The sequence below is a fragment of the Colossoma macropomum genome, unplaced genomic scaffold (genome assembly GCF_904425465.1).
Source record: "Colossoma macropomum unplaced genomic scaffold, Colossoma_macropomum, whole genome shotgun sequence".
In the NCBI taxonomy this organism is placed as follows: domain Eukaryota; kingdom Metazoa; phylum Chordata; class Actinopteri; order Characiformes; family Serrasalmidae; genus Colossoma; species Colossoma macropomum.
Window position 1 is genome coordinate 42,223,267 of NW_023494788.1, and position 144,179 is coordinate 42,367,445.

A 144,179-nucleotide genomic window follows, 5' to 3' on the forward strand; every position below is an offset into this window, starting at 1 on the left:
CGTCTACAAACGACACTGTCAGAAGGCCTGTAGCTGAACACTACACTGGTTATGATGAAAAGGGAATTACTGATTATGCAATTTCTGCATAATTTAATATTAAGATGTAAGCAGTCAGACAGTGTTCTGATGTGAGACCCTCCATTCTACAGAGAACAGAGTCAGAACTGTTCACAGTGGTGGTGAGTGGAACCAGAGAAGTGTTTAATGCCTCTAGTGGCGCTTTTTCACCGCATGGTGCGAATCAACTCGGCTCCCTTTTGGTACCAGCTACTTCGTTTTCCACTGCAGACATAGCGCCCCCTCAATGTAGCTGGCTGTCACAGCGACACCACATGAAACTGCAGTGAGGCAAGACAAAAGACTGCTGAAAAAACAGGAGATTTTGGGTAAAACTACATCAGAAGACGAGGCAATTCTGGTTGATCAAAGGCGACACAAAACTCAAACTATCTAGCTACCTAATTAATCATTGCTCCGCCTGTTTTCCCCCCGTTTTGTATTCTAATATTTTATTCTAATGCTGTTTGCTATCCGCTGTGGTCCAGAGGAGGATGGGTTCCCCTTCTGAGTCCTGGTTCCTCTCAGTGTTTCTTCCTCTTACTCTTAGAGAGTTTTCCTTGCCACTGTCGCCATTGGCAACGCTCATGGGGGCTCAGACCCAGATTTTTCTGTAAAGCTGCTTTGTGACGACACCTGTTATAAAAAGCTCTATAGAAATAAACTTTGCCTTGACTTGCAGAGCTAAAACATTAACAGCTATATTGAAGAATGAATACTGTCAGCACTTTTGTTCAACTTTATAGACAGCAGTCAGACAGTAAAAGAAACCATGCAAGTCTATTTGGGTTTATTTTGATTTGATGCTGCTCTAGTAAATAAGTAAATAAATAAACTTTGACTCGACACAGGAGAGAACCCTAAACTACTGGCTAACATTAGTACGTGTGTTTAGGGTGAGAGTGACGATCCTCACTGAACAATCAGTAATCTGCAGTTTTTCACCATCACCTTTTGGTAGCGGCTCAGCTTGCCTGGAACCTCAATGGAGGGGATATCAAAAACAGTACAAAGTACCAGGTTTGCTCAACAGAAAACCAGAAGAGGCGAGTAGAGTCGAGTCCAGTTGAGCTGGTACCATGTAGTGGACAAGTGACTTAAAAGCAAGAACTAAAATGTGCTGGCCGATGCCGGTGACGTCGTTTTACAACAGTTCTGTCAGAAAAGTTTTAGGCCTGAGACACACAGTCGTATAGAAACTGTGAGCACCCCAATTACATGGTGTGTTGATAGCAGATATTATCACATCCTCTACAGGATAAATACGACACTTCTCTGCCAATTTTAGTGCACAATTTCTATTTACCTGCTGAGTTTGACATATTGGAAAAAATGAAAATATAAAATGTGCCTGCGATGGACTGGCGACCTGTCCAGGGTGTATCCTGCCTTCCGCCCAATGACAGCTGGGATAGGCTCCAGCACCCCACCGCGACCCAGAAGGATGAGCGGTTTAGATGATGTATGTATGTATGTATGTATAAAATGTGCCATAACTTTTTCACAGGCCACATTTTCTGTGTTTTTTTTGCCAGTATGTTCAGCAAAGAAACAATAATTGTGCTTTAAAGCATGAAGGAGTTTGTCTCTGTAGAGAATGTGTTAATATACTTTCACTTAGAAAATCAATAAAACCAACTTTTCCATATAACATGGCGTAACGATACATGCAAGGTGGTGTGAAGCAAAATAGTCCCCAAACTGTCTAAATCTGTAAGTTTCTCTACAGTGTACCATTTCACATCAGACCACTCGGAATGACTTCGTTTAAATCTCAACCAATAATTTATACAGAATTTAAAAAACAAAATCTGCAGAATTCCCCTTTAAAGCATTCAATGCAGCTGCATTACATCATATAATTAATAGAAGCAGCCGCTATCGGCCATTTTCACGACGCAGAGCCACGTTTTTGGACTGGAATGTACTGGAATGATGCTACATTACATCTCTAATAATTATACCTATATGTGTAAATGCAGGTCCACTAAAGCCAGTGTGTTTCATCTAATGTCTGATTTAACTAAAGGGGCCCAAAGGAACAGGTGACACAACCAGAGATGCACCACACAGAACCCTAATTAAAGTTCAGTCCCTGCTCAGCTCGTTTTTGTTTTAACTGGTCTACCATTCCCGGTCCAGCTCAATAATAAATACAGTGATCAGGCGTAACGTAATGACCACCTCCTTGTTTCTACGCTCATTGTCCATTTTATCAGCTCCACTTACTGTATAGGTGCACTTTGTAGTTCTACAGTTACAGACTGTAGTCCATCTGTTTCTCTGATACTTTGTTAGCCCCCTTTTACCCTGTTCTTCAGTGGTCAGGACCCCCATGGACCCTCACAGAGCAGGTACTATTTGGGTGGTGGGTCATTCTCAGCACTGCAGTAACACTGACGTGGTGGTGGTGTGTTAGTGTGTGTTGCGCTGGTCTGAGTGGATCAGACACAGCGGTGCTGCTGGAGTTTTTAAACACTGTGTCCACTCACTGTCCACTCTATTAGACACTCCTACCTTGTCAGTCCACCTTGTAGATGTAGAGTCAGAGACGATAGCTCATCTGCTGCTGCAGTTTGTGTTGGTCATCCTGTAGTCCTTCATCAGTGGTCACAGGATGCTGCCCACAGGACGCTGTTGGCTGGATATTTTTGGTTGGTGGACTATTCTCAGTCCAGCAGCGACACTGAGGTGTTTAAAAACTCCAGCAGCACTGCTGTGTCTGATCCACTCAGACCAGCGCAACACACACTAACACAGCACCACCACGTCAGTGTTACTGCAGTGCTGAGAATGATCCACCACCTATATAGTAAGTTGAGCTGAAAAAATGGACAATGACCGTAGAATCAAGGAGGTGCTCATAATGTTACGCCTGATCGGTGTAACTACCGAGTGTAATAAGTGTGTTCAATTAGGTAACAACAAACAGACAGACAGACAGACAGACAGACAGACAGACAGGTAGGTATGATCCCCAGTTAACACCCCAGTATTTAGTATTATGCTGAGTAGGCAGTAATTTCTATAGTGATAACGGCCAAAACACAAAGGCAAGGATTAATTTAGGCTTTTCTACATGTTGATCTTGCAATAAATTAAAAATTCTTAAAATAAAAAAAAAAAAAACTGTTGTGAGTTTCCCTCGTCTCTAAGCAGTCTACAACCGTACAAGTGAGACATGTTTAAAAAAAATAATCATGTTCGATTTACTGAATTCAGTGCAAGAAAAATACAATACAGGTAAGGCATGACTGCAAGTCGAAATCCAAAAAAGTTGGCCATGTGTGCACGGTTGCCAGTTACATGTGTTACACGTGATTATACATACACATTAAGTTTTGTAGTGGCATTCACAACCAAACAACCAAAACGCTTGATTTATTTCAACTACAGTGAACTCAACTGTTGACCAAGAAGGGGAGCCCAGCATATATCGGCAGAAAAATCTTCGGGAAAGGAAAATCGACTGGTTGGTGTTGAGAGAGAGAGAGAGAGAGAGAGAAACTCTGTCCAAGTGAACATTTAACTTTAACCTCTTATACAAAATCCACATGTTTACAGATGTGCAATGCACATGTAAACATGCAAACGGAGATCGTTTAGATGCCACAGATGACCTGCAGGAACCGAGAGCATGATTGAGATTGCCATAAAAAAAAAGTCAGGGTAAAATTCGGCACATCAGATGGTAAAACACTTGCTGAAGGAGCACAACACCAAAATGACTACAGGGAGGCTTGTTCAGTGTCATCCTGGGCATTTCTTTCAAATGAGAGCACATTTTAAGCATCACTTAGCCAATTAACATTGAGGACATTATTTACTTGCAGAATGTGAGCATGTTAGATACAAAAATATAAACATTTGAGACCCTGGCTGATCAGCGTTTTTCTTGCCATAATTTCATGGACAATGATAAAATGACAACGGTGACTCTGTTCGTCTAATTTCACACATATACACCGAACTCTGCCTGCTGTACTTTTGAGGGGATATCTGAAAACGTGTTACAAAAACCCGCAGGTTGAAGAGTAAATAACGATTAGAATGTTGCTGTAATTACCAGGCTACACCATCCTATTCCTCATTGTGTTCTGCAGTGTAATTTGGGCTCTAGCCCATGAGGTGGAGCTAGAGAGGGAGAGGTGGGGTGAAGGGTTACATCAGCGTCTCTTTGTGATGCCGCATTATGTGCTGGTTCTTTTCGGAGGGTCGTCTGAAACCCTTCTTGCAGTAGTCGCACCTGTGCGGATAGTCCTTAGTGTGGATGGAAATGACGTGGCGTTTGAAACCCGAAGCGTCCGCCGTGTTATACTCACAGTACTGGCACTGGTAGACTTTGCGGCCACTGTGCGTTTTCATGTGTTTCTTGAGTTCGGTCTGCTGCCTGAAGCCTCGCTTGCAGCGTTTGCACTTAAAAGGCAGGTCCTTGGTGTGTACGGAGAGGATGTGCCGGCTCAGAGTGAAAGGGTCCGAGATTTTGAAGTCACAGTGCCGGCACTGGTGCACTTTGTTTCCCTTGTGCGTCTCGGAGTGTTTCTTGAGTTCCGAAGGCCTGTGGAAGCCTTTCTCGCACACGTCGCACTTGTGCGGGAAGTCCTTGGTGTGCACGGAGATGATGTGGCGCTTCAAGTCACTGGAGTTGGTGCTCTTGTGCTCGCAGTGCGGACACTGGTGAGTCTTGTGGCCCTGGAAGATCTCCATGTGCCTCTGCAGCTCCTTGTCGTCGGCAAACGCCTGCGGGCAGTGGCCGCACTTGAAGGGCAAATCGGTGCCGTGTTTGCTTTTTATGTGAGTCTTTAGGTTGGACTGGTCAGCACAGCGGAAATCGCAGTGCTGGCAGTGGTAGGGCTTTTCGCCTGTGTGCGTCCTCATGTGCTTCTTGAGCTCGGACGGGTGGCGAAAGCCCTTGGCGCACTCCACGCACACGTGGGCAAAGTTTTTGCTGTGCACGGCCAACAGGTGCCGATTTAGCAGGCCCTGCTCCGCTGTCTCGTATTCGCAGTATTTGCACTTGTGGAGTTTGGGGTCCTTGTCACGCAGGATAAGCTTGTTGGGACTGAGGGGGCTAGCCTCCCGGTAGTGCCGCGTGTACTCCGTGTACTCGGGGATCTTCTCGTTCTTGATGATGAGCTTGTGGCTTTCCATGTGGTTGTGGAAGCTCACCTTCTTGTTGGTGGTGAAGTCACAGTCTGTGCATTGGTACTTCTTCTTGAACATATGATCCGGGTGGTTCTTCATGTGGCGCTTTAGAAACCCCCGTGACTTGAACTTCTTCCCGCAAATGTGGCAAGGATAGACGGTCAGCGGCTGGCCGTCCGGGCCGATAATCACAGCTGAAACAGAGGATTATTTGCTTTAACATCTGCATACAGAAAAACACGGTTCATAAAAAGACTGTCCACTGAAACTCGACAACTCGTACCAGTCTGGCACTGACGAGTCTCTCCCTTCCTCTTCTTCTTGATCTTCTGTTTGAGAGCTCGGCTCGTGCTGATGCTGTCAGTGATCTGCAGGTAGGGAGTGGCTGCTCCGTTCTTACTCTCTAATCGAGACTCCAAATTGTTACCTATGTTGAAACAGCAGTTCAAACATTTGCACTAATTATGAAAAGGCAGGTCACAGAGCAGGAGTGAGGAAACATTCAGTTTCAACTGTGAACTCACCGATCAGGCATAACATTATGACCACCTCCTTGTTTCTATGCTCACTGTACATTATCAGCTCCTATATAGGTATACAGGATACTATATAGGTGCACTTTGTAGTTCTACAGTTACAGACTGTAGTCCATCTGTTTCTCTGATACTTTGTTAGCCCCCTTTTACCCTGTTCTTCAGTGGTCAGGACCCCCATGGACCCTCACAGAGCAGGTACTATTTGAGTGTCTATTAGACACTCCTACCTTGTCGGTCCACCTTGTAGATGTAAAGTCAGAGACGATAGCTCATCTGCTGCTGCACAGTTTGTGTTGGTCATCCTCTAGTCCATCAGTGGTCACAGGACGCTGCACACAGGACGCTGTTGGCTGGATGTTTTTGGTTGGTGGACTATTCTCAGTCCAGCAGTGACACTGAGGTGTTTAAAAACTCCAGCAGCACTGCTGTGTCTGATCCACTCAGACCAGCACAACACACACTAACACACCACCACCACGTCAGTGTTACTGCAGTGCTGAGAATGACCCACCACCCAAATAGTACCTGCTCTGTGAGGGTCCATGGGGGTCCTGACCACTGAAGAACAGGGGAAAAGGGGGCTAAGAAAGTATCAGAGAAACAGATGGACTACAGTCTGTAACTGTAGAACTACAAAGTGCACCTATATAGTAAGTGGAGCTGATAAAATGGACAATGAGCGTAGAAACAAGGAGGTGGTCATAATGTTATGCCTGATCTGTGTACTTCCTTAAGACTACATGCAAAAATTACATACCATAAGCAGCAGCCCACGCCACAGGAACAAACGTCTTATTAGACGGGGAATCCTCCAACTGCGCTTCCTGGATGGCAGGAGCCTCATCCTCCCCAACAATCACCTCCATGTACACCTGGTCAGTCATCTCAGACACATCTATGTACAGAACATACAGCATTTTTAGATATGGTCTAACTTACTACTCAGTAAACATTTGAGTTTTACAATTACAAAGCAGAATTTTTTTTTAGCATATCAGTCCCCAAAATACATTATTTTTAAACATGACGGCAACAATGAACTACACACCTACAAGTACCGACTATTTTTATACTATGAAATGTACAGGCTGCTGAAACTGCAGAAACCCTCCGACACTGTAGAGGTTTGCAAGAACATGGGAAACGCTACGAGCTGAACGGTCTACCAGTCTACAAACATGCCTTGTTATTACCAGGCGCTCTATGGCTACACCATCTCCCTCGCTTTAACTCACTGATGTCCTCGTCTCCTTGGCTGGCGTCCTTCACTGCCATGTATACCATCTTCTCCCTGGGTATTCGGACCGTGCTTGCTGGCTCCAATACTGCATGCCCATTGGGGAAATCACTCTCTGCCACCACCTCTGTTCCACCTACACCAACAAAAAAAAACAGTCAAGGAGGGTTTCTGGTTTTCTGGTTCTGGTACTTGAAGTGGGGAACATGCAAAACCTAAAAAAAACTTCAAACAGTGTGTTTCAATTCCAACTATATTAGCAGAAGAAGAATATATACATATAGATAGATAGGTAGATAAATAGATAGATAGATAGATGGATTCAACTTTATCATTGCTCAGTACAAGGCAACAAAATACAGTTAGCATCTACCACAAGTGCAAATAATAGCGATAGTGCAAAACAGACAAATGTGCAATAACAGGCATAAATATGATGTATCTATTAAATATATAACTACATGAACAATATATACACAATTATAAATATATCTATGAATATGTACATGTATATATACACAATACTATAAATACAATATATATATACACGCTATGTTACGTACTGTTTGAGTAAGCAGTTATGAGTTGTATATAACAGTACAATTCAGAATATATAATCTGCTGTTGTTCCCAAGCATTAGTACCAAAGATATTAATGTATTCTTTTTGTGTTGTTCTCTGACAGACCATTTAACTGTGCCAAAACTAGCTAAAAGCATCAATCTGCCTTCGGATTTGTCATATTTTTAAAAAACGGTCACCTATTTCCACATCTTCATCCCCTTCAGCCTTAAAGATGTACACTTTGATGACCTCAGAACCAAACTCATCCTCCTTGGATCCATCGTCATCTTGGCCCACCTCCGCACTGATCTTTAATGGGGTGTCACCGATATCCAGCTTCTCTCCCACATCATCCACTGCAAGGTGAGGGAAAATTCAATTTGTGACTGTACTACCAGGTGCATCTGGCATTGTGCTCTACAGAACTATGTACTGTTGCTACAGCAGACCCACAATAAAATCCACAGATTATCTAATGAATTTATCATAATAAGGTCTCTGGCAACACCACTTATGTTAGACCTATAACGAAACAAAACTGCAAACAAACTGACCCACAAAACTAAGCCAGGCATTTGTATAAGGTTAGAATTCACTAACATGAGATCATGAGGTAGTCTTCAGATGTGCTCTTGCCATCCTCATCATCATCCTCGTTCTTCAGGGTAACGCTAGTAGGCATGGTCTCATGAGCCTGAATGACGGCCTCTGCATCGGTGACCATCACCTCCTCTGATACCAGCTCATGGTCCAGAGGACCGTCCTCATGCGCAGACATGAGGTCGGCCACGAAAACCTGGTCAGGTACCGTCTCCTCGATCAAGTCAGCAGTCAGGACATGATGGTCTGCATCCAGAGCCTCCTCGATGGCTACCTCGGCCCCCAAAATGGATTCAGACATGATGACGCCCTCTGCGGTGATAACATCTTCATGGCCAATGTCAGGCCCTTCGACCACTTCGGCCTCCAGGCCATGCTCCAACAGGATGCCCTCATCAGTAACCACATCCGATACCGACACTGCCTCGGGCACGGACACCACAATGTGCTCACCGTCTATGTGTGCCATGCCCCCGATCCCTGCAACTGTGGAGACAGACAACACGAGGCAGGGACAAAAAGACTCAGAACCAGCCAGGCAAATCACAGAATAGGCAACATGATGGGCTGGATGCAGAGTGAATATGCATCACACATCAAATAAGACATTAGAGATGCACATTAACATGTTTTATGATATGTTATGATAATACTACGAGTAATCACTATAAGTAGATTATTGCTTAAAGCAACTACTTCTCAGTGAAAACGGCAAACTACCACTTTGCAGCTTACCATAAGCATTTTGCCAGCCTGTGCAAAATAATTAGCTTTCACAACCTTCCCTTACCGAAATCTTGCATTATCATTGTGTGGGGCATTTTCAAATCCTGGGAGTGAAGCTCCAAGACCCCTCCACCTTGATCCATTTTTATGACTTCTCACGATGCTACATTCACCAGGGGAAAAAATGAAAGGAAAATAGAACATATTAAATAAAGCAACACAGAAGAATTCAGTTATTTCTAACAATACATGTGAGTGACATAAATAAACGTTATTAAAACCTAACAACAAGGACAAACTCGAGTTATTTTCAAAACTATAGAGTTAATAATTAGGTGAAAATGCACAAATATCCATTGCAGAATGCGATTTATCAGGCGTACCAGCCAGCATACCTTCACATTTGATGATTGTTTGTTTAATTCTTGTGAAAGTGCCAAATACGAAGCAACACTGTACTTGTGTCATCTGGGAGGCAGATTTCTGTAAAAGAGAAGAGGCCATCAGTGCAGGACCAATGACTGTATTATGTATTGCAAATGAAATACACCAGTTTTCCCTGTATTATCAGACACAGTAGTGGTCATAAAGTGCTGAACTCTACTGAACTAAGCAAGCAGTGAACTGAAAGGCGGTATATGTGCAGGTTTTTGGTCATTTAGGTAGTGGCGAGTCATGTCGACTGGACTGGTGCTCATAGAGAGTAAACCAGTCGCTTTGACTACTAAACAATTTAAATAGTCTGGCCGGCCAGTGCAGGTTAAACAAAGCCTGTGTATAAATGAAGTGCAACTGTATAAACGTACAGATGGCAGTGAAAGCTGTTTACTCCTCGCCACAAAGTCGTTTCAAACAGTGTGGAGGGAATTTCCAAAATGACGTAACGTCTCCGCCTCCGGTAAACACGGGACATTTTTCCAACTCGCCAAAAAGAAGCGGTTTTCGCAAATCTCACATCATTCACAAACCCACAGAACCGAACGAACGAGTTACTGCTTTAACTTCTGTGTAATTATTCACGAAAACCAGTTTGTTTATTTATTTCCCTCCTCTGGTCGTGCCGGTGTCTTCCCACAGCGTGCAGCGCAAATCACAGGAGATGGGAGGTTCGACTCAGTTTTGGCGAATCGATTCTTTCGAACAGTTCGTTCCAATGAATCGAATGTCTGATTCAAGTCGACTTCAGCCGCACCTCCTCCAGGTAAAACGAGACTCGGCTCAGTGAGCGAGTCCGACGTCGCTGCTTATTTTTAGGCTGATAGAGACAGACTGGATGCAAAAACTGCAAACACATAACAGTAAAGTCGACCGCCGACTACAGAGAGAAAGTGACAGCGAATTCAAAGATGTGTTTTCAGTGTACCAGGTACAGTGTTCATCTATAACTTAATGAGATTACGCTGTGAATAAATAAACACATTCACATTTTATTAAAGACCTTCAACCTACAACACGGGTATAAACACTGCGTAGCCCAGCGTTCCTGGACCCGGAGTCCCCGTGGCTGCACATTTTAGCGTTTTTCCTGATCAGTGCGTTAACACGCCTTTCACGGGTCGAGTATGAACACTAAAAGTGCGAACGAGGGGCGAAACCTGTGGCGTAAACAGTACAAACAGGCTGATTCAGCTGCGATTCGGCTCGATCGGCATACTGAAAAAGAACCGGCTCACATGAACGATTCGTTCATGAGTCGGACACCGCTAGAATCATGGCCATTGCGTGCGCGCGCGCCCCAACGCGGAGCCGTAGCTCGCCGTGACGTGATCGGGTCTGTGGGGTTAACGCAAAATTAACCGTCTTTGCTGTCGTTTTTTCCTTCTTCCTCTACAACCGAGTCACCGGCGCTCCTCAGAGTCGAACGCCGAGCCGGGACCCCCGAGCGCTGCCGCCCAGAAGGAGAGCAGCTGCGGAGCGGAACGCGCCGCGGCCGCGGCCGACATCTTGTGTTCCGCCATCTTAGTTAGCATCGGCGGCGCTAAGAAGCTCGGCCGCTCGGTGCGACGGTCGGCGCAAAACACTACAAAACCCACTTCCACAACCGCTTTTCCAGCCTGTGGTCATCCGAGCCTCACATATGTCGCCTACGCGCCATATTCGCCGCTCACTCGGGCTCTCCGAGCTGAAGGCGAGCCCCCCTCTTCCCTTCCCTGAGCTCCGTCCCGCCGGGCTCGGCGAGGCCCGCGCAGGCCGTGCGGGCCCGCGGCTCGAGTTTTCGTGCCATTCCGACGTCGGCAGAGATGTTTCGTTACCTGGTCGCAGGCTCCCTCGGGCGTGTTCGGCGAGCCTCCGGGGCTGGCGAATGTCTGTCGGGCGGTTTTGCTTTATTTTGCCGCGGTTGCGCCGCCGCGGCCTGTACATCCTCTGAATCCCCGAGCAATGTTTTTTTCCAGGCCTGCCTCGGCCAATCAGGCTGCGCGCTCACGGCGGAGGGGGGAGGGGGGGAGACAATGCGCGCGGCCTGAGCCCTGTCTGTTTACGTCACTTCATAGAGAATCACAGCGAGAGCCACGAGCCGCTGCAACTGATCGAACTTCTGATTTGCCGGTTTCAGCTTCGACTAAAATGCGTTTTTTGCAGGTTTAAAATGTTTAAGAACACCAAGCATCATTCAGCTTCCCCACACAGCAGTCTCAGAAACAGGTGGGCTTCAGAGCCCAGTGATGCTGGCAGGTTTGCTCCCAAATATACACAATTTTATAAACTAATATTTGACTTATGTGACTATAATAATAGAGTACATCACTAAACACACTGATGAAAGCATCTGGTTAGTTATACTGTTAAATGTAGACCTGTTTACCTCACTTTCTTACTTTTTTAACGTTTCCCCTGCATTTAGCTTCAAATCAGTGCCACTCAGGACACAATACCTAAAATATGAATGATTTAGGTAGCTTGTAAATATGGACTTGTTATATCTAATATTCCCAAAATATGATTTATTGCCATCATAACATGCAGAACATATAGCCATGCTTGATCTGCATGTATGTTTATTGAAAGTCCGTTACAATTACAGGTCCCGGTTTCCTGAGTCGGGCTATTTGAAGCCGTGCTCAGATAATCTCTAGTGTATTTTGCATACTGTTACTCCTTGATGATACAGGCATTCAAAAAATCTTTATTCAGACATACCCAGCGGGCAGTAGTGAAAAGAGCACAGGAACATAACTCCAAACACACTTTGAACCAAGAAGTCTTTGTACAGCAGTACCTTGGCACAGAGACATGACATCGATTTTTATAGCAAAATGTTTTCTTCTTTTTCAGATCACTCTTAGAGAGGAAAGAGGACTCAGATATTGCATTGTTGTGCCTCGAAAATGCAAGACAGGTATCCTTCTTGGCAGAGTACAACGCTTCACGCCCCAACTGAATAAAGTTTCCCACAGTTTGAAACAGTCCGTATGGAAACCATACACTTTTTTTTAATTTCCTGGAAGAACAAATACACAGCATTCACTTCAAGTTATTGGGGGGAAAAAAAGGGTCTAGGAACTCAATTCCAGACTTAGTAGTTAAAACAACGTAACGGATGTTCCATGTTATTACGAGACAACATACACTAAAATGCCTATTGTTCCAGCAGCTTCTCCAGTTATCATAAAAATAAAGCAGATCGACCATTTAAAAACAAAAATAATCACAACTTATTTAACAGTCTGTAGAAGCAAACTGTAATCTTGCAGTTGTTGCGTCATCTTTCCTCTGGCTAGCGTGGCAGTGGGGTAAGAGGATTCATGCTGTGGTAAAACGTTCTGGGCTTAGTGTGTTAGTGTCCTTCTGGTTCTTAGGGGGATCCATTCTGCCGTGTTATCAGAGGCAGCGGTGACTTGATTTTGATGTTTTCTAGGAAAGAGTGAGGGAGAACGGTGGAGGCCTCAGTAACAGCCATCCTTCCAGGAATCGTCTGCGATCGGAGCACAGGTCTTCGTCATTCCCAGAGACCGACTGTAAAAAGATGTTAGAGCAATAGTCGATTACACTTTTATTTACTGCTGAAAATAATTTAGGAAAAACAGCTAAAATCAGAGGCAGATTTTAGCTTATTTCAACTAGTGATGCAACAACACTATCAATTCTGATACTGTCAATCGGACATGACTGATCCACTTTCAATACTGTTCCTTAGCCATGCTCTTCATAAAATGAGTGTAATTTTATAAACCTTCTAGTTTAGTTTAATTATCAGTGTAAGTAATAATTTGGACAATCCTAAAAATAATGTTACTACAGGGAGATTCACTCGAAAGAGGCCCCGAATATTCTGTAATAACTCTCTCTAGGATGAAGCAATCTGGACGAAACTACGTGCAATGAGCTCCTGAGTATATGGAGCTTCAAACAACCCAGGATGCCCCTACATCGGAGCGATGAAGTACACGACAGTGTTCAGGCAAGTAACGTTCAGGAACACGGAGCGCCGCATCGAAATGTGTGACAGAACAGAGATTTGCATGTAATGCAATCGATTACACATACGTCAAGATAAGTAGCGTATTTTTTGGTTCAGACTGCTTCATCCTAACGGGAGCTACAACAGAATATTCGGGGCCTCTTTCGAGTGAATCTCCCTGTATGTGACCTTGTGTCCACTAAGGTGCATGAGCCTCTGGTGTATATTTATGTTTACTTGCAAAGGTATGACTCCACCTGAACCACGGTACAGTTTGCTGTCTCAGAATATATTTCTGACGAGATCTGTAAAGTCTATGTTTTGCTTGCATTTGCTATTAAAAATATTCTGTGTGAAGATAAATTAGAAGATTAAATGTACTTGCATGTGTATCATCATTTTTCTCACAGTTTTGCTAAAATTAGTAAGAAACAAACATTTCCCCACCTACCAGTGTGAGCACTGCAAAGAGAGACACTATGGTGTCCATTTTACTGTATGTTTTGTTTGGGGAAGATGGGGAGGAGCCTCCCTGAAGAACCGTATCAATTTACTGTAAATTTAATCCACATTTGTGCACGAGTTTAGCATGTACACATAGACCAACACACAGTTGGAGGAAACTGTCATCTGATTTTTACAGAATGTATAATTTGTGTTAGGGATGCAGCGATACTGATACTGCTAAAGGTCCGATACCATGCTTATTCACTCATACACCGATACCAACATTCCGAGAGCCGCTGTGACGTAAGCAGAGTCACTGCCCTGCTAACGAACAAACGCAGTAATGGTTTACAAAGGCTGCGTTCACACAGCAGGTAAAAGTGGCCCAAATCTGATTTTCTCACCAAATCTGATTCTTTTGTTTGTCTATTCAAACTATCTTTTAAATGTGATCTGTATGGGTCATCAGTCTGAACAGATCAGCTCCTAAACTGACCCACATGAGCAAAAGGTCAGAGCGTCACGCTGCTTCACGGCTCATCCAGAGGTAAACAATCACGACTGCTAACGAACGCCAGTCGCTCCCGGAGGATCAGCTTCATCTTCACCAGCATCTCAGGAGCCATCATGAAGCTGCACTGACTGACAGCTGGGCTCATCACCCAGAATGTGTTGGAGACGTAAAAAGGGCGCGGTCACTTCTTTGATTCGCCTCGTTCTCCTGCGGCCGCGTTCGGACATTTCTTTAGAAACCTCTTCAAACACGGAGGGTTCTGGATGAGTGTCTTCTAATTTTTTAGCACAGAAACATCAGCCTAAATGTCTCAGCAGCGCGAAATTATGTTAAATGTCGAGTTGGATTGACGTAAAAGTCGTGTGAATTCCGATCTGGCCGTTCAGATCGAGTCGCATTGCTGCAGATTGGATACGGATCGGATTTCAGTACCACATATGAAAGAGTCTTAAATCGGAGTGTCACACATGAGGAAAAAGATCAGATTTGGGCCACTTTTACCTGCTGAGTGAATGTAGCCAAAGAGACGTTTTACTGACCCCGAGACAGTCGGACACAGCGTCACTGGTCACTTTAAATATTCTGCCTTTGCAGAATCTCCCCAGGAATACACTAATAAATTTTAGCTTGTTTTAAAAACACGCACACACACTCGCACACACACTCGCACACACACTCGCACACACACTCGCACACACACTCGCAACTGCTTCCCCAATACGTTTGGAGACACTAAACAGAGGAGAAAATTTGAAAAGTTGACCTTTCTTACGAAAGTCCGTCTTCGCCAACTTTACTCTGCTTGACTGAATATAACCGTGAAGTATAAACGCCAATATGGTGATTTTGTCTGACATCAGCTGCTTTTAGCTTCTGAGCTCAGTCAAGATTTTAAATCTAAAACGTCTGGTGTTTAGAGGACATTCAACTACAACTCAACCAGACAACATAATATTCCCAACAAGACGTAAAACTCAAAACGTGAGCTCATCAGATGCGTCAGCCTCGTTCTTGGTCTGAAAAAGTGGTATCGATGCATCCCTAAGTACAATAAAAAATCTTAAATCTTTTAAATTAAACAATTTATATTGGACAGTTTGTGTTTATAATTTATTTTTTTAATACTTCTAGCAAAACTCCTTAGTGAAACTGTAGTGAGCAACTCTGTCTTTATGATGAAAATATAATATCTAATAGCTTTGGGTATGCTAAGCATGCTATGGGGGCATTTTGCCCCTTGTAAGGGGTGGGGGGGTGGGGTAATGGCAATGACCCACTGTAACATTAAAACATTAAAACTACACAGAACACATCTAAAAAGTATAAATCTGAGTTGAACAAATTGTTGTTTTAACAGAAGCAGCAAATAAAAGGTTTGTATTTATTATAATTTATATTTTAATGTTCGATAAAGGAAATAGTTTAGTCTAAAAGTTATGATTCACTGTCCTTTAATATGTGATTTTTAATTTAGTCAGTTTATTATCATTATGAAAAACAAGCTAAAAATAATATATAGGCTAAAGATAGTAAAAGCAGTGGGAACAGGACGCTTCAGTTCCCCATTTCAGAGAAGTCTTTTAGGAAGACATTCTTTTCCAAGCAGACAAACTGTAAAATCCCTAATCATTGCTGGCTTTGCGTACAACAAACTAAACAACTTCTGGGCACTTTGTACATCGCGAGGCTCTTTGTTTACAAATACGAACAGCTCATGAATAATTGACTGGGGTGAGTGATGGCAAAAATATGACATCACGATACTTCAAGATATTTTCACGATACACGACATGTAGCATAATTTTTAGGTTTGATAGGCTGGAACAGAAAAACTGCCACATTTAAAAATACTATTAAAAACTATGAACACAGTGACTTATGTTGAATGTTTTACTCGCTCTAAACACAATTTAACAGAACTAATTATGCTCTCCTTGTAAATGATCGATGAAACATGCAGTTAATCAGTGTTTAACTACTGATAATATTCATGATATGCTCAGAAAGCCATATTGCAGCATAATGCATCATAATGATAAAATATTGTCATATATACACGCAGACACGTGTCTATCGTGTGCGATTGATCTTTTTTGTATTCGCACAGGATTCATTTTTCAAGCATGTGCAACAATCACATTGTGAGTTCAGATATCAGAAGCAGTATTTAGGGAAAAAGATTTACTCTGTTCATTTCTAGTGTGTATGTGAGAGTTAATAGTTAACAGTTACCTCCTTGGGGCCTGGGCAAGCCTGCCTCTGGAGGAAGGTGTTGCAGGTGCCACGCCTCTGCCTGGAGTTTGCTTGGGCCCAATGGCAGCAGTCCTACATGCTGCGTAAGCTCCTCCGTTCGCAGGCCCCGGAGACTGCACTCTCCGCACTCCTGCCGCAGGACTTCCCTGAGTTCCGGGGGGCCCTTTCGCATTTTGTCGAACTGCAGCCATGGAGCCCACTGGGCTGAGAGCTTTCATGGGAGCCCGCAAGGAGAGGGGTGACTGGCCACTGCCTCTCATTCGGCTAGAGGATACACCTATGGGAGCAGGCAGTTACTAACAGCTTTAGTGGAGGTTACTGAGTGAATAGAAACATTTGAAAGACCCAGTCAGTGTGATTTGAATAGTAGTTCAAACGTGCAAAGCTGCCATAAACATATAAAGTAGCTAAAGCAACACTTTTAAATTTTATTTATTGGTTTGAACAGAATAATCACGATCTATCCTCATTAAGGCATAAATCAGTTTAGATATAAAAACATCCTGACTGAGGCCTTCATCCCTACAAAAACATCATATAATCTTTTAATGAAGCACTGCTGTGAAAGTTATAATAAACAATTGCACAAAAACAAAATACATTCAGCAAAATTCAGTTTCAAAATGATCCATTAGATGGCGCCAGATCACCTGTAAATATGATCTTGGTCTCACACTTTCTCCCTCTCTTATTTCTCTCCCTGCAGTGTGTCATACAAAGCCAGTGTAATTTCAGATTTAGCCTGAAGTTGAGTGGTATTTCAAATAAGCTGCAGATAAATGTAGTGCATGATATTCAGGCTAGAAACAAAAAGGGCAGGTGGCAATAAGGCAGGTGGGTATTAGTAGAATCCAGTGGCATCTTTTGGGAATTGGAGAACAGGTCTATGGTGGAAGAAGAAGAGGAAAAAAAAAAAACCAAAAAAACCAAAAAGCTCCTCTGAAAAAGTATTTATTTGTCACCACACCGGCATAAAGAAATTCACGGTGAAAGCCTGTACTCACCCAGTTAAAGGCATGGGTATTGGTGTTTCCAAGGGAGTGAGGTGAGGGTAGAGAATGGTCCACCTAACCTGAGGGATTAGGGGTGAGACCAGGTGAGGGTGAGACAGCGGGGTGGGGGTACCGACCTGTGGGGGACTGGGGCAGGCGGGACATGCGGTTGCCTGAACTTTGCAGGTTAGCCTCCATGCTGCGGCTGTTTCTGACTGCCTCCAAGGAACGAAGGCTTGTGCGCGGGGCCAAGTTAGGCATGCTGTGCCTTAACTCCTCTGAAATCCACACACAAACACAGAGTCTGCTTTACACACACACACACACAAACACAGAGTCTGCTTTACACACACACACACAAACACAGAGTCTGCTTTACACACACACACACACACACAAACACAGAGTCTGCTTTACACACACACACAAACACAGAGTCTGCTTTACACACACACACACACACAAACACAGAGTCTGCTTTACACACACACACAAACACAGAGTCTGCTTTACACACACACACAAACACAGAGTCTGCTTTACACACACACACAAACACAGAGTCTGCTTTACACACACACACAAACACAGAGTCTGCTTTACACACACACACACACACAAACACAGAGTCTGCTTTACACACACACACAAACACAGAGTCTGCTTTACACACACACACACACACACAAACACAGAGTCTGCTTTACACACACACACAAACACAGAGTCTGCTTTACACACACACACACTGAAAATATCACCACTCATTTAAGGTCTAAAAGGAGAACGGCTACATGCACAGCCTTTTCCTTTCCATGAGAGAGCAGAGCTGAAAGGCAGTAAGTTAAGTGCTGCAATGACAGATCACATTTCAAATGAAAACACATGCCGTGCCAGAGCGACACTGAATGTAGCATAATAACAAGTGTATCTGTGCGCTGGGCTCAAACCGGCTCTTTTCAGCAAATAAACTTTACCATTACACTAAACCAGTGGTTGTGAAATGGGTGCTCAGGGTCCAGCTCACAGAACAGTCCATCTGGAGGCCCCGAAGTCTGCTTTGAGAACACTAAATGGTCAATTACTAAACACACATTCTCAGCTCAAAGACTACATTATCCTGAACTACTAGTTTGTAAAAATGCTTCAAACTTCATGATTATTCTCAGTTTTCAATTTAAGGTGTGATGCAGTAATGGTTACTGTCACAACGAACCTGTGTCACGTTAAAAAGAGCTTTTTATAGAATTAAATTTGTTCTTTTTTTTGTTATTTTAGGTCTGCACAGAAAATACTAATGTGCAGTTGTGATGTAAGTAGACATTAGTATTTCATTATTTTTATTTTGCACAGTAGAGACTAATGCGGCTGTCATAATCATAACATTTCAGCTGATAACTGATTGTTGGGCATTTTAGAGCTCCAAGTTTTCATGAATCCCTCATGATGTGCCTCAATGAATGCATTTACTGTTTTTTTTTCCACCTTTGTCCAGAGCGACTTACAATTAGATCACTTTACACAGGTAGGTGAAGGTAGCATTAGGAGTCTTGCCCAAGAACTCTTATTGGTATAGTGTAGAACCCTAGTCTGACCCCAGACTGAACCCCAGTCTAAAGCATAGAAGGCAGAGATGTTACCCCCGACACTACACCAACCACCTGCATCTAAAATAACTGACTACATTACTGGGCTATTAAGTAACTACAGTGACAGCCCTAGTGACGGGTGCTTTTGTGTATTTTTTGCTAGTTGCTTAAAGGGCAGTCATGGGCTGGAGGTTAGGGAACCAGCCTTTACTGTATGCCTGCCTGTACATGTAATCATCTTATGTCAATCTATTTTAGAGGCTCTAGGTTACCTTTTGTCATGCCAGTATTTTTAGACCACACTTTTTGATACTGAACATTTTATTTTGAAATACAAAAAATATTATACATTCCAAAAAAGATTATTTATCTGCATCAACGTTTTTCTTATTTTTAAAACTCACATTAAAAGACTGCCATGTACTGTATGTCATAACTGACTTGTAACAATCATAGATAATATATTTAATATGGCAAATAAATTATAGTCATTATATGTACTCAGTGTGATGTGTGTGTATCTTATGCTATTTGTTTGTCTTTTACTTTGATGGATAGAAGCATAAGTGATGTTTTGATGCCAAAAGCGTTTATAAGCAGGGCGCGTTCCTTTTTTCAAAACAGTGTTTTTGCACAATCTTCAGTTACACCTTCAGCAATAAGAGAGGTCAGGGAACCAGCCTTGTGACCAGAAGGTTGCTGGTTCGATCCCCTGAGCCGACAGTATGTGACTGAGGTGCCCTTGAGCAAAACACCTAACCCCTAGCTGCTCCCCGGGCGCTGTGGATAGGGCTGCCAACCACTCCAGGCAAGTGTGCTCACTGCCCCCTAGTGTGTGTGTTCACTAGTGTGTATGTGGTGTTTCACTGCACAGATGGGTCAATTGAGGAGGTGAAATTTCCCTGTTGTGGGACTAATAAAGGTCACTTAATCTAAAAGGAGAGGTAAGTTACATTTTTGTTTACACAGAAAGTGCAGCACAATCAGAGGCGCTGCATTTTACTCGTTATCTCGACTCATATAGTCACTGTGATCTCACAGCTTTATCAAACGTCACATTATGTCCACTTTGTGCAGCCCTGCTGCAGACACGGAAACTAAATGGCTACTGTGCTTCACAAGTTTCTTCTGTGCATCATAATAGACTCAGTATGAATGTAGCTACAAACACATGTGGAGACAAATTTCATGATGCGTTTTGTATTCAGAGTGTTCATTCAGGAAATGAAATCCTGACGCTAAGTCTTTGTGAACGCAGGACTCTTTATGAAATAGGTCAATATAACAGTTCTAAGTATTACACCTGGATAAATCCAGCCCACAGAAACCTCTAATTTGTGCCAACTGATCCAGCTTGTTATACTACATAATCCACATACAAACAAACCTGTATGATCTGTAAACACGGCAGTTCCGGTACACAAAACCTGGATCTGCAGGAAGGCCTCAGAACATCTTAACAATTAGAAATTTTAGCTCCACTGCACAAAGCTTAAATGACAAACATCTTACAGGTGGTAGTGTTTATCTCAAAGATATAGAAGCAGATAATAACAATGGCTTTTTTCCAACAATGAATAATGCATCACTGATAGGAGGCACAGTTAAACTAAGTGCTGATGGTCAATCAATTATCTAATCACCAGATTTAGCTGTTTGGCTAGATAGAAAACATCACAGTTAGCTCACTCGAAAGGCAGAGGACATGGATTTTTTTTTTAATATTATTAATTCACTTTTCAAGTCAATAATCAAGTCTTTTAGCTCTATTAGCTGTGAAAGTCATCAACATATTGTTAAATCAGAAGTATTACCAAACATCACTGAAATGACAGTAAACATTCTACAATTTCTCGTACACGTGCACAATACCAGCGAATCACAGGCTCCTGCAGTACTGGAGAAAACTTCTAAGAAGGCTGCGCTTTCTAAACCACTGGTTAAGAGATGCTCACGCCAGCATCTCTACCATCCACACCACAAACCACAATAAAGAACGAAGCAGTGCTGGTGTAGTTGGTGCCCCAACCAACAGAACAGCAGGAACAAACATGCGCAGACACACTTGGTTAAATACTGACTATACTTTCACAAACTCTAAGACCAGAGTCTCCACTGAGCCTGGCAGTTGGGCGTTTTCTCTATTAGGGTAATTTAATGTGGTTCCAGTGTTATGATGCCAGTTCAATGCGTAGCAATGTCAGCTTGCACGATGCATTATTTGTATTTTGACTCTTTAAAAATCGCAATTCAGAGAATCCAGGGATTTTCGGGGGTGCAGGGGGAGTGGCGGGCCTATACCTATCGGTGTAAACATACTGTTTAACATAGGGTGCAATACAGTGTGTATATATATACACACCCATCAGGCAGAACATTACATTACAACATCCTTGTTTCTGCGCTCATTGTCCATTTTATCAGCTCCACTTACTATACAGGTGCACTTTGTAGTTCTACAGTTACAGACTGTAGTCCATCTGTTTCTCTGATACTTTGTTAGCCCCCTTTTACCCTGTTCTTCAGTGGTCAGGACCCCCATGGACCCTCACAGAGCAGGTACTATTTGGGTGGTGGGTCATTCTCAGCACTGCAGCAACACTGACGTGGTGGTGGTGTGTTAGTGTGTGTTGTGCTGGTCTGAGTGGATCAGACACAGCAGTGCCGCTGCAGTACTGTTTTATATGCTATATTTATTTACTATAATGCTATAATTCTAGTGATAATGCTAAATTTCATCAGACCATCAATGAGCAATTCTATGTAGTTTTAGCATCAAACTAACAACTGTGTCTGTTAGTGTTTTTTTGTTCTACCAAAACCACGGACAACTAAAATAACAGACATTTTGCAACATTTTCGTGCTTTACATGTTGGGTCTTAGTCTCTCTACAGTAGCACCGTTCACAGACTACAGTCGAGTCTTCAGCAATTATGATGATGTCTCATTTAAACCTTTCAGACTCAAATTATGTTCCAGGGCACAACAAATATTCCTATTCTAAAGGCATAAATGAACCAAAGGTTAAGGATTATTTACAGATACTGTTTGCTAGCTATTTCTGATGCTTGTTACATTGCATCCTTTTTATTATTAATAATAATTATTAGTTATTATAAGAAAACCTGAACACAGCTTTTGATTTGTTTTGCATGTCAAGAATGCAGTTCATTACAAGGAGTAAAGTGATATTTTAAAACACTGCACCTTTAGTTACAGTGCTTTTGAGACCACTGCTGTGCCTGTATGCACTGTGTCTGTACACACGATGCCTGCAGCGTACGCTCAGTGTACACACATGCGCACAAGTGCTCTGGGTATTGCTATTGTAGGTTTTGTGAATATGTAATAAGGTTGTGCAACAGAAACGTAACAAACAAAGCAGTGTAATAATTTTGAATGACTGATTTTCACTTTGACACTGCTGACAACATTTGTTAGGGTGGTACTGGAAAAAGTGCCGTCTGGGGCCACAAACACTTGTCCCGCTGGCTCATTTGCAGACAGTTATCTGATGATTGTTAGAGCCTAACTTATGTCTACCATTAGCTACACTTAGGCCAGCAAGGTACCGTTAGTCAATCTAGCACCAGGTAGTCGAGCTCCTGATCGTTTTCTCCTTGGGTAGCTCCATCACTGAGGCTACGTTCACACAGCAGGTAAAAGTGGCCCAAATCTGATTTTCTCACCAAATTTCTGGGCTTGGCCGTTCACAGTGTCTTTTAAATGTGATCTGTATGTGACATCAGTCTGAACAGAACAGCTCCTAAACTGACCGACATAAGATCAAAAGATCAATGCTTCACGCTGCTTCACGGCTCATCCAGAGATAAACAATCAATCAAGACCGCTAATGAACGCCAGTCGCTCCCGGAGGATCAGCTTCATCTTCACCAGCATCACAGGAGCCATCATGAAGCTTCACTGACTGACAGCTGGGCTCATCACCCAGAATGTGTTTGAGCCGTAAAAAGGGCGCGGTCACTTCTTTGGTTTCGCGTCCTCGGATTCTTTAAACTCTGCTTATAGACTTTTAACTGTTCTTTGGCGCTGCAGCCTCGTTCTCCTGCGGCCGCGTTCTCCTGCGGCCGCGTTCGGACATTTCTTTATAAATGTCTTCTTTAATAACAGTCTTTAATAATTATTTGTACCTAAACATCAGCCTAAATGTTTATGAGTCTCAGCAGTGCGAATTTATGACGAATATGGAGTTGGATTGACAAAAAATGTCGCATGAATTCCGATCTGGCTGTTCTGACTGAGTCGCATTGCTGTATATCGGATACATATTGGATTTCAGTACCACAGATGAAATCAGAATTGAAAATGAAGATTCAGTGCATTTCCTGCTGTTCACACTGACACACAGACACACTTCTGTGTCACATATGGAGAAAAAGATCGGATTTGGGCCACTTTTACCTGCTGTCTGAACAAAGCCTAAGCGTAAATAATGTAATTCAGCAGCCAGTCAGGTGCTGTTCAGAGAAAACACTGATCTCAATCAGTAAATATTTACTCTGTGGTCATACTGAACATGAATTTAAGATCATGTCCTACCCTCACTCTTGGCGAACTTGAAGAGTTCTGGCCCGGAGCCTTGGAGGGAGCGTCTGGGTGTGCGAGTGCGAGGTGCCGCCAGGCGGCTGTACTCAGCCAGTGTGCTGGGCGACAGGCAGCGGGGCGAGGCGCGAGGTGAAGGGGAGTAGCGGTGGAGACGCTGGGGCAGAGACGAGCAGTCGTCCTCGCCATCCTCCAGGCTGTAGGAGTCGAACTCCTGATCGCTGTGCGTGCCCCGTCTCAGAGACTGCAGGGAGGCCGTGGAGCTCCGCCGCGAGGCTGATGCAGAGCTAGAGGCGTAGTCCTGCCTCAAACCTACAAACAGACAAGGACATTAACATCACACTCATGCTCTATTTGGAGCCATAAAAAATATACACAACATTCCCCTCCAAAACTCCAAAGTGTCGTTGATCAGCCAAGCTTAATTCTTCACTTCTGTGCTGCAGCTTAAATGCTAAAGTAGTTAATATGTAATGGAAGATAATAACCGACCAATTTGCATCATGGAAGGTATGCAAATGGAATGCATAAATCAAGCCACACTAGCTTTCAAAAAGTCCTTGAGTAAGAAGTCTCACTTGTGAAGCTGCTTAAGTGATTTTTGGCACTGTAAGACAGTGATATCTATAAAACTGACAAAAAGGACAGAAAGGTAGCAGCTGCCATCTTGAAGCTTGTACTTTTCCCTTTTTCCCACATTTTAAGCAGGTGGAAAATTGTAAATTTGATTTAACAATCCCTTCAAATTTCACTTGGCCTTTGCTCTTGCTCTGACAGAAATCATCATCATCATCATCATCATCTTCTTCTTCATCATCATCTTTAACCGCTTAGTCCAGATAGGGTCATGGTAGCAGTTGGGAGAGCAGAGAATCCCAGACGACCCTGTGCCCCACAACTTCCTCCAGCTCATTCCAGGGGACCCCAAGCCGCTCCCAGGCCAACCTGGAGATATAATCCCTCCAGCGGGTCCTAGGATGACCCCAGGGTCTCGTCCCATTAGGCTGTGCCTGGTACACCCCTACTGGGAGGCATCCAGATCAGATGCCCGAACCACCTCAACTGGCTCCTCCTGGATGACCGAGCTCCTCACCCTGTCAGTAGAGTGTAGCCCACCACCCTCATTCCCGCCTCTTGTATCCGTGAACTCATTCTTTCGGTCATTACCCACAGCTCATGACCACACGTGAGGGTGGGGATGTAGACTGACCGGTAAACAGACAACTCCCTCTTCACCACTACAGTCCAGTACAGTGACCGCATTACTGCTGCCGGCTGCACCAGCCTGTGGCCGATCCCTCTTTCTATCACTTGTGAACAAAACCCCAGGATACTTACACTCCTCCACCTGGGGCAGCTCTTCTCCCCTTACCTGGAGTGGACATGACATCCTTTTCCAGGCTAGGACCACGAGCCTATATAAGGAGCCTGATTATGCTAACCATGAACTTTAGCACCACTAAAAATTACTTGCACTGCGTAACAAATTTGCAAGCCCAGTTTGCTTATCGAGGAGTGCTTCTAAAATTAAATAACCTTTGTAGACCCGTGGAGCTCGATTTGCATTTGTCATATAATGGAAATGGTGATGAGATAGACACTGCAGGTCTGTGGGTTTAGGGGACTGAAGAAGGTTCACACTCACTCTCCTCTTGTAGCCTGGCCATTATCTGTACATCGGTCAAGTCCTGCAGCTTGTAGCCCATAGAGATGGAGTCATCTGACGTGCTCAGCTCACTGTCGATGGAGGATTGTGAGCTCAGTGCAGAGTGCATGCCCACGTAACCTACAATCACAAAACATACAAGAACAGCAGGCCTGTAATTACACTCGAATTCATCTCTAAAAGCGCACACACACTGACCGCCACAACACACTGGAAAACACAGAGGAAACAGCCAAATAGGGTGGGATCAGTCAGTCAGAGATTAAGGGGAAAAATAGAAATGCAGACATTGTACCACCTTCCTCACCAACGGTTTAGTTTTCAATACAGTTGTTTTTTTTGTCTTCTGTAACACTGAGCTTTAAAAGTGGGATTAATTAAAGCTGTTCAAAAATCATTTAAACAAACTATGACAGTATTTAAATAGTAATCAGGGTCATCAACAACAAGTTTTTTGGGCACAATCACCCATTATAAGTTAAGTGAGCCTTATTAGTCCCACAACGGGGAAATTTCACCTCTGCATTTCGACCCATCCGTGCAGTGAAACACCACTTGTACACTAGTGAAAGCACACACACACTAGGGGGCAGTGAGCACATCTGCCCAGGTTGGTTCCCTAACCTCCAGCCCACGACTGCCCCAGAATAGTAGCAAGAAAAAGTATGTGAACCCTTAGGAATTACCTAGATTTCTCCTTACATAGGTCATAAAATGTGATGTCATTCATCTAAGTCACAAGTACAGACAAACACTACGTGCTAAAGCTAATAACGCACAGTTATAATTGTTTGTCTTTATTCTGCACATCCGTTAAACACTCATAGTACTGGTGGAAAAAAGTAAGACAATGCTTAGATTTAATAACTGGTTGAACCCCCCTTGGCGTAATAATCTCAAGCAAGCGCTTCTGGGAACTGTGGATCAGACCTGCACAAGATTCAAAGAGAAACACTGGACCATTCCTCCTCGCAAACCTGCTTCAGCTCAGCCATATTCTTCAGCTGTCTCTCGAGGTCCTTCCACAGCACCTGTATTGGGTTAAGGCCTGGGCTCTGACTGCAAAAGGCGGATTTAATTTTCTGAAGCCATTCTGTAGCAGCTTTACTTCAATAGCCATGTTTACATGCAGCCTAATAATCCATTAATAATCCAACTAATAGCTCAATCAGAATAGAATATGACCAAGTATGCACCTCAATGAGAACAGTCTAGTCCGATTGAGGCCATTCGGAATACAATCTCTATCCGACTGATCGAGGTGGGTAATCCTGTAAATAATCCGTTAAATAGAAGAATAATATCCGTGTAAACGCCTGTATCTGATTACATTCCCTATCAGAAAGTTTAAGTCCGTTCTGATCATGTTCGTCACGTCATAGTGAAAGTTTATACCGTTCAACATGGCGGAGCAGAAACTGGTCTGCAGAGGAGACGAAGTTTCTGCTCTGATCTTTAAAAGACGGCGGTGGGACGGACGTCCAGCTTATGTGTCTCAGAACATGACGTCTTCCTCTCGGCCTTCTTTAATAAGGACATGTGAAGGACGTTTTCCTGAGTCTGACACCATTTTAAAGCAATTAAAAACACAAGCGCTGCTCACTGCTGCTCATCTCACTCTGACTGGACTCACGTGATGCTGGTTGTCATGGTAACGTCTACAATAAGCGGTTCTCTACGCATGAGCGTATTTTTGGATAGGATTACTTGTAGGGAGCATGTAAATGGAGATTTTCTATCAGACTGTTGAGTAGAGTGAGAATAAACACCTCAGTCTTAACCTGTAATCGGAATATATTTAATCGGATTGGGAAAAATCTTTGCATGCAAACACAGCCGGTGTTTAGGGTCCTTATTGTGCTGCATCATCTACCTACCGCTGAGCTTTTTTTTTTTTTTCTTCATCGAGTATCCTGCATTGTCCCTTTGGAGCGATCTTGGTTGGGCACTCAGTTCTAAGGAGAGTAGACACAGTATTATGACTACTCTCCATTTTGACATCTTGAGAACAGCAAATTCAACATGTGAGTGGTGCGAGAGGTTTTTGTAAGTCAAATTAGTTCTAACCCACACTTCCAATCTCATTTTACTGTTTGGACTACAGGGTTGCTAACTCCTGACTCCAGGACTCAGATACCTTTTCCAGAATACACTGTGAACATTTGAACAATATTCAATACAGACAAGAACAATACACATTTTTGTGTCATCAGTTTAAACAGACGGTGTTTGTTCTTTACTGTAACATAAGTAGACCAGACCATATTTTAAGAAGACTTTATACATAAACTCAGGTCATTCCAAAGGGTTAACATACTTTCTCTTGCCACTGTATTATTACTGTGCCATAGACATTAAAAAGCACCTAAATGCATCTTATCTTTATTTTCCAATTAAAAGGTTGAAGGGATAGGAATTATGATGTGTGTCGTCCACTGTAACACGTAATTTGGATGTTAATATATGTACAAAACTACTACTTGTCTTTATATGAGCTACTTTAGAGCAACATACGGAGGTGGCCTATTTCCATTAAGAAATAAAACATTCCTCCAGGCTTCCTTTAATTACTGCGTGACATTTTCTTGTCGAGCACGAAAAGAGGCTCACAAATTTCAGAACTGTCACAAATGATATGAGCTCACATTCATAATGATTCATAGCCAACAGTGTAGCTCACAGCTTTAAGACACCGTACCCAGCAGTAAAAGTGCAAGACTCAGTTAAACATTTACCTGTTGGGCTGCATAATAATCCCATTACGGTTATATTAATACCCACTACTGATTAGATAAACACTACCTATTATACAATAAGAGAAAAGGATATTTAAACAAAAGTGTAGTTGAATAGCAGACCACACCATGTTTGGTTTAGATTTAGTCCTTCATTTTTGTGGCCAAAAGACAAAGACATTTATTGAATAACGAATACATGTGTTTGAAACTAAAATCAGAAGTCCGCTGTAAGATAACAGTGTGAGTACAATAGTAAAAGAGGGGTTTAGGTTACAGGTTTTCTTCAGATTACAGCTTGCAGGGAAAAATAGTGGTAATAATAGGTACTATTCCACTGATACCTTTCTTGACAAACCTGTCTGGATGTGATATTTACTCTGTAAATACAAGCGTTGCCAACAACACACGCATGCAAATGCAGGTAATCATGGACTTGGCTCACTTGTTGAAAGCTGAAATATTTACCACCTCATGCAGAACACCTGAGCTTAAAAGCCATTGAGTGCACACACAAGTGGACACACAAATTGGTGCTGGGTGATATGAGCTCAAATCAATATCACGATAAAAAATATTCAATTAATCCCTCATAGTTCACTGACCAGGTTTATACTGTAAATATGCTCTGCATGTCTTAATGTAAATCATCGGAATTCAGGCGGCTTTTACATCAATTCAACTCAACATTCGTCATAATTTTGTGCTGCTGAGACCTCAAACATTTTTGGTGATATTTCTGTACAAAAATTATCCGAAATGTCCGAACGCGGCCGTAGGAGAACGAGGCTGCAGCGTCAAAGAATAGTTAAAAGTCTGAAAGCAAAGTTCATGATGGCTCCTGAGATGCTGGTGAAGATGAAGCTGATCCTCCGGGAGCGACTGGCGTTCGTTAGCAGTCGTGATTGTTCACCTCTGGATGAGCCGTGAAGCAGCGTGACGCTCTGATCTTTAGTGCATGTGGATCAGTTTAGGAGCTGATCTGTTCAGACTGATGACCCATACAGATCACATTTAATAGATAATCTGAACAGCCAAACTAAAAGATTGGATTTGGTGAGAAAATCAGATTTGGGCCACTTTTACCTGCTGTGTGAACGTAGCCTTAGCTTCCATGTCACGGACTGGACGTGGGAGTCATGTGATACACGCGTGGTAGTAAGTTTTTAAGGGGACAGTGCATGAACACACAGAGTGGAGAAAGGATTAACAGAATTAAAAAAAATCTAAATAACCGACATGGGCAGGATTGCGTCGGTTAGAGGTTCTGAATGTCGGTTTCGATTACTTTCCGATTAATTGCCCAGCCCTAAGACAAATCACAACAAAACATTAAGAAAAAAAAGACACACTGTAAGGCTGTGTCCAAAACCCATAAGCTTATTGCAGAGCACACAAATGTGTGTCTGTGGTGTTTTCTCATGTTTGCAGAGAGGGAGGCTGTGTGTACAGTAAGAGGTGGAATAAAAGCAGGTGAAGCGTCGTGTTAACATCATGCCATACCTGAGCTGCCACAGGTTAGTAGGGATTTGTTAGTTGATTTGTGGTACCCAGGAGAGAGCAGAGGGGCGCCTGAGGAACCAGCCTCAGCTGCTGAGCCTGCCGAGCTTTGAGATGGGCTGCAGTACACGTTCCTCCATCTCGAGGCTACGGGAGAGAAAAGGGAAGAATTAGCATAAAAATCAGCATCTGCATTAGCATTATATGCGCAAGTCCTCCAGGCACAACTTTCCATTACATTAAACTGATGAAGTGTGACAGATCTTATAATTCAAAGCACAACTAATGTTTTGTAACTGCTGTCCTAAAACAGAACATACTTCCTTCACAGTAGTCATTCCTCACAACTCACAGGCTCATTTATTATGTTTTCCAGTGTATTTTATACCGTCGTCAAAAGGACTGAAACTGAGATGTGTCTTTCGTATAGACGCCGTGATTTAGGTCATGAATGCTAGTCGTACTAATTCCTTTCTGCTCACGCGATCGTGTGAGTTCATGTGATGAGTTATATAATACAGATGCACCAAAATTAATTAATTAAAAATTAAATAGGCCAACAAAGAAATGTTATAGTCTTTGTAAATTTACAAGAAAATTCTGGTAAAAACTGATTGGCTGTGTGAAACTATTTCACAGTTTCTACAAGGGACTTTAGATAAGTGACTTATAATCTGTGTCCATGTCGAGTATCAAGAAAAGGTACAACATCCAAGAACTTCTCCACTACAGGTTTGATACCACTAGGGCTGCAACTAACGATGACTTCCATAATTGATGAACTGGTTCATTATGCCGTTACTAAACTGGTCTAATGACTAAATATTTCATGGTATACATAATATTCCTTTCAACAAGGTAAAAATACAAGGATTACACACGGATCTTCTAAACCGGACAATTAAGATCAGCAACGCCCTCGAAAATGATATTTACCTCAGCGTGAAATGTGCAAGAACAAAAAAGAGGAAAAAGCAACAACACGTGAACAAATATTACATCCAGCACCTTCCATCTTTGACCACCTCCAATTGAAATCCGTTCACAATGCATCCTGGGGGCGTTTACATCTGGCTTTTCATGCAGTCAAGCAAAATTCGAACATGATTTAATCACCAAAAACCTTATTATTAATTATATGTTAATGTAAAGTCTAAAGAGGCCCAAAATTTGAGTGCTATGCAGGCAGTGCAAGAATGCAGGACAGGCCATTTGATAGCATAACAGACAATGTTTAAACTATGGAATATGATACCTGTAACAGTAATTGCTGTGCCACTCCTCTGGAGTTGTTCCTTTACAGGACAAAAATGTGCTTCTGTACCATCCTCCAGCTGCCAAGCGGGAGGAGGTACAGAAGCATTAAGTCCAGAGTTCCGGTTCTGAGAAAGTTTCTTCCCCCGGGCCATCAGGCTGCTGAACAGCCAGTAGTGCTGGTGTATCAGTCTATAGGCCTGTACATTGGAATAGTGCAATACTAGTGTATATTGTGCATGTGTGTATATTTAGAGTCGGTGTTTATACTTTACCATACTTTGTCAGCCCCCTTTTACCCTGTTCTTCAGTGGTCAGGACCCCCATGGACCCTCACAGAGCAGGTAGGTGGGTGGTGGATCATTCTCAGCACTGCAGTAACACTGACGTGGTGGTGGTATGTTAGTGTGTGTTGTGCTGGTCTGAGTGGATCAGACACAGCAGTGCTGCTGGAGATTTTAAACACCTCAGTGTCACTGCTGGACTGAGAATAGTCCACCAACCAAAAATATCCAGACAACAGCGTCCTGTGACCACTGATGAAGGACTAGAGGATGACCAACACAAACTGTGCCGCAGCAGATGAGCTATCGTCTCTGACTTTACATCTACAAGGTGGACTGAGAAGGTAGGAGTGTCTAATAGAGTGGACAGTGAGTGGACAGTGAGTGGACTCCAGCAGCACTGCTGTGTCTGATCCACTCAGACCAGCACAAACTAACACACCACCACCACGTCAGTGTTACTGCAGTGCTGAGAATGATCCACCACCCAAATAGTACCTGCTCTGTGAGGGTCCATGGGGGTCCTGACCACTGAAGAACAGGGTAAAAGGGGGCTAACAAAGTATCAGAGAAACAGATGGACTACAGTCTGTAACTGTAGAACTACAAAGTGCACCTATACAGTAAGTGGAGCTGATAAAATGGACAATGAGCGTAGAAACAAGGAGGTGGTCATGATGTTATGCCTGATCGGTGTACACTAGTATTGCACTATTTCCAATGTACGGTTGTACAGTAATCAGTTATGAAATAAAACTATGTACTGTTGTACACATTCTGTATGTGCAGTTAGTAAATCTGGGGTAGATAAATAAATGAGATGCAGGTTCACAGAGGACAGAATATTGGTATAGAAATCTTCCAGATTATACAAGATATGGATAGGAGATGTACAACATGTCAATCTATATAGGTATAGATCATATTTTGATATAAATAATAAATAGATAATATATTTCACCATTTTAGTTCAAATTGATCGAATACTAGTTATGCTCGTTCTGGTATTCAACAATAACTACACGACTGTAAACAAAGCCGCCTAGTCTGGGTCCCGAGGTTGTGTGTAGGTGTTATCTTGTTACCACATGACGTACTTTGGTCCAGGCGGCTGATGAGCGTCCTGCAGGCCACCTCAGTCTCAGGACTTGGGTGATCCAGCACCTTCCTGCACCATTTCAGTGGAGACTCTGGGCCCTGCTCTGCCAGCACCTGCTTCTTTGGTGACACATACAACCTACAGAGGAGAACAGGACAGGAACCAGTTGAGCCAGTTTGTTCAGAGAGAACAGGGCTGTAGAAAGCAGATCTTTTAAGATATGCATGACTGACAGTGTGACAGAGCGTGAAAACACACCTTAATGATTAGCACCCAGATCAAATACACATCTGCTTTCACTAGTGAAGAATGAATGCTTGTGTTTACCAACAGCCAGCAGAGCCAGCACCGCCCAGCCCATGATATGAGTCTTTGCAGACAGACTGATAGTGCTGCCACACCAACAATGCAGTGTTTTCTTTCAGAGGTTAAACTGAGCTGGATCTGCGGTTACAGACCGAGATGATGAGCTGAAAAGTCAGTGCCTCAAGAGACATATCTGTATAGAAGAGAATGCTTTAAGCCAAAATTCCTGAATAGCCTCATGCCCAAGACTGATCTTGGACAGTTTAAATAATTCTTAAAAAGTTAGGAAAAAGCATAACCACAATTTAAACACTCACACAGCTATTTACAGCAGAAGATTCGCTACTACTTTGGACAAAGACTGGGCGATAGGGATGTGCAACGATATCCAAACCCACAGTGATCCAGAACATACTGCAAAACCACCATTAACTACTTCACAAAGATCTTAGATCTTAAGTGCTTCTTAAACTAGAAGCATTCTATAAAGAAAAGTGGGTAAAATCTCTCAAAGATTTTTTGCTCAAATCCGATCTCTCTGACACGATGGTTCACACTCGTTTAGGTCAGTGATTCGAATCTGTCATTAATGTGACGAACCGGCGTCCTGAAATGACCCTCATGAGCTCATCCTACTCAGTAACGTCACGTGAATGAATCTTCATCATCAGCACAAACTAACGAGCAGAACGAGCTTCGCTGAGAAGATCATTAACTCTGATCAGCTCTCAGCTTCATTATTAGAGCGAGACGAAGGAGAAAAAGGTGAGATGAGCTGCTTTTCCACTGTTTACAGGCTTTAACCTCTGTTCGGCGCTGCTGCCATGGTAACGCTGAACGACGGAAAAAAAGCGCATGAATTCAGATCTGAGCGTCACATTAAGGTCGCATGGCCACGAATCGGATACGTATCCGATCTAGGACCACACATGAAAGTGGCTCAGGTCGGATTTGAGCAGATCAGATTTGCGTGTCCACACAGCCCTGAAGACATCAGATCTGAGTCACATTAGGGCAAAAAAATCAGATTTGTGCCACTTCAGCCTGGTAATGTGAATAGTAGAAAACATAGTGATACAAATTTCCGGTAGTTTTAACCAGTTCTCTGAAGATCTGTGCATTTTCTTGGCCATCACTATGAATTAGGCTCATCATCCAAACCTCACAGGCTGAGCCCAACCCTTAAACACTCGCGCTCAAGATCTATACCCATCCGCAGAGGATGGTGACGTCAGAAGAGCGCTCCCTCCGAGCTGTAGGATTAGTGTCGCTCCGATGCAAATACCCAGTGAATCAATAAGTGGCTTGTGAGTATTTGCATCCTTCTACTGAGAGCCAAGTTCATTAAATGCTTCAAAAGCCACTGTGTGGGTGAATGTTGGTGTCGACACAAAGGCCTGCTCTAATGGCTCATCCTCCCTGTTGGAGAGATACAAAGGCACTAGACTCCCACTGGGAAGAACAATAATATGGACTGTAGCATTGAGGTCACAGATCTGGTTTGAAAGGTAGGTCAGTGGTGCTGACACTCTTAGCCTTTAGTCAGGATTCAGAAGCAGAACTAGATGTACTTAATAACGAGCCTATTTCATCTGTTTGTACGATGTGAAAAAGACTTCTTTTTGGTCATCATTTCTTTCTCTTCAGTCCTTATGTGAGAAAACAGGATCACATGTGTTCCACGTCCAGCCAAAGCAGTTTACCACCCAGCCCAAAGCAGATTACACCGTGCCCTTAAACAGATTACAAAACGTGGTCATGTTAACCTCATCCGTCGCATATGGCCAGACTACTAATGCGAAACTGAGAACAGGCTATCGCTGCTTTGGCAGTCCAGCCTCGGATAAGCTGCTAATTGGCCGTCAGAAACACAATGTGCTACCTTTGTACAAATTAGGTCTGTGCGCAAGGAAAGACCCCCAAATCCCAAACCAGCCTAAACCTCAGCACTGATGCAGCCTGGGACATATTAGGCAACTAAGAACCAAACGAAAAAGCTGGATTACTTGGATTAGTAACATTCCGCTACTGATCGCTTCTAGTAATCGTGTATTCATTAAATAAAATTTAGAGTATGACTGCAATCGGTCAAAACACTGCTCTTCTGACCATACCACAGCACACGCTGAGCTGAATGTTCGGTTATGATACTATATAGAAATTAAATTCTACAGCAGCTTGCATGCTGTGACATCAGACTTGCTTTAGAACAGAGGTCACTAATAGGTGGACCGCAGTCCGTGTCCGGACTCAGACGCTGTCCTGTGCGGACATCTATTATTAATCTCTTATTTAATTTCAATAGGGTGGTCCTATTTTAATCAGCGTAACTTTTCTAGCCTTACGGCGCCTCTTTTACGCCCGGGAGACTCACAGATCAATCGCATATGTTGTAAATATCACACGTGGCGCTACTCAGCCAATCAGATCTGTGCATTACGATGAGCACTGAGACTCGAGTGAGTGACACACACAGGGGGACGAGGCGAGAAACAGCAGTCGGAGAAGAAAGTGAGTCAGAGGGAAGTTATTTCACGTGTCGTGCTCTTCAGATGATGGAGGAGGGAGAGAGAGCACCAAGTGTGTTGTCCAGAGCGGAAGTCAGTCGCTGGTGCGAACACTGGCTGAACATTACGAAACATCGCTGTAAACGTCTGCGGGAATTTCCCGCGAAGTAAGAGTTAGACTTGCAGGAATCGATATGCTTTGCTGTTTTGTTCCACTAGGTAGAACATTTTGTGCACTTTGATGCCTCTTGTAACTGCCATTGATATATTCACAGCATTCGAGGCTGAAAGTGACAGTGTCTAAATACAGGACATCAATTCCTGTTCGTTTACTCCTCAGCTAGATTGGTCTAGTGTTCCCCCTAGATTTGCATTCAGGCTGGGTGGTAGAGCCTTTGTGTTTTAGCATACTGAGTATAAAATGTTACTGAGAAGATTAAACTGTGCTGTCGTTTTTATATTATACATTTGCACACAGTCTTATTTTAGGGCATTACCTAGTGCTGGGCGATATGATCTTAAATCAATATCACGATTAATTGAATTATTTTACCTCGATTACGATTAATGAGCAATTATTTTGGGTTTTTTTTTGCCCTGGTAGTTCACCAACAAGGTTTGTACTGTAAATATGTTCTGCATATCTTAACGTAAGTCGTCTCAACAGCCAGATCGGAATTCACGTGGCTTTTACGTCAAACCAGCTCGACATTCGTCATAATTTCGCTCTGCTGAGACTCATAAACATTTGGGGTGATATTTCTGTACAAAAATTAGAAGACACTCATCCAGAACCCTCCGTGTTTGAAGACATTTTGAAAGAAATGGCCGAACGCGGCCGCAGGAGAACGAGAATGACTGCTGTTCGTTGGCGGTCGTGGTTGTTTACCTCTGTATGAGCCGTGAAGCAGCGTGAAGCTCTGTTCTTTTGCGCATGTGGGTCAGTTTAGGAGCTGATCTGTTCAGACTGATGATACAGATCACATTTAAAAGATAATCTGAACAGCCAAACAAAAAGATTCGATTTGGTGAGAAAATCAGATTTGGGCTACTTTTACCTGCTGTGTGAATGTAGCCTTAGCTTCCATGTCACAGACTGGACGTGGCGGAGTCACGTGATACACGCGCGGCGGGACAGTACATGAACACAGAGTCGGGAAAGGATTAACCAAAAAAAATAAAAATAAATAATAATAATAATAATAATAATAATAATAATAGAAATAATTGACAATGACAAGATTGCGTCAGTTCGAGGTTCTGAATGTCGGTTTCGATTACTTTTTGTTGAATTGCCCAGCCCTAACATTAACATTATATGCAACAAAATTATTCACATTACTCCTGTTCAAAGCCAATCAACAGCTGATTTAATGGTAGGGGAAACACTGAAATATTTATGCCTGGTAATGCATATTGATAATCGATAATGCATCGATCCTGAGTTGATACTGGCACGAATAATGCCTTTATCAAACAGACCAGGTAACGATCAAACATGACCAGCACACAGTGCGTACGGTACTTTAGTCTCCAAAGGCAAACACCAGCAGTAGAATGTCGTACTGAAGAGCTCAGTGACTTTACGAATGGCATCGTCATCAGACGCCACTTTCGCCACAAGACTGTTCGTGAAAATTCTGGCACTGCTAGATCTGCCCTGGTCAACCGTAAGGGCTATAATAGCGTCTTAGTGCAGCAAGAGCTCAGCCACCAAGCTGTAGACCTAAACTCACAGCGCGAGGCTGCTGAGTGCTGAAGTGTGTAGTGCATGATAATCGCGTATCCTCTGTTGCATCACTACAGAGTTCCAAACTCCCTCTGGAAGTAACCTTAGCATAAGATCTGTGTGACTGGAACTTCATGAAATGGGTCTCCATGGCTGAACAGCTGCAAACAAGCCTAAGATCACTACACACAATGCCAGGCACCGCTGCAGTGGTCTAAAGCACATCAGTGGAGTGATGAATCAGCTTCTCTATCTGTCAGCCTGATGGATGAATCTGGGTTTGGAGGATGCCAGGAGAACATTACCTACCAACATGCACAGAGCCAACAGTAGAGTTTGATGGAGGAGGGATGATGATCTGGGGCTGTTTTTCAGGGTTTTAAATTATTCCAGATTTGCAGCGACAAATTACGGAGGCCCTTTCCTCTTCCAGCATAACTGAGCCCCTGTGCAAAAGTGAGGTCCATAAAGACATGGATTAGCAACTTTGGACTTCAGAGCCTCAACCCCACTGAACACCTTTGGGATGAACTGAAATGTGGATGGTGAGCCAGGCCTTCTCATTCAGCAGTGCCTGACCTCACAGATGCTCTTTTGACTGAATGGGAACAAATTCCCACAGACACACTCCAAAACACTAAAGAGCCACAAAGTGGGAAGGGGGGAGAAGAGAAAGAGAAAGAGAGACTGGAATCTTTGCATTTCTACTGAAAATGCAAATTGATAGGCTATATGCAACACAACAACACACACACACACACACACACACACACACACAAAATAAAACAGAAAAACATTCCCAGGTGCCCAGTTAGAGAAGCCTGGTGACTCGCTGTCTAAGACACCTCGGTCACGAAGGGCTCTTACTGCGCACACTCGCGCACACTCGCGCACACACACACAAACACAAACACAAACACACACTCGCACACACTCACACAGCTGGTCAGTCACGCAGAGCAGCGCCTTTAGAGAATGACGCTGGGCAGAACGGAGGAGACTCCCTCTCACAGCGAGAGATCAGTGAGGCGTGCAGTCACACCACCGCTACGCTCTCATTACGCTGCGAGCAACACGGATCACAGCAAATTACCTCCCTATTTTTCTGTGCTGAAGTACAAAGCTGGGCAGAAGCCCACACTCTCCATTAAAACGCTATTTACAGTAAAAAACTACAGGCGAGATAAACACCGTCGTCTTCAGCGCAGCAGAAACGCGATGCTGAACATTACAGCTGTTAAGCCTGAATACGGTAGAGCCAGATGGAAATATTCTTTGGATGATATCAAAGGTCCACAGAAAACCTACAGTTACATAAACTAAATATTTTATTTTACCTTCGAATTATTTTAGTTCTGTTTGTAACTGTTTAAGTTGAATATTTTATTTTTCTATTTATTTTTCCACTTTACATACTATTTTTATGTATTTCTACTCATTTTATTGTTTTTATTATAGTTTGACTGTTTCTTCTTCTTATTATTATTATTATTATTACATAATTTTTATTGTTGTGTTTCTTTAATATTTTTAAATGTTTTCTTTTATTATTTTATCTTTACTTTGTAATCTTTATTTTAACAACCTTAATTTGTAATGTGTTTTAAACTCTTCCTGTGGCTCTCGGCTACACTATAAACGAGGGCCCCCCTCAATGTAAACCTGAGCTTAAATAAAGAAAAGAATGTAACGAACAGAGCTCACCCTGTCAAAAGGTGACACGAGGTTCTTGCAGGGTGTTTAGCCCTCCATAGACCTCCTTTATGTCTTTGTGTTTAGCCCATCAACCTAGTGGGCATTGTAGTCAGCGATCAGTACGTGTCTCAGATAAAATATGCAATAGCCGTAAGTACAGCGTAGGTTTATCTAGTAAACTGGCAAACAGTAAACATTAAGATGCACGGACCCTTTTTACTCTGTTAAATCAGCGTATTAATGCATTTTTACACTCCTAGTCAAATAAAGTTTTTTCTATTTGTGTTTCTCAAAAATCTGCTTGTAAGCATAAATGATTTAAACACTTTTGGGGATTGTGCAGGATTAGTGCCTGCTTTAAAGACCAAATATAAACCATCAGTAAGTAAATCAACCGTATTAAACATTACAGCTGCACCATATTTCACCTGTAAACCATTATTGCAATACTGACACAAGTATTTAGTATGCAAATCAGCCCCCTAACCAATCACAATGTTTTTTCTACTTTGTGCTGTGAGCATCTTGACCGTGAGTGTTTTTGAGAATATTTTAACCCCTTACAAAGCCATGGACCCACCGGCGGCCCAAAGTTTCACTACACACTTCTGAAACCTAAGAAAAGCTCCATTAGCTTGCACTGAAATCCCTGTAGATAATGAATAATAAGCCTTAGTACAGGGGCGTCCAATCTTATCCGCAAATTGCCGGTGTGGCTGCAGGTTCTCACTCCAGACGAGCTGGAGCTCACCTGATTCTCACTGTTTAATCAGCTGATCTCAGTCTTCAAGCTGCTGATCAGGTGACCTTCTGCTTTGTTGGGAGTGAAAAACCTGCAGCCACACCAGCCCTTTGTGGACCAGACTGGACACCCCTGCCATAGTAGGTAATAAGCCTGGAATTTTAAGGGGTTAAAGAGTCAAGGTATTCATGTCATCCTGTAAATGTACATGATTTTGGTAATGCAGGCCAGTTTTTGCCACATCACCAATTCACCAGTGCATTTTTAACACACGACAAAACGTATCATAAATATAACACAGAGCAAAACAGGGCGTCCCAGAAAAACTGACATCATTTCGTAGTCTAATAACAGCCAATTCTCCCTCAAATGATCTCAAATTTTAACAAAATGTGTAAAAACTAATCAAGTTTCATTTCTATTTTTTTTTTGAAGAATGGCATTCACTAGAAATGAAAAGGCATTTTGTTTTTGTGTGTTAGAATATGCTCGAACACAGTCAAACGAGAGTGTGCAGTGGCATTTTCGAGAAAATTCAATAAAAATGCACCAACTGGAAAGCAGAATTTGGACATGGCACAAAAAATTCAAAGAGGAAGGCTGTCTGTGCAGGACAAAGGGGTCTGGACGACCACCAGTATCGGAAGATCAGCTTTGTGAAATCGGTTCTAAAATCTACATCCGTCTGAATTTCTTGTTCGAATTTTGATAAATAAATCTTGTACTGTTCAACATGAAGCCTATTTAATTTCGTTTGCCAGGACATGTAGTTACTCAGACACTCACATCTCAAATGATGTCCATTTTTTTGGGACACGCTGTATATTTACTACAGCAGAATTTAGTTTGTATCAAGAAAACCTATTAAATAAAAGTCAGATATAAGAAACATACCAGCTGTCTTCATCCTCAACACAGTCCTCCAAGTCGAGCACATCCACCTCGTCCAGAGCAGACTGGTCCATGCCCACGTCGCTCCCGCCGAGCGTCTCTGAATCATAGCTGTTGGGAGAGGGACTAGCCTGAGTTTGTCCCTGCGTTTGTTCCAGCCCTGCACCACACGGAAGACTCAAGAACCGTCCCGGCTCCTCCTCTTCATCCTCCAGCCTCGCAGCTTCGGGGAGCGGAGACATATCTTCACTGCTGCTGCTGTGAGGCGGGGATCGCTCAAAGTCTCTGCCCGTGAGGCTGCCTCCATCCTCGGGCTGGACAGCAGAGCTCGTGATCTCTTCACACAGTGTCCTCTCGTTTATGTTGCTGTTGGTGCCCCTGAGATGATGTTTGTTCCCTCTGTTCCGCAAGCTTTGGTTCTGAACCTCCAGTCGCCGCACGAGCTCCTGCAGCTTGCGCACCTCCTGCAGCTCCACCTCGGCCATGTCCTGCTCCACCTCGAACCCCGGCTCTGCGCTCGCCATGAGCCCGCTGGTGCTGCCATTGTCTGCCTGCTGGACCACGTTCCCACTGTCCGGAACCACCATTCTCCCACACTGTGGACGGTAAAGAGCACACAGGTGTGCACCGTTACTCATTTGTGGCAGAACAGAGGCTCAACAAGCTTTTAGCCGTATTGGACACACCTCACCCCCCTGCCTGCTACACTGGATAAACGGAGAAGCTGATTCAGGTCAGACTGTTCCAGCTGCGCTGTGTTAAAGAGCCGTGTGAGATCTTTCTTACCCACTGATATACGGCTCTACAGCCAGTCTCCTCACTGCAGAGACGGTACTGATCTCCTGCTGTCTGAACTGAGCTGAACCCCATCACTATATCTCCTCTCTGTTAATACTCACTGTGTAATATATCACAACTGCTACTGTGATGACTCTCACTGCACACTTTACACTGTAAACACTGCTGCATCTCCTAGTTAGTTAGTTATGTCGGCATTCATTGTGCTTTTAGTACTCAGTGCCTGCTCTCATGTAAATACAACAAATCTGTCTCATATGCCACGTAAATATGCAAACATATACTTTTATTTTATTTCTCTTATTTTAACTTATGTCTATTTTTATTTCTATTTTTTAATTATATGCATAGCATATCGTCGCTGTCCAATGAAAAACATGTATCTCCATTTTTTGCGATTTTTACTTTTCTGCATCATTTGAGCTCAGCAGCTGTCCTTTACATTGTCTGAAAACTTCATGGTGAGTGGACCAATAAAAATGCTCCAAAATTGCTTAGAATAAAAACTCTTCCCATTAGCTTACAGTGAAAGTAAAGAACCTTTTTGCTCTCTCCTGTAAAGTTACCATTTTGGAGATACTTGTTTTTCTTTGGACAGCGACAATATGCGAGTTTATGTGCAATTATATAGGGGGCCCCAAAGAAACTGACATCATTTCGTAGTCTAACAACAGCCAATTCTCCCTCAAATGATCTCAAACTTTAACAAAATGTGTAAAAACTAACCAAGTTTCATTTTTAATGTCCAGTTGAAGAATGGCGTTCACTAAAAATGAAAAGGCTTTTTGTTTTTGTGTGTTAGAATATGCTCGGACACGGTCAAACGAGAGTGTGCAGTGGCATTTTTGAGAAAATTCAGTAAAAATGCACCAACTGGAAAGCAGAATTTGGACACGGCACAAAAAATTCAAAGAGGAAGGCTGTCTGTGCAGGACAGAGGGTTCTGGACCACCACCAGTATCGGAAGATATCGTCAATCAGCTTTGTGAAAACTGCAGTTCCCTTCAGGATCAATAAGCTTCTATCTATCTATCTATCTATCTATCTATTAAAATAAGATCATATGCCAAAAAGTCTCTCTTACATGATCATAAGAAGCACTTTTCTTCTTTCAATTTTAAATATAACACAAGCATGAAAAGATACAGCAGACACTGCGCTCAGAAACTTCAGGTGCCAATCAGAAAATTCATTTAAGGCACTTTGTGGAGCTTTTTTGACCAAAGCAGCTCACTTCAGCTTAATGAAAGACAGGTACAACAGTGGCCATCAACTTGAGACAGAAACAAAAGGTGGTCACCTTGGACCATCAGTGCCTCGACCTTTGCTGCACACATGGAAGAGGCCTAACTTTGGACTGAAATTCAATTCAACTTAAGCCCCACCAAAGACATTCCTGCTTATCTGGGCACAGAAACCACCTCTCAAAGCCACTGCTAGTGAAGTGTCGCCCTAACTACATAGTTGACTAATCTACCAAGTACTCAGCGCTAGCAGCGGAAACTAACGCAGAACTTTCCTCTCCGAGACTGAAAAACTCCTGATATTCCTTTTCGGTGCTACTGATCACAAAAACCCGTGGAAAGGCAGGCAGTTACCCTACTTTTGTGGGTCAAGGAAACCAACATTGCTAACGTTAAAACGAGCCGACCTAGTGTAAAACAGGGCTCTGGACGAATATCAAACGATATAAACCTGCCTAGTTTATTTCTTTATCTAGAGATAACTTACAGTCGGAACACTGAGCGCCGGCCCTGTGCATAAAAGCCCGTTTCTCACAATATAATTAACTTAAAACGGAGATTCCGGTCCAGTTCCAAAAGCCGGTCACTGCAACAGAGCAACTGCGGTTTAACCAAAGCTTTTTATTTGAAAAACGACCAAAAAACACTCGTTTACGTTACTACACTATTTTAATACCGTGTTAGCTGCTTCTGTTCGGACTGACGACCTGAGTTTCATATCTATCCGTTGGTGTAACGCTATAAACACAGCGTCTGATCTCGGGCTGCTGCAGAAAGGCGAGAAGCTTTGGATTTCACGGCTATTTATGAATTTTGTTGGGTCGGTTTTAATGAAGAGAATCATAAAACACGATAAGACCGAGTCGCCTCGCCTGTTTAGCGAGCAGCAAAACAAAACCAGGCTAACGTGGCTGGCGGAGCCGCTGCGACCCGCGGGGTCCAATGACTCCTAGATTAGCTCGTTAGCCGCTGCACAAGCCACATTACAGCACCTCACCTGCCCAGGTTCGTCCAGGTCTCCTGTTATCGGCGGCCCAGCTCCGACATTTAAACCCAAACACGTTATTGGATCATCAGCCTCCCGTTGCTATGCGAGAGACTGGCTAGCAACCGTCGGCTGCTCGGCTAGTTAGCTTTCTCTCCTCTCGCTAACCAGCCAGTTTGTTATCGAGCGGAGAGTTTGACTGACACCAGTTGAGCCAATCAGACTCCAGCTCCCGCCCACTGCGGTCGCCCGCGCGCCCTACTTGGCGATGTAGCCCCGCCTGCTGGACGCTTCGAGTAGCGTGCTCGGTGTTGGTCCTCCAAAGCTGCAATAGCACTGTTTATACAACAGGTGGCAGCAGTGCTTCAAGTTCGAACACAGCGCGTTTTTGAGCAACGAGGACGATCCGCTCTGAAGTAAACTTGCCTGCGTCCCATTCGCTCCTCCACTAACACTGTTCCCTACTTCCTGCTCCCTTAGAGCTCCACGGCAGGGCAGGGCTGCTCAGTCCTGGTCTTGAAGATCTACCAGTCTGCATAGTTAAACACCAAATCCAGGTGACCGATAGGCACCGATCAGGCATAACATTATGAGCTCCTCCTTGTTTCTACGCTCATTGTCCATTTTATCAGCTCCACTTACTATATAGGTGCACTTTGTAGTTCTACAGTTGTTCTTCAGTGGTCAGGACCCCCATGGACCCTCACAGAGCAGGTACTATTTGGGTGGTGGATCATTCTCAGCACTGCAGTAACACTGACGTGGTGGTGGTGTGTTAGTGTGTGTTGCGCTGGTCTGAGTGGATCAGACACAGCAGTGCTGCTGGAGTTTTTAAGCACCTCAGTGTCACTGCTGGACTGAGAATAGTCCACCAACCAAAAATATCCAGCCAACAGCGTCCTGTGGGCAGCGTCTTGTGACCACTGATGAAGGACTAGAGGATGACCAACACAAACTGTGCAGCAGCAGATGAGCTATCGTCTCTGACTTTACATCTACAAGGTGGACTGACAAGGTAGGAGTGTCTAATAGAGTTGACAGTGAGTGGACACAGTGTTTAAAAACTCCAGCAGCACTGCTGTGTCTGATCCACTCAGACCAGCGCAACACACACTAACACACCACCACCACGTCAGTGTTACTGCAGTGCTGAGAATGATCCACCACCCAAATAGTACCTGCTCTGTGGGGGTCCGTGGGGGTCCATGGGGGTCCTGACCACTGAAGAACAGGGTAAAAGGGGGCTAACAAAGTATCAGAGAAACAGATGGACTACAGTCTGTAACTCTAGAACTACAAAGTGCACCTATATAGTAAGTGGAGCTGATAAAATGGACAATGAGCGTAGAAACAAGGAGGAGGTCATAATGTTATGCCTGATCGGTGTATGTTGGATCTGAATTCTCCAGGGTGGTAGATCTCCAGGACCCAGAATTGGCCCCCATGATGCGGTTGAAAGTAACAGCCATTGGGAATACGTAGGGATGTGTTATTTTCAGGAGCTACTTTTCTGGTTCTTTTATCCAAAAACAATCTTGCAACAACACAGCAATGCTGCCATTTACCACTTACAGTTCAGTTAGCAGGAACGTAGCCTGTTATATCCCAGTTCAAATTGTTTCTTTTACTGCAGCAGCTGACTGATCTTGTAGTAATTTAAAGATGTACAAATCTATGGGGTGTTTGCACGTATAAGCTTAGTGTGATGTAGTTAATTATTATCTTGCTACCACCATTTTTACCCATTTCATTTATTTATTTAGTCTCACGGAATGGGCAGGATGTTTGTGCTGGAAGTATGCAATCTCATCACAACATCCATTCACTGGCTATCATAGTATTTAAATCTCAGAATCCCGATGAGCTGGAACGTCATGGAACTTTACAGCCCAACCCCGTCTGCCTTCTGACTCTACCCTCTTCTGTTTGTAATCTTTTGCCTCTGTCCGACTCCGGCCTGTACTGATTATGCTGTTATGCTGTTTTCCCTTTAGTTGTGTTTGAATATACACAGCCCTCTTTTTGGAGACACATAGATAAATATTTATAGTTCTGCCACATATTTACTTATTAGTCTTTACTAGTCCAGTTCCTGTTTGTTCCTTAGTTCCATGTTTTCCTACTTCCAGTCACAATCCAGCCCTCCAGCCCTGCCCAAAAAGACATCCTAAGTCCTGCAGTGCTTGTCAAAGACCCAGTCCCATTTCTTCTTTTCAACCCCTACCCCTTGTTTTTGAGTGTCACTTTGCCCCCCTGGAACTGAGTCACAATGGGTAGTGTTTGAAATCTTCCCTCTGAAATGGGACCCTCAAATAAAAACAGCATTGCTTCATTAACAGCTACCAGCGCTGCTCTGTAGGCAACCCTGCCAGTCTGCAGTGACAGCAGAGGAGGGTAAAGTTCAGCTCCTCACTGCTGGGCTTTAGTTACATTTAGGGAATCATATGCCTTCAAAGAGGGGGGCAATTATTTATTATGAAGTCAGTTTTTTTTTCCGCCAGCTTCTCCTTCGAATTTTCCCGTTCCACCTTAAATGGAGCAGCAGTTAAATTCCAGTGCTTCAGGCATCAGAACTGCCGGACTATTTAAGATAGAACGGGAAATTTAGCTATCTACTGAGACGTCAGGCTACTATTAGTGATTTTTTTATGCTTGTTATGAAGAAAAGGACTATAATATATTGAAACAACATTAAACTAAGACAATACAATGTTTATCGTAATATTTAAACAGAAAATTCTGACATTTGTGGGTTTCTTTGGTCTCTTGTTCTCCATCTTGCCGGTTTTTCTTTTTTTTCTCATAACTCTCTGTTTGGAGTCTCTGAAAAACCTCCGTTTGGAGGGTCATGTAGCCCCAACACTTCGCCCCACCCCTCTGTCTCAACAAGAATCAGGACACCCTGGATGAAAACATGCAAAACAGAGGGCTAAGGGCTAAATGGTAGGGCCAAGGGGTGAAATGGGACTGGGCCAAAGTCATCAGGTCAGTTTTTTCAGCAACATGAAGATATAGGGGGCAAGGGACCTCGAGGCTGATAGGTTTTAGCGCTGATTACATTTTTAAAAAGCTTGCCCAAACTCACAGCACATGCTTTGAAAGAATGCACTTGTGGGCGGAGCAATTGATGCTGAAACATCAATCAGACAGATCAAGTTGAGGAATGCCAGCTGTGGAGCAACTGTGGTGAACCAGTATTGTTCCTATCTGAAATAATTATGATTTCTTGTTATGAATTATGAGTGCTCCTACACCTTTTTAATATGAGAGCTCCAACACCTTTCAATATGACCCCAATAACAATGGATGAGGCTAGTATGTCGGAATGTATGTGGGTGCAGGAGGTGTGGGCTGCTCATGTCTGTGCATGTCAGTGTCTCCAACATGTTGCAGAGTCTTTGCCAGATGCTCTTGAATGATAGGCTATGGGTTAAAAGCCGTCGTCTTAGCAAGAAGAACATTTTTATGAATAGCTCTTACGATGTTCCACCCACACACAAGTTGATAAGTGCACATCCGCAGGGGATTTCTTCTCTGCGTTCATTGTTTTTCCCATTTGGACATTATAACAACTGCAGAACGTGTTGCACCTTTTAGCAGCTTGACAGATAAAATGCTAAGGTGAACTGCAGTGTTTCAACACAGCCTGTTCAATTCAAGCCTTGGGTTCACTACACGACTTTTAAAGTCTGACCAGATCATAACAGACTGGGCGTCTCACACTATCAGACTGGTTTTTGCAGACTGAAATATTGGGGATCCTCACTAAAAGATTAGGGGTCACACACTACTCAACTTTTCAGCCGCTGCTGAACCGAACGGAGCTCACTGAACCCACTGAACTCACTGAACTCTCGCAAACTCTCGCGTTCTCCCATTACTGGGAGATGCAAATAAACAAACGTGGAGCTGCTGCTGCTGTTTTCTCTGACACAGTAAAGAAGCAGCAGGTAAACATGTCTAAATGAGGATCATCAGGATTTAAAAATGTGGTCAGTTTGGTATTTTCAGAGTTTTAAATGTAAACTCAATTCTGCCTTAAACTCAGCTGCATCTTGTTGCATTTTCTTCTTTTGCGCTCTCAGTTCTCATTGGCCGTTGGAGGGGTCTGTTTAGATTGAACTGTTGATCAGTTTATGCCTCTAGATTACGTTGGGTCAAAAAATCAGACATGTCTGATAAACTCCGACAGGCCTGAAACACGATTGGGATGCAGTAAATCTGTCTGCGCTGCTCACACACGACTCACACAACTGTCGTCTCCGACTGACCCAAACATCTGCAGACTAGAGCCGACCAGCTCAGACTCAGCCAGACTGAAAATTGGGGCTAAAATTGGGGTAAAAGTTGTGTGGTGTAACTCCAGCTTTAGTGAGTTAGTGTTACTACACTGGGCTGGACTCCAACCTGGGCCAGCGGGGCCTCTGGTTTCTAAGAGCCTCAGGGCTCTTATTTCTATTTTGAATATAATATATACATCGATGGATTGATAGCACTTCTTATTATGGATCATTAAGTCATTGGGACATTTTTGTAATTACACCAATGAAATATTTATGGAATATTTAGTATGTAAGTGACTGTGCTGTAAATTGTATGTTTTACATTACATGTCCAAAGGTTTGTACACACCTACATCCAACGTTTCTTTTGAAATCAGGGGTATTAATAGGGAGTTTGTCCTCCTTTACTGCAGTAACAGCTTCTACTCTTCTGGGAAGGCTTAACACTAGATTTTGGAACATTGCTGTGAGGATTTGCTTCCATTTGGTAACAAGGGCATTAGTGAGGTCAGGTACTGATGTTGGATGGTCAGTTCTGGATCACTCCAACTCATCCCAAAGGTACTGGTTGGTGCCCCATCACTCCAGAGAACACAGTTCCGCTGCTCCACACCTCAGTACTGGGGAGCCTTACACCCCTCTAGCTGACACTTGGCATTGGGCATAGTGACTCATCCGGCTGCTCCAGACAAAAGTAGTACTTAAAAAGTAATTATATGTGTCTCAATCTGTCTTCTTTCCACATTAAGTTAGTCCATATCCTGATATGTTGTCTGACTTTAGAACAGTCCGTAGCAGCATGAGGTCGATCTTTTTTTCCTCACCCTTTGTCATGCTTGTTGAACTGATAAAGCCGTGCTGCGGGCTTTTACGCAAGGAATTACTTTGCTCACAAAACATGAACGGGGGCTTACAAGATTGCATCAGTGATGGAAGTGATTCCATCAGTTATTTAAAAGTAAAGTACACATTTTATGCCCATGAAATGGCCCAGTGGCCTAATGGATAAGGCATCAGCCTCCGGAGCTGGGGATTGTGGGTTCAAGTCCCACCTGGGTCGTTGTTTAAGCAGCTTTAATTAAGGTTTCTCAGGCCAGACATTTAAAGAATTTCCAATGTTGACTTACTTGTGGTTGGTATGGTTTAGTGGGTAACATCTTTGCCCTTTACGCTGTAGACTGGGGTTCAATCCCTCACCTAGGAAAACACTATACCAATAAGAGTCCTTGGGCAAGACTCCTAACTCTACTTTCACCTACCTGTGTGAAATGATCAAATTGTAAGCTGCTCTGGATAAAAACGTCTGCCAAATGCTATAAATGCATAGCTTCAGTTACAGTAGACTGCTAAGCTTTAGCCTTTATTTTAACAAGAAGCATTTGGTTGTAAACGTGATTTATTAACACTAATAAAACCACAGCAAGAACAAAATGAGCTCCTGAGCAGAAAGCAGAGGTGTGTCTCAGAGAGCCGTCTAAGAGCTGCAGTTAGAGTACTGCTCTTTTTTCTGGCAGAGTCTGAAACTGAAAGCAGCGTTGTTTACTGCTGCTTTCTGCTAGTTTTTTGCAACTGCATTAGTGTATACACAGAGAATTATGGGCTGCCTTCAAAAAATGATGTAACTGAGAGGGAACAGCAGCCAGAGATTTTACACAAACATTCAATTCAGATATGACTGGGTGCCTCACTGCCTCAGAATACTGTGTGTAAAGGCAGCGTCTATTATATTCAGACACAATCATTATTAAAATCACTCCAACAATAAAGACTCTAACAATTACAAAAAAGGACACAAAGCACACTGTAGGCATAAAAGGGTAAAAAATAATCGTGAAAGTTTGGTGAAATGGTCAGAATTTCCCACTTATGTGAAAAGGGCTTGAGCCTCTGTTGTCTGCTTAAGGGGGAGATGAGTTCCCTGTCCCACTCGCCAAAACCACATGACCTCGTGATCCCTGTATCTCGAAATTTATCCAGAGAAATTGTGTAACAACATATTAGATTTTTTCTTAATAACCAACAAAATACAATTTTTGTTATGGAGATCATTTCAAGGCAGACTAAGGTTTAATTGAAGGTTAAATAATAGATAATTTGGCTAACTAGGGAACAAAGAAAACTGCTCCTGAATGAAGAGTATCTAGCTCTTGCTTGTGAGCTGAGCCAGTTTATCTGACTCACAGAAAAGAGCTGGAATGGCCATCACTAGTTGTCATGGTGATATGGCCCAATTAATAGTGATCCACCATCGTGAGAAAGAAAATCCAGGATTAAATTGAACTAATTATCAAAGCAAGACATCATGCTTTGTGAGAAGCCCCTGTTCCATTTACAAAGACGATATTTACTGATGAATGCTGTGTCAGTACACAGTGGCCACAGTGGCCCCACGGGATACACTCATAAGCCCTATTTGAGCTGGATTAGTTTTAACAGAGGAGGTAATGTAATTTGTGCATGACTTGACTGGACAGTTCATACAGCATAAAGGATCTGTGTAATTTCCTTAAAATACCCCAAACAGCCCAGATTGAAAATTCATTTAGGAATTATGTAACAGGCACCACTTCATATAATAACATGTTGTGTGGCTAAATGGCTCATAGACTAGCATTAGGCTAGTAAAGTGGGTTCATTCAACCTATCAAATGCTGCCCAACAGGACAGAAAACACACCGCGCTGCAAAAGGTACTTTCAAGATATTTCATGTTGTTGATTTGTGTTCTTGTCCTGAACTTGAAGATTAAGGACTTTGATCATATCAAGCTCCATTTTAGCTGTTAGCCTTGTCTTTAGGTCACAAAAAAAACCCAATAAATTTGCCGTTTTCTATTAGCTGGTTTATCACATTACTGTGATGTCGATTCAAATAAGGCTACTATTACTGAGGGAGCTCTGAGTTTGGCGAATTATAGACCTAAAACCTATAAGAATAACTAGAAGGGAAAAATCTGTCAACAAACTATAAGTTAGCTTGACAAAGCAGTTGCTATGGGAGCCTACCTGGTTGCTAAGGTGTAGCTAGGCTGTTGCTATGATATCCTAGATGGTTTCTAAAGAGTTACTAGGCCATTGGTATGGTATTCTAGGTAGTTTCTAAGGTGTAGCTAGGCCATTGCTATGGCATCCCAGGTGGTTGCTAATATGTGTGTATACATATGTGTGATGTAAATGAGTCTGTATGTAATGTCTATGAGGGTCATGGTGAGAGATGCCCTTTGTGACATCATTTGTGGCAGTTAGATATGAACTTTCCAGCATTCTTCAACATTCCAACATTCCTTTGGGATAAAAAAGGTGTTTACAAAGTATATGTGTGGTTATAGCTCAAAAACCACAACCCATAAAAATGTGATTATTATTATTATTATTATTATTATTATTATGGAAACCCGCATTTTGTGAAGGAAACACAGAATGGTTGCGCAGCTTAAATGGTTTCCACTTCCTGCTAGGTTGTTGCTAGTTTCTATGGTGGTTTCTCTGGTGTTGCTAAGTGGTTGCTAGGTGGTTGCTGTAGTGTTGCTATGGTATCAGTGGTGGTTGCTATGGTGTTGGTTGCTAGTTGGTCCGCTAGTTGGTCCGCTAGTTGGTCCGCAAACTTCTATTGCTACACGGAAACCGTGCATCCGATCAAAAAGCTGTATACAAGCCAGAATCGCACAATCAGACCGGACAATCTGGAGATGGAACAGTGTTGATATCTCGAAAACTGTGGGATGAGTTACGTGGCAAAAATCCAGCAGGAAAATTTGAATAATTGAAGAGAACAGGAATATAAAACAAAGCCCAAAACGCAATTTGCAATGTGCAAACATAACAATAAGGAAAAGAAGAAGATAACGAAGAACAGTACGTTGCTTTAGTCAAGCTAAATTAGTAACTGTGATTCTGTTCAGGTAAATTCTAACATTTTGTTGCAAAACTGCTACATCATTTTTGCCTTTAAAACATCCCAGAATTATTGCTTTGCTCACTTCATGCTAAATCATAGGTTTATTTTATCTATCTGCACATATGGACACCTTATCGCACATCTGGACACTCCACACCTGGACACTTTATTTCAGTACCAATATCTGCACATATTTATTCAGTATTGTCATTATATGCTGTTACCTGCTCCTCTTTGTACATTTATTACTGCACTGCCTTCTTATCTCAGGACAGATCTTATTGCATATTTTTGTATATTTCTATTTGTATATATGCCTGCCGACAGGTGTTTCTGTATATATTCTTCTTTTTATTTTATATTGTATCACCCTTATTATAACTGTGCTGTGTTGTGTGACTGAAACTGGCTGCTAAATTTTCTTCGGGATCAATAAAATATCTATCTATCTTATCAAAGAACCTTTACAGTCAGAATAGAACTTAAAAGCACCACCATATTTGAATAGTGGGATGGATAGAGGAAAACAGCAAGGCTGCAAACTTCCTGCTCAACCAGTACTTCGTGTAACTTTATCACACTGTTTATGTTCCCCGGTCATGCAATTTCACTCACGAGGTGAACATCAGTCTTTTCTCCTGACAACATTTTGACAAAACCTTACATATCAGTGCATTATGTAGTAAACAAAATCCTTCCAAGCATTTCCCAAAAACTGCAGGCATCTGGAGCTTCATTAGAGCTCTTATGTTCCTGGGAAAAAAGGTCCTCCAGCTTTGCATTTGCAACTATTTGCACGTAGCCCATCAGATCCTATCTGGCCAGACAACCTGTTCCAGTTATTCCGCTGTAGCCTGTGAGGAACCTCAACCTACCCTGTCGAGATTAGATGAGCATAAGCTTCAGAGATCTTCACTGTCCAGGCATGTTTAGATATTTCAGTGGGCTGAGCTGCTGCACGTTATATAATGAGGTCAAAGAATCACAGAGACAGTCACTTTACATGCTGTTACATATATACAGAAATGAAAGTCTGTGCTGTATTTAACTGGACGTATCTCGGGTTTTGATGTAAACAAAAGCTGTTCCTTAAACATGTCACATAGTTTCCGCTCTCGCTCACACAGATCTCCATCAGAACGCATTTCTCTTTCTCTGCCTACATGCAAAAACATGCTCCACTGCAGTCGTGCCCAAGCATGTCAACTGCTGTGAAACAGTCCTGGTTGGTGCAATGCTTTGGCTACATTCTTCATCCCCCACAGACATATTTTTGTGTGAGTATCTTTGTTTCCCGATGTCCTCACAGAACCATCTTCACTGACTCCCTCAAGGCTACACCAAACGCTCTGATAGGCACTGACATATTCAGTTTGACACCTTTTACCCAGCAAGTCAGCTTAAGGAACTCCAGACTGTCTGAGCATGAACACGGAGATCTTTGAGGCATGGGAGCGTCAAAGGCTGCAACGTTTACATGCAGAGACTTGTTGCTACCACTGAGTGTCGGCTTAAAGCCTTCAATAAGAAAATCTGTGCGTATCTCAACACAAATGGGTCATTCTATGGAAACGTCCATTCGCGTTTACAGATATATTATACTCTAAAAACATGTTAGTGTTACAAGTTATTTATATGTATATAAGTTATTTTAACAATTACACCTTCTTGAGCCCCAATTTAGAAATATTAGTTTTTGAATCAATCATATAGAATTCCAAGACTCACAAAAGAGCTCGTCCTCACAGTCAAGTAAAAAATATTTTTCTGCCATTTTAACTGCAATAATCTATACATGACTATGAAATTTATAAATTAAATGACATAAAGAAAACAAATGCCAAATAAATATTATAAAATATATAATGAAAGTTGTCCCCAGGGGTCGTGTCACTGGTGTTACCACGTAACAAAAAATCTAATAAAAATGTAATAAAAGTCACACTGATGACATCACTCGACTTTTTCATTTAGCTCATGATTTCATATGAAGCTTTTAGCTGAAGTCACTGGTGTGACCGACTTTATTCTGAGGTAACCGTGAAAAAAATAGAATACAAATGGATTAAAATTCATATTTTGGTGGATATTCCATGATTGACAACGTTTGATGTTCTGTAGCAGCCATTCTGTAAAATGCATTGTTCATTAAAATGTCTCTGGTGTTCCTTTATTATGTGTAACACCAATGAGGATCAGTTACACCAGTGACTCAAAAAAAGCAGTGATTAGTATTATTATGCAGCCATGCTGTTGTAGGATGTGCAGAATGTGGCTAAACATTATCATGCTGACAATGACGTTGTCTAAAAGGCAGCGTTTCGCTTTACAGGAGAAGGAAAAAACCTTTACTTTTAATGTAGGTCAATGGAACCAGACTTCTTTCCAAGTAATTTCTGGCCATTTCTTTTGGTCTGATCATCATGCAATTCACATACAATGTAAAGAACAACAGGTATTTTAAATTATGTCAAAAACTGAAAAACGTGATATGTTGCTGCAAAATGTATTCATCTTTCAGTGTTAATGATTCCTTCACAAATCAATCAATGTCACTATGATAAATCATGGATTTCAACTGCCTTTTTAACTTTATGCTGGTAACAGTGTGGGTGGTCAATCTGAAAGGTTGACTTGACAAACTACAACTTTTACACATTACAGTACTCCTTGTCTTAAACATAACTGAACCATAATCCACTGAATGATATGTTCTAAGCTGTACTGACTCCACACACCCCGTCTCGTCTCCAGGCTTTTATTTTACTGTTCTGTTTAAAACATTCGGTTATGAAAAGGTACAAATACGAACTTTTCACCTGGAGAAACTTATTTAAGGTTCACAATCAGACCTTAAACCACTGTTGGAGCTTTGAGGGAACATTTACACTGTTTGTACCTTGATGAACGAGAAATGTTCCTGAACAGAACCTTTATTTCTAACAGTGTATGACCAAAAAATAAAAAAAACAAAACAAAAACAAAAACACTGGGCCTCATTCACCAGCAGTTCTTAAGCAGAAATTTCTTCTTAAACCCATTTATGCAGTTTTGACGAAGACTCTGACTCACCAGTGTTCTCTTATCTGAGGTTTGTTCTTAGGTAAGAACAGAATCTACACACACTCAAGAGCACAAAGGTGAGAACAGTTCTGCGCTTTAAGAACACGTCATGAATCTGACGCAGACTTTTTATTAGGATCTTTCTTAAGAACACACTTAAGGTCAAACTTAGGAAGATACTGAAGAAAAAGGACCAACGACACTGATAAGGTTAAACGTCCTACGCTGTAAAAAGTGTCTCGTCAGATCTAGCTAAACATATTACTTCATGTGGGAACAAGTAAATCAACTAGTTTAATTCAACTTAGATAAATATTTTAAATCAGTGTAATTTTTGAGTTGAATCAAACCAGCTCGATTACTTGTTCCCACATGAAGTAATATTTTCAGGTTGATCTGATGAGCCACTTTTTACAGCGTGACTTTGTACTGCTTTTGTTTACATGCAGCTGAAGTGGACTCAAATCACTGCTTTCTACATTTCACATACTGTTCCAACGTTGTTGGCATTGAGGTTTGTACTTATCAAATAGGCGTTGTTTCTAGATCAGTCTAAGCTTGAGTCTTAAATTACACTTCGTGAGAGGCTCCCTGCTTTCGCTTGCAATTGGAATTTTTTCTTAGTAAGTAAGAAAATATCCCTGCGAATGTATTAACATTATAGACTTTGCTATAATATATATTTTGCCACACTCAGCTTCAAATTCATCAAAGTGTCTTCCCTGGTATGAAGAGCAGATGTTGTATAAACAATGATTTGTCAGTTTTCCTTTCCAAACTATCTTAAACCCTTTAGTGGTTCAAACAGGTTTGAGTGCTAATATTACAGATGTCTAGGGTTTGGCGATATGCCCAAAGTAGCAAGGTGTCATAAATACTGGCACAAATATTTACATGAGGTAGAGTTTTCTGTAAAATAAACCAGCTTAACACTTAACCCACTTAACTACAAGGGCCTGTACTTCAGCTCAGTTCTTCATTTCATAGTAGCTACTCAGTAAGTCTCTAGTTACTGAATAATAAGTCTTAAGAGAATTAATTGAAAAAACAAGCTAAAAGGGTTAACGGATTAATTACAAACCAGCAGAGAAAAAACGCTGACTTACCTGCTGATTAACATTAAAGGAAAATAATCCTTCATATGTTTGTCTGAGTTTATGTAATTAATTTTTAAATGACAATTTTCCAGCCTCTACTTATCCTTTATGCTGTGCTTACAAGATGCCGTTAAAAAAGACATTGTTCCGTGCATCATAGCAGTGACCGATGGCGGGATGAAGTCAGGCAAATGTTGGCATGGCGACAGCATGACTGGCAAAAATTGTATATATAATAGAGGATACCTTTAGCATAAGACGTATGTCTTATTCCTTTCAGCAGTGCACATTGTTTATTTAAGAAGAAAACAGGCAGGAGGACTCTGCTCTTTACATTTTGTTGTTTAAAACTGTGTTTGCCTGGAGACGTTTGGCATCCATGGCTCCCAAAAAAATCAACACCCGGTTTATTTCACTGCTGCAGTTGATGGCAACAGTGTTGGAAAACTAAGCTGAAGTGCTGTGGTTCATCGCTGTTCCACTAAAAACAATGGAGTATCCAGTTTACCATTGACCACCAGCACGTGAACGCAGCATTGGACTCATATATGCAAAAGACCTCATTTGGAAAGCAGTCTGAGCTGAAACACTCCTTATACCTTCAGCCTGAGTGGGCGGAGCTAAACTGCTGTAGGGTGAAAAGGTGGATTTATGTACAGTCCAATGCAAAAGTTTGGACACTTCTAGTCAAATCACATGGTGTGCTGATGTTCTATTTGAAAATCTGTTAACACATTTCTGCAAGAAAGAAATATGGCATTTCTCTGCTAATTTTAGCACACAGCTTCTATGTATTTGATTAGATTAGATTAAGTGACCCTTATTACCCTTAGTGTCCCACAACGGGGAAATTTCACCTCCACATTTAACCCATCCGTGCAGTGAAATACCACATACACACTAGTGAACACACACACTAGGGGGCAGTGAGCACACTTGCCCGGAGCGGTGGGCAGCCCTATACACAGCACCCGGGAGAAGTTCAGGGTTAGGTGTCTTGCTCAAGGGCACCTCAGTCACGTACTGTGGGCTCAGGGGTTCGAACCCCTGGCTGGTTCCCTAACCTCCAGCCCACGACTGCCCCATTCAACATATTGGAAAAAAATGAAACATAAAAAAAATGTGTATCATTCCTTTCCCCAATTCAGCAAGTAAACAGTATTTGTGCAATAAAACACACAGAAGCTTGTTCTCTGTAGAGCACGTGTGCTTTTATGTTACCTTTCCTCAGAAAATCAACAAAACATGAGCTGGAACTTTTGGACATGAGTTGATTTTCATGTCATCAAAAAACAATTTAAATTGAGCTATTTTTTCAGTTTCATTTCAGTATATGTGGTGTATGGACTGAAAGAACAGCACAATCTGAAACTTTCACAGTGTTTACAGTTAACATGAAACCCACCTTTAAAAACAACGTGTGGGATTTTCACATATCCAATATTAATAAAGCTCTGTATTCAGCGCTGGGCCCAGTCTGTATCTAGAGAAGTCCTGAGCTGAGAACCGTCAGGTTTTCATGTGAAAGTTCACTCTAACCACACCCTTTGGCTCCAGCCTCTCCTTTCGATAACTGCTGGCGGGGAGAGAAGCAGTGCAAGGCGCGGCCCTCGCTCTTATCAACCTTCCTGAGGTGATTTAACGTCACGCACAGTGGAATAGAGTTCTCACCTGCAGTGCAGCTCTGAATGTCCAGCCATGGCAAACCAGCCCACTGGTGATGAAAAGTAATGCACTGAATGGTCATCACCGACAATCATCAACACAATAATTGCCAAAAGTCAGTAAAGTGAAAGACAAAACTGCTGAAGTAACACATTGTTCATATGGAAACGATGACGATGTGTGAATAAAGTAAAGCACCACTTTTTTTGGTTCATGTTGAAGATCAGATCAGTTGAAGTTACCCAGCTCTTCTCATAGGTCCGATCAGAAGGCCGTTAGAGTTTATAACACTGACACAATAAAACCCAGTTATTTTTATAAGCTAACAGTAAGATTAGGTTTGGTGTGTGACCTCGTTTAGAGAGACGAGTCGACATTTTCTGAGGAACAGTGCACTCGCGCTCACTCGCGTAAAACATGTTCTCTTAACTACATGAATGAGAGAGAAATGTTTCACATTATTTGAATCTGTTTTTATTACTGAGGGTAATACTGTACTATTCTGTTACTGATTGTCTACTGCAGTGACTTATAAACAGCACAGTCAGTGCAGCCGTACATGACTGTATACAGTAAATCCATTAGGAAATGAAACTTATGTGCTCAATAATTTGCAGTACTACTTGTTGAAAATCCATAAATTTACTGTTTTTTTCTTGTGGGAAATTTGTATAAATGAGCCATTTGATGTCTTTGCATCTGCACTGTTCATATCCAGAACGTCTCATATTTCAAAAGTAGTTGATTAAATCTAACGGCAGATAATTTGACACTTGACGGATAATCAAGTATTTTCTTTTATCAAACATCTGGTTACAAAAAAATGTGTATATTTCTTTGTTCATAACATCTGAATCTCAAATTTAAATAAATACAATAATTATTAATATGACTAGTTAGTTCTAGTTTTGTATATAAAGATAATAACTTCCTTTTGTATACATGAAAAACGTCCATTCTAAACTTCACTCCACCCATTTTTTGAAGTCTTCTTTGAAAGAAAAGTGAGCAAAAAACACCACAATTTATAGTTTTATTTATTTAACCTAGAAATCTATTCAGCAAAACCAACATAAAATCATAATCCGTGCTGCTCATGTTACAAATGTGTTACTATGAAATAACGAGGCACGACTATACGGTGTGTTTTAAAACCTTGTTTATTTTTTTTTTTTAAACAAAAATATCATTTTACATGTCATTTATAGAATAACTCATCCAGAATGGTACCCGATACAGAGACTGACATGGGCGTAGTCGGCAGTTAATCTGTTGGTGGCGAGAGACACACACTGCGCTGTGCTCGACTGCTCGACTGCCCCCATGTCATCTTTCTCCACTCTCAAGGATTTAAGATAAAAAGTTTCATGATATCCGTAGCTGCAATTATACATGGCTTTACAACTGCTCTCGTCGGCCCCTCTGGTGGGTCGCCTCCTCGACCGCGGCGTCGCGGGAGACTGCGATAAGATTTAAACATGGGGTTCGGAAATGCAGAAGGTAAAGGTGGTGATCAAGTGAAATTCTCTTAAAATGGAGGAGGGTAGAGAAAAAGGGGGGGGGGGAGAAAGGGATGCGAGGAGCCGTGGAGGGTGGGTTTCATTTCGTGGCCTCTGCAGCCCTCTTCTCTTGCTCAATGTCTGTTAAAAAAAAGGGAAGCGTGTGTAAGAATGACGGTGATGCAACAGCAGAAACAAGCAACTCTGGGATTGTCCACGATCCAAAGCTGCTGGGAAAGTCACAAGAGCACAAGGCAACCTGGGCGTTACTCACTGTAGGATATGCAAGTATGATGAGCACATATGAGAACTGTTTGTGTTCTGTGAAGAGAACCCTCTGACTGTTACACAAGCACCACTGTAACCGCCGTTCATTCAGGCTTTTTAGAGCTTTACTCAACCGAGGAAACTTCTGCATTCGAATGTTAAGAAACAGTTTTTAGGATCACTGAATTACCTTCTGCTCTTTTGACATTAAATTCAAAGTATGGGAAAAACCAAACTAAATCTTCGGCACCTACATCCATCACCCAGCCTGTCTAACTCTTCTGGCACTCACAGCATGTGCAGGTGTCTTTCTTGTGTACGTTTCAGAGGCCCAGTTTCCCAAAAGCATCTTAGCGTTAAGATTATCTCAACTGGTAGAGAGAGTGTTCTGTGTGGTGCTCGCTCTATCATTCAGGAATCATCTGTATGTTTCCAAGAAAGCTATCAGGAAAAGCCAGCTCAGTCACCTGACTGTGGCCACTCTGGTCTTCAAACAGCTTCTATGGTTCGTAAAGCATATCATCTCTCCATGTCAGTCATTTGATGTTATCTAGTTTATGCAAAGCTACGCTCTTATTTATAGGTGTTGATTTTATTGTTCCAAGCAGGCATCACGAACGCGGTCTGACCACTTTCACTCTTCTATATGGTTCGGTACGTGTAGTGTGCCGTGGTTCTAGTTTGCCATTTTATCTGAAATGTAGAGAATTTCACCACTGAATTAGCATTAGAGCATTAGTTATTCATTGCTCATTTGCATGTCCCACCTCTTATAAGACTTCTCAGGATCTGGATCTCCAGAACATTTATCCATATTATCTATGAATTTGTTAATGCAAGCGAGTTCTATTAAGTCCTATTCATCTGAGAACAGTACAGCTCCCTGAATATCATTCTAGAGCACCTCAGCCAGACATGCACTGAGGAAAGGGTGTGTAGTATTAATAGAAGTGGCTGTGGCTCAAAGTAAGAGCCTCTCCACACTACAGTCTTCTTCAGCTGTCCTGAGGAAGCTTAGAGCTTAACAGCATCAAACAAAGCCAAAGGGAAATTGGCATAAACCTCCTCAAACAGCTTTTCTGTGTCATAAATGCTACAAGTAGGTTTACGGACACACGATACTGAGAATGGCATAAAACCTCCAACAGCTTCTATCAGATTCTGTCACATGCAACTGGCTTTCAAAAGCCTAGAAAGTGGATTCCTTTGTTGCTGAAGTGACAGTGATTGACACATCTGCACTACATTACTATTATCTTGTCCTCTCCATCAACTAACACGTCACTGTGCTCTGTAAGATGAGCGGAACTTGTGTCAAAGCGGATGATGTAGGGCAAAAACTCCTGAAGGCCACCCCTGCATTGGATCTGCAGTCTTCTGTTACCTTCAGTGGTCAAGGCAAAACTCTCAAGGCAAAGAAAAAGGGAAATATTTGGCCCAATAACATTTCCTCTTTTTACCCCTACCCCTTGTTTTCGAGTGTCACACTAACCCCTTGGAACTGAGTTACAGGGTAGTGGTTGAAATCTTCCCTCTGAAATGGGACCCTCAAATAAAAAGAGCATCACTTCATTAACAGCTACCAGTGCTGCTCTGTAGGCGACCCTGCCAGTCTGCAGTGACAGCAGAGGAGGGTAAAGTTCAGCTCCTCACTGCTGGGCTTTAGTTACATTTAGGAATTATATGCCTTCAAAGAGGGGGCAATTATTTATTATCACCCACCCCTAATTCTTCAGTGATATGAAGCTGAACTGTTAGTATTAATAAGTTACACTGTAACAACAAGTTAATAAACAGTCAATCATCTAACAGAGACTAATAACAGGATCAAAATACTCAACATGTAACACAAACACAATCAATAAATAATCTCTTTCCTCCTGGTTCTGAGCCAGAGATAACTCGAAAGATCTTCCACAGCAGTACAATTAAAGGACATGCCTTTCTATATTTTGATTCACTATCTTGGCCCTAAGAGGCTGCAGGTGAAACAAGGACAAGCAGTAATTTCCACTGTTTACTCTCAGTTCGTTCTCTATGCGCCAACTACATCACATATCGCCTCTTACGATCTGCTGTTTGTTTTCCTCTGCCGAGTTCACACAGAGGTGTGTGTGGACACGGCTCACATGCTGGAACAATAGGACATGCTAACATTAAATGACGCTACCAAACCCGCTTACCCTCCTGGGTCGGAAGGGTGTTCTTCTCCGCCGTGTTCGTCTTCTTTAGACACTTCTTGTCGAAGTTCTGGACCTCCTGCTTGACGGGGTTGTCGCTCATTTTGGATGTTCTGTGTGGAGAGAGGCGATTTCAGTGAACAGTTTAAGTGAACTGGAAGAAATTCCAGGCATTAGGCCGAGGACTGGCTCTGTTGGTTTTCAGGACAAACATTTCATCCTCAGTCACTGTCTGTAAACAAGCTAACTTTGGGGGTGAAAACCCTGGGAAGACTGGATGATTCTTATCTTGAAGTTCTAAACCCAACAGGTAGTCAGACTGAGCGTGTTCAGTGAATGTACTCAGGTAAAAAATTCAAGATTGCCCTTCATTGCCTCCAAAACCAAGTCACCTTTTTTACCTGTTACTTCACGCCCTTGCTCTTTTCTACTGACTGTCTGGACACGTAGCCCAGCCCCACCCAGCCCTGAAGTTAACTGTACATTACACAACACCTCCTATCAGTGAACGGAGTTAGTTTAAATCCAAACACTCAACAGGTGCCAAAAAATACACTGCAGCACAGCCCCTTCCTGCATCTGATTTAATTCTTTATAACGTTACGTCGTTGCCAAAGGCAGCAAATTATCAAAGTAAGAAAAAAGAAGTAGTTTCTGAATCAAACCAAGGGAAGTGGCTGCAGGAAACTGTAACCTCTTCATTCAGTGCAACCTTTCTTCTCTCATGGCGTATTATTCAGTAGATACTGTTCCACTGTGACGACAACTGTCGCTCAGAACGCTCTGGAAATGCTGTTCACTCCTAAGACGTGTTAGATTAGTAACTAAAGATGGATCAGAGAATGATCGCTGACACAGAGCTATCTGAGTGGTGGGAATATTAAGGCACTGACTCATGAGCACACAACATTTCACCATTAGAAACCTGCAGATGTCAGAACTCAGATTCACATAACTGACTGCAAAGCGTTGATCAGCACTGGGCACTTTCTGGAAAAAAGCATTCCCACTGCTCATCAACGCTCCCAACAATGTTGCCCACGTTTGCAGCCGACACAAAAAGGCCACTGTTGCGCTATGCAGATTTGTTGCCGTGCGGGACGTTGGGCGCCAGCTTGATGCAAATGCAGTCTTTCTAACCCGACTCTTCAGCAAGGAAAAACAAAACACTTATTATCATGTGAGTTCCTTATCTGCGGGTCTGCAGGTGCCCTTGCACAAGAGCTGGGTGTGGTGCAGGTGGAGAAACACACAATGGACCTGGTGCGTGTTTGAAGCCAAGATAAACACAGTAAGAGATTTATTTGTCCATCCTTGCCATAATTAAGCAGTCTTAGTTTTGTCCGGTGTATTAAGAGAGGCCCAGAGTGCATTTAGTGCACATAAAGAGGGTTGAATCACCCAGAATCTCCGTGCCTCACCCCACCTAACAGCACTCAGCAGTTGTCAAGCGGTTAACAGTTCCTTCATGTAGGTTTGACCTGTCCTGGTCTCAGCGCTGTGCCAGCGGCAAATTAACTGTACTAAAAAGAACTGGCTTACCAGAGATAATGCACTTATAATACGCTCGATAAGGCAGACAAACGACAGACGGTAAAATGCATCTTAAGTGTTGATTCTGGCTAAGCTGGTGGAGAAACTGACACCTATATCACACATATTTATATCATTTGCAGTAGAAATGCAGTATTTAGGCTGGAAATTATAGCCTCGCTAAAAGAAGCGCTACTTATTTGAACAGATATGTTTGTAATATTACATATAGATGCGTTAAAATAGAGAAAGACGGAAAAACAGACTGATATCCACAGATAAGAGTAACTGAATGGCACCAATGTGCACAAAGGAACGCTGCACAGTTCTTGGCGTTCAGCCCTCGAGTTGAAACCGTCGTGTTTTCCCAGGTTTCATACAGAAATAGCCGAATAAAAATCGTGGGATTAAAAATCTAATCCCTCAGACTCAGCAGGTCTGGAGTGTCCTGTCTGAGGTGAACGTACTGGGCAGAGTACCTGCATAGCGCGAGCTGCCTAGCCTCCCCTCACCCCCCCGGTAGCGCTGCCTCTGGAATCTAGGCTGAGCGTAACAGTCCGTGTGAAACGGGCGCGCGCAGCTACCTGCGGTCGACCCGTCTTACCTGGCGCTGTCGTCGCTGCGAGGCCTTCACGAAAAGTCGTTCTGATGGAGCTGTGCTGTGCTTTAATCCGCGGAAGACGCTCGGTTTAAATAGTAAATCACGCCCTGCTCGCGCTAGCATGGAGGCGAGCCGCTCGCGCTCATTGGTCCAGTCTAAAGCCGTCCACCTTATCGTTGGAGAAACACACCAATACCCCCCGCCCTTTTACTGCGGGAGCACAAACCACCGCTGGAAAACTGACTGTGCTGCGGTCTCTTCGTCTTTAGTGGAGTTTCAGTCACTCAGACGATCAAATTAGAATAACTGCATTAATTTAAAGCCCAACAAAGAAAAACAAACAAACCTGCTGTTAATCTCCTTTCGGCAGGGCGAGTCAGGTGAATTTGCTGCGGTGCAATGGCACCATCGTGTGGCCAGGAATTGTATTGCAGTAGATAAAACTGTTTAAAGTGTTCAAAATAAATTAGCGGAGATAAACTTTTATCATTTTATCTTACACAATTTTATCTTTCATAACAATCTTTATAACAATGTCTAAGATAAGCTTGTGTTTGTATTTTATTTATTTTGCTTCACAAAAGTGCAATAAATGCATAAATTAAAAAAGAAGACAGACAACAACAAAGCTGGTTCTGGGTGGGAGAAGAGTGCAAATACAAAATATTAAAATACTAAGAACGGGGTTAAAGCAGACACATTAATAAAATACAGATTCGAAATAGTAACATTTAAATAAGAAATAAACTAATGACGTTTTTAAAAAAATAAAAAAAATAAAAGTGGTTTAATATTTATTATTCACTGTAAATCAGCAAAATTATTTCCACTGAGGCGCCTCACTGTCATAATACGTCTCACTTTATTCATATAGATGCAGAATTTGTTTCAGGTTATAAAACAAACAAACAAAACCTCCATCATTCCCAGGTATATCTGCATCCATATAACCTGTATTTCCACTCACATAATCATTCATATGTGACCTGATAAAGTCTGAAGTACAGTCGTGGCTACAGGACAGTGACAGATATAAAATCCTCGCCTGGTGGAAACTGGAAACCGTTACTAACTGTAAACTGGAAAATTCCAACGATGGTTCAAACTTTATAAAAAGTGCACAGTTTTCCCGTAACAGCAACTTAGAGGTGGGAGGAAAATCGATAGTACAACATTGAGATATTTTAGTTATGAATACTTTGTCTCTGTTAGACTGATACCAGGATGCACTTCTGTCTTGATCCACAAGACGGCGCTGTTTCTTTCTTACACTGTGTTCACCCGCCACTGTAAACTGCTCTGGATGAGGATGCAGATAAAGCCTGTTTGGAATGTTGTTTATCTACTTAACCAATTTAAATATCTGCTAAACATGTAAACATAACGAAGAAGTATTTTTAAATGTTGATTTATTAACAAACGTAAAATTTCACAAAGCAGAATCTTCAAGTATCGGAAACAGAATTGAATCGTGGGATTGTGGTCGTATCGTATTGTGGTGGTGGCAGCGATTCCCACAGTAATGTAGCTGATCGGCCGAGACGTGTTTAGTGTGGAAGGTTCCCTTGTTTTGTGCTGAAGCTACAAGGCTAATGTGGTTAAATGTGGTTTAGTCTTTAGTCTGGTGAGCACCGTGCAAACTGCGTGACTGGATTATTCTAAACGTGCCTCAAATCACACAGTAACTTCAGTAGTTTGGTTTGTGTTTTTGACATACAGCTAATAAGACAGGGCTTCTCAACCTTTTCCACCTCAAGGCCTTTTTATCACTAGAAAGCTTGAAGCCCACAAGGAAACAAAACGGCTTTGCTTAAAAATGACATTTTTGGGAAATTTTCAACAGTGTTATGTGTGTGTGTGTGTGTGGTGCAGTGACTCCTGCAAAGTGTGATGTGTATCAGTGAAGATGAAATATTAGCAAAATATAGGTGTGAGTGGACATCTGGAAGGACAGGTGATTCTAGAGGCAAAAAAACTGACGAAGCTGCCTTTGTGGTCTGTTACTGTGGGGCTTGTATTAATGTTGTAAACTGTCTGAAAACATTTCATATTTCTTTTTTATTGTTAAGTATTTTTTCACTGATATAGTGATAGGCCCACTACAAACTACTGGCCCCCCTCAGTATAGGTCCCAGGACCACCAAATGTGCTTCGCGCCCACTTCTGGTCCTCGGCCCAGTGGTTGAGAAACCCTGCATTAAGTGTTAGCCACACTAGCAAAGCTAAAGAAGCACATTCAGACCAAACGTGTCTTAGTTACTGACCACAGCTGAGGTAAAAGGAAAGTTGTGTTTTATCCTTTTTGCAAATTCCATTCAAGCTTTTAGGTATTAATATTGATTGTGATACTTATGGATTATGGACACATTTAAAAACCTACACATCTACAATAGGACTTAGCTGTCACACATACTGATTGCATTATTTGGTGCATAGAAGTAACTTATCCTTACAGGTTTGTGTCACATAACATAGACAAAACCCCAATAACACCTGAGTGCATCACTTAATCTGGAATATTGATGGATTCAATTGATGGATACTTTTTTCCTTATTTATAGTTTATATATTAATATTGGTACCGTGCTCTTAATGACATATAATCAAACAAGTTACCTTTCTAAAAAGCTTAAAATTACTTTTACACAGTTTAAAGGCAAAAATACACGCAAAACACCGTCAGGGTGAACCTCTTAGAACCGCAGTCCAAAGACATGCAGTCAGGCCAGTTGGAGATACTGAACTGCCCCTGTGTGTGTGTGTGTGATTGTGTATGTCTGTCTGTCTGCCATGCGATTAACTGGCGACCTGTCCAGGGTGTTTCCTGCCTTCCACCCAATAAGCGCTGGGATAGGCTCTAGCTCCGCCCCCAAACCCTGAAGGACAAGTGTCTAAAATGATGAGTAATAGTGAGAACCTCAATTGACTGAACCCTGGATTTGTTTCATGGAATACTGTGAAAGTGGGACACCTATACTGCCGAAATTAGACACTTAATTTCCTTACTCTCGGCCCCTGAGGTGACAGGGTGGTATGTTTTAATAAGGCCTGGACACTAATTAATATATCAAGGCCATAAATTAATATATTGAGAAACATAACATGTAGCCTCAATATATTCATTCAACTGTAGATTCATATATTTAAAATTAATCACCGTCTCACCACACAGGCTCTGTACGTATGTTTGCTGATATCTGGGTGTCTGTGGGAGAAACCTTTAGATTAAAACTGTCCAGCTGGCTTTGTGGTTCAACAGAAACCAGGCAGGTTTTTTTCTGAAACAAAATCTATACAATCCTCTGAATCTCCTTTTGACGAGGTAGAAAACCTATTTTGGCCAGAAGTTACTATTAAACATTGTCATCGTTATTGTTAACATGCAAACTAATAATGAACTTTACTGTATCCTTCCATAAACCCCTTACATGACATGAGTGGGTGTCACAGTGTGTAAGTAATGCTATTGGTTTTCGTGATCCTGGTTTATATATGGATCGTGTCACACTTCAGGAATGACATCACAAACATGAAACCCCACCGCTTTAAAACTTTACTTCCAAAAGATGAACTCAGTTATGATTTTTGATCACTGAAGTATGTACACATTAAGATATGGAGGATCAAGCTTAAGTTCCTCTTTTACCTTTTCCCATTTTACTAACATTCACCCTAATGAATTATTCCGCCACCTTCAGATCAATGCTTCACAATCCACTTTTTACAGCGCTAAAATATAAAGAGATACAGGAAACACAGTATATGGCAGATATATGCTCATCTGTGGAATCAGATTTTTTGGTATATATGAATATTGACTGATCCCTGAAACCTGATAATCTTAATTTTGGAGGCTGCTCAGCCTGCACGCCTCTCCAGCTGGTCATATATGGCTGTGGTGATGCCCCAGGTAACGCAGGAGCGGAGAATGACCAGTGAGCCTCCGCGGTACAGCAGGGTCAGACGGCACTGCCTGGCCTTCCACAGCTGCTGCCCGCAGGCCCTCAGCCCCAGCTTCTCTCCACCAACCTGGGCCTGCATGTTGGCCACCAGCACGGACAGAGGGTACAGAGGCAGGCTGATCAACATGGAGTTGACCACGCCAGAGAGGAAGGAGGACGCTATGGGGGAAAGGCCACGCTCCTTTAAGGCACTCGTCACTGGATCCTTCAGGCCAAAGTAGAGGGTGTTTCCTAAGGCGTTGCGGGCAAGTATAGGCAGCAAGGCTCGGTAATAGCCAGAGGCTAACGTTTCGGAGCTTAGTCGGACCAGGATGCTCCTGAGAGTGGGCAGGCTGCGGTCATTGCTGCTATTCTGCAGTATGTTCTGCACGCGCTCGAAGGGGGTGAAAATCAGAGCCTCAACCACACCCGTCCCGAACCCGGCCAGGGCAGGAAGGGCATTCCTAGGTAAGACTGAGCCAGTCCAGAGAAGCTGCTGTAGGAGAGTGTCCTGGAGGCCGAAAAGGAGGGTCCCATTGAGGGTCTTCATCAGCAGGGGTGGTGCCACGCCTCGGTACAGCTTGCGCGGGCCCTCCTTATACAGCTGCGCCACCGCCTCCCGGACCATGGTGTTGTGCAGCTGCTGGCGGAACACCGTCTTGTAGACGGGGAAGGTGATCACGGTGGTCAGAGTGGAGATGAGGCTGGACGTCCCACCGTGCATGTAGCTACGGAACCAGGCGGAAGGGCCCGCGACTGCTGGATCCTGATCTCCATCGATGTCTGCAGGAGTCCGCCCCATTGCTCTTCTCACACTGGTGTACAAGAAAAGATGATCAAGTAAGAGTGCATGCTAAGGATGTTATAGGAATGTTTATAAGGACTTTCAAGAAACAAAGAAGTTTGACCCGACAGCCGAGTCACACCCGATGAGGAAAAATGAAAATGTTTGCAGGATATTCTGATTTTTTTATTGGATCACGTTAAATACGTAAAGAAGTAACATCACTGGACTTTGCATTGAAAAACATCTGCAGAGGCCAGTTAAAACACACACACATGTAAACACATATATATATATATATATACACCGATCAGGCATAACATTATTCAGTGACTTCAGTGGTCAGGACCCCCATGGACCCTCACAGAGCAGGTACTATTTGGGTGGTGGATCATTCTCAGCACTGCAGTAACAGTGACGTGGTGGTCCTTCATCAGTGGTCACAGGACGCTGCTCACAGGACCCTGTGGCTGGATATTTTTGGTTGGTGGACTATTCTCAGTCCAGCAGTGACACTGAGGTGTTTAAAACTCCAGCAGCACTGCTGTGTCTGATCCACTCAGACCAGCACAACACACACTAACACACCACCACCACGTCAGTGTTACTGCAGTGCTGAGAATGATCCACCACCCAAATAGTACCTGCTCTGTGAGGGTCCATGGGGGTCCTGACCACTGAAGAACAGGGTAAAAGGGGGCTAACAAAGTATCAGAGAAACAGATGGACTACAGTCTGTAACTGTAGAACTACAAAGTGCACCTATATAGTAAGTGGAGCTGATAAAATGGACAATAAGAGTAGAAACAAGGATATATATATATATATATATATATATATATATATACATATATATACATATATATATATATATATATATAGAGAGAGAGAGAGAGAGAGAGAGAGATTTAATATTTCTAACCATATTTTAAACCATGTACCTTTCTTGCTGTCCTTCACTGAGGATGTCTGTCCTTCCAGCATCACTTCTCAGCGTCTTGCTTGACGGTCTCAGAGCAAATATCACTATGAAACATACTGGTTTTACATCAGTTCATAAGTTTATGTTCATCACTGCTCGCCGCTCCAGTTAAACCAGTGAGTCCTGTAAATCTACCATCTTATTCCGTCGGACTGTCGGGCGTTTTCTCGAGCACTTGTTCTCTCGCCCATCTTCGATTCACTGGTGGTGGGACCTTCTTTAGCTTCTCTATGACGAAGCCGTTGCGTCATCAATCAGTCGAGGCTGAATGCTTTTTTTCCACCTGTATTCCGACAAGCCCCGCCTCCTGCGATAGGATTGGCTTGTAGTTTCCTTCTGACAAGCAGGATTGGCTAAAGATTTCTACTTGGTTCGTTACAAGCTGATCTCGACGAATCAGCAGCCAGTCCCCGCACAGGAGGCGGGATTTACCGGAAAACGGGCGGGGGAGATATACTCCGTTATAACGGTGAACTGGCGCCATTACAACCTGCTAAGTTCAGTTAAACAAACAATGCAGCTCAATGTAAAAATGAGCAGGACTAGATAAAAATACAGACATCAAAGTAAAATATCATATTTTATTTTAACTACAAAATTCACCAATTTCTGCATAAATCCTAAGCATAATTCACTTGCTGAAATGCTGAAATGCAAAAAGGCAGAGTGGTTTGATGGGAAATGCTCCGCTGTAGAGAAACATACTATAGATATACATACAACGTGTCAACGGCGCCGCCATTTTGGGGCGGTCTACATCGCTGCCGGACTGCATTCAGTACCATTACAGAGCGGCAGGTTAAGAAAGATACTGTCCGAAATTACACTATTTCAGGAATATCACTCTCAGAAAGTGGGATAGGATTATATAACGGAGGGAACGCAGTGATCCACACTCATGTCTGTGTGATGTTTGTGTAGATATGGCCGTGTGGTTAATGAGGCACAGAGAACCTGTTGATGTGATTGTTTTTATATTAAGCTTATTCCATTTAATAGTCTATTCAGGGAATCTTAACTTTATGTAGTAGTTATTTATTTACACTGATGGTTAAAGCTTTGTAGCTATAAGTTATAGCATTCCTTAATCCATGTAGATATTAAGGCAGCTTCTTGTTTAAGTTGTGGCTGATTTAATCCTGAGACTCATCATCTCATATCAATGCAAGTGGATTTGTTCACAAGCGGATCTTGACCGCTCCAACATGGCGGACGCGCAGACGTATCCCCTCAGATAGAGAACAGACAACGCGGCATCTGGCGATGTAAATCTACGAAACTTAATAGGTATTCTTGACATTCAGTAATAAATACTACTGTATAAGCAACATCCAAGAGATCAGAAAACTGTTAAACGATCTAATGTATTAACTTTATGCACGAAGCCTTTAAAGGCCTCAAACGCTTCAGACATCGTTATCCCTCCACTGAAATCATTCATTTTACTCACTAGCTGACTGGATCTGAACCCAACTTGAAAATGTTTCTGCTTAACCACTTCATTGAGATTCACTGCCTAAAACATGGTCATGCTAAATGTGCAATTTTTCTTATTTTTGGAGGAAAAAAAATAAATAAATAAATAAAAGGGTGAAAAGTTTACATCTGGCATTTAAATTTAAACAATTAAATTGTATTTAATGAATTTGATCACAGATCCTGGCAGCCGTCACTGCCAATTGCCACCCATTTCCCTCCAGATTAACTTGAATGACATATACATTACTACATAACATGCTCCTGGTCATCAACTGAAGCTGAAATACTGGTATCAAGTAATGTCCAAAAGTAACCAGACACCTTCTAATTAGTGAATTCAGCTACATGCATCCATTGCTGACCCAGAGCGTGACGTAACCATGTCCAATGACGAGCATCAGCTACAGGGGAATGAAACTCCCCGAATGAAGCTGTGGAAGAGTGAGACTGCAGTGTCTGGAGTGATGAAGCACCATCCAGAGTGAATTGGAATGGTGTCTGCAATCCAGAACTACTCTTCCAACAGTACCTAAACTCAGTAATGCTCATGTCTGAATGCAATCAAATCCATACAGCAAATGTTCCAACACCCATCATAAAGCCTTCCCAGAAGAGTAGAAGCAGTTACTGCAGCAAACAGGAGGCCAACTCCCTATTAATACCCATGATTTTATACATGTTGACTGAACAGCTGTCTACCATCTTCGTGTATATTTAAATTATGCAAACCATGTTTAATAAAAGTCAACTCAAGCAAAGTTCTTTGCTCTTTGTCACAACTCTTTAATAAGAACACATTTAATAATATGAAATGGATTTTCCAACCAAAAGAAAACACATATAAAAGATGGATCCTAAGAAAAAAGTGTGACTTAATTATTTCAGAAAAGTCATACAAATTTCTTAAAAAAGGAAAGAAAACGAAAGAAAGAAAAAGAAAAAAAAAGAAATGAAAACAGCAAACAGACTCTGTCAAGGAAGCTCCAGCCTGCAGAGACCCCGAGCTACAATCCTCAGCATTTACTAAAATGTACGCCAATGAAATCAAAAAAATAAACCTCACTCACAGGTACACACATTCCGCAAACAGGCTGCTGGCATCAGTGCCACCTACAGACCTCGTTTTCTGTCAGATTCAAATTAAGCCCCAATAAATTAAACTGTAACAAGTCATCGTTTCTAGTTGCGGTCAGTATGCTGTAACAAAAAGATGGCTGTGAGACCCGGAACTCGGTCCAGAGTCTCAGCTTCAATGGAGAGAATTTACAAAGTCTTGCTAGAATCCTGAACTACAGATGAACGCTCCGGAGGAGGGAGGGGAGGGGAGGGGATGGGTGGTGTGATTTCACTGGAGGTTGATTCTCTTTGGGGTAGGATGAAGTGAGGTCTCAGCACGATACTGCTGCTGAGGATTTGGGGTCAGGCTCCCATTTTTTTGGTAACACAGCAAATAGACAAAGCACCAAGAAGGCAAGGTTACAAGGGAACGTGGCTGAAGAGATAGGAGACAGATTCGCCGTTGTGGGTCCTGCGAATAGCCTCAGCTAGGATCATGGAAATATCAATGACCTGGAGAAAGACAGAAGGAAAAATGATGATCAACAGAGATGGCATGATACCACTTTTTCTGTCCTCCAATACTGATACTGATCCAATGTGATTTCTTTAAAAGATACTGAACTTTACAATCTAAAACACAGCTACCCCACAGGAAACTACACAGCTAACATCACATTACACAGTGCAAGTGTGCACTATTTCAGGCTAGACTTGTCGCAGAACTGGATCCGATTCCAGCCTTTTCTACTGATATTGGTCCAATACGTAGCTCTCTTCATTATGGTGAAAAGTCTATGCCAGTTGACCCGTTCAATGGCCAGGGCCCACAGACGGGCCCAAAGTTTTATTACTTTTACTTCTTTAATCTAAGAATAGCTCATCTAGTTTGCATTGAAGTCCCGGTAGTTGCTAAAAGACGAGCCTCAGTAGGTTATATAAGCCTGGGATTTTAAGCGGTTAAAAGCCCTGTAATTATGAAGCAACTTACATTTTCAGAGGACACATTTATTTACGCCTTTATTTATTCGCCTATTTATTCTAGAAAAGTAACATAAGCAAAAATATAAGCTGAAATCAGCTAAATATGGGATACTTGTTTTAGTATACTAATATCAACCTGCCAAAATGTAGATACAGTACTTCGTCAAATAAAAGACTACCCTTTTATTTTAATCATTTCCAGTTAAAACAGCCATTGAGTACAAGTTAATAATTTTTCAGCATCAGCAAAATAAGCAGAACATATTTAACTTAAAAAGACTATTTTTGAAGATATCTGCAGGAATATTTCTCCATGCCAAGTTGCATTTTCTGTTTCTCACGATCCAAGTAACCCCAGTCCACTGATCTAAGATCAACAGCAGCGTCTTTGTTTGATGTGCAAATGTTCTTTTTTTGTTTGCTTCATCTTCTCAGTAACAGCTACTTGCCAGCAACACATCCTTTCAGGATCTTAGCATTGAGTTTTCTTCTCACAGTGGAAAGATGGACTGAAACATCAATAGATTTCTTTGGATCTGAAGAAAGAGTGGAGTTTAATTTTCTCCTCTCTTTCAAAGATGAAAGCTTTAAGTACTGTTTATTTGATTGAGACAGTTTTTGTGGTCTACCAGGAGCTGCACGGCTCGTATCTGTCAGTGATCTTTTAAACTCCACTTTTGGAAACTCCTGTTTTTTCATGTCTTTTACAATTCCTTATGTACACTAATCACCTATTATACTGTCTATTATATCGACCTCCTCAGAAATATCATCAGAAAAAGATAAATAATATATATTTAATGGAAATTAAAGAAATGAAGGGTGGTTTATGACATTTGCACAGTAAAAAAATGAGGACAATGGCTCACATTTATCAATAGTTTAGACTGTAAGTGCTGATCTCAGAGAGTTTTTGCTCATTTAAACATCTTCGTAAGGGAAAAACTGACGTCTCGCCAGTACTAATCCTGATAAAAAAAATGGTGACCCAATAATCCTGAACTAAGACAAATCTCTACTTCTATTAAGGACGTTGGCATCTGACCTGTATTTTAGGACAATGCTTCATTTTCTCCTCTTGTGGAATGGTGTTAGTCACAACTACAGCTTCAAAGCAAGCATTATTGATCCGCGAAATGGCAGGACCAGAGAAGATGCCGTGGGTAAGGATGGCGTAAACCTTGGTGGCGCCTGCTGAAATCAGCCTAGAAAAACAAGAACGTGAAAGTCAGAGAGGCGTAACTCCTCCAGCCCTCGGATCAATAATAGACATCATTATAATTCCACATGAAGCTGGTTTGAGGAATAACTACACCCTATTTGACAATATATAAAGTGAATTACTTGTCAGCCGCATGGCAGATGGTGCCACATGTGTCAGCCATGTCATCAACCAAGATGGCCACACGGTCTTTCACATCCCCCACCAGGACCATGCGATCCACCTCATTAGCCTTTTTCCTCTCTTTGTGAATGAGGGCAAAGTCAACATTTAGCCTGTCTGCTATGGACGTGACCCTGCCAGCGGAAAAACACATTTTAGGTGCAAACTACGTCAAAGCAAGAAGAACAACAACATCTACGCGGTACAGCACACAGTTAAACGCCAAAGCAAACACACCACACAAGTTTTCACACTCTCGCAATGCAATGCATACATTTGACTGACGCATAAAAATAAGCCATGCAGACCTCTTGGCTCCTCCGGCGTCAGGTGAGACAATGGTGCAGTTCTTCCATTCAGGGATATTCTCCTTAATCCACTTTAGCACAGCAGGCTCTGCATACAGGTTGTCCACAGGAATGTCAAAGAAACCCTAAAAACACGCCACAGTAGATGAACAACAAGGAATGCAAGAAATTTCAAACACAAAGAAAATTTTGAGTGAAAAAACAACAAAAACAAGCCAACAATGAATAATTTCAGTAGTGATGAAAATGAGAAATAGTGATCTAAAAGCCTGTTTCCTTCACTTCTGCGCAGTTCAGCACAGATGCATTCAAATAGTTTGAGCAGCAGCAGATCAACAGTGAAAATGGTGGTCGTGTGAAATGGTTTCACAGTTTCTACGAGGGACGCAAGAAAAACAATTTAGAATCTCTATACATGTTGAGAATCAAGAAGGGATTGATTTTGTGGCACATACTGTAGCTTAGGATCAAAAAAAAAGTTTTAAACATTTTAAAAAGTTTATTTTATGTAATCTCCTAACTATTACTACTACTACTATTAATATTAGTAGAATAATAATTTTGTACGTAGTTTGACCAGAGGAGGATGGGTCCCCCCATGTGAGCCTTGGTTCCTCCCAAGGTTTCTTCCTCAACTGAGGGAGTTTTTCCTTGCCACTGTCGCCCCTGGCTCGCTCACCTGGAGGATTTACATTTCATGTTGAAACTTTGTTCTAAACGGATTTCTGTGAAGCTGCTTTGTGACAACATCAGTTGTAAAAAGCGCTATACAAATAAATTTGATTTGATTAAACTGCATTGATTGTAAGATCTTTTCAATTTTGAGTTTTGATTTTAGCTTCAGCCAAGATTTTCATTTTGGTGCTTCACAATCAACACCAGAAAACCAAATCAAAGCACAAAAAAGTCTAAAAGCTAGTCTGTTTAACATTTGGGGATTTTGAGACCTCTCTGGTGCAGGGTTCAACAATAACACTTGCCCAAATGCCCAGGGCGAGTAAAACGCAATGTCAGGACCCCAGACTGTTAACAGAACAACGTAACTGAGACCAAACTCAATTCACATTAATATTTAACCTCTCACCACATAAAAATGGTCTTACTGGATCGTGCGTCCAGTTAAAACAAACCAGTGGTTTTATTTGTTGACAAATAATGTCAGAGTGAGGCGCACAGGAAGACGTTGGCGAAAATGTCTGCGAAGCGAAGTGAGCAGTGAAGCAGATTCCAGGTTGACCAAGTTAGTCACTACAGTAGAGAGAGACTCTTCACCGACTATCCACAGGAAATAGACCTTCAGATTAAAAATGGGCTGGAACTTGGTAGCCAGTATTGAACCGACATGGCTTGCAGAACGTAATGTAATATTTGCTTACTGTTGTGTGCAAATGCTACCGTTAAGATTACTGATACCTTTAGTGTGAACTTATTTAGAATAAAACAGAAATACAAATCAGTTAAATACAAATCAGTGGTAGGAATTTGAGCAGTTTTGTTAAAAATGTTTTATTTTAAGAATAAATAACCTTTGCTAAATATATGGGTTTATGTGTGTTTACTTATAACACTAAAATACAAAGATTAGTTCGGGACAGTGAATTTCCAGGTCGTATGCCCGACTGGGCAAGTTGGAAGAAAAGTTATCGTCGAACCCTCTGGTGGAAATGTAACTGCACGCAGTGGCAGGCATTCATAAAGTGTTTTAAAGTAGGAGTGCTAAAATTTCTGGACAATGCAGTACGTAACTATTTTAGCAATAGCAATACTTCTGACGCAATAACTAAACAAAATGCTGTGTCACCAAAACCACTTCACTTCACACCGAGCCTTTGCTGTGACTTCTACACTGAGTTTTCACTGTGACAACAGTGTTCGCAATGGCCTGTGTTCATACAGCTTCAGGAGTGCTGATTTAGGATCAGGTTCCTCTCTTATTTACTTTGACTGTATTGACTGGAACAGATCCTAGATCAGCTCTCCTACTCTGATAAGCTTTGTGAATACAGGCCAGTCTGTAAAGTCAGCTGTGCTTCGGAATGTTTTGACTGCAAAAGCACTGAAAGTGTATTCAGTAAGAACTCAGTCAAAACTTGGTGAAGGACGTGTCTTCCAAGGACACAAGTAAATTATCTACTACTGTCATTATGTCTTCATCAGTATCAAGCTATTTTGTATTTAAAACCTAAACATCGAGCCAGACCTTCTTTCGGAGCCTGTGCATGTGACGTTAATACAAGAAGACATATGACATGGTGAGAAAAACAAACCCAGCAAAATCCAACCAGACACCTCTGACTTTTAAATGACTATGGGTGGTACGGGGTGACTCACAGCATCCTGACTCAGCAATGCTACTTTTTTCAATTTTAACAAAAAACCTTACAGTGCAGCTTTAAAAAGCTAAATTAAATCGTAGTCGCATCCAGCAGGGACAGACTCTGTGTGGAGAAACTCACCTGTATCTGAGAGGCATGTAGGTCCATGGTTATGATATGATCTGCACCTGAGACTGAGAGCATGTTGGCCACCAGCTTGGCAGAGATGGGCGCCCGGCTCTGCAGAGCGAGAGGAAAGCACATTAAAAGGTGAAGGAAGGCTTAACAGAATAAACTGCATCAAACACAGCAATACAAAATAAAAGGCATCTCAAACATAACTGGGGAAAACAGGTAGAATAAGCTCCTTCTGTCCTCTATTAAAGTAATGACAACTTCTAAAAGTGCATTTTGGAAAATTATCTATAAACCGGTATAAAAGCGTTATGAAGGATACCTTGATACTTAATGATAATTAATATGTTCAATGCCATAACCAGTGATAAGATATAATAACCAGTGACAGATCCAAATAATTCTGGACAGTTATCTGTTAAAATTCTACAAAGAACTGTAATCTGTGCCCTAATATTAAATATTAAAAGTTATGCAATCCTGCAATAGCCTTTAGGGCTGAAATTTCTGGATGAAGCAATATATATTTCTAACAAAGGTAGTTATTATGCTGGCACAACTTTAGCTAATTCTGGACCAGTGAAATACCGCAATACATAAGCAAAACGATGTGTTACCAATATCACTTCACTTTACACTGAGTCTTTGCAGTTTTCACTGTGAAAACAGTTAGGAATTGTGTACAGCTATGGGATTATCTGGATTTCCACATCAATAGCTCCTGAGATGTGATTTGGCCTTCGACTAAGTAACAAAAATAAATAAAAAAACAGTCTAATTTAATAAAACAAATGCAACATTTCACATGTCTTTAATGAACAATACTTCCCAGAAGTTTTTCTTCACTGTATTCACGATACTGAAACATCTAATGCTTCTGATTAAGACTTGTAATTCACTACATATCTTGTTGATGAAATAATAGCTCCCTATGTTTAAACCTGCATCTTAATCATTAACTGGCAATCAGCAGTCCTGAATATCAATTTGCATACAGTGCCTTTCATCCTCTGACACTGGTGGATGGTTAACTAAGGCCTGATTCAGTAGCTACTGGCGAGATCCACGTCCGACCTTACCTTGTCCTTTTTGTCCTGGCGGGCGTAGGGAAAACAGGGGATGACGGCAGTTACGCGGGAGGCCGATGCAATCTTGCAGGCGTTAATCATAATCAGAAGCTCCATCAAGTTGTCGTTGATCTCTCCGCAGCCACTCTGTACGATGTACACATCCTCGCCGCGGACGCTCTCTCCGATCTCCACACTGGAGCGGCAAACAAAAGAGCACCACCAGAGTGACATCAAAGGCCAAGCATATGAACCACAGTGGCAATGTAGGTTAATCATAATGGTTACATGCATTTCATAATTCATATTCAAGGCTGAAAAAGGTCATATTTGTCTTCTGTGTTGTGCTTTGAAATAATGGAGTGATGCAGACCACATAAACAAACCAACCCACAGATACATCTACAACTTTTATAACTCTAATCGCAAATGTGACGGCACAGTATTTTCACAATCCAGGTAACAAAGCAGAGATTACTTACATATTCAATAAACATCTCTTTATAAACACAAACACATATAGAACTGTGAACTGAAACATATCTTCCTGAATAACCCTGCAGCACTGATTAATACGATGTATGGTGGTCAACAAAATGAAAATTCTATTCTGGACAAAACTGGCTACACTGAACTTCGTTCTGCTGAATTATTTAAGTAATTAATTGAAGAATAAATCAATAACTATACGTCTGAGCAGTTTTTTAGTCATCCTGGTTACCGAAACGTATAGCAGTGAGCTACAGAGACCTGGCAACCAGACCTGTGGTAGTCAAGGTAATAGCCCAGTTGCCTTGGCAGACTAATACTAAACAAACCCCAAACACACAACAAAGTGTTTCTCTCAATGGATCATTTATACGCCATTTTAACCAGGAGTCAACTTAATCACACTTTGCAGCTGTCTACGTAAACCAGTGTCCCAGATCTTAATGTTTACAGGGGAACTCCACCATTTTTTCCCAAATTTCTGTATAATTCAGTGGTTGAGATATAAACAAAGTCATTCAGATTGGTTTGATGTGAAATGGTTCATTTGCAAACTTGCAGACTCAGATTCCTTTAAAGTGGTGGTGATAGGAACCAGGAGCCCTGATGTCTACAATGCACATATAGCCATTTATTCACCATCAGTAATGACCAGTGAACCTACACGTGTCTTCTGAGTTTTATATGGACTGTTGTTGAGAGTAAAATAGTGTTCAAATTGAAAAAAATGAGTTTTCTTTTTCTGGCTACTTTGCCTTAGAACACCCTTAATGTCCCCTGGGTTAAAATAAAAGGATTAAAATACGTTTTAGACAAAAACCTCGTCATTAGTCTACCGTAAAACAGTGTTTTAGACACCAGGCAGTGAATTCAGAACCATTTCATGTCAGAACTTTCAGTAAGGGACCTTTTGGACCTTGAAGGTGGACGCCTGGTTCCTACGAGCATCACTGTAAACAATTCTTAAGTTTCTATAGAATGGCGCATTTCACACCAAATTAGTTAATTTATTGGCATAGTAAACGTTTAATTATTCAGGAATTTTGAAAAATCGGTGGCGTTCCCCTTTAACGGTAGTATTTCCAGTGCTCGAACACGTTGGCGCCTGCTCGTGACATGCAGGTCGCGTCCCTGAATCACTGAACGTTTCAAAAAGACCCAAAGTTTAAGAGAAAAACCCTCAAAGAGTTTAACGGGGTTTGATATGAAAGGAGGCTAAATGGCCGCTCATTTTTCACTTATTCCTGTCAGAAAGCCCGGCCTGTTTCTGCTGCCTCAGACACCAACACGGCGCGGCGCTTCGCCACAAAACTTCACACACACTCAGCAGCGGAACTCGGTAAACGACTCGCTGCGTTTTTCACAAAATAAAGACCGATGAGGATCAAAACCATCCGCTAAACTGTTAAACAGTCTTCCAGTGAAACACGCTGCTAAGCTCGCTGAACGCGGGTCTGAGGCGATCTGTGCTGCATTCTGGGAGTTGTAGTCTTCGCAGCCCCACGTGGAGGGACCGACTGCACTACCTGAACTACAAGTTCCGATGGCGCTCGAAAGCCAGCGGCGCTCGGGAGACCGAGCTGGCAGCCAACGCAGCAGAGTAACAGATCTCGAGATCTCACCATGTTTCCTGGTTGCTGAACTTCTTCGTGACGACCTTGCCCAGCTCGAGCCCGAGGCGGTCCGCGATGCGTTGCGACAGGTCCTGGTGGGAGCTCCCGCTGAAAATCTTGATGTTCGGCATGTTTTCACGCGATCCTGCGGCTCGTGGTGCGCGCGACAAAGGACGACGGGGCAGAACGGCCTTCGCTCTGAAGGAAGCGATCTCCGCTCGAGCTCGAGGAGCCTGGCTGTGTCGGTGAGGCGCTGCTGCCCGGTGCTGAACTCCCCTGCTCAGCTGAACGTCTTCCCTACCTTTCCGCCATAGTTGGTCTCACGAGTCTCCCGATGGCGCGCGAGATCACATGCGAGCCCTGCCTGCTGACGTCACCTCGTCGCTAACGGAGAGCGTGTCAACACGCCGAGCGCGCAAACTGCGTGGATGAAGCCCAGTTAGGGAGCTCAGAGGGGCGAACACAGGGGCATCACCGCTTCAGCGACCGCGTTTTAGGGCCACTGTTAATAAAAATACAAATAGGAGACAGATAAAGTCGTGATATTTTGAAAAAAAGTAATATTTCGAGAAAAAAAGTGTACTGTAGGGGGGCTGCCATAACGCGTTGGGGTCTCGGTTGCTGTACTGTAGGGGGGCTGCCATAACGCGTTGGGGTCTCGGTTGCTGTACTATAGGGGGGCTGCCATAACGCGTTGGGGTCTCGGTTGCTGTACTATAGGGGGGCTGCCATAACGCGTTGGGGTCTCGGTTGCTGTACTGTAGGGGGGCTGCCATAACGCGTTGGGGTCTCGGTTGCTGTACTGTAGGGGGGCTGCCATAACGCGTTGGGGTCTCGGTTGCTGTACTGTAGGGGGGCTGCCATAACGCGTTGGGGTCTCGGTTGCTGTACTGTAGGGGGCTGCCATAACGCGTTGGGGTCTCGGTTGCTGTACTGTAGGGGGGCTGCCATAACGCGTTGGGGTCTCGGTTGCTGTACTGTAGGGGGGCTGCCATAACGCGTTGGGGTCTCGGTTGCTGTACTGTAGGGGGGCTGCCATAACGCGTTGGGGTCTCGGTTGCTGTACTGTAGGGGGCTGCCATAACGCGTTGGGGTCTCGGTTGCTGTACTGTAGGGGGCTGCCATAACGCGTTGGGGTCTCGGTTGCTGTACTGTAGGGGGCTGCCATAACGCGTTGGGGTCTCGGTTGCTGTACTGTAGGGGGCTGCCATAACGCGTTGGGGTCTCGGTTGCTGTACTGGTGCCGGAGCTCCACTCACTCCTGTCTCTCTGTGGATCATTTTGATCATCATTCTCACTGTCTGTGAAACTTCATGCCCTCTTTGAATGGGGGGAGATGGAGCCCCGATAGCCGTGTAGACGACCCTGCCTGAGATTCTCCTTCAACAGCACAGACAGACAGTTTTCTCCGAGTCCGTCTGGTTCTTTGTTCTAGATAAACACAGTTTCCTGCTCAGCCGTTTCAGCCGGTTCTTATACTAATAACAGGCTGGTGCTGATGTGCAGGAGAGACAGGGAGACTGAGTGTTTCTTTATGGGTGAATCGATATGAAAGTAGAACTCCACCAACTCACCGACCCTCATTTAACACGAGGAGGCGCTGCTTCACTTTGCAAAGCCTTTGGCCACAATATTGACCTTTCCTGGTATTAATTCCACTTTAGTGTCGTAATTCTACGACTTTGTTCTCGAAATAGTACGACTTTATTCTCTAAGACTACTATTTTTATCTTTATTAACAGTGGCCCTAAAACGCCGTCGTACAGCGGAGACTGATGGACACTGCAAAACACTCTGTACACTTTGATACTTTGTGTTATTTGTGTTATTACTCTGAATTATAAATTGTGGTGGTGGATTTAGGTTCAAAGCTAGTATGCTAAACCTGTCCCAGTCATGGAATTTTAGATATACATCTCATATAAATAACCGCGTTAATGATTGTATTGTTTCTTATTTTGGGCACACATTAAAGTACGAGCCCAAAGTAGCCAAACTGGCTTACCTATCTAGCTTTTTAGTTGTAGATAATTAGGCTCAGTCCTATTACTTATTTTTACACTACCCCTTGTTTTCGAGTGTCATGTTGCCCCTTAAAGAGTTACAGGGTAGTGGTTGAAGTCTTCCCTCTGAAATGGGACCCTCAAATAAAAAGAGCATCACTTCATTAACAGCTACCAGCGCTGCTCTGTAGGCGACCCTGCCAGTCTGCAGTGACAGCAGAGGAGGGTAAAGTTCAGCTCCTCACTGCTGGGCTTTAGTTACATTTAGGGCATCATATGATCTTCAAAGAGGGGGGCAATTATTTATTATCACCCACCCCTAATTCTTCAGTGATATGAAGCTGAAATCAGATATTCTCCAGCTTCTGGTTCAAATTTTCCCGTTCCATCTTAAATGGAGCAGCAGTTACATTCTGGTGCTTCAGGCTTCAGAACTGCTGGACTATTTAAGGTGGAACGAGAAAGTTAGCTAGCTACCGAGACATTAGCATGCTGTTAGCAATTTTTTATGCTTGTCATGAAGAAAACGACCAAAATACACTGAAACGACATTAAACTAAGATAAAACAGTGATTGTCGTAATTTTTTAACAGAGAAAATTCTCACATTTGTGTTTTTTTGGTCACGCAGCCATTATTCCTGTTTTCATATCACTCTGTTTGGAGTCTCTAACAGTTCACCCCACCCCTCTATCTCAACAAAAATCGGGACCCCCTACACCTAGACATGAACACAAAACGAAGGGCTAAGGGCTCAGTGGTAGGGGTGAGGGATGAAATGGGACTGGGCTCAAATGAGGACACACACGGCTGGTGCTCAGAGAAACAAACATTACTCACTGCTGCCCTCTGAAGGTGTTATAGCACAAAGTGAGAACTGTAACTGTTTTCAAAAGACGCTGAAAGTGTCACAGTGAATTCGTTTTTTGCTTTTTTTTTTGTTTACTGTTATTATATTCCCCCGATGGAAGTGAAAGTGAAAGCACACTAATTCACATTCTGTTTGTTGCAACGTAGACGTGGGATTGTGAAAGCTAACAACTGTGAAAAAGTAACTGCAGTCATCTTAAATAATTACAATCAGCTGATTATGTAATAATTATGACAGGCCTATAAGCGAGGTGATGTTAGCACATACACGTTACACAAAGTGACATATTATTGATTAAATGTCTGAGGTACCTCTGTCAGTTACTTCTACAAAATCAGCTCCTGCGAAATTAAAAAGATCCTCACTGAATCTAGAATTCAGCCACCTGGATGTGGGGAATGATACTGGTGGCAGTAGAGCTCACCTCAGCACCGTGATGGTGGCGTGCTGATTTCAGTGGGTACATTACCATGATTCCGAACGCTGCTGTCCAGATTTTACACATATGTAAATACCCTTGTTTTTTCTGTGTTAGGGAACATCTTATGTTAAGTATTGATTGTAATGTATTGTACTACACTTATGTATTGTATTGTATTGTATTGCACTGCTCTGTGTTTAACTCTGTTCCTTTTTCTCTGGGTGTCAATAATGACTTTGATTCTAGCAGTGTCTGAGCTCAGGACTGGCTTTCTCTCTAACCTATTGGTAACTAGCGAAGATACTTTCTCTGGATAGACAAAGCACTTTTTGTAAGTCGCTCTGGATAAGAGCGTCTGCCAAATGCTGTAAATGTAAATGTAAATGTAAATGATATGTTCTGCAAACACTGTGAAAGCTTCTGAACATACATACAGTTCCTAAATGTTCACTTCACAGCCTGTATAGTCCATATATCACTGTTTTCAGAAGAAACCTTGTATCTCCAAAATGGTAACTTTACTGGAGAAGGAAAAACCTACTTTACTTTTAATGTAAGTCAATGGAACCAGACATTTTTCCAAGTCATTTTCCAAGGCAAACTGGAGATGGTAAATTGCCTCTAGGTGTAAACACATTTGTGTGTCTGCCCTGTGATGGACTGGCAACCTGCCCAGGGTGTTTCCTGCCTTCTGCCCACTGACTGCTAGCAATCGGTTCCCGTGACCCAAGAGGATAAGTGGCTTAGATAACGTGTGTGTGTTTCAGACTGGGTTTATTTTTGTAAAAGAACAAAATTTTGAGATTGTGCTTTTTGTATTTGAATCGTGGTTTCAGTGCTTTCCATTTGCTGTCATTGTTGCTGTCACCAAGGGGGATGGAGACGTAACAATGACAGCAAATCTGCAAGATAATTTTAAATTAGGACAGGGACTCTAAAGTTATCTGGAGTGCTAGATTAGAACCTAATTTTGCGCCAGTCCTCTTGTATGACACCCCTGGTCTAAATTTAAACTGTCCTAACACTTTAAGGCAGAGGTTAAAATTATACACAGGTTATTATTATTATTATTATTATTATACATAAATATATAGTGTGTATAATATGATCTCCTTTTCTTATGATCATTATCAGACTCCTCATGCTGAAAAATACAACAATTCACAAGGGTAACTGAGAATCAATAAAATAAATGAATTACTGGCAGGGTTGAAGGAACAGCAGTCAGTTTTTAATCCTAGCTGGGACATCAGCAATGCAGCAATCACAGTTTTTATTTTTGTAAAATAATTGCAGTCTGTTAATGTGTTTTGTCAGTAATATATGCTCAAAATATGTTCAGAATGTACCTTACAGGTAAATGATGATAATTTAAGACTTTTAGGAGAAATTTGCAGACGTGTTATCGGCCTACTTAACTGGCCAGACTGAGTGCAGAGTGGCCGTTACTGAAAATAACATAAAAATAGACTGTAGAAATCTACATGTTTGACTGAGAGACCTTACAGTTCTAATTTTAGGTCTGGAATAAAAGACCACCATCACTCAAATGTGCTAGTCAATGTGCGAGTTGTTTGCCTTTGTGAGATCAGTTAATGGGTAGGAGGGAAAGTTCGTGTCCTCAACTAATCAGTAATTCACCAAGCATTTTTCAACAGTATGATTACATGAAGGAATTCCTGGAGAAAGTGAGACGAGATTGAATGAATAATGAATAGAGAGATCTTCATCAGTTCATGCCCAGGGGAACATGTAATAACAGTATCTCCAGTCTTTTGTGTTCAGTGAAATGGAAAGTAGTTACATAGGCAATTAAAAGTCTTTCATCCTGTGTTTCTGTACTATATCTGGCCCTACATCCCGCAGCACTGCAAAGGCAGTAGAGGAGCACAGGGTGCAACCTAACATGGGCTAAAATGTTTATGTTAAACAAGTAATTAAACAGATATAAGTACAGCTTTCAGTCTCCTCATGTTCTCATAGCAGTCTGCAGATTTTGACAGACATCTAACAGTCATTTCTCAGGATTGAGCCTAAGACCTCATGGACCTGGCTTGTAACTAACTAATTGACTGACTGACTGATTGACTGACTCACTGACTGACTGACTGACTCACTGACTGACTCACTCACTCACTCACTCACTCATGTTTAGTAAGCTGAGTTTTCTCCACATTTTATCTAAATGGCTTTTGGTGCTTCGTAAGGTGCTATTTTGAATCAGTGACACTGCAGCTGTGTTCCAAAGTCTAGGCTGCATTTCTCACCTGCTACATCATAGTACACCTTTCCAAAGTGAAGAACCCTTCATATACAGCCTAGAAAGGCAGCCTACGTTCTGAGCCTACGAACTGATGCATCCTTCCTTCGGTTACCCACAGTTCTCTGCGCACGAATGACGCAAAGTTAAAAAAGCAGCACGGCGAAAATGACAGAAAACGGAATAGTTGGAGCAGAGTTCGTTTTAAAATGTTGTTAACGGCTTTAAATTCGTCTTCATTACCTTATAGAGTGTAAAATGATTGATTAATTAAAGCATTCGCCCAAATATTGTATATCATCCATATATCGTATTTTAGTCTGAAGAATTTGTATATATGAAGTTTATCGTACTACATAAGTTTGTAGGTGTATTAGCTACCATGGTAACAAACACAATGCAATGGGCTTTATTTTCTCTCACCAGTTCCCTCACTGATCCGTCTGTGTGACCAGTAGGCTACTAAGGAGGAGTCTTCATAGGATAGTCCTTCAGAGGACCCGCACTACCTCGGCTGCAGCCTCGGCTTTGGAACACAGCTCGTGTGTCTTTGTTGTAGTTAACATTTTCATGGTAAGTGTTTTAGATTACTGACCTTTGTGTATAAGTCATAATTAATATATATATATATATATATATCAGTTTAATCTTTCTGATATTTGTTGTTATTATTGCTGTGATTATTGCTGTTCTACTTTGTGAGCAAAAATACATTCGACACTGTAATATATTGGACTAAACGGGGTCAGTTGTGTGCTGGAGGTTAGGGAACCAGCCTTGTGACCGACAGTACGTGACTGAAGTGCCCTTGAGCAAGACATCTAACCCCCAACTGCTCCCCGGGCACTGCGGATAGGGCTGCCCACCACTCCGGGCAAGTGTGTTCACTGCCCCCTAGTGTGTGTTCACTAGTGTGTATGTGGTGTTTCACTGCACAAATGGGTTAAATGTGGAGGTGAAATGTGGGACTAATAAGGGTCTTTTAATCTAATCTAAAATCTATATTTTTAAACACTTAATAAGAAAGAGAGTTATTATTTGCTTAACTGCCTTTGGATGTAAACGTGGTTATTGTACTACAATCTTGGGCTACAAGTCCATCCAGAAGTGTGTAGAACCCGTACTCTCAGTGTTAGATCTTTAATCTATGCTCTATGTGCAGCAACTGAGCTCATACTTACAGATATTGCAGAGTAATGTTGGGACAACAGTTCAAAATTAGTAGGCTACAATTTGGTGACCCAACATCAAGCAGAGTAGTTAAACTATTACTGTGTTAAGATGGGGCTTTGCAAACTCCAGAGGGATCAAGCTCAGTTCAACCTCTTCATTATAAGGACTACGCTTGAGTTTGCACTGCTTGGAGTCACAACATTTCAACAAGCATTATTTTCGGAAATCCTGATTCGATCAGAACTACAGCTAATGATCTGGGGCCTTTATCTCCTTATGTACATAGCCACGTAAAAAATCTTGGCGTTATCTTTGATTCGGCTCTTAAGTTTGAGAAGAAAATAAACGCTTTAAACGATTTTTTTTAAACGAATTTGAAGTTTTATTATTTGTTTTTAAAGCATTGCATGGCTGGGCTCCCAGCTGTATCTCTGACCTCCTCTGCTTCCAGTCCACCTCACCAGTTCTACGGTCTTCTTACCAGTTGCTTTTAGCCATTCCACGGTCTCGGATGAGACTTAAAGGCGACTGGGCGTTTTCTGTAGCTGCCCCAAGACTCTGGAACAGTGTTCTGCTTTTCATAAAGGAATCCCCCACAATAGAGGTTTTTAGGTCAAATCTAAAAATCCATCTATTTTCTCAGACTTTAGAGTCTTTTTGATGATTATGCGCTCAGTGTCTGTTCTGTCTTGATTGGTTCTGTGTTGCCAGTGTAGCTCTTCTATTTTATTTTGTTTTATTTTATGTTTTATTCAATTTGTTTTGTATGCATGTTGTTATTTCTTTTTTCTTGATCAATTTATTGTATAGTTTTGATTAATTAGTAGTGGTTATTTTAATTGACATTATTGTGCAGCACTTTGGCCGACACTCCTTGTCTTTTAAATGTGCTATAGAAATAAAGGTGACTTGACTTGACTGTCCTGTCAGTAGTCCACTAGAGGTCAGTGTTGAGCCATAGAAACATATTATACGTTAACGTTATTACGCCTAGAGAAGTAAGGAGTGTTAATGTAATTAACAGGTGGTCTGACATCTATCAGAGAACCAGAACTTTTTGACCCATTGATGCCCAAAAACTTTATTAAACTTTTTATTAAAACTAATTTTTCATGATTTTAGGAAAAATGCCACGTAATTTTTCTGAGAAAGTAAATGAAAGTGGTGAAACTGTATGTGTTTATACTTTGTATGAACATCTAACCTCTTTTTAATTATTTATTATTTAATCAGTAAAAGATATGTTCTTCAGTGGTCAGGACCATTCTCAGCACTGCAGTAACACTGACGTGGTGGTGGTGTGTTAGTGTGTGTTGTGCTTGTCTGAGTGGATCAGACACAGCAGTGCTGCTGGAGTTTTTAAACACCTCAGTGTCGCTGCTGGACTGAGAATAGTCCACCAACCAAAAATATCCAGCCAACAGCGTCCTGTGGGAAGCGTCCTGTGACCACTGATGAAGGACTAGAGGATGACCAACACAAACTGTGCAGCAGCAGATGAGCTATCGTCTCTGACTTTACATCTACAAGGTGGACTGACAAGGTAGGAGTGTCTAATAGAGTGGACAGTGAGTGGACACAGTGTTGAAAAAGACTGTTTATAGTATATTACAGCTATTATTATATTATTTTTGCAATTTTATTAGGTGAAATTGTTCCATTATACTGGTAGATAATTTTGCTTGTTAAGAAAAGCAAAATTACATGGAAATATAGTGAGTAAAACAATTTCTAGCAAGTAAAAATATCTAGAACTCAGTTAATTGACCCATGGTTTTTGTATGTAAACCCACACAAAGATTTTAAGTGGACAATGGAGCAATTTTTTTTTAGCATATGGGCCTTTTAAATCTAATATAATCTTACAATCTTCTTACAACAATCTCAAAATAAAATTATTAAAAATATTTGAGGTGTAGACGGTGCAACTAATTTAAAATTGGGCATCCAAGCATCCCATTCCAGTCTTTTGCCCAGAGACCCAGAATCATTAAATCCCACCTGCTGGTGTGTTTACTGTAAAAAGCCATTACATTTTAATGGAACATTTCTGGAAAAGAGGAATTTTGTCTTTTCCAATGAAACGATCAATCATGCAATATATGCCCAGGAAAATGAACTGACAATGTTCAAAAGATCAGTATTGATTATAGGATGACTTTATTACCCTACATACATCCAAAATATCACTTTATATTTCATTGTTAGCCAGATATTCTTGATTCAGGCAAACTCAGAGAATATATGGACCAAAGGAAATAATAAAAAAAAAAAATCATCCCAAAGGGATAAAAAATCATCCCGTGGACCAATTGCTTGGACAACTGGGTTAACTTTCAAGCTACATTAGAAGGGAATTCCACCAATTTTTTAAAATTTCTGTGTAATTCAGTCTTTGAAATGTAAACACAGTCATTCAGAGTGGTGCATTTTAGAGAAAGTTACTAAGATATCTTACGGTGTTATTGATAGGAACCAGAAGTCACAATGTCCGCAACACAAATATAGCCGTTATCCAAAATGAGCATACACTCATCTTCACTTATCTTCTAAGTTTTATATGCAACACTAATAATGGTGAAAAAAACAATCAAACAAAAAAACATTTAGGCCAAACATTCTAGTAAAACTACCATAAAGCAGTGTCTCAGGCATCAGGCAGCACATTCATAATCATTTCATGTAATAACTTTATGTAATGTAGCCTTTAGAGGTGTTGACCTCTTCAGACGTCTGGTTCCTATCACCACCACAGTGAACGATTCTGGCTCGGCAAATTTCTCTAGAACGGCGAATTTAACATCAAACCACTCTGGACGACTTTTGTTTACATTTCAACCGTTAAATAATGCGTAAATTTGGAAAATTCAGTGGGATTCTCCTTCATAACTGGGCCTTTTGCCAAAACAAAGTCACACATCCCATCCCACACATGAACTAAGGTCAAAATGTTATATATTTTAATGTTAATAGCACTTTATTGAGAAGTTTCAGCGCTATATTTCCGTCCTCTAGATGTCAGTGTTGCACCTTAGAGAGACTTTCTTGCGCTTGGTGTTTTTAATGCGGGCCCAGTGGGATTAATTGACATCAGCTGAAATAAAACCACAAGCATTCTGAATTGAATTTACCCGGCACCAGCCTGGAGGGATGTTTCTAGAAACTCTTTATTATGGTGGTCAGAGCTCTTTGTTGTGGTGGTCAGAGCTCTTTGTTGTGGTGGTCAGAGCTCCGTTTACTCGAACGCTCCTTGTTTTCTCTGCTGACGCTGATTAGAATGAAGCCTACTGGAACGCTGTGGTCGTGGCGTCACACGCGCGTGGGCGTGGTTTAGCGGATAGAGCGCTGTGGCAGTCGGAGCTGCGCGAGAGCGAAGCGGAGCGGCGCGCGGGGTGGATCGTCCCCTCGGACTCCTCAGTTATGGAAGGAGCGGAGCCGGAGCAGCGCGTGTCCTCATCTCTAATCAGAGTATCCCTCACGGTCGCCCATGCGAGCGAAGTTTCACGCGTTTAAGCGGGGAAATGTTTGTTGACCGCGGAGATGGACACAGTTAAATGGGAGTGGGGCAGAATGTAGACAGATTTCTGTCTGAAAAGAGCGACAGAGGACGTTTCTAACCTGCTGTTTCCTTTCACTCCTTCCTTTCCTGAAGGACAGTTTGTGAAGAGGAGCTGCTTTTGTGTGAGTCCACTCAGGATTGACCTCGAGCCTCTGTAAGTCTCCGTCCAGCTGCTGGCTGGAAGAAACTCTTCTCATAATATAGATAAATTCCTCAGCTCGGTGTGAAGTTCAGTGCCGGTTAGTCACCATAGTGCAGGCTTCCTTTGCAGGGTCTCTTTGGAAGGAGTTGGGTTGGTTTCAGCAGCTCATTCCTCTCTCCGCCATGGCTCTACCCGACAACTCCAGCGGCGTTCCGGAGGAACTTTCCTTTCCTGAGATTATTGAACTAAATGTCGGGGGCCAGGTGTACATAACCCGCTACTCCACCCTTACTAGCGTGCCAGACTCCCTCTTGTGGGAGATGTTCAGCCAGAAAAGCCCTAAAGGCTTGGCTCGTGACACCAAGGGTCGCTTCTTTGTCGACCGAGATGGCTTCCTGTTTCGTTACATACTGGACTACATGCGAGACCAGCAGCTTGTCCTGCCTGACCACTTCCCTGAGCGAGGGAGGCTGCAGCGGGAAGCCGAGTTCTTCAACCTTCCAGAGCTGGTCAAGCTGCTGGCCCCAAAGATCAGCAAACAGAACTCTCTGGGTGATGAGGGTTGCCAGAGTGACCCTGAGGAATCGTCGCCCAGCGCCGACGCCGCTCGCAACCTGGCCTCTCTCGGGGCGGCGGCGGCCGCCTGCTCCAGCCTAGTGTCCGGCAGCGGGGACGGCAAGCGCTCCGGCTTCATCACCATCGGCTACCGGGGGTCCTACACGTTGGGCCGCGACAGCCAAACAGACGCCAAGTTCCGGCGGGTGGCTCGGATTATGGTATGTGGAAAGACCTCTCTGGCCAAGGAGGTTTTTGGGGAAACTCTGAACGAGAGCCGGGACCCTGACCGGCCCCCAGAGCGCTACACCTCCCGCTACTACCTGAAGTTTACTTTCCTTGAGCAGGCCTTCGACAAGCTGGCTGACGCCGGCTTCCACATGGTGGCCTGCAACTCGACGGGGACCTGCGCCTTCGCTCACGACCAGACGGACGACAAGATTTGGACCAGCTACACTGAATATGTGTTTTACCGTGAGTGAGCTCAGAACCTCTGTTCCTGCGCCTCCACCCAGCCTCCCGCCTCTCTCTGAGACGGCGCTCCCTGCAGTAGATGTAGAAGCTTCTAGATTACCACCCCAAAACACCTCCATCCAGACTCTTTCCCTCAGCAGAGCCCTCGCTGTGGTCGACCACTCCCCCCCTTCGAGCTAACTGTCCCTTCTAACCGCAGCCCTCCCCTCAGCCAGAGACTGCTCCCGATTCTTGTGTAACCACCTCTAACGTTTCTGGCCTTTGTGAAGTACAGTGTCGTACTCTTTGAGTTCATTTTGTGGTGTTCATTTGCTGTTAAACTGTTCAAAGTGACAAAAGGGCCAGTTGAAAAGGGCTTGGAAGAGTCAACCAAATAGTCGGACGTCTTTTAAAGCTTTCCGGATTGTCCATCCCTAATGAAAAAGATGCGTTCTTCAGTCAAGCCACATTTTGAAATGTCTTTTGGGACCAAACCTTTAGAAAACCAGCACGTAGACACGATAACCGCATCAGCCGTACAGTAAACGACAGGCATGTCGCTCTGAGACTGCATGTAAATAAAGTACAGCTGTCACTAGAAGATAGAGTGATGTTCTACGTTTTAGCTCTGGTCAGCTGACAGTAACAGTCTTAGGAAGAAATGAACCTTGTGTCATACTATTTTATAGTACTTATAACTAGCAAATAGTGTTAAAACGAGAAGGGAAATTTGCTTTGCTGCCAAAACGGGTCAGTAAGGTGAGTGACAAGGAAAGAGGAAGAGCCCATGAGAGGCACCAAAACAAAAGGATTAAGACGTTGCCTGAAATCTGCTCAGAAGGAAAGGCTGGTGAGATGTATTGATAGTGACGTGGAGCATTCAGTATTCTTATCGCCTACACTGCAAGGGGAGATATTGGGCACTGCGTTAGAATATATGTTGTATTTTTTTTATTATTATTTTAATTTCTTCAGCTGGTTTCCAGCCAGACTGTTTAATATGGCTTTATTGAAAGATAACAAGCTGTTTGGTTTCCTACCATGTGTGTACATGAATCATGGAAAATCACTTTCCAGTCTTTCCTTATAAGGATCCGACATGTGGCTGTGTAAGCAAACCTTTTTTCATTACTAACTGAGTTCAGTGTCAGTGCTTAGGTTTTGGTTGCACAAATAAAGTGAGAGTCATTCAGGTTAATGTGGCCCTCATGATAGCAGAACACCAGACATTACGTGGAGGATAAAAGGTTATGATTGTGAAACTTTAGACAAAAAAGAAAAACGTTTTCAGGTACACCCTCAGGACAACCAGGGCTTTGCACAGCAGTTGTTACCTCAGATCTTAAGGACAGAATTGTACAAACTGTTAAGGCACGAAATACAAACACAGCTCTTATCATAGGTATTTTTCACCAATCGCCCTCTTCAGTGGATCCTGGCCAAAAGTTTGCTATTGTTTTATAAGCCGAATGGTTTACGTGCAGCCATTCGTCGAAATGACGCTGAACCTTTTACTCTCATTTGAAGTTCATGTGAAGCATTGCGTGTTGTAAAAGGCAACGAAATGTCATTAACCAAGCATGAATAAAGCAGCAATTATGGAAGATGTACTCTGTGATGAATTGAACTGATAATCTTTCATTTGTGTATTACCATCATAAAGCTCGGGAAGCGCGTCATCTAATCTCAGATTTTCAAAAAGAAAATAAATTGTTTGGTTAATAACTTCATCAAAAACACTGAAAAAAAAGCAGGTGCACCTCTGTTCTCCCTGATACTGTCTGAGGAGAAATGCCATTTTCTTGTATTTTACCAAATTTTTATCAATTACTTTTTGCTCTGAAACAGGGTCACTTGGGAATTATCCTAACGCTGCTGTGTGGCGTATGTGTATCACTGAACTGGAAGGCATTAAAGCGTTTTCATCATGCGTGTCTCCCCTGAGCGCAGTTCTCCTCCCAGCGCCGAGCACAGTCTCCTTCTCTCGCTCGTCCGCCTTCTCATCTTCCTTTCTCTCTGTGGCAACTTCAAAGGCTGACCAAAGACAAGGCCAGAATAGAAACCAGGGCGAACGTATAACCGGCTCCCTCAAAGCAGATTACCCACCCTTGTATTGCTGTGACTAATCTAAGTAATTAACCTTCGGATTAGACTCTCAGGTGGCACAGCGAGAACCTTAAAGTTTCCCTCAAAAATAGTAGAAATATTACGTTTGTTTGGCTTCGCCTGATGGGCACAGCGTAGCGTCCCTTTGAAAGAGGAGAGCTTCGTATTTGAAGTGTCTTATCTGTCTGAGGAAATCCTCTGCCCTAATCTGAAGGCTAAGATGGTGCGGATCCATGATATAATCTTATTTTCATCTGCTTTTCTGTTTGCCCCAAGTGCAGTTTATTCATCGGGAAAGGCTTTCGCTATGAAGAGGTTCATATATAGTGAAGTTCATATTCTGAGTTCATATACAAGACTAACTGTACATTGTTTGGAAATGCAGTGAACACATAGTTCATTACAAATAAAGGTTCCTAAATAGTTCTTGTCTTCTGATTCTAGAAAAGCTGGTTATCAACCTCTACATTATGCAGAGGGTTTTAACACTTTAAAAAGGTTCCTGGCAGTCAGTCATATCATTTACAACTATGGTTCTTTTATACTGCAGTCGAAACCAAACCATGACTGTAAGCGCAGGATGTTGCTTATTCCATACAAGAATCACAGCCCTGCGTAATCTCCTCATTTCATCATTTCGTGGAGCCATAAGTAATTGGACAGTTGGCTGCTCAGTTGTTTCTTTGCCAGATTTGTTCTATTACATCATAACTTCATGGTCAGGAAAGCTAACAGTAGGTCTGGAGTCGTTTCTAGATGTGACATTTCCATCTGAAGTCTGTTGTTATTGTCTCTCAAAAACCAAACGTCTCCAAACTCACTGGGTACTTTACCTTGGACAATGACTTTGATATGCTACTGAAGGAACTACGTACTCAGCTGGCCAAATCAATCATCTGACCTGAACCCCATCGAGCCTCCATTTCACTTACTGCCCCTTAATCAGCCTCCTGAAACAAGCAGGAACTGAAAATAGCTGCATTATAGACCTGACAGAGCGGCGCCGGCCTCCAGGTGATATCTCTGGATTGCAGACAACAGGCAGGGATCGATTGGTTAAGGACTGGGTAGGATTTGCAGGTTTCAAACATTAACAAACAATTTTATTTACGTTAATTTGTCCACTTATCTACGGCCTCCTGAAGTAGCTACATGTTTAAAAGAGAACATGATTCCTATGTGGTGTAAATATTCTCAAAAAGCTGGAATTTTGCACTTAAATCTCACTTTAATGTCACTTTTTATTTTTAATGAATGTGCTGGAGAACAGAGCACTGCAGAACCGCATCACCACCCAATTACTTCTGCACTGTAAGTGAAAATTCTGACACTGATATTTGAGGAACTGTTGTATTCAGCATTGAGTCTCCACCTACCTCTTAACTACGGGTCCAAAACTATAAATCAACATACATATGCAGAGGTTTTGGCGCCCTGGTCAAATGATGTGTTTTGCTGATTAACACATCATTTACAAAGAACCTAAATCTGCACATTCAAATGCACAATTACTGTGTTTTTGCTAATTTAACATACTGGGAGAAAACATAAAACATTAAAGGTGAGCTGTGCAAAAATTTCACATTTCATGATTTTGTGTTTTTACAGCACAATGTAAAAAATGCATCTTAAATTTGCTGACATAGCGTGTTTTGTTACCTGAATAAAGAATTAATTTTAGGTAGTTGAACAAAATTTGCCTTAGTACTCAAAACTTTAATATCCGTATTTTGTGATTTAACTAATTTGTATTTGTGCCTGAACTAAAAATTTTAATTAATTTACCACCAGATAGTCAGTTAACAAAACAACAACCTGAGTCCTACATTCTGTTCTGTCAATTTATTTTCTGCTGTTCCATGAATTCAGAATTGTAATCTAGCTTCGTTACTTACTTTTTACTCAGAGCAACAAATATTCTTCACAGTATTTCAAAACCCAGTTTTTTAAAACATTTGGTCACTAAAATATCACCTAATATAATATTGGTCACTTAAAATATCACCTCTAGGGCCTCTAGGGCACCAACTGGCATAGCCATCTGAGCACTTGCCTCATTATCAGGAGAATGTTGGTTTGAACCCCTGTGATGCCAGTCCTACTGGTGGGGAATGTGTGTGTGTGTGTGTGTGTGTGTGTGTGTGTGTATATATATATATATATATATACACACACACACACACACACCCATATGTATGACATTTCTTAAAAAGTACAAATAAATAGAAATTTTGCAGAAAAAAATGGCAGAAAAATGTAAGACTTAATAATTTACACTTTGAACAGAATTTGATGGGGGCACAAAAACTTTTGAGAACTGTATGAAAAGTCTTTCTTTTTGGCCAAGGAGGAAATAAAAAAAAGATATGAAGTATGCATGGAAGGAATGAAAAATTAAACATATATTAAAGTCTCACTTTCACTCATTGAATTATAGAATATTAAAGTGAATGAAGGTTTAAATATGCCTGAGTTAGTCAAATCAGCCGACTGTAGAAGCTCTTTATCATCATTAATATGTTCTACATTCTTCTCTGGTTTTGTGAAGCTGGAAGTCTCAGACAGATTGGTGTAGAATGACAGTAATGTTTATAATAACATTTATTTATTTATATTTAGACTATGTGAATCTTGTAGTCCAGGAATAGCTGCTCCTTTATTAGCTGCGCATTAAAAATATCCCAGCACTGTGCAGTTTTATCATGTACAGTGCAGATGATGCAATTCCAAGTTATTCTGGTTCAGGACACATGAATGTTTTTCATCATTGCCACTGTGAGTTCAGTACAAAGACGCTTCTGTGGCTTCAGGCTAAAGCTCAGTAAAGTTACCGTCGTCCTGATGGGAGCACGTTTGGATATACTGGGTCAGAAAATTACAGATTTCAGCGCTGGTTCTTTGAAGACTGATGTGGATAAAAGCCAGAGTTCATATTTTTGTATTTTATTAGGTAAAATTCCATTGAATACATTTTAGGAACTACACCAGCATTATTGGCCCAGTCAGTGTGATGCTCTGTGTGACTCTGACATAATTAAATCTGTTAATCAAATCTCAGCGCCGTGGCTGAGCTGAGTTTCAATCACGTTCTGTGTGTTAACTCGTCTTCCATCTCTGCCTTTTTCACTCCCAAGAACACAAAGACTTCAGTATGGCTGCGGTTTAAGCTTCAAGTATCCAGTAGGAGGTTTTTCAGAGCTTCGACTGCAGGGTAATGACATTTAATAAGACCCCATATTCATATCAGTACAGTACTGTACAATACAGTACTGTACGAAAGTCAGAGGTCACCATTTATTCATTACATTTCCATTCAAAACAGCCATAAAGTACAAGTTATTCATTTTATAGAGTCTGAAAAGGCAGAAAACATATATTTAACAGAAAATTACACGGAAGTTTCTACAACTAAATATAATACCAGTAACGTCTTCTTGACAGCTATACATCCTTTCAGACCCACAGCGCTGAGTCGTCTTCTCACAGTGGAAGGATGGACAGAAACACCTGTGGATGTTTTCAGATCTGATCAGCTTGATTTTCTCCTCTCTCTCACAGATGAGAGCTTTAAGTGCTGTTTATCTGATGGGGCAGTTCTGATGGTCTACCGGGTCTTGCATGTTGTTTTTCATATAAGTCCCATTTTCTATATACTTTAATAGTTCTGAGAATTATTTTTCATTTATTTTTCTTTGACATTTCTTTTCATTATGCAGGTTATTTATCTAATATCTAAACTTCTCAGAAATACCTTAAAAAATGACCAACCTGTGATCAAGACTGGTAAAAGGTTTTAGACACCAGTAAATCTGAGGTAAACAGCTATTTATCTGGGTGTGTAGTTCCTCAAAAACAATAAAACAATATTACAATAAATACAAAGGATATAATTGCAGTAATTAATGATTTTTTGTAAGTCATTGTTCATTTAAAGATTTCCACACCTCCCCATAAGGAAACCTGATATTAATTACAGTTATCATCCAATACTTAGTTTGGCAAATTCTGGGTTCGTTATGTTAAATCAGGGCTGCTGTTGATGGAATTTGATCCAGGAGATATTTAGAATTAAACTTTGTCCTTTAAAATAGCTCATAAGATATTAAGTACTTTTTTGAAAATTATACATCTCTGCTGTCGGAACAAAACCTCGTATCTCCATTTTTGTCGTTTTTCTGTTTTTGTCATACTTTGAAAATGCCTGTTGCTCCTTATATTGTGTGTAAATTTCATGATGAATGGACCAAAAGAAACGGCCAAAAATGACTTGGAAAAAATTCTGGTTCCATTGACTTACATTAAAAGTAAAGTATGTTTTTTCCTTCTCCTGTAAAGTTTCTATTTTAGAGGTTTTGTTCCGACAGCAGCGTATATACATTATACATATAAAAACAGAGAGTGAGTGAGTCCATACATTTACTTCAAGATGATACTATGCAGTGATGTACTGTGGAGTAATAGAACCTGAACTTGCTTAATTATTGTTTGTTCAAAATCACCAGTTTATTCAGTTCTAAATCTGTATTCCTTATTTTTAAAAGGTAACCAGTATAAATGTGTCACTGTGTATTTTGAGTCAGTAGGTTTTCAGTTCTTTTCTAAGTACAGAGACATTACTGTCTGTGATAATCAGCCAGATGCTACAGATGTGGCTGACAGAAATTTGGTTGAAAAATGCTAGTTTTCCTTCAAGTAGGACTCCAGGTTGCCTTTGTGAAAGGCGGGTATAATGCTGTACTTTCGTGAGTCCTGCGAGAGACACACTCAGCCATACCTGGCGTATACGGCTCTTTCGCCAGGAAAGTTCTTTCAGCTGTAAAAGCTACGTCGTCTTTCCTCTTGTTAATGCTGTTCTCTTCGATTGGATTCGGTTTCCTGACCTGTTCTGAGGCCAGATAGGTCACAGGATTGCTCCCAAGACACCGAGGCGGGGAAACAGAAATGGTGTAACATGGCTGAGTGCTCTGTACACTCCTGAAAATCAAGGTGTCAAAAAGGGTTCTTTGGAGCGATTCTATGCACTTTAAAAAGGGGCTTCTTAAGGCACTGAAATGGACGATGAAACATTTAGCTGTTGTTGGAAGAAAACCTCATATCTCCAAAATGGTAACTTTACAGGAGAGGGTAAAAACCTACTTTACTTTTAATGGAAGTCAATGGAACCAGAACTTTTTCCAAGTCATTTTGGGTCGTTTATTTATTCAATTCATCATGAAATTTACACACAATGTAAAATGGAGATACAAGGTTTTCCTCCCAAAGCATATTTAAATGGTTCTTTTGCATGGTTAAATGCTTCTCCATGACAGAGAACCTCTTATATATAGTTCTTTAAAGAAGAAAAATGGTTTCGTAGAGCACCAAAAGGTTCCACTATCATTAGAAGTCACAGGGTGTAGAAGAAACACTTATGGTTCCCTAATGAACTGTTCAGTGGATGGTTTATGAAGAGCTGGTTTTGTAAATGAGATGTGAGTATCCTGAATATTTTTAAAGGAACAGTTTGACAAAATATATAATTTACATGATTTTTCCACTTTTCCACCCCAAATGCAGTTAGTCAGTCTGGACATGTCATCCAAATGGCATGGCATCCAAATTTTGCTTCTTTAGTCTAGAGCCAAAGCCACTAGGCTAATGATGCTAACAAACACTAGAAGTCAATAGTCACCCAAACTGTTTCCACAAATCCATGTGAACATCATATATTTTCTTCAAATAACAGTAAAAATATTAATGCCATTTTGCTACATAAACATGCAGTTCAACATTATTTACACATTTAAGCTAAAATTGGTGCAACATTGTCATCTGCATAACGTCCTGCTTTCTGGTACTATTGAGCCTCTGGAGGCTGGAGCGCCGGGGCATGTTGTAAAATGTCTCTATGTAGGTGTGCAGTGTTAATGCAGTGATAACTATGGCTTACTTACTGTAAGTCAGTCAGAAAACCTACCAAAGCTTTTGCGCTCCATTTTGCGAAAACAGAACACAGACATCTGCAGGTAGCCTAAGGCCCGAAAGCGAGGATGCAAACGCAGACGCTTTGAGCTACGCAGTCGGGGCTTCGCACGTAGTTGCGTTGAAAAATGTGTCACGACGTGTTTCATATCGCAACGCAAGCGTGAGCTACAATCTGAGCGTTACAGCAAGGGGGCGCTATTACGACAGTCAAGCCTGATCAAGCAGCCTCGCAACGTCAGCGTGTTTCTCAACTGCCATAGCAGATGAGGTAAAGCAGCTCACTCTCCCCACATTTAGCTGTTGAGGCTGTTAGAATAACAGTAGATCCTCTCTGATTTGTACTCTAGCGCCCCCTTCAGTACTGAGTGCTTTAACCACCACAGCAACGTAAGAACGTGTGAGTTTGTACAGAAGGACTGAGCGTCTGCAGTGCTTTCCTGCGTAAAGTATGTTTCAGCTCTAATACAGTAACACCGATTTGCTGCTTTTGGCAATAAACCACAAACTAGCAAGAGAGACGTTCAGTAAAGTTACCATGCAAAATCTCAGAGTATAGAAGTAGAAGGTAAATGTTTTACAGATGACCCCTCAAATAATGAATCTGAGGTAAGCGTTGTCCACTTTTTCTCCATCTTTGCTGTGCTTACTTACTGTCATGCCATATGTAGCTAAGAAAATGCGGTCCTCAAATTCATAAATTTGGACACAAAGCATGTCTAAGCTCTTTGATTATATTTGTGTTTAAGTGGAAAATTGTGGAAAATTATTTTTTTCTGCTCGGCTATCGCTTTACTGCTAAAAACATGACATTTAATGCAAATTAAATGTTTCTCCTGGGAACCATCCACTACTGTACACAAGTCAGAGATCACATTTCAGTTATTTGAAAAAAGCAGAAAACATACAGTACCGTGCAAAAGTTTTAGATACCTGAGAAAATTATATTGAACTGCTTACGTGGCCTGGACCAAAGTTTTACTACACACTTCTATAACCTAAGAACAGCTCAGCCACTGAGGCCCCTGTAGTTACTGAATAATAAGCCTGTGATTCTAAGGGGTTAAAAAGCGATTTACTTGGACAGTAAGAATTTATTTCCTCAGAAATACAGTAATACAAGAATGAATACAAATAATATCTTGTGATTTCATGTATGATCATGCGCCTGTTTAATTCCAGCTCTCTCCTCATGGAAGCGTAGTATTACTTGTATTTATCGTCCCATACCTGGTTTGGCTTATCAAAACTTCATTACACTAAATCAGGTGAGCTGGTGATAAAATATAATAAATTCATGTTATGGCTGGTGGCATTGAGGAGAAGGAGAATTCGTACAGTATGTATGTTTATTTTCATGTATTCTAATGTTATAAAGAGTTTTTACTGGCAACAAAACACTTACTGCCCACATAAGTACCTATATGTACCTGTATCATATAAGCATGGTATGGCATTGCTTGATGCCTTGTATTTAAAATAAAGGGGTCACTATATATATATAAAAGGCTGTATAAAATACGATAGAAAACATAATAACTGATAATCCAAAAAAGGGTGGAATGTTTAAAATATGGTTTGTTCATTGTAGAGGCTCAATTTTATATATATATATATATATATATATATATATATATCGCTGCTGTCAGAAGAAAACCTCTCTATATTTCATAGTTCATAGTTTGAAAATGACTTTTTATGCCGAAAGGACCAAAAGAAACGGCCCAAAATGACTTGGATAAAGTCTGGTTCTATTGACTTACTTAGTAGTAAAGTAGTAAAAGTAGACTTACAGTAACAGTAAAGTCCTTTTCCTGTAAAGTTATCAATTTGGAGACACAAGATTTTCTTCTGACAACAGCCACATATGTATATGTATATGTGTATATATATATCTGTTCAGGAGACTTGCTTTCAGTTTTTCAAAGAAATCTGCTGGGATTATTTTTCCACACCTCCAAAGTTCAGTCTTAGAACTTGGTTGCATTAAGTTTCTCACAATACAAATAATCCCAAATGCATTCAGTGATGTTGAGGTCTGGACTCTGGGGTGGTCAGTCCGTTGTTCTGAGAACACCAGCAGCAGAATAATGAACTTGTACTTAACGGTCGTTTTGACCAGGTCTTAGATGAATGAAGGTTGGTCACTAACTTTCGCACATACTGTACATACAAGCCAAGAACTATTTACAAAACAGGCTCTGCAGGCTTCACTGTGAAACTGCTCCACTGAAAATAACACTGCAGTGATACATGCTGGTAATGAATAAAGTCACGCAGACCAGCTTCACTCTGTAAAGGAGTCGAGTTAAGTGAGCCGCGCTGGGTTTCATTCATTGTTAACCGTGTTATGGAGCGAGTGCTCCTTTAAGCTGGCAGCATATGTAATGTGTGGAATGCGCATGAGAAATCCTGTCGGCTCAGTCAGCCTAAATTATTCCATTACGGTTTCACACTTTCTGTCACGAGAGCAAACAGTGAGGTTTTGCACATTCTCACGATTTCATTGATTCACAGGCGCAGTGGGCCACTGAGGGGAGAAGTAGAATTACCTGTGTAATGTCTGTAGCATGGAGGTGTCAAAGTCTTGTGTACTGAGAATTTTATTCGTATTGAGTGGGCGTAGGGATGTCAGAGAGAAGCTCTAGTGTTGCCCTGTACGAGAAGTGGGCCGACATACATTATACAGCAACTGCTGACTCCTATCACAGTCAATGGTCCCCTCTGAAAATAACAGTAGTGAAAACAACAACAACTCTGCCGTGGTAAGTACGATATAAGTGACGTCTTGGTCCGTCCTCAGGAAGAAAAAAGAAAGACAGAAGAAAAAGGAAAAATGTGTTGAAAAAGTTGATTAAATATCAGGTAAAAAGCAAATTTCCCACTTCATCCCACAGCAGCTCTGAATGCAGCCCAAACAAAAGTGTCTGCCTGACCATTTGCCAGCTCTGTATAAACATGCAGTCGGGAGGTGCCGATTTTATGGTATCAATTTTGGAATGTGAGAATAGAATAAAATTGATTAAAATATTAATTAAAATTTGTTTGCTCTAAACAGCTTAGTACTGCTCATATTATTCAACATCAGCCTGCTCAGGGGCAAAATTAAATTTTCATAGAATATTTCTGGGGAGATTAGATATACAGATAGATATACTTACATAAGGAAGGGGGTAAGGCAAAAGAAAATAATAATAATAAGTGAAAAAACAGCATTTTCCCATGATTAAAAGCAACAGAGAAAATTTGACTCTTAACAACCATGCCAGACCTGGTAGACACCAAAACTGTCCTTATCAGATAAACAGTACTTAAAGCTTTAAATGTGTGAAACAGAAAATGTAACTCCTAAGACGGAACTTGTGTGACAGTGTTCGTGTGAAAAATATCTCTGCAGATTTCTGAAAGCAAGTCTTCTGAAAAGAGCAAAAGCTGCAATAAAGGCAAAGGACAGAGGCATTAGGGCTTTTAAGTTTAAGTTACGCCTTATTAGTCACACAAATTCACCACCGCATTTAACCCATCCATACAGTGAAACACCACATACACACTAGTGAACATACACACTAGGGGGCAGTGAGCACACTTGCCCAGAGCAGTGGGCAGCCCTATCCGCAGCGCCCGGGGAGCAGTTGGGGGTTAGGTGTCTTGCTCAAGGGCACTTCAGTCACGTACTGCTGGATCAAACCGGTGACCTTCCAGTCACAAGGCTGGTTCCCTGACCTCCAGCCCACGACTGCCCCTTAGAAACAGAGGGAATCGAACCTGTGGTGGTGAGAGCGCCGAATCCTAGCCACTAGACCACCAGAAAAATGTTCTGTCCAATATGCGTTTCTGCTTTATTCCCTGACTGGAAAACTGAAAACTAGATTGCTTAATGTACTTAATGGCCATTTTAACTAGAAATTCGATAAATAAAGTCTCTGACTTTTGCACAGTACTGTACAGCGTGCTATAACGGTGCTGAGTAGTGTGTACACTCTCAGCAGACAGAGTTCTTTATTGTACCAAAACAAATGTTGTATGATTTGCAGTGTTGTCCTGGTCCTGGAGACCCACAGCTCTGCTCTGAACCATTTTAGTGTTTTCCCTGCTCCCAAAACACCTGAGGGACAGATCATGGTCTGATTAGGCTCCGGGGCACGAGCACCTTGGGAGGCTCCAGCACTGAAAAAAAAAACATGAACTATGTAATAAAAAATGTAATATAAACCAAATTATTGATTCTCAATATACATGCAATACCCTATTAATTCCTGCACAGTTATAAATTTGCATATCTGAATAATTTTGAATACAGTGGTAGTGTATGAACTAAGGGGCTTTCATTTCATTCAGTTTATCAAGATGTTCAAGAGTTCTTTGTTTATCCAATTTTTGTATCTGCAGTAGATTGTCTTCAGCTGCCTCAGGGCTCGTGGTTAAGGCTTTCCTAGGCCTCTGCTATTTGGTCATGCTAGGTCACTGGCCCCACTGGTCCGGTCAGTAATCCATCCCTACCTGATCCAACGAATCAGCTCGTTAACAACCCCTTACTGGGTTGAGGTAAGTATGTTAAAGCCGGGAAAGCACTAAAGCATGCAGGACTGGGGGCCTCCAGGACCAGAGTTAGGAAACACTGATTTAAACCACCACATGCAGCAGGTCTTCTATCATAGAGAAGAAGTTAACCAGGCAAAGAACTGGTTATGGATTCAAAAACTTGGTTAAGTATGTGTCTTTTGAGCATGTCAGTGAAATGTCTACTAGGCCTAAACACTGAGCCACACTTTCTTTCTGATTCTGTATGATGTTAATATGTAAAGGTGTAAGACAAGGTCCAAAAAACTTTGAGGAATCTGATATTACACCTGACTTTTAAATACAACAAACTTAAAAGTGTTTTCTCTCCTGACTCAGTAATTCTTCTTTTAATTAAAAACCATACAGAGTGCAGCTATAAGCTAATTTAAAACTGTAAAAATCTTCCTCCAACAAATTATAGAGTATTGTTTTGATTGCCTGTAATTAAAGCAGTTATATTTGTATACAATGTATAGATAAAAAATCTTAAATCATATCATATCGAATCAAATCAAATCAGGGTCAATTTTGAGATCATCTCACCTTAGTTTGATTGGATAATGTTTACATGTTTGGAGCAGGAAGGCAAAATTTAACTGATATGTAGCTTGTTGGTTGATTGTTAGGGTAGCTAGTTTGGTAGTGAGATTACTTTCTAGCTGATATGGATGAGTGATGCTTTCTGAAAATTATAAAATCATTAAAAAACTTACGTCTATATTTTATATATATATATATATATATATATATATATATATATATTCACTGTAAGCTTCTGTGCAACAGCAAACGGCATATTAAAGTGTTTAGTGCTCCAGATATGTTCAACACGGTTCCTTCATTTCCATAACAATGGTTTACAATGGTTTTCAACCTGTAGGCTGAGACCCCCGGTTGGTCATGGTGGTACTGCTAGGGGGCTGTGGGCCATCTGTGTTTAGCTACAAATATATAGATATTTAAGCAAATATTTTTCTGGCAAAAATGCTAGTTATGTTTACATTTTCAAGTTAATGGAAAACGTTTCACTTTTCAATCGTATGGAACTCCGTCAAGAACAAATGGTTAAAAGGATCTTTAAAGGAAACGTACCAAGAATGAAACCATGTGCGGCCATCGTCCATGAGCCACGTCAGACGGAGAAAATGGAGAAAATCGAGCAAAAACCAAAACAAAGAAAATACAACAGTGAGTAGCTTGAGCTGGAGTTCATGTGTGTGAGAACTGAAAATGAGCCGCTCCCACTCTGCTGAATGTTCGGAGGTCTTTTCAAATGAAGCGCTGAAACCCAACAATTTACACCATCATTTAGAAAAACTAATACTTAATCAATAACTTGTGATGTTAGGTTAGTTTTCAGCTTTCCTGTCTTCAGCCTTTCCCTCAGCCTGGCATCCAGCGCTCGGTAGCTGCCAGACAGGATTAGCTGTCTGATTAGGTCAGAAACAGATGATCTGGTCAGTGTGGACGGTGAGTAGCAAAAGGCAGAGATGCCCTGATGTTTTAAACCATTTCTTAAAGAACCGTATTTATAAGATGTTTAGATCCGGTACTAAGTGCCTGGTTCAGCGTTAGGGTTAGTCGGGCTTATATAGTGCTTCCCTCTTAACACTCTGGCCTGGAACCTCATTGTCACTTCGTACAGGAAGTGTGGGGGGGGTTATTTATAGGTGCCCGGGCGCCGCGCCAGATGTGCACCTTATTGCGTGGCTCTTCAACAAGGCTGCTCCTCAGTCACTTAATCCCTCCATGGGATCTCCACTGAACGGTGTGGAGGCAGGCAGAGGGCACGCCACTCTCAGCGCCCGGGGGGACGGGGGCGGGGTGCTGAAGTGGGAGTTTTTCTAATTAAAGGAGAGCCGAAGGAGAGAGGGCGAAAGCGATCCGCTGTGGGGACGGGCTGATCGGGGTGACCTGAGATCTTTCATTCACTTCTTTCCATCTCCTCCTCTCTCTCACTCACTCTGCATCTCCCGGCACTGATCTTCCACACTCTCTCCATCCTGTATCCTCCCCTCGTCGCCACCCAGCGCTGCAGGCTTCAGTGAAGTAACGCGTGTCTGTTTAATCCACGTCAATCAGACCTTTCTCTCTTTCTCTCAATGCCTCTTTCTTTTTTTCATCCTCTCTTTTCTTCCTTATTGTCTTTCAGTTTCTCTCTTTCCTTTCTCTTCCTCCCATTCTGTCTTTCCACTCCTCCCTCTCTCTCTCTTTTTTTGATACTTTCTCTATTCTTCTCTCTCTCTCTCTTTCTTCTCTCAGTCTCTCTTTATCATGTCTTTTTATCCCATCCCTCTTTCCTTTCTTGCTCCACTCCACCCTCACTCTTACCCCTCTCTCTTTCTGTCTTTCTTCTTTCTCTCTTTCTCTCTCTCTCTGTCTTTCTCTCTCTCTCTCTTTCTCACTCTCTTTCCTATCTCTCTCTGTCTCTCTTTCCATTCTCTCTCTGCTCCCTCCTCTCTTACTTTTCCCCTTTTCATCCCCACTCTCTCATTTCCTTTCTCTCTTTTTTCTCTCACCCCTTTCTCTCTTTTGCTTTCTGTTCCACTTATTCACTCACTCCTCTCTCTCTCTCTCTCTCTCTCTCTCTCTCTCTCTCTCTCTCATCTTACCCTATTCTCTCTCCATGTTTCTTTCTTTACTTGTTCCATTCTCCTCTCTCTTTCCTTCTCTTTATGTCTATCTTCCTTTTCTTTCTCCATTCTTTATTCTTCCTTCATTCCCTTTTTTCTCTCCTTTCTCTGTCCATTCCTCTCTCACTGATGCCCCTCCACCTCTTCTCTCTCTTTCCCTCTCTGTCTCTCTTTCTCTATCCTCTCTCTTTTTTTCTTTCCTTTCTCTCTACACCCCCTTTCTCACTCTTGCTCCCACTCTTTTTCTTTCTTTTCGTTCTCACTTCCTCCCGTCTCTTTATCTCTCTGTATATCTTTCTTTTGTCTCTCTCTCCATTCCCTTTTTTCCACCTTCCCCCTCCCCGTTTTTCTTTTCTCTCTTTCTTCTCTCTCTCTCTATTCCCCCTCACTCTCCTTACCTTTCACTCTCCTTTTTCTCTCCACTCTTGCCCCTCCCTCTCTCTTTCTCTGTCTCTCTTCATTTCCTTCTCTTTCTCACTCTCCTCCCCATTTTCTTCTCTCTATCATCTCTCTTTCTGTTCCTATCTCTCTCTCCCTCTCTCTCACTCTGTCCCTCACTATCTGGCTCCTTCTCTTACTGTAACCGCACCTTTCTTCATGCAGAAGCTGCACTGTGTGCCAGCAAAGCTGAGCTTAATACAGTTTTGCCCCTAAAAGCGCTGAGCTGTAATTACAGTGCAACCATTAACATTGTGATTAAAACCATCCCTGACAATGCAGCGCCGTGAAACAGGGCGGGCCAACGGGAGCGAGTGCAGCCGGGGCCTGCAGAGCTGAGGGAGGGAGGGAGGGAGAGAGAGAGAGAGAGAGAGAGAGAGAGAGAGAGACGGTGCGGAGTAAGGATCTTTTTTACTTTGCGCTACTGCAGCAGAGCAGGGAGTCACCTTCGCCATCTGCCCACCCCGGGGTCTAATCTTCACTCTAATTATCAATAAGCTCTGGAGGGCTCTGTCCTCAGTGGCCCGACCCAAGCAGATTTACAAAGCTGAGCAGCTGCCTGTTGGCGACGGGGCTAGTGGGCCACGACTGTAACCTGCTACAAAGCATGGGGTCAAAAGTTGACCCACACAGCACCCCCCACCCCACCCCACCCCCCATACACAGCATTACTGTCATTAGAAAAGCTTGTAATTTTTATAACATTTGAAAATGCCAGCTCCCCTTTACATTACATAGACATTTAATAATAAATAGACCGACAACTCCATTTGTTTTTATTTATTTATTTATTTAAATCCCCTTTTACGGCATTTAAAAATGTCAGCTGTCTTTTACATTATATAAATATTTAATTACAAACAGTATTTCAAAAATCTATCTATCTATCTATCTATCTATCTATCTATCTATGTATCTGTCTGTCTGTCTGTCCGTCCATCCCTCCGTCTATCTATTTGTTAACTAATATTACGAATTTTTAAGTAACACTTCCTATGACCCGTGTATTTATAATACTTTATAAATGCAATTGTAAGGCATTATATGGCATACATAATGTCTTATAATGGCAGACATAAGCGTGTATAATTGCTTATAAGTATAGTTACATGCATAACACCATATAAAGTAAAAATATATAACTTTATAATGTCAGGTATCACAATGCAGTATAATATCTGTTTATAAGAACACTGTAATCATCACTGTGTAATGCACTGTAACACACTATTACACACTATTGCACTATTAAGGTTTTAGTATATTAGCAGGCAAATATGCAGACAAACATTTGTTGGGAGTAATCATGTCCACCCCTGACATCTGGGAGAGACATCAGGCAAAATAATGTATGGAGTGAAACAATAAGGACTGGTTTTTGACTTTGTTGCTTGTGTTTTTTATATGTACCATAAATTTGATAGAGTTGTTTATTTACTGAATAGAATGTAGCTAGAATGTAGCATTGAACTAAATTGTTAGCACAGTGAGCTGCTTTATGTTAGCCAGTACATAACAGCAGTGAATGGCAGCTGCCTCGTTTAGGAATATAGTTAATGTAAGCTAAGGTAAGCTTTTCTAATTCAAGCCTTAAACAGTTCATGAATTTGGATGATAGAGCAGAGAGACATATGGACATGGTATGATCTGGATTATCAGATAGATGTGATAATCTTACTGCGATTAAAGCTTGTAAAGAGCACTCATAAAGCTCTGAAACCTCTGAGAAGTCACACACTCTTGCTTTATAAGGGCTTATGCATGTAATTAACTTCTTAAGAAACATCACGCAAGCTTGTGCCAGGTCTTATAATGTGTTATGTAGGCTATATAACACCTCATAAATGCATTAACAGTGCATTATGAATGCAGGTTTTCATCTGAAGTGTGAACTTCAGAGATATAAAGCAACAATATGCAGGAGAACACAGCTGTTTGTGTACGAAGCTTATTAGCAGGATCACTGTTTATTTTCTTTTTCTTTCTTACTCTCTCTCTCTCTCTCTCTCTCTTTCTCACACACACACACACACACACACACACACACACACACACACACACACACACAGTGGACGCTTGATGAAGACTGGCGTGTGTATAATTCCTTGGGAATCTATCACGCTACGGGCAGCTGCCACAACACTGCACAGCACCTTAAATAAGGGACCTGGGGAGGAAACACAGAGTGAATCAAAAGAGAAGTTTTGGCACAGAGGGTCTAATTACCCACTCCATTGTTTGCAAAGGCAGAAGGGAGAACACAGACAGCATCACCCAGATGGAGCCAAATAAGTAAATAAATAAATAAATAAATAAAAATACTACAAAGTAGCTGTATCTCCATCTGCTCTTATTTCTTTTTTAATTCTTATAAAATTCTGTCTGTCTGTCTCTCTGCCAATCTCTCGCCCCCCCCTCCTGTATGTATGCATATGTCTATATTTATATATAAGGTTTCACAGCAAAATGCATTATAGACCACTTTCAATATTTTTTGTATTTTTTCATGATGGACATTGTTGGGAGTGAGCTTTACATTTACAAGAAATATCAATGCTATATTATGATTATTACAAACCTTATTATAGAAATAGATATTAAAAAGTGTTTTCCATTATATGTCAGCTATTATTCTTTTTCAGGAACTCATTATATCCAGAATTGTTACTTGTGTACATACGGATTTATAGCATTACACACACATGTTACATGGCCAAAAGACTTGACCATCACACCTATATAAGTTTGTTGGTCTGAGAAAACCTTTCACAAGATTTTGCTGTGTGTCTGTGGGAACTTGTGCCCATTCAGTCAGCATTTGTGAGGTCAGACGCTGATGTTGGTCGAGAAGGCCTGGGTCATTCTACAGAAACGTCCACTCTTTATCTGTCCATAGGAGTCACTGGTGTTACAGATCCTCACTGGTGTTCCACATAATAACCTCAGAATAAAGTCGGTCACACCAGTGACTTCAGCTAAAAGCTTCATATGAAATCATGAGCTAAATGAGAAAATCTCTGATGACTGAAAGACACAGTGGACTCACCATGAGCTTTTCTTCATAGATCCTCAGAAAACAGGTAGAAGGAAGTCGAGTGATGTCATCAGTGTGATTTTTATTTCACACGAGTGACACGACTCCTGGGGACGACTTTCATTATAAATTTTATAATATTTATTTGGCATTTGTTTTTTTTATGTCATTAAAATCATACATTTCATAGTCATGTATAGATTATTGCAGTTAAAATTTCAGAAAAACATGTTTTTACCTCAAAATATGGCCTCAGCCTTTAGACATGACTGTGAGGATGAGCTCTTCTGTGGTGCTTGGAATTCTAAATGCTAAATTCATGACTCAGGAAGGTGCAATTGTTAAAATAACTTATTGTTTTATTTTAAAATATAAATAAATTGAAACCCTAACATGTTTTTCAAACACAATATATCTGTAAATGCTAGGGACACAAAAATGGAAGTTAGAATGATTCGCCTGGCTCACAATCGACATTCTAATTCTTCCCAGAGGTGTGGAATGAGGTTGAGGTCAGCAACCAAGTCTTTCTGAACCTTGCTTTGTGAAAGAGGCACAGACATGGAACAGAAAGTGTAACTGTATAAAATGTTTTTTGTGCTGTAGCATTAAATTTACCCTTTGCTAAAACTAACCGGCCTCAACCCTGAAAAACAGCAACAGCCCATTATCCCTCCTCTACCAAACTTTACTGTTAGCACTATGTATTCCTGTATGTAGTGTTCTTCCGGCATCTGCCAAACCCAGATTCAGTCATTAGACTGTTAGATAGTGCAGCTGATTCATCACTCCAGAGAACTCGTTTCAGCTGCTTCCGAGTCCAGTGCTTTACACCTCTCCAGCCGACACTTGGCATTGCACATAGTGATCTTAGGCTTGTGTTGATGCTCAATTAAGGAAGCCTATTTAATGAAGCTCCTGACGCAGAACTTGTGCTGAGTTTGCTTCCAAAGGCAGTCTGGGACTCTGTAGTGAGTGACACAACAGAGCATGGGCAATATAATTTTAGTTTTTTTAGCTTTCACCAGATAACTTACATTCCTGTTCAGTGCAGACAAACATGAATAGGTGCGGTCAAGATCACAGTCTATACAAGTACAAATATAAACACTGTGGGTCTTCATCTAATGGGCCAGCACTTAATCCTTAAGAGCAGATTTAATTGCATCCCACGACAATATTGTAGCTGATTGCTTTGTTTATCATTGCAGTAGTTGCTCAAGGGAGACAATATCAGAGTAGAGTAGTAACCATTGTTGTAATAGACGCATATTCGGATTAAAATAATGTATAATAGTCTTTTAGCAGCAGTTAGACCTGCAAAGATTAATCATTTTTGAGAAAGTGTGAAAGTGAAGAACCTATCATCATTTAATAAACAGAGACATGGATTTTTGTTAACAGGAATTTCAAGCATATAAGACAATGTGGACAACAGATCTCTAATCTCACTGCAGTCCCAAAACATATGCAGAAAAGTGCCGACGGAATCGGTGTTGCAAACTGTACAATAAGGTGTGGGAACCCTGCCCATTTTATTCCATAAGTATGGTGTGGAGTCGGCCCTGTGTATACATTTATAAAGAATAAATAATGAGCGAGATCCATTTCCACTTACATGCTATTTCTAATGTACAACAAGATTTATCTAATATAGAGCTGTAGATATGAGGTACTAGTCTCTGTTTACAAACCCAACGGTTAAACCATTCAGACATCGGATGTGAGGAAACTGAACTGTCCCAGGGAACTCTCCACGCCTTCATGGCAGATCTGAGTCTAAGACAGAGAAAGTAAGAGGTGCCGGAGACAGAATTTTTTTCTAAATGTTTTCTTTTATGTCTGAATATGTACAAAATTCAGAAATGAATAAATACCAGGATAGATGATCTTTAATGCTTCAGCCATCAGTGGTGCTGATCTGTTCATTTGTGTGGCCTACAGCTTCGTAGCTGAGCTGTTGTTACTCCTAGACACTTCCATTTTACAATAATAGCCCTTAAGTTGACTGTAGCAGATCTAGCAGGGCAAAGATTTCACAAACTGACGTACGGCGAAGGTGGAAACCTATGACAGCGCCACGTTCACTGAGCTCTTCAGTACCACTCTACATATTACACACACAACCTTGTATCTCTATTTTTTTGTTTTTCAGCTTTTAACATAGTTTGAAAATACCTGTTGTCCTTTACATTGTGTGTAAATTTCATGATGAATGGACCAAAAGTCATTTTTTCCAATGACTTGGAAAAAAGTCTGGTTCCATTGACTTACATTAAAAGTACAGTATGTTTTTTCCTTCTCCTGTAAAGTTTCTATTTTGGAGATACGAGGTTTTCTTCACAACAGTGATATGATGTAAACAAATTGTCAGTACACTAACCTGTGATGCCAAAATGCCAGTTCTCAAACTGAATGCATACAGTACGTTAATGTTTCTCAACGTTTATCTTTTCAAAGCACTTTCTTAAGTCATTGGGGTGAAGGAGTGGGGGGACATAAAAAAGGACTGTGAGGCTCCACGATGATGAGGCGTAACCATAGAGACAATAGGCATAGTTTTTACTTTGAAAAGCTTCCCACATCCCACTCAAGGTTACCTCACAAGGCTCTTAGCCAGCGAGAGCGAAACTGAAGATCTTCTCACATGGCTCTCCAGGCGTTCATTTACGCAACCGAGCGCAGGGGTGTCTGCTCCTGCAGACTGGAAACGCTCTGGCTAAGAATGTGGTATTGTTCTTCACTCATTTCCAGGCAAAATTGAACGTAAGAACTTTGTATTGCCACAGGAAGTCAAAGCAAACTGAGTAACAGTTTCATTTCACCCCTTAAATGGCCAGGGCCAATCAGCAGGCCCGAGATTATACACACTACTATAATCTGAGAACAGCTCAGCCAGTTTACTGTAGTTACTGAATAATAAGCCTTAGTGTGTAGTCAGTCTGGGATTGTAAGGGGGTAAAAATGTGGTACCAGCTACTACAATGAGCTGTACTGATGGGTTAGATTCTGTATTGTGACGTGGTGGGATGTTTCTGAATATGGTGGGGCCTTAAGCAACACCTTAACTGGGGACCCCAACACCTCAGTAGATATCAGTTATTATTGTTGTCAGTTACAGTTTGAAACCCCAAATAGATTGTTGTTTCCTATAGTTTTAGTCAGTCATGACAGAAAGAAAGAGACACCAATCCAAATTGTTTTCAACACATCTTCACTGTACTAAGATCATTTGATGATTTATGCCATAACAATGATTAATAGTCCTTTTTTTCTTACTAAATATCATCATATTTATCATTATTGAGGATTTTGCTAAAATATACATTCTGGAATAGGCAACAAAGTTCAATCTCAATACTGAATATGTATGATATTATTATTTCTATTAATAATTGTATTTATTTTTTTTAATATTGACATATAAAGCATGCAATGTTAAGGTAAGTGTAATTGCAGGTTTACTTTGTACACAGTTTTACACTTGAATTGCTCTATGTAAGCTTTAGCCACTTGACATTGTATATATATATATATATATATATATATATATGTATATATGTATATGTATATATATATATATATATATATATATATATGTGTGTGTGTGTGTGTGTGTGTGTGTGTAATATGTAGAGTCCGAGCGCTCGTGGAAGTTATACTCAATTATTCAATTATTCCTAAACTGTTCTAACCACATAATGTGTGCAAGAACACTTCCCCACTGCCCAAGTCATCCGCTTAATCATGCTCATGTGAGCTGCAACGCAGATTGAGTTCTAGTGTTTATGGTAATTGTAGTCCATCAGGTAACACAAACACTAAAGAAAAATACAGATGTTTGTAAACAATGGGCTCAACATGCTCAAAAGTTGTTTAATTTGCAGCTGTAATGCCAGCAACAGAATCACCTTCTGTCCTTCTTTATATGATATTTAGTCTGTTTTTTTATAATAATAAGCTGATTAACTAAAATCTTTAAAATCTTCCAAGCTTTACCTTTGGGTAGTGAACCATTTCCCTTCCCATTTAAAAATTTTTGACTGCCACCATACATGCATTACTGCTGGTGTGGGTTTCCTCACGCTCAAATATGCAGAAAAAACACTACTCAAATGCTAACAGTGCTCCCTTGTGGTATTTCAGAATTACTCAGGAGAAAATGAATTATCTGTACATTTCCTAAAATGAAAATTAAAATGCAAACCTTTAACATGCTTTCCTGTTTTTTCACAGTTAAAATGACAGTTTGTTCCACTTTTAGAAGCATTTTATGTAGTTTTAACCTTAGTGATGAAAAAAACTTTAATAGCGCCAATAATACATACTGATTTTTTGACTGATTATACAGCTCTCAGCAAGTAAACATGGTATGGGTTAAACATACGATGATTCTTTGTCTCTGGTTCACAGCGCTATTCTGATGGGAAACTATCATTCTGTGAAATTTGAGTCAGAATTTGTGTTGAAAAGTTTTGTATATCTTGGATCATTGATGTTGAGAAGCAGCCATTGACAGCACTCTCTCCACACACGATTGTAAATGATGGCCTGATCTGGTGACACATTAGTTTTGCTAATAGCAGTAATCATGGTGCTGTGAGAAAAAAAATGTGCCACAGACAACAGATGGGCTGCCTGATTAAAAAAATGCAAAAGATGCTGGAGAGCATGTTCATATTTTAGCAGAGTGACAGGAAAATGGAAGAGTATTTTCCTCTTTACTCCATAAGCCTCGACAGAGAATTGTGGCCCATCCCCCCCCAACCTTCTCCTTTCACTAGATAATTCCACTGGCACTCAAAATCCCCCCACACACACCCACGTCTAAAGCCTGCAAAAACCCACACGCTGCCATTATAAGATTCAGAGAAAACGAGCGCTTGAAACTCGGCCTCACATTCAGCGGAAAAATGCCGTCGGCCTATATTTACAATGCCATTCAGTGGCTTTGGAGATACGCATGAACGCAACCGCCGCACTCTCTCTGTCTAACTCACTGTCTTCCTCCAAAGCTTCCAAACAAAAAAAGGAGCCAGAATTACTCCTGAAATGAATGTGTGCACTGTGTGATCCTCACACCTACACACTCACCTACACACACTCACAAACACACACTCACCTACACACACTCACAAACACACACTCACCTACACACACTCACAAACACACACTCACATACACACACTCACCTACACACACTCACATACGCACACTCACCTACACACACTCACCTACACACACTCACAAACACACACTCACATACGCACACTCACAAACACACACTCACAAACACACACTCACCTACACACACTCACATACACACACTCACAAACACACACTCACATACGCACACTCACAAACACACACTCACAAACACACACTCACATACGCACACTCACCTACACACACTCACATACACACACTCACCTACACACACTCACATACGCACACTCACATACACACGCTCACCTACACACACTCACATACACACACTCACATACGCACACTCACAAACACACACTCACATACACACACTCACAAACACACACTCACCTACACACACTCACCTACACACACTCACATACACACACTCACATACGCACACTCACAAACACACACTCACATACACACATTCACATACGCACACTCACAAACACACACTCACATACACACACTCACATATGCACTCTCACATACGCACACTCACATACACACTCACATACGCACACTCACATACACACTCACATACGCACACTCACATACACACACTCACCTACACACACTCACATACACACACTCACATATGCACTCTCACTTACGCACACTCAGATATGCATGGACGCCGGCCAGCGCTGCAATATTCTATTCTCCTCCTGCGTGAGACGAGCCGCTCTTCCTGCGCTGGTGTCGACACACGAGCAGGTTAGAGTGGAGATGAGTATCCAGTCGAGTGAGGGCAGGAGATGTGTTAGTGTGTGTGTTTGTACAGTCGGATGAAAACACGCCACCGCTTCAACAGGAACGAATCCTAAGTGCCTCATCAAGGCTGGGGGCCGTACTCCTCCACTGTCAAATAAATACAAATAAATAAATAAAAGTTGAAAAGTGCAGATGCTGTCTAAAAGCATGTAAGAGATTTCAACTGATGAAAAATATTTCTTTGGTCTGTTATTTTACTTTGCTTTGAAAACAAGTCTAAAAGGTTAACATTGGACTCTCGCTTGGTCTCAGCACTGACTCATTCAGTGATTTTTGTGTGGATCATTGTTGAATGGAAATATTAACTGTTGGAAACATTGTGGACTCATGAGGTCTCGATAAAGCGACACATTTTGATTTTTTAATTTGGTTGTGAAAAAATATTTTGGTAAAGCTTTCTATGAATGTCACCTTTGTAAGCATCTATAAACACATTCATAACATGTTATAATGCATTCATAAGGCATTATAAACATGGCTATAAATATTTATGAAAATGCAATACACGTTATAGCCATGTTTATTATGCATTATGAATTGTTAACATGATACATTATAAGTACTGATCATAACAAATTATAAGAGCTCATAAGTTGTATTTGTCCGCTCTAAGTAAAGTGAAGCGTACTGTACTAAAGCCTCCTCCAGTGTTCAGAGTGAGGCTATAAGTTGAAGTATTTACTGAAGGATTTACTGAAACACTAAAACATTCACAATAAAGCACATTACAGGCTTCAAATGTCAGAGTTTAAACTAGAGCTGCCATCAGTGTTTTACCCAATGTGGGAAAGGTAATGTTCACCACCGTTAGCTTGGTATTTGTCTTTACTTTACACTCTCCAAGCTGGGACTGACTTCTTTGGCACTGACAGTATAACATGTTATTAACACTATTTATAATGCATTATATTAACAATTCATAATGTATAATAAACATGGCTATAAGGTGTAATCAATTTTTATAAATGTTTATAATCATGTTTATAATGCCATATGAATGCATTATAACATGTTATAAACGTGTTTATAGATGCTTACAAATGTGACATTCATAGAAAGTGTTACCGATATTTTTAACATTTAATTTGACATCATTTCTATCATAGTTTAACAAACCTTTGAAATTCCACCACAAACCACTGGTTGGGAAACTCTGACCTAGAAAATCAACAAAACATGTTATTAGACTGAAGTTTCAACTTTTGCATATGGATTTGTGTTTCTAACTGTTACACAGTGATATATTACACTGTGCTCAAGTGATCTATAAGCTCAGATTTAGCACAAACTGCTTTTCTAATATCCGTTATAACAAAATAGTATGCTAATATGCAAAAAAGGGATTTTTGTTTAAAACAAACCAAGGAACATATACAGAACAAAACAAGTGGAATAATTATTTTCCATTTTCATTTTTTTCCATTACCAAATGATAAAGTCACTATAGACCTAATCTCTTTATATGTACAGGGCTGATTATTTTTATTAAGTACACATCTTGAAGAAAATCTTGTTTTTCTAAAGTCTGATGTTAAATGTTTTGAAATCTTGAAAAGCTGCCAGAATTCGCTAGTCATGCTTGAACCTGCTAACACTATGCCAGTGGTCACGTTTTCAAAACAAAAGCACTGCAGTGTAGGAGGGTCTGTACGGCCAAATCCCTGTTTTGACTGGATCTGCTAGAAGGTCGATTTGATCCTGTGTTTGGCTAAAAACGTTGACCAACGATGACTGCTGAACACTGATCTGTATACACTGTAATCTAATAGGCAGGCGATACAGATGACCTTGCAGATGTGGTGTAGACCAGGCCTGGGATTTCAGAGGGATGTACAACACACAGTACCACACGAGGCTTATTGATGGAAAGCTCAGTTGTCTGATATCTCAAATGGTTGTAAAGTTATTTAAGTTTAAACACAGCATGCAGGTGGTGACGTTCAGTCTTAAATGGTTAATCAAAGAAATAATTTGACCTGAACAAAAACAGTAAACCATACGTTACATTAGCTAAAATACTGACAACAGTACATTCAGAGACTTGGACTTTGCCTTTTGGTCATTAGTATTTGCCTGCAAAGTAGAAGAAAGCATGACGACGTTTACAGTACAGTACAGTAAAATGTATCAGCAGGTAGAACTGGAACTTTCTGTGTTTGTTCGTGTCTGTCACTCTGTAACAGGCTTGGATCTGCCTTTATTGTTGGATGCACTGTGATTGTTTTTTGAATAGGCAGACGCACATCTGGACACTGCGAGTCTTTCTCCTATATATTTGTTTTCTTTCTCAAAAATGCAAAATTAGTAAATGGTTAAACTGCTTGTTACCACATTTTTTATAGTGTCTGAGATGGAAACAGTGTCTTCAAACTCCTCCTTATCCCTTCTTATCACCGTATACCAAACACTTCACCCGCAACCAACTGTCTTCCTTCACTCTCTTTGTGAGGTAGACCTCCAATCCTCTCTTCCCAGCCCAAACTACGCTCACCTCAATCCCAGTGGCCAGCTCACTCTTAGAAGCCAGGCTGATCCCAAAGCTGCTCTCGAAGCGCTTTCTTTCTGTGCCAGCTGTGCCAATGACAACACTTTGATAAAATGAACAAAAAAGAGGAGAATGCAATCAAGTATTCCGTGTGAAGTCTCCCTGACCACCTAGAATCCGTGTTCAAACGGAGCTTCGGCCCATTGGGAACAACCCCAGCCTCTGTGCCACTGCATACTTCTTCCCCCTGTCTTCACTCGTGTTCATGTTGGTTTGGTTTCAATCACAGAATAATTCAGTTCCTTATTTTTCACGTCTACAAGCCTAATGAAATCAACACACGGCACAGGATGTTATCGTTTGTTCAATGTCAGCGGCTTGACTGATTCACTTTAGTTCAGCTGCTGTACTCTATTGGTACCTAAGTAGTACCTCAGAAGCCTAATAGAAATTCTGTCCTGTTGTTTGCTCCGTCAAGTGTTCCTGACTTTTTTCCCATTTTTAACCATTGACTATTAATGGTAAATCCAATTCCTACATCCCTTTGTTTGTCTGTTGACAGGTGGCAAAACACCATGCCCACCAGATGTATGTGACCCTGAAGTTCTAGAGAAGCCAGATGATCAGCCAATAGAGGACCAATGCCAGGACATTTCCGATGCTGACCCAGACTTGCAAGACGTGCCTCCGCTGGACCCTGTAGAACCTCTACCACCCCAGGACAGCCCTGAGCTGCCACTCCCCCCACCTCCACCCCCAATTTTTGATCCTTCAACGCCGCCTCCCAACCCTCGTCCCAACCCCCCTCTAAACCCTCCCCTGAGCCCCCCTCTGTTATCCACCATCAGCCCTGCAAGGCCCACCACTCTGGCCTTGAAGACTCTGCCCCGTCCTGTCGCCACCAAGGAGAACGGTGGACCCCTGGCTCAGGATCCAGAGGAAGAGGAGAGGAAGATGATGGAGGAGGAGCTTAAGAAGTGCATTGAGGACTTCCGCAAGATCCGCATCCCCAAGCTGTTCCCCGATCGCAAGAGGACCTGGCAGAATGACCTTCTGAAGAAGTACAATGCCTGACTCTCATGCAACCAGATGCATATATATATATATATATATATATATGGTGGCAGAAGCTCATCGTTAAATTCTACATGTTCTTTACTGGTGACGTCCTTTATCAGTCACAAGAACTATTAAGCTGAGATCAAAATCTCCTCAAAGCGCTAAAACAACAAGCTTGGAGATGCAATCAAGAGAGATTGTGGAAAGACTTAAGGTAGTCAGTCTGGTTTGTGAGACAGTCTTAATTAATACTGTGAGTTTGCAAATCTTTGATGGTCCTGATTTTTATTTTTAAACCTGATGCTACTTAACAACCTTGATTTCTTACTTTCCAGAGGGGTTGGGGTTTTAGCAGGAGGGGTTGGGAAGTATGACTGACATTGTGCTGATTGTGGTCCATTCCGACTGCCATTCGCTGATTGCAAATCATCGCCGACAGCTGAGTAGATGGTAGTATCGCTGCAATGAAGCTAAATAAGGCAAATATATTTAAAGTGCTATTAAATGTCTGCATGTCTACACTGAACTGATTAAATTTGTCACAGGACCGTTGTACAGATCGTAGTCATTATGAACACTGTTCCCCGTCGCACTGTCTAACTAAACATCTTCCATTAAAACTCCATAATCCATTGATAAAAAGATGGTGCTGTCATAGAAGAATGGGCTTCGATGCATTTCTGAAAATAACACCACATTTATGTGACATTAGAATAACGTTTCAGAATGCAATCTCTTAGAGTGTGAGAGCCTGCAGTGGTTGGATCGATCACCCTTGATTTTTGTAAAATCGTTCACAGCAGAATAATTGATGCAAACTCATTATCTCACAGCAAAGCAAATGAAGGAGGCTCATTATTTCACTTCCCCAAGACTGAAAGAGGAGGCAGTAATTGGCCCAGCCATATTTGCTGCACTTTTACTAAACTAAAAATGTAGTAAATCTTGGTTATTTGATTTCACAAATGTCTTCATGTTCTTTAGCAGTCATTCTCTGAACTGGCCAACAGACACCGCCCATGCAATCTCTTTCCATTTTAATTATGGAAGTGCCATATGTCAGATTCAAAACCCTGCAGGCCTGTCCTCCACTTTCAGACACTGATTGTTGTTGTTGAGTTTCACTGAAATCGACTTCTTACTTGTACACTTTGGGTACCAACAGAAAGGTGTTGATCTGCCGACCACCACGTAGTAAGAAACAGTCAGCTGTTCCTCACTGTTGGAGAAGAGGAACTTAAGGTTAAGAGCCACAGGCAAGCTTCAAGCTCAGTGCAGGAGGACCACCCCCAGGAGAAGGCTGCTCACTAACTCAGAAGTACTGAAAAGAACTCCTTTCAAGGCTGGCGGAGAGGCACATTCTGATTCCTTTCCAAGCGCCTCAGAGAACGTGAACTTTCCCATCTCTGACAGTCAATCAATTGCAAGATCCACTGTGCTTCTCCGATACTGCAACTCATCAGTAACTATTGCCTCATCAGCTTGTTTCTTCCATGACAGGCATCAAGCACCGGTTTGTATTAGTATGCTGGCTGGTCTCCCAGCGCAAAACTGGGTCATTAGAGAAAAGTACCATCTATCAGCGGTCGGCTTCAGAAGAACAGCATTGAGCAAGTTTCACACACACAATCAATAATGCACAGTCAAAGACCAACACTGTATGTATATGAGCCCCACACACCTTCACAAACTGTACATACAAGCAATAATCAGCTTATTGATTTTTTTCATTCCTTTCTGTACATTCAATTAGTGGACTGCCCTGAACTGCAGGGCTTTCTTAAACTATAGCGCAAAGCTTCCTAGCACAGCCTTCAGGAATGCCTGTTCATGTGTACATGTACACGCACTTTAAATCACTTCAATTTTATTTGTGTAACTTTTTTATAATAGACTTGCCAAAGCAGCTATACAGAAATCCAGGCCCAGACCTGTCAATGAATAGTTTGGTGAAAAATCGAATTTACACATTGTCCACGTAGCCCAGATGTAGTCGATCAGCCAAGACATGTTTAGTGTCTAAATTTTGCTTCTTTACTTCAGCACTGTAGCTACGAGGCTAACATTTCTAACAAACACTTATAATCAACAGTCACCGAAATCGTTTCCATAAATACATCCCCAAAACTTCTCTCAGCCTGCTCAAACCACACCAGCTCTTTATTAAGGTTATGCACATTTGATGATGTGGTTTAGGAGCCCCTTACACTGTAGACTGGGGCTCGATTCCTGGCCTGGGCAAGCACATCACAGTATATCATTAAGAGTCCTTTGGCAAGACTCCTAATGCTACATTCACCTACATCTGTATTATGATTAAATCGTAAGTCACTCTGTTTAAGGCTGCCTACCAAATGCATAAATGTGAAAAGTAAATAGAGAACAGAGCACAAATGGCTGTTTTTAGCTACACAGTGAAGTTTTGTTCATTATTATAGATCACAGTAAATCAAAACCACATCATTAAGTCTGTGCAACCCTAACAAACACCTGGAATTGCCCTTGAGCAAGACACCTACCCCCCAACTGCTCCCCGGGTGCCGTGGATAGGGCTGCCCACCAATCCAGGCAAGTGTGCTCACTGCCCCCTAGTGTGCGTGTTCCCTAGTGTGTATGTGGTGTTTCACTGCACGGATGGGTTAAATGCAGAGGTGAGATTTCCCTGTTGTGGGACTAATAAGGGTTAATTATTAATTTCAAAGCAAAATTTGGAAACCCAAAATGTCTTGGTTGAGTGACTACACCTGAGGTAAGTGGAAATTTGTGTAAGTTTGATTTTTCTCTTAAATATTCCTTTAATGAGCAAACTGAGAGAGACAGTGGCAGGAAAAAAATCTTCTTCCACAAATCCTTGGGGATCTTTTCCTGCCACTGCCTCCCTCAGCTGGCACAAAAGGACAAAAAAGGTTCAAAAGGAGAACCTATCCTGCTCTAGTCAACACCGAGCAGTGGGATTAGGATTCATTACACGTACCTCTCACCTGGATCAGGCGCACAGAGTGCTGAAGTACACGGAAAAAAAACATAGAGTGGGTAGGCATCACTGTGAGGTCCATCGCCCAGCCTCGAGCCTTCAAACACCAACGGTAACAAAGTCAAGAAATCCATCAGATGAGCAGTGACTGCTGAGTCAGGGTCTTTTGAACTGACTACAGAGAATTCACTTTGTTTTTTTTTCTTTTTTTTTGCTGACACCGAGCATCAGAAACCTTCAGAAGTCCGCAAACTATTTGCATCTAATTGTTCTGCGGCGTGTCATCTTAAAATTCACCAGCCAAGTCAGTTCTTGGATTGCGTCTTAGATCTTTCGAAGCGGGAACTCATTTGTACCTCAGAAGCTGCCCACTTTTTGCGAGAACTTTTTCAGATCACAAAACTTCTGTGGCTCACGTACTAGCATATTCCCTATCATTAGGGATCTAACGAGACCCCTCGGGGTCCAAACCGTGTTTCATGTCACTCCGAGACCAATTACACGTCTTGGCGTACATAATGTGAGATGACTGCGGTCATGATTTGCTACAAATAGATACAAGATAAGGCAGAAACTTTGACGGTTACAAATTATATCTCTCCATTAGACGATGACGCAACGGCAGTCTTTACTATCGAATCAGCACGTTTAATCAGCGGCCCTGGAATATTAATTCCTAGAAATGATGAGACAGTGACAGACTACATCCCAGTCCAGTACAGAGGAATGGAACAGTCAGGGTTAATGTTTTTGTGGGGGGGTTAAAATCCACAAATTGTATGAATCTGATTGTGAATTATGTGTAACAAACCACCCCACCCTCCAAAGAAGGGACCACAGTCTGGTGGCTGTATAAATAAGGTTCCTAGACCTTGGCACTCATGGGAGAGAGAGAGAGACTGAGAGAGAGAGAGAGAGAGAGAGAGAGAGAGAGAGAGAGGGAGAGAGAGAGAGAGAGAGAGAGAGGAGAGAGAGAGAGAGAGAGAGAGAGAGAGAGAGAGAGCTGGGATCCAGTATAATGAGGAAGACTCTCCTTTTCACAGCATCACCAGTTCCATTTGCATCATTAAAACCTGCTCTCTAATCCTGAGCTGCTACTTTAATCTCCTATTTCTGCTCTCTCTCTCCCCCTCTTACCTCATCAATCAGTCCCCTCCGTCGGGACCAAGCGTTCCCTCTCGCGCACGCATACACAAACTCCACTGAATAAGCCTTTATTTTGCAATCTATCTCATAAAAGAAATATGAAGCACATTTTCTATCTGTGGCAATGCTGCACAGACAGCGCATCGATTCAGGGTTTGCAGCAGACGGGCCGGGCTTTCAAAACCAGAGAACCGAATCAAACTATTCTGCTGAAATTTTAACACAGCGGTGGTGTCGTCTGCCAGTTATAATCCTAACTGCCACTCATTTTAATGTTATGTCGCTCTGCAGCTTCGCAGAATGAACATTTGCTTGAAAGCACTGAAGAAAACTCTCTTGCTGTAATCCTTTCCTGTTTCATTGGGCGAATCCTTTTTTTCTTCTTTTGCTTTATGAATAGCAATGAGTCCCCTACTGACTTACAGTGTTCGGCAGGCAATGCCATCTGCCGTCGGCGCTGCGGCCTGGGTTGTAGAGCATGACTTTAATGGGCTTTAATCTTCAGAGCAGCAGCCAACACCAAATGGCTTTAGCCCTGGCACCGGACACTCGAGCGGGGCTGCGCTCAGGGAGGCCGCGGAGGTCACTGAGGCCTGACGGAAAGCCAGCAGATATCATCTTTGCAGGGACGTGTACAAATGTGCCTCTTCATTTCACGCTGAATTCCTCTTCTGGACCTGCTTTACCTTTTCGATTTGCTCAAAGGTTTTCGGAAATTAGCAAGAAAGGCAAATATTTGGGTTCTGTTACAAAAAATCACTCTTATTTGACGCTATGACTGCCATATTATGACGATGAGTGAGAACAATGAAATATGTCACTTAAGAAAGAAAACTGCTTTGGCTAATGTGGAAATATAAGGAAATACATCATTGAAAACATTTAAGCCTGTTTTGAAATCACTCATGAAATAAAACTGCTTTTGCGAATGCAGTTATTTCTGACTGTGAGCAAAAAGAATCAAATACACAATGTAAAATATGCTTAAGTGAATTCAGTGTTTTAAAATCACTTAGTTCACAAATTGCAAGCAAGCTCTATACTGTTATAAGATGTTTGACAGAAAAATGATGAAATACATCACTAAAAAACACACTTAAGTGATGAGAGAAAAGTGCTTTTGTGAACGCCTGCAGTTATTTATCACTTTCAGATATTAAAAAAAAAAACACCGCATAAATTAACACACTTTATTTTAACCATATGGAGAAAAAGGACATACATCATATTAAAACATGCTTAAGTGAATTTAGATGATCTGCTATAAATTCAACTCAGGAAAGAAAACTGCTTTGGTGAATGTGTGCACTTATTTGTGAGTCTGAGCAAAAATAATTCAATCTATCAATTAAAACATGCATAAATTAATTTGTCCAGTATAATTTAAAATAACAGTTTGTGTAAATTGACAGTTATTTATGAACAAAACATGTCACTTAAAACACGCATGTGAATTTAGGTGGTTCGTTTTAAATAACATACTTAAGACATTGCAAGAAAACCACCGTGTGGCAAGAGTTATTAGAACCATGAGTTCTAAATAGAACATTTCATGCTTAAATGGTTCTTTGCGTGGTGAAATGTTGTGTATATAAAAAGTTGTATATAAAAAATATATGTTACAAGCTTGACATTGTAACAATAGCAGAGCCCTTTTAGGTGCTAAATAGAACCAAAAGGTTCTATATCGAACCCTACACAATATTTCACCATGTAAAGAACTATTTAAGCTTGAAGTGGTCCGACAGAAAACTAATGGTCCTGAATATAACCCTTATCTTATTTAAGAACCTTTGAAGAACCATCTTTTTAAGAGCGTAGGTGGTCTGTTTTAAAAAGAAGAATGAAAGAAGATGAAATACATACAACGTATTTAAGTGAATGTCCATGGTCTGCTTTAAAATAGATCATGAAAGGAAACAGCTTTTATGTATTTTTTCAGTTATTTGTAGCTGTGAGCAAAAATAATTAACTATACCAAACTTAAAACATGCTCATTTAAATGTAGTAATCAATTTTAAAACTACTGATTGATGACATTGTAAGAAAGTAGTTCTGTAGGAATTTGCAACTGTGAGCAAAAAGAATTAAACAGATCTCTTACAACATGCTTAAGTGAATTTAACTTTCTTTGTGAGCAAGAAAAATCAAATACGTGACTTAAAACATGCTTAAGCGAGTCTAAGTGGTCTGATTTATTTGTAAATGCGCAAGAACATTAAAATATATAAAATATATCACTTTAAACCTGCCTAAATGTCCTAATGCATATAATATGAAGACCGCAAACAACTGCTGTTGTGTACACAGAGTGAAACGGACCATTATATGGTATAAACAAAGCATGTTTGGCAGCAGGTCAGCTGATGTTGACCTTCATCTTGATGTGCTGTTCAGTTTCTTGTGGATCATCAGTAAACAGCGTCCGCCCCCTTCAAACCTGAGCCTTCTATTCAAGCTTTCACCGTTCATTCTCATTTCATTTCATCGTACGTGGGTGTCGTCAGGTGAGAGAGACAGAGAGAAAGACAGAGAAACAGGGAGGCTTATGTAAATTATACTGAAAAAATACCCTGATAATCCCAATAAATTAGTGGAAAACATTTACTTTGAGACTAGCTGAGAACCAAATCTCCCCGGGCAACTTCAAGAAAGCTTTTAGACAGAAATTGGCCATTAATCTTACGGCCACAGGGCTCCCTACTTAATGACTGCTTTAAACGGAGCCAAATCTCACTCCTTCGTCCCTTGTTACCTGCTGCCTCCATCAATAATACAACAAAGAAGTGCCCACACACACCCACACACACCCTTCCTGCACTGGTGTGTAAACTTCTCCCTTTGATGCGAAAACAGAAGGATTCACTGCCGGCACATAAATAAAGTGGATCATGCATTTCTCACTCGCGTATGTGCGGGACATGGGGGTTATACATCACCTCCTACAAGTCGAAACACAGAGAGGCCCATAAGGAGCAGCCGCTTCGCTCAGCTACAGGCTTTATGTTAAGATTAAGAGACGGCTGAACAACCATGCACTGCTTAAGAAAGTATATCAAGGGCAAATCCATACAGCAAGTCTAGACACCAAGAAAAAAGGGAAACCAGCAATGGAACAAGAAATACATTCTATACTGCATACACACCATCAGGCAGAACATTCTGACCACCTCCTTGTTTCTGCGCTTATTGTCCATTTTATCAGCTCCACTTACTATATAGGTGCACTTTGTAGTTCTACAGTTACAGACTGTAGTCCATCTGTTTCTCTGATACTTTGTTAGCCCCCTTTTACCCTGTTCTTCAGTGGTCAGGACCCCCATGGACCCTCACAGAGCAGGTACTGTTTGGGTGGTGGATCATTCTCAGCACTGCAGTAACACTGACGTGGTGGTGGTGTGTTAGTGTGTGTTGTGCTGGTCTGAGTGGATCAGACACCACAGTGTGTATAACAGCTAAATCTAACACCAGGTTTTTCAGCATTTTGTGTGTTTACCCTTTGCCTTTATTACAGCTTTCATTATTTTTAACATGAGACTTCCTTTCTGCTTTTTTCAAGAATTCTACAGGGATGTTTTTCCACATTTTCTCCAAAGTTCAGTCTTAGACGCTGGTTAAATTCTGCTGCTTCTCACGATCCAAGTAATCCCAAACACATTCAATAATGCTGAGGTCTGGACTCTGAGGTGGCCAGTCCAGTCCACCAAACACCTGCAGCATCTTTGTTTAATAGGTACATCTTGATTTTCTCAGCAGGGCGCTTGGGGTTGGTATCCTGCTGTAGATGAATTTCTTCCCAGTCGAACGTTTTCCAGAGTGTATTGCATGTATTAACCCTTGTGTGGTGTTCAGGTCTGTGGGACCCATTTTCAGTGTTTACCAAAAAAAAATGATGATATTTATTATTATTTCAGCCTCAGATTCTTGGCCTTTGCTCATTTTCTGTGAAGAACATATAAAATAACCCATTTTCAGTGTCTTCACTCTGTTCACCCCCCACACATTTATATTACACATGTGGTGTGGAGGTGCTGTGTCCTTCACTCTGTTCTCCTCCTACATTACCTGCTGTTAGTGTGTGTGTGTCTGTGTGTGTGTGTGCGTGTATATGTATGTGTGTGTGTGTGTGTGTGTGTGTGTGTGTGTTTGTGTGTGTGTGTGTGTGTGTGTGTGTGAGGGTGGGCAACATCGACAAGCTGCTGACTGGCTACAGCTGCTAAAGGAGAACCCTACGCTGGACACTTTTTAAACATCTGGTATTTTTATATAAATTGTTCTGGCTGTATAGATTTAAAGAACAATAATGTGGTGGATCCAGCAGACCACTGAGTAACAAACACATCAAGGGTTAAAATTAGTTTAAATCAGCATTTATGATGCCTTCAGTTAAAAACAAAGCAGATGTTGTTGTTCATCCCCAGACTTGTACTGAACCTCCACCATGCTTGAGTGTTCTTAGACGATTCAAGGGATCCTTCATTGCTTCGGTGGTGTAAATACTGCCTTTTACTGCTTTCATCAGTTCATAAAAACCCACTCCACATCTCTGATGTTCAGTTCTGGAGTTCTAGTGCAAATGTTCTTTTTTCAGTAATGACTTCTTCACAGCTACACATCTTTTCTCACAGTGGAAGGATGGACAGAAACATCTGTGGATGTTTCTCAGATCTGAAGCAGCTTGATTTTCTCCTCTCTCTTGAAGATGAAAGCTTCAAGTGCTGTTTATCTGATGGGAACAGCTTTGATGGTCTACTAGTCCCATTTTTGTCTGCATCTTTTAGTAATTTTTTGAACTACTTTTATTTTCCTTTTACTTTCTTATTCCCTGTGCAAGTCGAACGTATCTAATCTCCTCAGAAATACACTCCTTTAGCTACTTTAGCAGGGGTCCTGACCATTGATGAACAGGTTAAAGAGGGTCTTACACGTTATGCAGAGAAACAGATGGACTACAGTCCATAATTGTAGAACTATAATGTGGTAATAAGACAATATGGTACAACATGGCACCTGTGGGGTAAGTGGACCTGATAAAATGGACAGTGAATGTAGATACAGTGTCTAACAAAGTGGCCACACTTAATTTATCAGCACTTCTAGTTTTAAAGTATTATAGTATTATAGTATAACAGTATAAATTACAACCCACTGTAGTTTCCTGGGTGAACACAGTACTTGCACTAAAAGTTTTATGTTTAGCTTTATGTATTGACGTCACATGTTGACTCAATATTTAGGTCTCAAATGCAATACCAACATTATTCAGATGAAGATATGATGACAACAGTAGATAGTTCACTTTAAATGATTTACAATCACTTTAAAATGCACATTTCCACCATTCTAATCCCCCAAAACGTACATAGTGTGGTTTAAATAGTAAAATGTGTCTAACTGTGCCGAGTCATATCAGTGAAAAACACAGAAAGCAAACATACTAATATAAACCGGATACTTGGCTGACATATAAAGAAGCATCTCCTCTCTCTCTCTTTCTTGCACACACCCTTTGTCAGTGTTGCATTCTTTATGATAGATGAGTTGGTGCAGCATCTGCTGCGTCCAGGATGTTCCTGCAAGTCAGCAATGGGTTCGCAGCCAAACTCATCATTTATAACCTCCTGCAGATCAGCTTCTTAGATCTTGTAAGTGGGATCAGCTGATAAAACGCACTAAGAATGACAATAAAGTTGTAAATCTTTATCTTTGACACAACTGCAAAGTAAGAGATATAGGATGCCTCTATGTGGGGGCAGTTACCATCCCCAAACACACTGAGAGGCCCAACACATACCCTTCCAGCAGCTGGAATCCAGAACACCATGATAAGTTGAAGAATCTCAGCTGGATGGTCATCTCTCTGGCAGTGACCACCGAGCAGCACTCACGGACTGCGGTGGTGTGTGACCATTATGTTCTTATGAACTCACAGCCTCCTCTTGTTTGTGTGAGTGAAGCCTAATAAAGTAAAAGACTGTCTAAATGTCCAAACACATCCAAATTCCTTTTCTTAATTAGAAAGTTCATTGACTTCTTTTAATTACTCTAATTGCACACGCACAGCTTGTATAATGTTTATAGAAAAACTGTGCCGATAGAATGGGACACTGTGGAGAAGGCCTAATGATTTCTGAGAACTGTGTCTGTAATTGTGGTTCATATGTATTTAATAGAATAATCATGCTTGCTGTATTTAAACCCTAAAAGTATTGCAGAGCTACTCTTATCACAGTGTTAGTTTTGGTTGGAAACAAAAGGGTTGAAATCCTGAAACACACACTGAAAATGATCCAATCAGGATTTTTTGTTCTATGGCTTCTGAATAGATATGGTCAAACTAGCTCTCCCATTGGTTGGGCCTTCAGGAGCTGAACAGAAAGCATTGCACATTAGATTAATTATCAACATAATTAGGAACTGAAAGAGGCAACAATCAATCATTTAGATTTCCAAATTGCAAGTAAGTTTCCCAAATGATTGAAGGCACATATTGAAGGCATTTGAATGTATTAAGCTCTAGATAGTCTAACCAGGTTTCAGTCAGCTGTTAGAAATGCAAAACATTGGCAGCAGCTCTAATCCAGGGCTGTTTACTGAAAGAGTCTCTGTAAAACTGTTGCATACAGGGCAAAATATATGATGATGTCTGTTATAAGCTTTAAATAAAACATGGAATGACTTTTAGATGCTTCAAGTGGCTGTTTTTAATCAAGAATGGCTATAAATCCAGCCATGTTGGTGAGAATCATCATTAGCTAATATACTTTTAGAATATCACAGGGACACTAACAGAAATAAATATTGTCGTTATTGTTTTGCCATTTCTGGGTTGAATTAAAGGCGTAGCTGTAATAGTCATGGTTCCCCACTGACATGATCCTAAGGTCATCATGCTCCACGCCAAGCATCAGCTAAAGGAGCACAGAGTTCCCCAGCTTTGAGCTGCAGAGCAGTGAAACTGAGTTTACTCTGGAGTGATGGAGCTCCATCAGTTACCTCAGGGATGAGTTGGAGTGACTGAATGGAGTCAAATCCTCACAGCAGTTTCAACATCTAATAAAAAGTCTTTCCAAAAGCTTTTATTAATGTTTTGCACCACTGGAAACACTATTTTGGCAGTAAAAGTGACTGTTGTGAAACGAACTGCTCTTTTGCACCTTTGTGTCTTTGCAAATGCGTTTATAGGAGTTTCATATATATTAGGAGGAAATTATTATAATGAGGCACATATTCCAGTTTAGCCCCTGTGAGACTTAATTTGGAAACTAACTTGACTGCAGTTGTTTGTACAGACACATTTGTCAACACTCTTGATGTGATGAAAAAAAAAAAACTTTAAATAATTTTTGTGTACCTGTGTCTTCTGTATGTGCTGTGGCAGTAATGCTGTCACAGCTATTCATTGATGCACTACATGTATCTAAGATGTTAAGCTCAAAATCATACAGTTCAAAAACAAACAAACAGGCATGCAGTGAAATTAAAACAGTCCTGTTTAAGTGATGTTTAGATTCAACAGGACTGGCAGTAATCAAGCTTGGGTGTGTAAGTTTAATAGTTTAATTGATCCCAATTATCAACTAAATTTGTTTAACTGGTTGTTTAAGTAACTAAGGGAGCTATTACTTTTTCACACGGGGCGAGTTGGTGATGGATAACATTTTTTCTTTAATAAATGAAATGTTCATTTAAAAACTGTGTTTTATGTTTACTCAGGTTGGCTTTATCTTCACTGTAAAAACAGGATGTGATGTTTTTAAAAAGTAAATAACCTGGTTGAGTTTACTGAACTTCTATTAGTAGCAGTATAACTGTGTAAATAGTAGTACAATAATCTGTGCTTTACATTCTGTTAACTTATTAAGAACTCAAAATGTTAGAATATTGAATCATTTTTACATTAAATTTAGTTTAAAACACTTAAGTGTGGCAAATATGCAAAAATATAAGTAATCAGGAGGAGCGAGTACTTTTGTTTTATGTTGAAATAATGTCTTATTTTCTCAAAATAATTTTGTAGGATGTTGAAATAATCACATACTTCCTTGACAGGTAATAATAAGTCAAAATAGTCAAACTGTTGTGAAAATAAATCGTTATTTCAGCCTAATGAGTCGGTGGTTTGAACCTGAAACAGAAGGATACAAAGTTTATTTTGTCCTGTTTGCTGGAAATGGGCTTCACCATGTGAGACAAACATGTGGTTGTACTGTGCTGGTCATTTGTTAATTACCGAGTTGTGCCTGTGTTCATTTGCATGGAAGTTATTGGTTGAAAACCCACCAGATTGGTCACCTCCAACAGCACAAAGTGTAATTAGAGCCTCACTTAGTAAGTCTGCCCCCTAGTCTACTTTCACAGTGATCATCCTTTCACTCTTGGATGTGTTGTAGTGGAAAGCCGAACCAAGGAATGTGTACAACGGCAGTTTGACACTGTAAAGCGATATGAATGTTGTCTCCTATAGGTTGATGTTAGAGGAAGGATATGGTGGTGGTGCGGTACCACATCAAAGGGAATCTGCTAGCATGCTGGGTGGCACTCCGGGTTCCTTTTCAGTACCATGGACAGTGGTCGAATGGCAGTCAGTACTATTTATAGTGGGAAACGCACCCAAAGCATGATCGCTCACATTCTTAGCTCCCCAGGTGTTTCACAGCAGCCTCAAAAGGGAGATCACTGAAGGCTGACATTAACTTCCCCTGAATTCATTCAAATTAGCCCCCCCAGAGTAGCTGAGACACGTGCATGTCCATGTTGGGAATAGATCTGCATGTGAAACTGCTTTCAGTGTGCTAATACACACTATAATGCCAAAAGTATTTGCTCGTCTGCCTTCACATGCATATGAACTTGAGTGACATCCCATTTATAGGGTTTAATATGATGTCGGCCCACCCTTTGCAGCTATAACAGCTTCAACTCTTCTGGGAAGCCTTTCCACAAGGTTTAGAAGTGTTTATGGGAATTTTTTACCATTCTTCCAGAAGCGCATTTATGAGGTCAGACACTGATGTTGGGCGAGAAGGCCTGGCTCGCAGTCTCCGCTCTAATTCATCCCAAAGGTGTTCTATCGGGTTGAGGTCAGGACTCTGTGCAGGCCAGTCAAGTTCTTCCACACCAAACTCGCTCATCCATGTCTTTATGGACCTTGCTTTGTGCACTGGTGCGCCGTCATGTTGGAACAGGAAGGGGCCGTCCCCAAACTGTCCCCACAAAGTTGGGAGCATGAAATTGTCCAAAATCTCTTGCTGAAGCATTAAGAGCTCCTTTCACTGGAACTAAGGGGCCGAGCCCAACTCCTGAAGAACAACCCCACACCATAATCCCCCCTCCACCAAACTTTACACTTGGCACAATGCAGTCAGGCAAGTACCGTCTCCTGGCAACCACCAAACTCAGACTCGTCCATCGGATTGCCAGACGGAGAAGCGTGATTGGTCACTCCAGAGAACACGTCTCCACTGCTCCAGAGTCCAGTGGCGGCGCTTTACACCACTGCATTGCGCTTGGTGATGTAAGGCTTGGATGCAGCTGCTCGGCCATGGAAACCCATTCCATGAAGCTCTCTACGCTGTTCTTGAGCTGATCTGAAGGCCACATGAAGTTTGGAGGTCTGTAGCGATTGACTCTGCAGAAAGTTGGCGACCTCTGTGCACTATGCGCCTCAGCATCCGCTGACCCCGCTCTGTCATTTTACGTGGCCGACCACTTTGTGGCTAAGTTGCTGTCGTTCCCAATCGCTTCCACTTTGTTATAATCCCACTGACAGTTGACTGTGGAATATTTAGTAGTGAGGAAATTTCACGACTGGACTTGTTGCACAAGTGGCATCCGATCACGGTACCACGCTGGAACTCACTGAGCTCCTGAGAGCCCCATTCTTTCACTAATGTCTGTAGAAGCAGTCTGCAGGCCTAGGGGCCTGGCTTTATACACCTGTGGCCATGGAAGTGATTGGAACACCTGAATTCAATGATCTGGATGGGTGAGTGAATACTTAATATAGTGTATTTTCTATCTCTATATAAGAGAAGCACCATGCTACCCATATTGTTGGATGCACTGTGATAGTTTCTGAGTGAGCATGGACCCCCTTTCAGAACGGATTATGTGCTTATCTTAGTGTTAAGATAATATTCCTTTGCATTTATTTGCTTTTTCAAAATGCTAAACATAATAGATTCATTTTAGCTTTGTTAAGTCACATTATTAATATATCACAGTAAAATTGACATCATTATGTTACTGAAGTACGTTCATTAATGATTCATATATTTCTTTCTTTACTATGAACAGTAATGCAGATGCCAAAACTGCTGTGAACACCGGCTCCTCCTTCTCTCTCGCTCTTACTTTTCAGTGAAAGAAAGAAATATTTTATAGATTTTTCTCATGGATCTCCAAAACTCATGAATAAAATCATTCCTAAGCTCTTGACTTCTAATCTCTGTCAGCATTTTTGTTTTGGCCTGAAAGGCAGAATCCTCCACAGACCCTCACAACAAGCCCTCCAATTATGTCAGTTAATAGAATGTGTAAGTGTAAAGTGTAGAAAAGCACCACTCGGACTCAATACAAGCCATCTAATAGACTTATTTAGGCTGTTGAACAAGCTTGATAAGGGAAATACTCTAAATCCACTGATAGGAGAGGCCCCGTCATACAGATAAGGACAATTAAAAACTCTCTGGAGTTCATTAAAGTCATAAATTAAACACAAATAAATCTATGTTGAATAATAAGTTGTTAAATGTTGTTTTAAAGAAAGTTCTAAAAATGCCATAGGAGCATCTCTAACCTCTCCGCTCATTAAGAATGTGAAGATGTATGAATACGCATGATTACCCAATTGTAAATGCCTTCTAGCTGCCCCGTTTCTAAACCCCACCCCTTCTGCACACTACACTGGGCGCGATTCATAAAGCTCAGTGGTAACAGCGCCACGTCATACACAATGTGTGTCCTGGTAAATAAGAACTACTCATAAAGCCACTGTGGTGCTGATTAGCGCAACGGTGTCTTTTAATGCTGTGGTATTTTCATCTGTGTGCTCGTCAGCTAATCAGAACCAACATGTAAATGAGCTCATACATATTAAAGACCCACACCAAGTGAAGCTCTGGTTGATGCCAGAAGAAACAAAACCAAAGAAACAAAGAAAGAACAGAGATATGAATTTTAAAGGAAGAAGTTCTGACAAATAACAGTAACCTGTTTGATAAAGATACTTTTAACTTGAATCAAGAAACAAATTTGCTTTGTTAAAAAAATATGTTTATAAAAAGCACGTGTGTGAAATCTTAAAAATCCTAAATCTTAAAATTCAATTATTAATTTAATTATTATACAATGAATAAATAATTGTAGGAATTATATTTTAGCATGTAAGACCTCAATTTCTCAATTAAATAATAATAATGATAATTTTAAAATTCATTATAAGTATCATCATTTTATTAGCACAAATGAAAGTTAAATATTTTTTACAATTAAAAATTATGCTAAAGTTCTATTTACTATGATAAGCTGTTTTAGATTTTATTTTCTGTTTTTCTTGATCTCAAAAATTCAGTTTACATGTGAAAATTTAATTTCAACTATTAAATATTTAATTCTCTATATCAGGAACTTGATTTGCACATGTGAAAATTAAATATTTAATAGAAAATGTGTTTTTGCCAGCAAATATGTTACATTAATTATAAATTCTTCTGTACAATGTATTGTAAATTTAAAAACTTGATTTGAGTCTTTATCCTCTAAACTTGCCTCAGTCTGTGAGCTGGAATTGCTGGTGGTTTAGCCTTTGTGCTAAGCTAATGTTAGCCTCTAGTGCTACAAGGAAAGAAACAAAAAGTTCCTCAAGCACATTCTCTCATGTTGAATAATAAACTGTTATTATATTAATAAATATCTTTATTTATAAAGGGTTCGGCGTCCAAGCCGAGTCCCACAGTGTGGGAGTCCAAGCTGAATAAATGATTTTTCTGGTAATATTCTGTAAGACACAGTGTGTAATTATGAGAGTGAGAAACAGACGTTTGGACCTGCTGACAGTAAAATGTGCACCTGTCGGGAATTAATACATATCACACATTGGCATATTACTTAAATTACAGGTCACTCAGAGGGGAACCCTCAGGCTTTCTAGGCCTTCAGAAAAGCTCTAATGAATTCTGAGAACTAATGAACAGGTTATAAAAAATCAGGTTTGGTTCTGTGTTTCTTCCCGACCCTCCCAAGTATCGTATAGATCTGTTCAGTTCCATCAGCAGCACAACTGATTTAATTAATTAACGGACTGATCAGCCAAACTAGTACTGGATGACTGGATTGGGTAACTACAGATAATACTGGGCTGGAAATTTGGAAATATAAGCAAAGACATTAAGACACATAAAATCATTAGTTTCTTTGAAAACATTATTTGTATTTGTTCTAATAATAGTGTTTAAATTAGAATATAAGTTTCTTGAGTGCCTGAAACTTTTGCACAATGTTGTATATGTTAAAGCACCATTAAAACCAAAATTAAAACCATATTCTACTAAAATAGCACAGGAGCATTCATAAACCTTAACACTCATTAAGAATGCAAAGATCTATGAATATGCATGATTATACAGATTGTAAATACCCCCTGGCCTCCCAGTTTCCAACCCCACCTCTTCCCTTCAATGCCAAGGATGCAGTAGTGATGCACAACTTTGGGTTTTCACCTCAACTCAACCCAATTTTAACCAAGACAGAACCAGCTCCAGGATAAAGTGGAGATTAAACCATCCAAACCTAGTTTACCCCATTTTTAAGGAGCTACAAAGTTTATATGTAGTGATATAATCAAAATTCATCAGGTAGCTTGACAAATGATTACAGCTGACTAACGTTTCAACATGTTTATGTTCTAAGAAAATCATTACTGTAGGAAAAAGAAACAATTTCCAAATTCTTCTTTAATTCTTTGAAACTTTTCATTCCAGGGCAGGTGGGTGTTCTCGTGTTCCTCTTGTTTACAGGGCTGTTGGCTTTGTATTCGACAGCTAAAGGTGTTTTTACCTTTGGTAAATGGGAAATTCAGCCTTCTATGTTTGAACAGACTGAGCATAACAGAAATACATAACATTAATAATCAGATAATAAACTACCAAACAGATCATCACTAATTAAATGTTGAACCATAAGTTGAACAACTATTTCTAAATGCTGAACAGTGCTACGGAAAGCTAAGCAGAGCTGATTGTGCTAGCACTAGCTTAGCAGGCTAATAACTTAGCTCAACACACCACAGAACAAGTTAGATTCCGTCTTCACTATTATACCAGTCGCTTGACTTCACTTGCCAAGATTTTAATCTTTATCCTCTAAACTTGCGGATATCGAACTTTCGGTCTAATGTGCAAGTCTTAGTCTTGGTCTGCTCACTAAGCTAATGCTAGTCTCTGATGCAACCTGGACTGTATAATGGAACAAGATTTGCATGGTTAACTGCTCAACACACAAAACACTTTACTGCCCCAAACTTCAGGTTTTAGCCCTCAGTTTTTGTCAGTGAAGCTTTAGTAAGCCAGAGATTAACCTTTGTTGTGAAGCATTAGCTTCTGGTGCAGTGTGATGAGCTTTATCTGCTACCAGGACATTCATACACCAGATATTTATTAAATACACGTGAAATGTTAATTTGACACTGTCATATTTGTAAATATCACCTTCACTTATTTAATTTAGCTAACTGTGAACTGCACAATCTAAACATTTCACACATTAATTTATTACACATTAATTTAGCTCGCTACATTAGAGCATAGAGTTTCCAGCCAACATGTCTCGATCCTCTCATTAGCTTATTTTAGTATATTAGGCTGTGATTGAGGTTAAGCTCACTCACAAACAATACAAAATGAAGCTGCTATGTAGAGCCCCCAACATAACCTGTTCAGATGTACCAGAAAAGTGTTTTTTAATAGAAAAATGTGAACTCTGTTTAAACACCATTTAAATAACAATCTGTATAATCATAATAAGCCATTTAGTTGACTACTTAAAAGTTTTTGAGTGCAAGGGGTCTTTAATGTCTGAGGAAGGATACAAGTGCAGGATAGACATTTTATTTTATAAAGCGTTTTTCAAAACTCAGAGTAATCCAAGACATCATGAAAGTCACAGAACAGGAATGGGCAACATATCCAAGAAACAAAGACGAGGGAAAAACAACACTTTATTTGGATGGTCCACTGTAGATGCTTTGTAAATGCTCAGTATATCTTTAAGTAACATTTAACTAAATTTCCATTAAATGCAACTGAACTTCAAGTTCAGTATGAAAGATTTTATTAAATCTATTACTAATCCTAACCCGACCCTAATCTTAAGGCAAAACCCACACCTACTCCTAGCCCTAACTCTAACCATAATGTTGTTGATAATCAACTGAATGTCACCAAAAAGATTTTAGTATCTGTAGAGCATCTATTGGGGACAATCCAAATAAAGTGTGACCAAAGCATAGAACTATGACTTGTTCAGAAATGCTCAGCAAACTATGTCAAAACCATACAAACCTAAACACAAATGAATGGGCCTAAATGTGGAGACCCACAGGTGTAAGCAGTGATGACAGGGCATCCAGATCCAACGATCCAGAGCTAGAGCAGTGGACTTTCCCAGGAGGGGGAAACCAAGACAGCCTGTTACAAGCATCAAATAAAACACTTGAAATGTCTTTTACAAGCTTCTGAGGTTGTGTTCAATCTAAAACAGCCAAATAATGTCTATGTGCACCAGTGTTACCTTAATGCTAGCACACTACTAGAAATCCCACAGTATCGCTAGCAGAAATGAGCTGTTTTCTCCCCGTGTTTTTGACCAGGTTTTGACACTTTTGGCCCAAACTAACCTCTAATAGTCACAGTTCACCACTGAGGGTTGTTAATGTTGGAAATCCATAGAACAGATGCATTGTTGTTTTCTAATTTAAATGAATATTTAATTGTTTAGGTGTAAAATAGCAGTAGGTCATAGCCAGACTGTAAACGTTCTCCATCCTGGGGTAAGAAGTCATTGAAAGTCTTGTCAGCGGCACTTTAAGATACTTGCATTATCTATATGGAAACAGGAGCCGTAGGCAGATTGTGAATAAAGTGCGAGTTCTGCAGTGTCAGGCTGAGTCACTGTGAAGCGTTGGCTCGGCGCAGTGCGCTGAGGGGGCTCCAGGAACTCAGCTGGCTCATACATCATATTTGCTTCTATACAGCACCTTGCCGGCCCCCGTGTGCCTTCAGGGACACTCCTGAATTACAGATCCACTGCAGCAAGCGCCTGCTTTTCATCTGCCACTCCACAACAACTACTGATACAATCAGAACCAATCGGCAGAAAATCTCAAAGTGAAAAGTGCTTGGAATGCTGAATTTCACGGAAGGCTGTCTCGCGGAGTAATATTACATGATTGAGAACAAATAATTTCATGCGCTGCCAGCAAAAACCAAAATCAATCACAAAGCGATTCTTTTACTGAACCAATTACAACATAGTGTTCTAATAGTATCTTGGAGATCCTGGTGTAACACAGCCAAACTGAGAAGGATGCATGTGGAAATGAGTGTAATATGAAACAGCATCCTAAAACTTTGGCACATGAGCAGAATACAAACGTAGTGATGGCTGAACACACTTTCATAAATGTGTTCAGTTACAATACATAACAAAATAACACATGATGATAACATCTGTCTGTCTGTCTATCTGTCTGTCTGTCTGTCTGTCTATGTATCTATCTGTCTATATATCTGTCTGTCTGTCTGTCTATCTATGTATCTATCTGTCTGTCTGTCTGTCTATCTATGTATCTATCTGTCTGTCTGTCTGTCTATCTATGTATCTATTTGTCTGTCTGTCTGTCTATCTATGTATCTATTTGTCTGTCTGTCTGTCTGTCTATCTATCTATGTATCCATCTATGTATCTATCTGTCTGTCTGTCTGTCTGTCTGTCTATCTAGATTAATTTTGTTATCTACACCAAAAGTCTGTAGACACTTGCTCAGTTCCTTCTGAAATCAAAGGTATTAATAGGAAGTCTTTCCTCCTTTGGGGCAGTAAAAGTTTCTCCTCTGCTGAGAAGGCTTTACACCAGATATTTAAACATTGCTGTAAGGATTTTATTGCATTCCTCCACAAGGGCATTAGTGAGGTCAGGTACTGATGTTGGATGGTCAGTTCTGGATCACTCTAACTCACTCAAAGGTATTGGATGGAGCTCCATCACTCTGGAGAACACAGTTCCACTGCTCCACAGGTCAATGTTTGTGGGCTTTATACCCCTGTAGCTTGGCTCCTGTGTTACTGCTCCAGAGTGTCCTGTGCTATTAGCAGCACTTTTCTATAGAAGCTCTGTGTGCATAATGAACAGCTGTGTCAGCAAAGGGGGCACCTCAAAGTAGCTGAGCTTATTAATTAGAAGACGTGTCCAGATACTTTTGGATGTACTGTGTATGTGCATACACATAATCAAGCCTATTGTTAGTCTGGCAGGGCCAGACGTGACCTCGGACAGTGTGGACGAGTGAGCCATCGCCCCCAACTTTGAGCTCAGCCTTCACAAAGCATTGAATTGCTATGGAAACTTCACAATCTGTTTCTTCCAACCTCACACTCTTTTTGTTCTGTTGGTTAATAAGTCTACACACCCTCCCACATTTAGCCCAAAATATCTCACGGTTGTCCCGTTCTCAGCACCGGCCTATTATGAAATAACCAGGAATAAATAGATTGAAAGCTGTTACATATTATGGTGCTCATGTTATGTATTAAAAGTTAATTAATAAATTATCATAATAGATCACAATGGCTTTAAAAAGTGTCCCCCTTAACCTAGCATATTTAGCCAAGAATAGTTTACCTAACAACTTTAAAATATGTATACTATCTTTATACATATTTATACATAATTATTCACTTGAACCAATCAATCATTCAAACTAATTCAAATTAATCAATCACCCATTGACTGTGTTTTTCCTCTCTTTCTTTTGCCGAGTTGAACAGCTGCCCATCCTGCTGCTGATGCTGCTGCCTCTGCTGCCTTGATCGGGTGCCACTGCTCACCGTGCAAACCTCACCCTCACAACCTGACCCCACTGATGCTGCTGCTTCTGCTGCATGAACTGAACTATTCAAATTAATTGTTTCCTTCACCTTTTACCCTGTTTTTTGTACTATAATACTTTATACTAACAATGTTTACTATCCGGTGTCGACCAGAGGAGGATGGGTTCCCCTTCTGAGTCCTGGTTCCTTTCTTCCTGTTTCTCTTAGGGAGTTTTTCCTTGCCACTGTCGCCACTGGCGACGCTCATGGGGGCTCGGACCCGGACTTCTTTCTGTAATGCTCATTTCCTTGTAAAGCTGCTTTGTGACAACACCTGTTGTAAAAAGCGCTATATAAATAAACTTTACTTACTTACTTACTACTTTAAAATGCACCATCAGTGGTTGTTTATTAACTGATTGAAAATCAGCGCACAGCATGTAGAGACATACTCCAAAGAAGACCTCTTCACAAACACTGTTTCTGCTGCAGTCGGGGTAGACCGATAAACTAAAGTGATGATCAGCAACAAATCTCAGCGTTACTGAGCTCCACTAAAGCCTGAGTAGACTGATAAATCAATGTGATCAGTTATTAATCTCAGTGTTACTGAGCTCTGCTAAAGCCTGAGTAGACTGATAAATCAATGTGATCAGTTATTAATCTCAGTGTTACTGAGCTCTGCTAAAGCCTGAGTAGACTGATAAATCAATGTGATCAGTTATTAATCTCAGCGTTACTGAGCTCTGCTAAAGCCTGAGTAGACTGATAAATCAATGTGATCAGTTATTAATCTCAGCGTTACTGAGCTCTGCTAAAGCCTGAGTAGACTGATAAATCAGTGTGATCAGTTATTAATCTCAGTGTTACTGAACTCTGCTAAAGCCTGAGTAGACTGATAAATCAGTGTGATCAGTTATTAATCTCAGTGTTACTGAACTCTGCTAAAGCCTGAGTAGACTGATAAATCAGTGTGATCAGTTATTAATCTCAGTGTTACTGAGCTCTGCTAAAGCCTGAGTAGACTGATAAATCAGTGTGATCAGTTATTAATCTCAGTGTTACTGAACTCTGCTAAAGCCTGAGTAGACTGATAAATCAATGTGATCAGTTATTAATCTCAGTGTTACTGAGCTCTGCTAAAGCCTGAGTAGACTGATAAATCAATGTGATCAGTTATTAATCTCAGCGTTACTGAGCTCTGCTAAAGCCTGAGTAGACTGATAAATCAATGTGATCAGTTATTAATCTCAGTGTTACTGAACTCTGCTAAAGCCTGAGTAGACTGATAAATCAATGTGATCAGTTATTAATCTCAGTGTTACTGAGCTCTGCTAAAGCCTGAGTAGACTGATAAATCAATGTGATCAGTTATTAATCTCAGTGTTACTGAGCTCTGCTAAAGCCTGAGTAGACTGATAAATCAATGTGATCAGTTATTAATCTCAGTGTTACTGAGCTCCACTAAAGCCTGAGTAGACTGATAAATCAATGTGATCAGTTATTAATCTCAATGTTACTGAGCTCTGCTAAAGCCTGAGTAGACTGATAAATCAATGTGATCAGTTATTAATCTCAGCGTTACTGAGCTCCACTAAAGCCTGAGTAGACTGATAAATCAATGTGATCAGTTATTAATCTCAGTGTTACTGAGCTCCACTAAAGCCTGAGTAGACTGATAAATCAATGTGATCAGTTATTAATCTCAATGTTACTGAGTCAAAAATAAGCATCAGTGATGTTTCTTTTGTTATGCTTTTTGTTTCATTTGGTGTGTATGTCTTCTAAAAGTATTCTTTAAATAGGTACAAAGTAACTGCATTTTATTGCCTTCTCAAAATGTGAGGTGGACTTAATACAGAATTTCTGAATACTTGCTTTCAGTCACATCCCAAATCTGCACACACACACACACACACACACACACACACACACACACACACAGAGCCATTACATCTGTCAACCATTATATCTGAAGGGTTATAATTACACCATTATACCACAATTATCACAACACTTCATAACATCTTGAACAAACGCCTCTCAGTGCAGCAGATTGAATCTGGTGGCAGGAAAATAACACATGCTTGATAGCATTTGTCAGACTAATGAAACGTCGTTAAGCTATTTCACATGCTGACTACAATTGAAGTTTATTAGCTCCTGTAATATGTTCATTTGTGGGGAAGAGTAAGGGCCGAGTCGCAGGCACTGACTGAAACTGAGACAAAGTGGGCCTAAAGGAAGAGACGTTCAAGGTGTGGCCGGGTCTCTCTAATGCATGGACGTCAAAGCTGGAGGCTAAGATGGTTTCCTAATGAGCTGATTATTCACCATTAGGTCTCTGGCAAACAAACGATCGAGCCGAGTTTGAATTAGCATTAGATAATACTGTCCTCTTAATGGTAATGTATCTGAACGGCCCGTCACCTCGGCCCTGTGTCTTATTTAACATGCACAGCGGCCACTGTCTGAAATCCAAGTCCATCAAAGGGAAGAGAATGTCATGAGTAAAGCTGGCTTAAGTAATGCTCTGTGTTGCTCTTGGGTTAGAAGTTCGGTCCATTCTGATTCATCCAGCTTCAGAGAAGGTCAGAAGAGCTTTTTAGACACTTACATACTAATGAGTCAACGATCGTGGAAATGTTGAATGAAGGGTAAAGACTGTTTTTAACTGTGACCATCTGAGATGCTGAAGATAAAACCAAAGTAAATAAATGAAGTTAATTATGTTACACATTTCCATTCCGTCAAACACAGTAAAGACAGCAAATCGCTGTTGTCGGAAGAAAACCTCGTATCTCCATTTTTGTCTTTTTCAGTTTTTATTATTTGAATTATTTGAAAATGCCTGTTACCCTTTAAATTGTGTGTAAATTTCATGAAGAATGGACAAAATGAAACGCCCCAAAATTACTTGGAAAAAAGTCTGGTTCCATTGACTTACACTAAAAGTAAAGTAGTTATTTTCCTTCTCCTGCAAAACTACCATTTTGGAGATTTTTTTGGAGGTTTTCTTCCGACTTCAGCGACATAAAACACAATTTATTTAATGTCAATTAGTTCATTTTTTGAGTGGCACATTTTCATTGCAGCAGAAATTATTGGTGTTTCTATCAAGAAAGTGACCTTTCAGTGCCATTTGGGAATTTAATTCACTTATAGTCCTCAGTTGGTCATTAGCTTTGAAATCTTACTAATTTAAACCTTGTGTAATCATAACCTGATTTAAGAGGCCTGCCTCTATATTTGTTAAGCACATTCCTGTATTTTTGAGACAAAACAGGTCCCAAAAGACCTATTAGACAAAAAAAAATCCTGTCCATTCTTGGAAACACCTGATGCAGTGATCCATTTCAGGCAGTCTGAGATCCCATTCGCAGCCCCCACTAGGCTCACTGCAGTGGAGCAAGTGTAGGCTGCACTGCAGCCGAGGTGTGAATTAGAATGATTTATAACCCGGGTGCCTGTGATCGGAAAGTAAACAGAAACATTCAGACCTCAGCAGAATCAATCAGCACCCCAGGAGCCCGCTCTTCCATCACCCTGCTGAGAGGCTGCCTCAGCGCTAAATGCTAAACACCTAGCCTACT

The 144,179-nt window shown here is 41.3% G+C and overlaps 6 protein-coding genes and 1 non-coding gene across 9 annotated transcripts; 2 read left to right on the forward strand and 5 right to left on the reverse strand.

The window, feature by feature from the left end:
• Nucleotides 1-3,803: 3,803 nt before the first annotated feature.
• On the reverse strand, nt 3,804-11,260 carry znf711 (zinc finger protein 711). Of its 2 annotated transcripts, none has more exons than XM_036569398.1 (9): nt 11,121-11,260; nt 9,264-9,351; nt 8,933-9,031; nt 8,143-8,628; nt 7,740-7,898; nt 6,977-7,114; nt 6,499-6,636; nt 5,489-5,632; nt 3,804-5,399 (listed from the first exon to the last, which is right to left on the reverse strand). In XM_036569398.1, the coding sequence occupies exons 3-9, from the start codon at nt 9,009-9,011 to the stop codon at nt 4,222-4,224; spliced, it is 2,322 nt and encodes a 773-aa protein (XP_036425291.1). In that variant the 5' UTR covers nt 9,012-9,031; nt 9,264-9,351; nt 11,121-11,260; the 3' UTR covers nt 3,804-4,221. The 2 variants fall into 2 exon arrangements, with proteins under 2 accessions (XP_036425291.1, XP_036425290.1); XM_036569397.1 differs by lacking the exon at nt 11,121-11,260 and adding an exon at nt 9,675-10,040 and having other exon boundaries at nt 4,222-5,399.
• Nucleotides 11,261-12,263: 1,003 nt separating this feature from the next.
• On the reverse strand, nt 12,264-43,496 carry zgc:66447 (SLAIN motif-containing protein-like). The gene is made up of 9 exons (XM_036569400.1): nt 43,074-43,496; nt 40,038-40,630; nt 32,163-32,302; nt 29,531-29,674; nt 25,272-25,412; nt 23,624-23,938; nt 17,611-17,751; nt 16,461-16,758; nt 12,264-12,822 (listed from the first exon to the last, which is right to left on the reverse strand). Exons 2-9 carry the CDS (start codon nt 40,619-40,621, stop codon nt 12,753-12,755), a joined length of 1,833 nt encoding a protein of 610 aa, XP_036425293.1. The 5' UTR covers nt 40,622-40,630; nt 43,074-43,496; the 3' UTR covers nt 12,264-12,752.
• Nucleotides 43,497-48,331: 4,835 nt separating this feature from the next.
• On the forward strand, nt 48,332-48,404 carry trnar-ccg. The gene has a single exon. It is a non-coding gene; the product is annotated as a tRNA-Arg (tRNA).
• Nucleotides 48,405-58,207: 9,803 nt separating this feature from the next.
• tmsb1 (thymosin beta 1) lies at nt 58,208-63,342 on the reverse strand. 2 transcript variants are annotated; one of them, XM_036569401.1, is made up of 3 exons: nt 63,149-63,342; nt 61,015-61,124; nt 58,208-58,705 (listed from the first exon to the last, which is right to left on the reverse strand). In XM_036569401.1, the coding sequence occupies exons 2-3, from the start codon at nt 61,112-61,114 to the stop codon at nt 58,665-58,667; spliced, it is 141 nt and encodes a 46-aa protein (XP_036425294.1). In that variant the 5' UTR covers nt 61,115-61,124; nt 63,149-63,342; the 3' UTR covers nt 58,208-58,664. The 2 variants fall into 2 exon arrangements, with proteins under 2 accessions (XP_036425294.1, XP_036425295.1); XM_036569402.1 differs by lacking the exon at nt 63,149-63,342 and adding an exon at nt 61,260-61,636.
• Nucleotides 63,343-65,917: 2,575 nt separating this feature from the next.
• On the reverse strand, nt 65,918-69,060 carry LOC118806492 (solute carrier family 25 member 53-like). The gene is made up of 2 exons (XM_036567922.1): nt 68,812-69,060; nt 65,918-67,901 (listed from the first exon to the last, which is right to left on the reverse strand). The coding sequence occupies exon 2, from the start codon at nt 67,886-67,888 to the stop codon at nt 67,004-67,006; it is 885 nt and encodes a 294-aa protein (XP_036423815.1). The 5' UTR covers nt 67,889-67,901; nt 68,812-69,060; the 3' UTR covers nt 65,918-67,003.
• Nucleotides 69,061-71,093: 2,033 nt separating this feature from the next.
• On the reverse strand, nt 71,094-80,018 carry prps1b (phosphoribosyl pyrophosphate synthetase 1B). Its single transcript, XM_036569403.1, has 7 exons — nt 79,692-80,018; nt 77,593-77,776; nt 76,520-76,618; nt 74,064-74,188; nt 73,716-73,889; nt 73,417-73,576; nt 71,094-71,900 (listed from the first exon to the last, which is right to left on the reverse strand). Exons 1-7 carry the CDS (start codon nt 79,811-79,813, stop codon nt 71,808-71,810), a joined length of 957 nt encoding a protein of 318 aa, XP_036425296.1. The 5' UTR covers nt 79,814-80,018; the 3' UTR covers nt 71,094-71,807.
• A 9,766-nt stretch (nt 80,019-89,784) lies between these two features.
• kctd12b (potassium channel tetramerisation domain containing 12b) lies at nt 89,785-92,728 on the forward strand. Its single transcript, XM_036569404.1, has one exon. It carries the CDS (start codon nt 90,293-90,295, stop codon nt 91,145-91,147), a length of 855 nt encoding a protein of 284 aa, XP_036425297.1. The 5' UTR covers nt 89,785-90,292; the 3' UTR covers nt 91,148-92,728.
• Nucleotides 92,729-144,179: the final 51,451 nt, after the last annotated feature.

Bases quoted from the DNA above. Each gene is read 5' to 3' on its own strand.
- znf711 (XM_036569398.1), bottom strand. From the start codon at position 9,011: ATGGATCAAGGTGGAGGGGTCTTGGAGCTTCACTCCCAGGATTTGAAA. The intron at 7,899-8,142 runs GTTAGTGAATTC...CTCACCTTGCAG, and splicing joins AGACTACCTCATGATCTCAT to TGGATGATGTGGGAGAGAAG. The intron at 5,400-5,488 runs GTACGAGTTGTC...CCTCTGTTTCAG, and splicing joins GACTCGTCAGTGCCAGACTG to CTGTGATTATCGGCCCGGAC.
- zgc:66447 (XM_036569400.1), bottom strand. From the start codon at position 40,621: ATGGTGGTTCCGGACAGTGGGAACGTGGTCCAGCAGGCAGACAATGGC. The intron at 32,303-40,037 runs GTATGTTTCTTA...TCTCCTCTGTAG, and splicing joins GTTGAGGATGAAGACAGCTG to GTTGTATGTGTCACCAAAGA. The intron at 17,752-23,623 runs GTAGGACATGAT...TGTGGATTTCAG, and splicing joins CAAGTTCGCCAAGAGTGAGG to AGGAGTTAAGGCACAGCATG.
- tmsb1 (XM_036569401.1), bottom strand. From the start codon at position 61,114: ATGAGCGACAACCCCGTCAAGCAGGAGGTCCAGAACTTCGACAAGAAG. The intron at 58,706-61,014 runs GTAAGCGGGTTT...TTTTTTTAACAG, and splicing joins CACCCTTCCGACCCAGGAGG to ACATTGAGCAAGAGAAGAGG.
- LOC118806492 (XM_036567922.1), bottom strand. From the start codon at position 67,888: ATGGGGCGGACTCCTGCAGACATCGATGGAGATCAGGATCCAGCAGTC.
- prps1b (XM_036569403.1), bottom strand. From the start codon at position 79,813: ATGCCGAACATCAAGATTTTCAGCGGGAGCTCCCACCAGGACCTGTCG. The intron at 77,777-79,691 runs GTGAGATCTCGA...TTGCCGCTCCAG, and splicing joins TTCAGCAACCAGGAAACATG to TGTGGAGATCGGAGAGAGCG. The intron at 73,890-74,063 runs GTCTGCATGGCT...TTCCGCTGGCAG, and splicing joins GACGCCGGAGGAGCCAAGAG to GGTCACGTCCATAGCAGACA.
- kctd12b (XM_036569404.1), top strand. From the start codon at position 90,293: ATGGCTCTACCCGACAACTCCAGCGGCGTTCCGGAGGAACTTTCCTTT.